General features: G+C 45.1%; 5 protein-coding genes across 7 annotated transcripts; 2 read left to right on the forward strand and 3 right to left on the reverse strand.

Moving 5' to 3' along the window:
* Window positions 1-13,347: 13,347 nt before the first annotated feature.
* On the reverse strand, window positions 13,348-18,861 carry TMEM230 (transmembrane protein 230). Its single transcript, XM_090055357.1, has 4 exons — window positions 18,763-18,861; window positions 15,583-15,710; window positions 14,863-14,985; window positions 13,348-14,669 (listed from the first exon to the last, which is right to left on the reverse strand). Exons 2-4 carry the CDS (start codon window positions 15,679-15,681, stop codon window positions 14,529-14,531), a joined length of 363 nt encoding a protein of 120 aa, XP_089911483.1. The 5' UTR covers window positions 15,682-15,710; window positions 18,763-18,861; the 3' UTR covers window positions 13,348-14,528.
* Window positions 18,862-21,719: 2,858 nt separating this feature from the next.
* On the reverse strand, window positions 21,720-26,170 carry PCNA (proliferating cell nuclear antigen). The gene is made up of 6 exons (XM_090055356.1): window positions 25,866-26,170; window positions 25,493-25,590; window positions 23,987-24,054; window positions 23,025-23,219; window positions 22,449-22,572; window positions 21,720-22,317 (listed from the first exon to the last, which is right to left on the reverse strand). Exons 1-6 carry the CDS (start codon window positions 26,084-26,086, stop codon window positions 22,235-22,237), a joined length of 789 nt encoding a protein of 262 aa, XP_089911482.1. The 5' UTR covers window positions 26,087-26,170; the 3' UTR covers window positions 21,720-22,234.
* A 500-nt stretch (window positions 26,171-26,670) lies between these two features.
* CDS2 (CDP-diacylglycerol synthase 2) lies at window positions 26,671-53,006 on the forward strand. Its single transcript, XM_090055354.1, has 13 exons — window positions 26,671-26,825; window positions 38,860-39,002; window positions 39,636-39,732; window positions 40,664-40,761; window positions 41,391-41,530; window positions 42,216-42,274; window positions 42,966-43,048; window positions 43,878-43,965; window positions 44,426-44,494; window positions 44,935-45,087; window positions 45,842-45,961; window positions 46,143-46,246; window positions 46,711-53,006. The coding sequence occupies exons 1-13, from the start codon at window positions 26,781-26,783 to the stop codon at window positions 46,838-46,840; spliced, it is 1,329 nt and encodes a 442-aa protein (XP_089911480.1). The 5' UTR covers window positions 26,671-26,780; the 3' UTR covers window positions 46,841-53,006.
* Window positions 53,007-59,929: 6,923 nt separating this feature from the next.
* On the forward strand, window positions 59,930-103,678 carry ARHGAP25 (Rho GTPase activating protein 25). 3 transcript variants are annotated; one of them, XM_090054192.1, is made up of 12 exons: window positions 59,930-59,996; window positions 60,263-60,347; window positions 76,826-77,025; window positions 83,655-83,742; window positions 84,356-84,475; window positions 88,952-89,159; window positions 92,813-92,945; window positions 96,802-96,875; window positions 98,402-98,523; window positions 99,314-99,516; window positions 100,040-100,620; window positions 101,526-103,678. In XM_090054192.1, exons 2-12 carry the CDS (start codon window positions 60,287-60,289, stop codon window positions 101,734-101,736), a joined length of 2,001 nt encoding a protein of 666 aa, XP_089910318.1. In that variant the 5' UTR covers window positions 59,930-59,996; window positions 60,263-60,286; the 3' UTR covers window positions 101,737-103,678. The 3 variants fall into 3 exon arrangements, with proteins under 3 accessions (XP_089910318.1, XP_089910319.1, XP_089910320.1); XM_090054193.1 differs by lacking the exon at window positions 59,930-59,996 and having other exon boundaries at window positions 60,188-60,347; XM_090054194.1 differs by lacking the exons at window positions 59,930-59,996; window positions 60,263-60,347; window positions 76,826-77,025; window positions 83,655-83,742; window positions 84,356-84,475 and adding an exon at window positions 87,364-87,579.
* A 20,006-nt stretch (window positions 103,679-123,684) lies between these two features.
* On the reverse strand, window positions 123,685-130,991 carry BMP10 (bone morphogenetic protein 10). The gene is made up of 2 exons (XM_090051997.1): window positions 130,658-130,991; window positions 123,685-126,860 (listed from the first exon to the last, which is right to left on the reverse strand). The coding sequence occupies exons 1-2, from the start codon at window positions 130,989-130,991 to the stop codon at window positions 125,914-125,916; spliced, it is 1,281 nt and encodes a 426-aa protein (XP_089908123.1). The 3' UTR covers window positions 123,685-125,913.
* Between the last annotated feature and the right edge of the window lie 11,470 nt (window positions 130,992-142,461).

Below are 142,461 nucleotides of genomic sequence, written 5' to 3' on the forward strand. Positions count from 1 at the left end.
TGCACTGCAATATTATTTGATTCTCTTCCAGTTTAAACAATTTCACTGAATTCGCTGTATAGGGGTCACACCATGCTAGGAAAGTAGCAGAGATGACTCAGATCTGAGTACATCCTCCACCAAGAAATTTGGCATGAAACAGTTCATCTTCTCCAAGATTTGCAGAAATACTAAGTTATTATTTAAATGACTCAAGATATTCTAACAAAATATATAGGGAATGGATTTATTTTGGCCAGAAGTGGCAATGACAATGTTCTTAGACTGTTCTGCCAAAAAAGATAAATAAATACAGTAATAAAAGCAAGTGGCTGATCTCTGCTCTAAGATACCCTCTGGCAAGGTTGAAGCAACCGTACAGCTTTTCAAAGGATTTATATTAGTATAAGTCTGGAGCAACTGTGAGCAGGACCTGGCTCATGGTTATTATCAATAACTGCAGCAGACTCATATGAGGACAACTCTAATGTCCTTCTAAAAGCAACTCTCAACTAGCTAAAGTGTGTGAAAAGCTGTGCGAGTTAATAGACATGTCACTGGACCAGAGCTTAGGAGATCTGGCACCTGTTCTTAGTTGGTCCACTGACTCCTCCATGTAACTATTTTGTTATAGCTACATTGCTATAAGCCTGTATTGGAAACACGCTTTATATTGGTATGATACTGTTGGCACTAGTGTAACTTTACCCACTTCTGAAACTGCACTTACATTTTTCCCCCACTCCAATTAGGGCTTTTCAGAGACAGCAAACTCTGCTTTTACTATAGGGGTGCAGCCCTGCAATACTCGGACCTAACAACGTTTCTAACATTAAAGCATTTCTCTACATGCAGACATTAATCCAGAATGAGACAGAGTGTAAATTCAAAGCAGAAAGGTTATTCTGAATTACCTTGGATTTATCTACATTGGGAAGAAAATTCACTCTACTTTAATCTGAATTAAAACCAGAATAGATAATTCCTGGTTAACTCCTGGTGTGGATGCTCTTATTCTAGAATAGGGCCTTGTCTACATTGGCCACATCCACATGAGCATGGGTGTTTGGTTCCCTGGGGACAAGTAGTGCTACTTGTCACTGGGGAATGCCTGTGCCACACTTGCTCTGGTGCGCAGCAGGTTACCCAGGGTAGGGTAGGGGAGGTTGGGGCCAACAACTGTGCTGGCCCCAGCACCCTTACCTGGGGTCCTGGGGGCCGGGAAAGCCGCAGCCGCGAGTGTGGCTCCGACTGGCCAGGCTCCAGTTTTGGGCAGCTTCTGCTGTTGCCACGTGTACCGCCTCACTTTTTTTCCCCACGCAGTGTTTTTTTGACCCTGGACTCTTCTGCAGTCAACACTCCTCCCCACCTCCCCCCGTGCTGCAAGGTAGCAGCGCCGGGAATGCCTGTGTGTGGCACTGCAGACAGGTTTGTGGCACCACATACTGCCGCACTCGTCAGAATGCGGTCATTAGGTTTCACCTCCAGAACGTTCATCATCTTACAGCCAGCAACACTACTTTGTCACTTTACCGGACTGTAAGAAGTTCTGCGGTCAAAAACAGCGACCCAGGGCTGACAGTGCTCTAATCAACACCAGTGGCATCTACACTGGAATTTTGCTGATGGCTATATGTTGGATAAAGAGATGCATCATGTGGGCAGGTTGTTTTAGCTAGGTTTTGCTAATTCACATCAAATGTCTGTGTGGATTTATGCAGACTCTGAGCAACCAACAGGTTACTCTGTTTGTCACTACAACCTGAACTTACTCTAAAGTAAGCTTGTATTCACTTCCATTCTCCTTGGGCAAAAAGAATGATTGTTAATTATGCACATCAAAGCAGCATGAGCTCCTGCTACATGTGAGCTGCAGAAGGAGCAGTTTGCTGCAGCACGGGTTAAAGAAAGAAAGAGGCAGCACCACAACCCGTGGACTAAAATGTCCCAACAGAACAGATTAGACTCAAGGACAGGGCTATAAGGATCACGTAGGGTGGCTGCATGTCAGCTTTGCTGTGGATCTTCATACACTTGGTTAGAGACAGAAGAACTTCCTGAGGCAGAAAACAGAACTGGGCAGAAAAACAAACCAAAGCAAAATGCAAGAACAAGCTGCTTGAAATAACCTGCGCTGTGGAAAGTCGGGATTTGGGGTAACTAACACATGAACTAATACTACAAAACTTCAGCACAGAAACACGCCACAAAGATAGCCTTCCTCGTTATTTCCCAACCAAGACCCAGACTCCATTGTGCTGGAGTCCAAGTACAGGCGGAAAGACAGTTCAAGCCCTGGAGAGATGACAAAGATGACATTTCTTCTACAAAATGTAGAAGAAAGGAGACACAGACAAAGTGGTTTGTGTCATATGTGACGGAGCTGGGAACTGAGCACGCTTTTCAAGCCTCAGTCCAAAACCAGCCTTCTTTCAGTTAACTTCTTGCCCACCAGATCCAAGCTGAAGCCTCCGTGCTACCAATTTACCCTAGCACACCATACTCATAGCTGTAATACCCATGAATCTTTCCACCACTACATTAAATAAGCAAGCAGAGAAGCTTGAATTGGGAATATTCAAGTGCCAACTCTTTAATTCCATAGGCTGAATTCCCCAGTCCCCACTGCTTCTGTTTTAAAATGTCACCAGCTGGCTAAGAGAGGCTTTTTGTGCCTGAAGCTGGAGCCCATTTAGTCTGCTGAGCTGCTTTGGGAAATATTCTTTCACTGACCACATTATCAAGCCTACCTCTGCCCTGACACAGTGGAATATATTAAAGGAATGTACTTGACCTGCAGCAAGAACAGCTGGCACTTGGAAACCCCACCAGAATGGATGCTAGTACAGAAGAAGCCATACTACTGCATCTGTGGTTAGACAGACAGGAAACCAAAGAACTGATTTTATAGCAGCTGAAAGGCCTTTTCAAATGATAAGTTAATGAAAATAATTAACCAAAAAAATTATTTCACAGTGTGGTTAATTAATATTTGTAGCCTTAGGGCCTCAACCAAGGTCTGGCTCCCTTTGTGCTGGGTACTCTCCATACAGACTGAGCATGAGATTTCCTGCTGAAGTGAACTTACAGTATGAACAGACAAGACAACAGAAGGTGGATGATCCCCATTTTACAGAGCTGAACCCCAGAGAAATGCCCAAGGTTGCCCCAGGGAGTCTAAAGCAAAGCAAAGAATTGTAATCTCAAGAGTCCCCCACCTAGTCCCTTACCCACAGTCTCTCTTTGGTGTAAATGGATCCCTGCTGTTGTCAATTTATGTCCAATTTATGAGGATCTGGCCTAAAGTTTTCCAGCAGCATCCTGAGACAGCTAGGACTTCATTTCCTAAGACGATCTAAGAATTTGCTGAACTGTGAGTGTCCATTCAAAGCTGATGTTTTTACACATCCAAATCCTTCCCGAGAGAGGCTGGGTTTTTGATCCACAGGGTTCATCAGTCATGATCTGTCAAGTGTGACACAGTGTGATATGACAAAGGCAGCTGAACATCACGATGCAGGGCAATGGGCTTGTTGCATCCTATCCAGCATGTCAGTGGCAAGGGAATCCATTATTTACCTACCCAGCAGCACCATGGACAAGGGCAGAGATGAACACTGAGCAAAGCCTCTCCTGAGTGCCGACACTTCCACAAATCTGCTGGTGCTCCTTCTTATTAATACTGTGGTTTCCTCTCTTCTTCATGCTTTAGCAGTAAGTCTATGGGATTCCCTAAGGGAGCAGAGTCAAGCCTTGCAGCAAGTCTTTAAATGAGGCTGGATGATTTTATAACATGCAATTGAGGTGATTAGCTATGCCTCCTAATGACAGACCAGGAGACTCAGAGACTTCAGCTGTGCAGAATGCAGCTGGCCTCTTTCTTCATGTTTCACATATGCATCAGTTCACTCTTTGCTGACTTCCAGCACATGTCCAAAGTTGGTTTTAGCTCTCTATGGCCCCTGAATGCATTGGGACCCATGTATCTCAAGAGGCAACCTGTCCTCTTATGATGAAATGCTATGCCTGGGACCAGCCAGGGCGTTGGAGAGAAACTCCCTGTATTTCTGTGACCCGATGATGGGAGCCAGGGCACCAGATCTAATCTTTCCATTGACCCCCCCCCTTGATTTATGGGGCACCTTCCATCTCAGGATCTCTAAGCATTTTACTGACACTACTAATGAGGCTTTTCAATACCTGATATTATACCAATCTTCCATATAAAGAAAGCAAAGCAAGGGTAAGTTAAGTGATTTGTTTGAAGTCGTATACAGAGACAGAAGGACTGACTCCTTTGCCTGTGCAGTGACTGTTAGGATCCAATTCTCCTTCAAGTCTCCTTCTCATACAGGTGTGGCTTTATGAACATTTGCACTGCTATTGCTTTACCAGGACTGCCTGGCCTCTGCATTTCTCACCAACAAGGAATGAAAGGCTAAAATACAGGTGGCAAGTTAACAACATGATTTGTAGCAAGAGCTTAAATAAATGGTCCTAGGCAATCAGTGCTAGCAAGCAGATGATCCTTTCAAGACCTGCAAGCAGCTACCTCTTGGCTCTGGGTAAATATTTCAAGATAAAACTAATTAGTTGTGACCAGTGGATTTTGACTTTGATGTGCCAGTTCAGGTTATAGTGCTGATTTCTCCACAGCATTTGATCTTACGGTGCCAAGGCAGATCTCCCACATGGCTCATAAAGAAACTTAATGATGATACATTGCACTTTTGTTCCTAGGTGCAACTGCAGGCAGCTGGCAAAAGCATTCTGTATGAATCTTCCAAGCTTTCCAAGCAAAGTTACAGGAGCAGGCTTTGTGATGTCATTTCAGAAAGATGTAACCAAGTGCCCTGTTCTGCTATACACATCAGAGGATGAATGAGGGGAGAAAATGGTATGGTACTGTTCTTGACTCCTCCTACAAAATAAATCCATCCCATGTGAGGCACCAACATAAACTGCCATTCACTGGAAATTATATGGATGCCTGAAACAGGATGGGCTCAAGCCCAAAGAGCACATGGGTTTGCTGCTCTTCAGCAAGATTTCAATAGGGCCGTAACTCAGATGTTCTGCTGAGGCTCTTGGGACCTCACATCTTTTTGATGGGGAAATGAGGAAGAAGACAGAGGTATCTCCCAAACTCTTCCACTGCAGCATCAAAATGAGACACGGTCTTAGATCTGCGAAGTGAGTTCTCTCTCCATTTATTTACAAGAAATGAAATAGTGACAAGTTAGGTGACATCTAAGCTAATCCAATGGGGTACTTTACAGCCGACAGAGCTATTGAGCTAAGCTACCTTCAGACTCTCACAAAAATGGTTGCACTGCTAATGATGATTTCTGGACCAAAACAACTGGCACTTGTATGTTATTTTAAATGTAAGCTCAGATTTTGAAGAACCAGGCAGCAGGCTCAGAGAGGTGCCAGTACGCAGAATAGGCATGTACAAGTAATTTCCAAACCCTGCTCTGGAAAGAGATCAACATTCTTTCCTGACTAACGCTGGCTACCAGAGCACGTGGATCCTATTAATTCCAACTCTAGATATAAATAGGTTTGAGTCTCCCTCCCTGGCACACAGGGAGAGAGGAACCAGAATGAAGGGGCCATAGGGATAATAGGGCTGTGAATTCAGTAAAGCTCAAACCATGGTGAGTTAGGTGCTGAGACAGAAATGAGGCATGTAGGAAGCCAGGTTTCTCTCGATTCTGTCTAGTGCCTTAATCAGAAGAGGATCCCTCCTTCCTAATGTATGGTTCTCAGTAGGATTTACGATGCAAAGCACCCAGGAAAAGGCTCTGCGGATCAGTAGCACTCCTTTAGATGTAGCTTCCTGAGACAATAGGGGCTGAAGCCTATCGAAACGCAGAGAGGTAAAACAAACAGCAGCAACAATGGTGAAAGGTCAGTTTGATTATTTGGAAATAATCTTTTCTAATCCACATTGGAACGTTTTTGTTTTAATATAAATTTTTATCCTGACCCTTGTCTGTACTCAGAGTATGTCTGATTCCCTCAGGAGGTTGGGGAGGACAGAATCCCAGTGAGCTGACTGGGCTATTTTTAGTTAAGCCCAGTATTAATAAAAATCTCAAGCTGCTTCTGTATGAAAGGAGGAGAAAAGAAACCCTGGGAACATGCACATCTGCCTTTCACACAGTAATACTAGAGCACACCATGCCCTAGATTTTAAAGGTCCTGATACAGCAAGACATTTAAGCATGTGCCTAGCCTTCTTTGTAAAGTCAGAATGTACACTTTGCTAACAGTTCTGAACTGGTAGGTTGAAGCCAGAGGACAACAGAGAGCTTGGTAAAGTGCTGCTAAAAACAGCTAGGAGGGATGCCAGTGGGAAGTCCTGGGGAAACAAAGGAACCAAAGCAAAACTTTAGGAGGCAGAAGATGCCACAGTGGATCTTACGGGTGTGCTGTGTTTGGGACTCCCACTAACATGCTACGCAAAGCAGGGAGACCCCTCTTGCAACTGAAGCATCCATTTAAGCCAGAGTACAAGCTAAACCCTAACTAGAAGGGACAAGATTGCACAGATTCATCCTTCTCTGTCCTGCAGCTTTTTATGTCCCCATTTATGCAAAACTGAAATGGGCTATAAGAATAGCAGCACAGTGCCAAACATAGCTGAACCTGATGGATTGCTGTTGATGGAAGAAGGCCAATGTGGTGCCGACCTTCAAGAAAGGGTGGAGAGTGGATCCGGCTAACTACAGGCCTATTAGCCTGACTTCTATCCTGGGGAAGATCTTAAAAAAGTTTATTAAGGAGGCCATCCTTGAGGGACTGGCCCAGGCTAACATTCTAAGGAACAGCCAGCACGGGTTTGTTGCGGGTAGGTCTTGTTTGACCAATCTCATTTCCTTCTATGACCAGGTGACCTATCACCTGGACAAGGGAGAAGAGATTGATGTCATATATCTTGACTTCAGAAAAGCTTTTGATCTGGTATCCCATGATCACCTCTTGGCCAAACTGCCCAGTTGCGGCCTTGGCTCCACCACGATCCGCTGGCTGGGAAATTGGCTTCGTGGTCGGACCCAGAGGGTTGTGATTGATGGCAGTCACTCATCATGGTGCCCTGTGACCAGCGGGGTCCCTCAAGGCTCTGTCCTGGGACCCATACTGTTCAACATCTTCATTAACGATGTGGACATTGGAGTCAGGAGTGGACTGGCCAAGTTCGCCGATGACACCAAACTTTGGGGCAAAGCATCCACGCCAGAAGATAGGCGGGTGATCCAGGCTGACCTGGACAAGCTCAGCAAATGGGCAGACGAGAACCTCATGGTGTTTAACACCGATGAATGCAAGGTTCTCCACCTTGGGAGGAAAAACCTGCAGCACCCTTATAGGCTCGGCAGTGCAACGTTGGTTAGCACTACAGAAGAAAAAGACTTGGGGGTCATCATTGACCACAAGATGAACATGAGCCTGCAATGCGATGCTGCGGCTAGTAAAGCGACCAAAATGCTGGCGTGCATCCATAGATGCTTCTCGAGCAAATCCCGGGACGTCATTCTCCCCTTGTACTCGGCCTTGGTGAGGCCGCAGCTGGAGTACTGCGTCCAGTTTTGGGCTCCCCAATTCAAAAAGGATGTGGAGAAGCTTGAGAGAGTCCAGAGGAGAGCCATGCGCATGATCAGAGGTCAGGAAAACAGATCTTACGATGACAGGCTGAGAGCCATGGGACTCCTTAGCCTGGAAAAGCGCAGGCTCAGGGGTGATCTGATGGCCACCTATAAGTTTATCAGGGGTGACCACCGGGATCTGGGGGAACGTTTGTTCACCAGAGCGCCCCAAGGGATAACGAGGTCGAACGGTCACAAACTCCTGCAAGACCGTTTCAGGCTGGACATAAGGAAGAATTTCTTTACTGTCCGAGCCCCCAAGGTCTGGAACAGTCTGCCGTCGGAGGTGTTCACCTACATTGAACACCTTCAAGAGTAAATTGGATGCTTATCTTGCTGGGATCCTATGACCCCAGCTGACTTCCTGTCCTTTGGGCAGGGGGCTGGACTCGATGACCTCCCGAGGTCCCTTCCAGCCCTAATGTCTATGAAATCTATGACAGGAAAGCAAGAACCCCACTGCAGGGACTGAGCTAAGCATACTTTCCTGACTAATGCCAGGAAGATGCTGGGATATTTCAGATGATATTCTGTTTGTTCAAGGGAAGCATTCATGGAAAGTACTCTAGACAGTTGATACTGCCTCCTTCCCCAATCCCATACTTTTCCTTTTCATTCTGTGCAGGCATCACACCACAGGAGATAAAACATTTTGTATCAAGAAGTCAAGATCAATATCAAGCCTGCCCACACATGATCAACCAGTCTGCTGATCAACTGGAAGGCCAGACCCTGAAAGCCTCAATGCACCTAGGTCTTGGTCTGGCTTTTGAGGCATCTGACCACACACCAACCACTGCTGAGGAAGGGAATCAAGAGATCTGAGATCTAACTCTGGTTCTGGCAGTTAATCACCACGAGTTCAGAGATGAGTCACTTCACCTTGCTCTGCTCCCCTATTTTATGAGGTTTATTTAGTACATTGACTAAACACTTCTAGCATCACAGGCAACAGGTGTTACAAAGGTGTGAAGCTGCATACACCTTTCAAACAAAATTTTGATCCTATTGCGTTAAAAAGAATTGTTGCCATTGACTTCCATCAAACCAGGCTTTACTCCCCGCAGCTGGTCCAAAATGCCTAGCATGGTGCTCAGACAAAAACTAGAGTGCTCAATTACACCTGGGTGTTTGCATCCCTCAGACAGGAGCTGTCTCTGGCTTTCCGTGTTGCTGAGACCAGAGGGAGAAGCAGACACTGTGCCAGAGTGATGAGCTGCACGGAGCCTACATGAGGCTGTTGGCCAAGGTAAGAAGTGAATGGATGGCCATGCCAACAGTGTAACATTGCTGGTTAAATCAAACCAAAGGAAAGACTTGGGAGTCAACCATTCCAAGCCCTTCACTCCCCACATTAGGCAATTACTGTAGTGAGTGTGTAATAGGCCACCAGCCCCAAACACCAAGGTCCCTCTACGCTGGTCAGTCATCCTAGCAGCAGCTCAATCAAACATGCTCCCAGCACCATCAGAACACTGGCCCCTTCCACCAGGGTTCGCTTGATTTAAAAAAAACCATTTTGTGCCAGTTCCGTTCTTTGGATATTTGCTATATTTCCTCCCCAAAACCCTATTTGGCCTTTCTTCATTAAGCTGGGTCACAACAAGAGCTACTTGTATATCCTTATTGTCCGGCAGCTCTATGTCTGACTGAACCCTTCTATTGGATTAATGCTGCCAGGGCTGTCGCATGACCCTCAGTCACTAGGCTCAGCCACTTGGAACATGGTGTTGGATTGCCCTGGTGCTCTGAGATGGTGCCCTGTTTCAGTCTCTTTTTCTCTCTTTCTGTTGCAAGGTATTTATCAGCACAGAAAGCCATCCATGGAACCCCAAACCAGGACGAGAACAGCTGCAAGATGGCTTATTTCAATGTCTAACTGAAACTGTTTGCTGAAGCTCTACTCCCTGATAGGGAAGGACATCACTCCTGCACAGGAACAGGCTGTGAGAAGCGCTAAAAGATCAACATTAATTACATTTGGCATTTCTGAGCCTAGAGCTACAGGCAGCCCTCTCTCTCAGTTGGTGTCATCTGTTGTCACTGCCAGGATGAAAACCCTTGGCAGAGAGACTGGGAAACAGCCTGCACTCTGCTTCAGTGAGCTGGGTACACCACTCATACAGAAAAAAAAAAACAGTGTTTATGGACATGAGCGGCAGGGAAAGGAAATACCTACTAATCGGGCCTGGTTCTACTGTCAGTCTTACAGCACTGAGGCACAGCAGCTGATATGTGGGGCACACGGCTCCTCAACTACCAACCAATGTCATACGCTGCATTATCTAAATCTCAGAGCAGTCGAGACAAGGAAAACTCACGGTAGCATCATCATATCAGTGAATCCAGACCTGCCTCACATGCTTTGGGCATGTTAAAAAAAAATAAAAAAAAAAAATATATATATATATATCACACGTCTGGCTTTACAGCAATGAGTTTCTTTTAAAAATAATACAGCAGGGGCAATTTTTCTTTACCTTCTGGTTTTTAAGACTACAGGTATACTGGGGTCATATGTTCAAGCTTTTTCTCAAGTGTTACGGCTGCTTGTGCAACCTTAATTTAGCCTATCTGCATGCATTATAATCCATAGCGTACGTTCACATGATCACATGCTTTTTTTCCCCCCCCACAGGAACCCTGCCTCCCTCAGTCACAGGACAGATGGTACACAGCAATAAATAAGTTGCTTCATTTGCATTTTTCACTGTATGAGCCTGTGCCTTATTTACTATTCAAACCCTGCTCTGAATACAGAAGTAGAAGTCTCCTCAGAGAGTTTTCACTTGATGTTTGTTGTATTTCCTGCTTTGCAAACGATGAATTTATTTTCACACTGTTCCTGAAAGGCAAGGCACGGCCATTGTCTTCATTTTATATGGGGAAAGTGAGGCACACAGAGAGTATTATTGTTACTTAGGTTTACCATATTTTATCACATATAAGACATCCCCACAATGATACACAACTTGTTTTTGAAAAGCAGAACTTGGTGTTATATTGCACCCTCTGTGTGTCAAGCAAAAAACTGCAACACCAGAGCAGCTCCTTTAAGCATAATTGTGAGACCTGAAAAAAAAAATAAAAATCATGAGTTGACAACAGTGGGCACTTTGGGGCAAATCCTGGATGTGGACTTGCTTTGCCTAAATGGGCTTTGCATTCTATGCTGGTGCTTCTCACATTACAGAAAGAAGTGCTTGCACTGATCCACTTGTGCCTTTATTTGAAGATGAAGTAGTTGTAGCCAAGAGGAAAGCACAGCTTGCTGTGCCCTGCAGCCTGCCACTCACTGTCCTGCTGGTTCTGAGGCCCATGTTCCAGAACAGATGATGCCCTCCACAGCTCGCCCCTAAATTCTTCCATAACCACTCTCCATACATCCTCGGGGAAGTAATGGAGGTAGAAGTGCACTTGTCTACAGAATTTGTGCAGTGGTGCCTCCCCCCGTTTCCATACAGGCAGGGACTAAGAGTGAACTGCAGCAGGGGCTGGAGGCCTCCTTCTCTTTAACACTTCATTTCCTCCAGCATCCTCCTTCTCCCAGCTGCCCACTCTCACTTAAAAGCATCTTCCCATCATTCCCCTTTTCCACCTCCTTGTGCAAGTTTCCCATCCCAGGACAGAGGCCGACAAGACTGATTTACAGCTGTGTGTCAGCCACTGATCTCATTGCCTGGCCCAACCCTAATGGATGGATTTCAGCTGCTGTTAGAGTGTGACAACATCTGGACTGACATCAGCAATGACACCCGAACAGGGGACAAGCAGTGCCATGAGCCTGGGAAGGCCAAAGTGCTGGGCCAACCTGACACAGGAGAAGGGCCATAAGGCGCCTGTTTCACTCCCTTCTGGAAAAGGGGCAGATGCGGTATAGAAAGGGAAAGTCAGGACCCGGTCATCACTCGCTCCATTCCTGTGACAGACATATACAAGGCACTTAGTAAAGTGCAGCAGGCCAGGGGAGCAGACTGAATGTGTGTGGGAGACAGCAGGGCCTGGAGACTGAAACAGACTGCTGGAGTGTAAATGGAGGAAATGAAAAAGGGATAGGTGGAAAATAAGAGGCCTTGAAAATAAGCACTTCCCCTCTTGTCTAGGGAGGGTGAGGGGGTTCTCATAGTTTGACAAGCTCATCTGGGCCCCACCACTGAAAGTGATACCTGGCATGGCAGGAGCACTTCTCTTTTGAGACTCATACCTCCATCAGGTCTCAACTCCTGTGGCTAGCTGACAGAGCTGCTACCACATTGCACAGCCAGGGAAAGACACCGAGAGATGAATGGCTTGACTTTCAGGAGCAGGAAGCACATATCGCTTCCAAAGGCCAGAAGCTGAGGTTACTCCCTGCCCCTGAAATCCTCAGGCCATAAATAACTTGCCTAAATCTATACACCAAGTCTAGGGTGAAGGCAGAACTAGAGCCCTATACTGGCTCCAGCCAGCAGACACTGTTCCCTCCTGGACTTGTTATGTGAGTGCAATAAAAGGAGATCCAAACATCTGGCCCACACAGCCAAGTGATCAGCAACTTCAGGCGCTTTAAATTTTTCTAGCATCTATGGAAAAAACTTCCAACAGACTCGATTTTCACAAAGTGCTCAGCTCTCTTCTTCAGACAATAAGGCGGCCCCAAGTCTCAGTCTAGATAGACTTCACCCCAGAGAGGCTGGCAATGGGACACAAAAAGTGAAGAGGGAGAGCAAAAACCATTGCTCATTCTTGACAATCATGGACTAGCTTTTCTGCACGGCAGGAATTGTTTTCTAGGGGCCTGTGCAGATGGAATTCACTGGGACACAATTTGAATACAGAAGACAGTACTTATTTGCCTAAAAAATGAATTGGCACCTATTATTTGCCTGTAGAGTCCTTCATGCATAAAATATATAAAAAAGGAAGGGACCAACCCTGTGCTTGTTAAGCTGTGCTCCCTGTGAAAGCACCAAGACTTGGGTCTGAGACAGCCCTTTTACTAAGTGTACAGAATGCTCTTCCGGGAGTCTGAGAAACAAGACGGGCAACATTTGCTTCTTCTAAGCTCCCACGTACAAACTGTGTGAGCATGTAAAGTACCTTAAAAAAAAAAAAAAAAAAAGCATCCCTCTTGAGTGGATTGGATGGATGGGTAAGGATGGCACTACCAAGACCTAAACAACCTGTCCTTTAGAGCCCTTCTGTGGCTCTGAATTTGGATGGGAGACATTTCCAAATCTCACAGATCCTCAAGATAAATAAAACCCAGTCCTGCTCCTTCAGGCCATTGGTGTGCAGACCCTCTCCCTCCATGCCCAAGTTCACAGTGAATTTGTGATCTGTACACCAAAGCTGAATGAAAGAAGAGCAGGAGACAGAAGAGCCATGCTGGATCTGCAGAATGCACGTGCGTTACAGCCACACTGGAGAAGATAATTAACTCCATGAACTACCACAATACCTGGTTCAGTTGGCCCACTCTGCCTCCATGGCAGTATAGGCCCATAAACTGCTCAGAATCCTGCTTGGCAAACTGTAGCTTGTTGTCTATCCCCAATGCAGAACTGTAGCCTGTTGTGTACATTGCCATCAGGGATGGACAACAGAAGGGAAGGCACTAGGCCACAGCAAAACCTTTGTCTAATTCCTGACAGGGTTACCCCAGGAAGGGATGGGAAGGGATGTATAATGCATACAAGCCTCTTGGGACTTAAAAGCAGCAGGGTTTACTAACAAGTACAATACAGTCAGCTTTATTTCTATTAAATGCAGATGCTTGAGTTTAACAGAACAATTTCTCATTGCATATTTGCTGCCCACAAACAAACAGTCTGATATACTAGACACTCCAGACGCTGACTAGATGTTATACAGACAAGTAGCTTCCAGTTTGCTGATGACTTCCCAGAATACCCTAACAAAGCAATGCACACTGAACTCGTGTGGTACAGAATACAGATACAGAATTGCTTTGCACCTGGCTAGGGTATCACATACACCAGCTTCTACTGCTAAGATAAATTGCCCCCAGGTACTCAAAAACAGATAAATCCCTAATACAAAACTGGGAGCTCAACTTCCCTAATGGTCGCCAGCATTCAGAACCATGTCAGGAGACAGGGAATTTGGGACCTAGATGGTAATTTTTCATCCTCCCCTGCCATAGTTTCTTTAAAATGGTTAACGAGCCAAAAAATGTATCTTATTACATATTAGACAACAAGTATAATTGGTCAAAACTATTGGTATGAGGGGAAACAGCTTTCTTGGGTGGAATGTTGAAGCCAGGTAAGTGGCTCTCAAACTGACAGCTGTGGTGCAGAAAATACACTCCAGAGAAATCACAACACATGAATCTATTTTTTTTTCCTTATTTGCTTTAAGGCTAGTAGATATGTCAGTATTCCAGATGCAAACCAGGGGATATGTTGGAATTGTTTTGCTGAGTTTACAGCAACAAGAAACTGGATCTATATAGGTTACTGTTAATGACAAGAAGTCTCTGCTATAATTTTGCTCTATTTGAAAGATAAAATACACTCTGCTGGAAATAGTGATACATTTAGATAAAAATCAGAATTTTTTTTTAACCACCCTCAAGCTGTGTGTGTCATCTGTTTTATAAGAAATTGCTGTACATGCCCTGCCCTAGAATTTCTCAACAGGAACAAGGAATCTTATTTTCTGCTTTACCTAATGCTGCAATTGTAGCTGTCAATCTCCCTGTAACACGAGGGAAAAAATCTGGCAGTTATTTAATAAAACAGTTACAGGGCCAGGAAACTGCATCCTGGGATACATCTTCTTTAAGTTCTTACATGTTTTGCCTTAAATATCCAGGTTCAGGGTGATGACTAACAGCACTTATCACAGAAATGAGGACAACGCAATCCATACTCCATCTCTCCAGGGTGTGCATTAGTCATCAAAATCCGGGATGTCATCATACGAGTAGCCCCGATAGCCTTTGGAAGCATAGTAAGCAATGCGCAAGTGATAAAAGCCTGGCAAAAACACCAGGATCCCAATGATCAACACAGGGATGGCTCGGTCAGTGCCCTGAAAAAAGGGAAGAGGAAAGACACACAAAGTTAACGTAATACTCCTAACTAGGCAAGTCCCTATTGCAAAAGGTCTTATCTAGCATTAAGCCCTCCTTTGGCTCTGAATTTTCACCTTTGACAATGGAAGCTTGCAACAGACCTTTTTTGGCCATTATGAAACAAAGCTGTTAAAAACAGATTCCACTTACTCCTTTGCTAATGTATCCTGCAAGCAGGAGGGCTCCTATGACAATGAGAAGGGTCCCAATCATGAACAGCACTGTGGCAAGTGCAATTGCCTTGTAAGGGATTTTTGGCGGGCTCTTCTTGAACTGTAGGGAAGACAGATATTAAATGGCATTAAAAAAAAGTGGTACTAAAGACAACCCAAATGACATGAACACTTGCCCTCTTGCTTTTGCAGGAATATAAATTCAACACTTAGGATGAAGAGTAAAAGAGAAATCTCACAGGAACTATGGATCTAGCAGCAGCATCTCAGTCCTGTGAAACCAGCTTCCTTTTTAGCTGAGCATTCAGTCCCCACAATAGCCTTTTTTTTTTTTTTTAAAGCTAGGACTTGCATACAGCCATTGCCCCTCAGCTCAGGGGCACAGGGAGCAGTCCCTAGGGCTGTGTGAAGTTACAGAAGCCTCCCCAGAATTGCCTGTTACTTGTAACTCAAGCCAGAACTGATGACATCTCTGCAGGTAGGTGCATAGGGGGCATAATACAACAGAACACATGCATAGTCCAAAGGGCTTTTCCCTCGACTCCTTGCAAGTTGTTCATAGACGTTATACTGGACAAGAGCAGCACACAGAAGTTAGAGTGTAACCTCAGCCCTGACATAGGAACAGAACTCTGAACTCTCCTATATTTTTGGTGCACAAAAAGAAAAGAGGTCTTCCTCTGCTTTTCCCTTTTACCTGCAGGTCAATGTAACCTTCATCAGTGCTGGAGAGCTTGGAATACTTCACTTTGCTACTGGGGATGCCAGCAGCTAGATTCGTACGTGAAGGCATCATAACAAGAAGGCTGTGTCCTCAGCTAGAACCTAAAAACACAAAAAGTAAAGGATCATAGCAGGCAAGCGGGCAATCAGGGTCAGATACATACTGGTTAAAAACCACTTCTGAAGTGAACCACTTCCGAGTTTCCTACCTGTGTTACTAACCTCTTGACTCAACAAAAATGGAGGCTCAGCACTTGCATGGCTCAAGCAGATTTCCAAGTGCTTTCTATGTGCAGCTGATGGGTCACCAAATCCCTACCTTACAGGTGTGTAAAGGGAGGTCCAGAGAAGGATGCAAATTTGCCTTCAAGCAATGAATACAGAGCAGGGTAAAGGATGATCTCCTGGAGATCACCCCAAGTCCATGTCCTTTTAAAGTTTGGCTCTCTTTCCTCATCTGTGTTATTTCTCCACCTCTGTCTTTCCTTCAGTGTGGACCCAGAAAGCAAGCTGCCCAGTGTTCCCTGCTTTGGGATATGCACCAGGACAGTACAAATACAACAGACAAGATGGCACTTGGTTGAAGCTAAAATACTTTGCTGAGATCTACTAGGTTCAACATCATGTTCTTTGAGGTGCTCTGGTTACAAGTGACCAAAAAAGAAGGTTGGTCCCCAAATCCAGCTTCCTCCATCTGTAGGGAGAATTTCTGAGGTATTCTGCAGAACTTGCACACATTCCTTTCTAATAAAGAACAAAAACCAGCTCCAGGACCTTAAACACTGCCATGAAACAGAACAATCACAATCTGGGCAGCCCACACACAGGTCACAGCAGTGATAGACCAGTGTGGAGGAAATGACTGGCAAATGACATAACACAACCAACAGCGATGCAGTGAAAAGCTTGTCAGTCACAGGTCCTCACTGTTCAAGCAGGAATAGAATAGTGAAGGAAGCAGTGCTCAGAAATGGAGCTTTATTAAGTTATGCCACAACCCTACCCTCCAATTTCACCTTGCTGCAAGTCCAAGCCATGTGGTTTCCTTGCCAGCAGTGACAGCTCCTTAAGATGGGATTTCAGAGGCTGGTGGATGTGGCTTTGTTCTGCAATGCTCTCACTATGCAAGAGCTGAACCATGTACTTATCCTGCCACCAATGCCTCCTATGCACCTCTGAGAAGGTAATAGCTATGCTAGCCCTCAATTTATATTGCCACCAGAAAAACCCTCAGAGGCAGCTCTGGTTAAAAGCAGGGTGTGAATGCAAAACTACTGCATTTCCTGAAAGGCCCCTGTGCAGAGAAGGTCTTAGACCCAGCAGAGCTGATCTATTCTTTCCAGAGCCTCCACTGCAGTGTTAGCAGTGATGTCTAATGTACTCACTGCCACAATGCCTGGATGTTAGGTATCCGCATGCCTAAGCAACCATTTCAGATCTGCATTGCAGCCTGAAAGGACTCTCACCCATGGTCCACCAGAGCTACCACATTTACAGTGGACCAGACAGCCTTATGTGGGGAATGGTGTTCTCTCAGTATTCCCTAAAAACATAAAACCTGCCTACAGATAACAATGGTTCAGTGGCCCAAATTTAGTGTACTCAGCTTGTCTCTCTAATCTGTTGGACACCAAAGGGAGTGTACTTCCAAGCTACCCATGCCTCCAGAGCGCAGTCCCACCATCCCGCCCAGGAAGAGATCAAGACTGCTCCCTTTTTTTGTGCTCCGACACCCATCTTTGGGATATTCTCTTTCTATCAGTACCCTTCCCTTGCCAGCTTCAGCCTTGCTAAAATGATACATCACGGCTCCATTCTGAATTTGTTTTATACATGCTCCATTTTAAAATAGCTCCCAGAAGCCTGTATGCATCCTGAAAGGGATAGAAAGAAATGTTCAGTTCATGGAAGCTAGATGCCAACATCATTTCAGCTCTGGATTTGACACAGTGGATTTTTTTGTTCTCTTTATAGACAAAGCAGAAAGCCAAGCCAAGTTTCTCATTTCTGTAGCTCATGGTCATAAAAATACTCCCAAAAAACTGACAGCATTGCAAATTCTTAGTTCCTCCATGAGGCACTTATTCTCACCTCCTTCCCCCAGGCCTGCAGAAGCCAATGGCAATAGGACAGGTGACCAGGAGGTGCAGCATACTAAAAGTTACTTTCACAGCATAGCTGAGTAAGGTTAATGCACTTTGTAACTGCTGAGCCTTGCATGCAATTGCCACTTCAAAAAGGGAAAATCAAGTGCACACACTAGAAGCTGAGAACTGGACAATAAACCCAGGTCCAACTCCCTTTCTTGCACTGTAAAGACCCATTTCATTCAGAATAATGTGGGCTCGATTCTTCACTGACCTGCACTAGTTTTACCCCACAATTTCCCCTGGAATTACTTCTGCTTCATAGCACCGCAAGAGAAGACCCATGCAATCAATTCCCCTACCCATCAATGAACCAGAGGTTGAGCCTGAGCCCAGGAAACACTCCAAGCTCACACCTACAGTAACTCCACAGAAGAAAATGGAAGTAATTGGGGGTGGGGTGGGAGGGCAGTATATAAAGATCTGAGATCATACACAGCCTCACTATTCATTCTGGGTCAAACTAAGTGACAGTGACAGTCATAGTCATAGTGACAGTTCACACTACTGCACTTGCTTCCTGCTTGTCAAACAGGCTGGTCATCATTGACAGAAGCCACCCAGAGAAAAATTAGAAAGGTAAAATGTCAGCCTCAGCACAAAGGGTCAACGTTCACCCAATTTAATCTCCACCCCACAGCAATAGCAAGGTCCATTCCCACTGCATCTTGCCAGGACCTTGCATGGACAGAGGTGATTTAAAAAGTTTCAACTGAATTACAAAGGTTACATCAGCCAAACAGGGGTCCCAATGGCAAAGAGGAAGAACAAGGTACCCTCTCCCTCGCTAGATCTCAGGTTTGCCCACTGCTTCCGGAAACAAGTCTGAACTCTTGCCCTGCCTATTTCTTTTAGCTTGAGTTACCCCAACCCTTGGGAAATAAGGGAACCTCATCTATCACCTTGTGACTCAGTGTCACATTGAGGAAATCTGCTCTGCAAAGGCCTCCATAAGCAAGAGGCTGAGCAATTAAGAGCGGGACCCTCGCTGCAAGGCTACTTTGTACCTGCTGTTGGAGCCCATAGCTCCCCGCGCTGCTTCCTCTCTGGCAGTAAGAGCGGCATTCGCCCCAGGAAGTTGATTGTGTGCTTCCAGGGTATGGCCAGCAGGCCCTGCTCTACTTCCTTCCTGACAGCAAAGCTCTCATTGGTGGCTGGAAGTGACATGCAAGCTGATCTGGGCACATCCCACCCTGTTGGCTGCATGCAAACCCTCCCTATGCAGACTGCATTTGTATCATGTCAGGGATACAGCGCTTCTCAGCACACAGGGTCCTCCATGGATACAGCGCACAGGCAGCCTTCAACTTATGTTGCAGTTAGCCAAGGAATAAAACACAGCAGTGGGTTACTGCAGAGAGCCTTAATGAACAGGTTCACAATCTATGTTATCAGGTCCTGTAGCTTTACTGACTTGTTTCTTTGAAAGCCTGGCCAAGAGCCTTGGATTACGTGAGAAACTTTTCCCTAAACTTCCCTTTGCTTGTGGAAAAAGTGCTAGGACACAGGAATCATAAGACATGCACAGCAAAGGCAAAAAGCAGCCAGAATTTCTCTTTTTAAAAAGCAGGTCATTCTGGGGAACCTACCAAATAATTTGGCAAGGCTTGTAAGGTGACACAGTAGAAGAAAAGGCAAGCCATCAGACTAGTGAGAGCTGTTATTTAGCCTTACATCAGTCTCAGAACACGCTTATGCAACAAAGACAAGCAAGTAGTCTAGTAGCAACTCTCTCTGTGAACTGTAACTGTCAAATGGATCAGTAGACATTAAACCTATAGCCCCAAACCAAAAAAACACAAACAAAAAAAAAACAAGCAAACTGTTTCTTAACCCAACTTAAATTCCCATTCGTGGGAGGCTGCTTATGCTATTTTTTTCCTCCATGTCACCAACATTTATTACCTTGTTTCATGGAGTATCTTATGCCTCTGAAACAGTGGATCAGTCTTAGATTTGAAGCACTCCTTAATGTTAGGTTTTACTCCATTTTGAATAAGGAATAACAGCAAATCTTGTGCTGCAAAGAATGCAAAGAACCCAAGACTACAACAGGTCAGAGCATTTTTATTGCTAGGTCCCCATTTCAAATCACTGGGTGTAGTTTGTGTGCAGAACAGGGTTAACCATGTGCGTTACCCCATGCTTGAAGAGATAAATCAAGGACCACAGTTGATAGTCACTGCTCTAAAAGCATCCCTCAAACCCACAGAACCTAGATTCACTGTTGCTTCAGTAGCCTTAGATTGACAACTCCTAATTTCATCAGTTCACAGCACAGTTAGGGTTACATAGTACACATTGGGGTGAAAGAGCCCCTGTACCTTTAAGCTACATCTGTACTGAATTAACCATGTACCATGCAAGAGAAAATGTTTTCGCTCGATCTGAGCCCTCAAGAGGCTAATGCATTTGTTCAAAGGGCCAACACTGCTATTGCACCCTGCTCCAGTATTCCCCCTCCCCTGCCCAGGTTAAGAACTGACAGACACTGGCTGCCACAAAAGCCTAAAACTAGTTTTAATCCAAGGCAGCAAAAGCAGAATGTCCCAGACCTCGGCCTAACACTGTCACCTTGTGATAGTCTCCTGCCAAGTAGTTAACACTTGCCAGTAGTATTGTTTTGGTTCATTTTAAATGATCTTACTGAAGTGTTTCAGTAGATCTCATTCTAATTTTGTTTTAAAAACCAGAAACCCAAAACACCCCAACTATGTATTTCTGGTACGTGAAGGTACTGGTGCAGAAAACAAATCTCACTAATGGGGGGGGGGAAGCTACACATACACATAGTAATGAAGGCTGATAGTAATATCTAAATTAGTCCTTTAATAAGCAATTACTGTCATTTAAAAAAACAAAAAAAAAAGTGAAAAAAGGTAGAGAAGAATGAAGAGATTACTGACAACTACATTTATAAGGCTTCTTGAAGTTCATCAAGGCAGTGGAAGTCAACTGACAAATTGCTTCCAAGACCCAACAGCTCTTCAACAAGACCTGATAGTGCTTAACATGAGCCATGCCACTCTGCTTTGATGGCATTGGTTTCTCTACTTAACCGATTACATCTCCAGTACTCGGTCACATTCCAGAGGTGGAGGTTATACATACTGATCAGTCCATTAGTAATGAAATGTTCCTTTAATGCCACAGTATCAAGCACTACTGGGTGCCTTCGCCCCCCTGCTTCACAGGCCCTAGTTTAATAAGGCTTTGAAGGGGGGGGGGGGAAGAAGGGAAGGGTTCCCACTGATGCCTACAGTGAACCTTAGACACTGTAAATTACTGTAAATGTTTACCTGCAAAGGTTAAAAGATATCATCTAGTAATCCTGGAAATTGTCTTGTTGTGAAGATATACAAGGCTACTTATCTAGACCCTTGCATACATATAGTGTATGCCTAGTTAGGTGACATCAACTGATGGAGCCAGTAACAGTATGGGTATGAACTTGCATCAGATTACATGTCAGATCTACAGATAGTTACACTAGACTCCAAAAGCACCCCATGTATAAGAAAAACCAGGTCTGACAGACATGTACATTGTCCCTGCAGTTAGGTCTCCTTTCTGTAGAAAAATCATTCTACTTACTTGTAGTCCTGACCAGCTGAAACAATTTAATTAAAGGAATATCATATTGAGACCATCCTTTATTTGCCACCTGCAGCCACCAACTTCCAAATGTTGTAATAAGTATTCCTTCACTTTTTCAAATATTATGCATCTTGCCAAATTCAGTATTGCCTACCTGCTTGCAATTTAGTTAACAACTGGTAGTATGATGATCATAATACCTGTTAACTATTCATGGTCATGTGAGGTACCAGGAACAATTTATTTCATTACAGATCCAGCTGATAATCCTTTAATTATGGACCAGCTTCCTAGGGTCTCAAAAATATTTGTCAAAAATTAAGTGATATGCATCAAGTAGATTTTTTTTTTTTAAAAGAGGATAAAATAACTGAATAATGCGCTTTATTGACAGTTTCATATTTCAATTATATTAAAGACGTCATGCTCAAAAATAGAAAAGGAGGTATTGAAAAAAGGCTGCATGGAGTTCTCTAGACTATTCAAGGCAACAGTAACCCCTGAACTGCAGTTCCACAGGTAGAGCCATAGGGAGATTACTGCAGTTTTAATATTGCACCCTTTTTGCTGCTAGCAATGTCAAAAAGGGAATAAAAAGCTTTGAACCTAAAAACAGCATCTAAAATAAATTTTGTAAATACAGAAAGTCTAGAATACTGAAGTATCTACCATGAGAAATTTTTGTTTAACAAAAATAGTAGATCGGAAAAAATATTTACAGAGAATTATCTACAAACATGCCTAACAGTGCTTATCTGATGCTCCATGCACTGAAACTGCTAACAAAATTGAATGGACTTTTTTCCACGCCCCGCCTCTTTCAGAAAGTCAGTTTCCTTCCTCAAAGAAGCTTTCAGTGCAACTTCCTCAGTCTGAGATCATTTAAGAGCCTTCTTGTTGATCCTCAATCTTTGGAGCCAGGTAGTATTTTAAGTGTCCCATATCAGCAATCTTGTACTCCACAACTGGAGGAAGGGGAATAAAAGACAGCACAGGTAAGTCAGTTAACTTTCAGCACCCCTCAAAAAACACATTTAGTTCACAAGAGGGTCAAGATTTTAACTGAATTCCAGAGAGACAGCTGTCACTCTCTTACCAAGGGGAACATCTGCAGACATGCTGAGCGTTACTGTCGGTGACAAAGGAGTTGCTTTGGTAAAGAAGTTCAAGTACCTCAAAGCAAAAGTCAGCTGGACTGCCTCATTCATCTCTATTGTAACCTAACAAAGATATTAAGAAAAAAAGTTAGAACACCTCTTGGACAATCAAAGTTATTGGCTCTTAACAGTATTTCTGCCCTCTTACCCGTTTGGATGGAGAAATTCATGCGTGTTCCAGCTTTAAGCACAGCCTGGTACTACCACAACTTCAGCTGAACCAACTGTTCAACCCTAAGCTCTGCATTTGCTTAAGTCAAGGATATTAGGTTTTGCTGTAGACCAGCAACTTTTTCCTACCTCTATTCTTTCAAACCCCCCCTTAGATCAGGGTTCTGGAGTAAGAATATAGGAAAAGCTGCATTTATACATTTGCTGTAATCATTTTAGCCACTTTAGTTCTCTAAACCCACCAGAGACCCAATATATCCTTTATGATTGTACTTGGTATCTGTTGCTGCCACACTGTACATTTCCTTTAAGAGGTCTTTGAGAGTCTTAAAGTCTCAACTTACAGCTTCTTCCTCTTTATCAACATTACTGGTCTGGGACAGTTTGATGTTTCCACTTCCTAGCTCTCCATTAGCTGAAAATTTTACACCATCTTTTGCACATGAGATAACAACTGCATCTCCAATATGGCTTAGATCTCTGCAGATGCGTGCAAATTCAGCTGAAGGCATTTTCACAACACAACTGTATTCTTGTTCCTGTAAAGGGAAAAAGCAAAAACACTGGTCTCAGATCATAGGTCCTCAAGGTTGAACTAAATAAGATGATACAGCTTAAACTTCACACTGGAAGATTCCTACTCCTCATGAAAGAGGAGAACAGCTAATCAAGGGTTGCAGTCCCCATATCTAGGACAAATTTTCACTCATCTTACTTGGATGGACAGATAGATAGATAATCTCTGTTACTTAAACAAGTCCTTTTTTTTTTTTAAAAAACACACAAGTTTAAATGTCTTCTATACCTTTGTGTGCTTACATAACATCCTTTGAAAAATACCTTAAGTCTGTTTATAAAGAATAGACCCATGAACTACACTGAGTAGTTTGGTATTCAAAATGTGCTGTACTTCCAGACAGCACTGGGGAGCCTACTCCCTCTTGAACTACCTCAAAACTATAAATACTACTTGTTGGTTATGCCCACTCAAGGTAAAGCTCAAAGGGGTCAAACTAGCGCATCTCTCTTTGTAAGACAAATGCTTAAAGAGGTAGATTACAAAAAGAGCACTGTCCTCCTGATCATGTATTTGAGAACTGAAGAGCCAAGTCAACCACTATCCACAGGTGATCAACATTTCAAACTCTAGGCTTTTCCTAATGCTTCCCATAGGCCATCTTAAAACTATCCCACCGAGGTGGAGAATTGGGAACACAGAATATTTTAGAAATCTTCAACTTTAACATTTTACCCTCTTATGAGAGTTAGCAATTTAATTTAGCTCAGACAAAACAAAATGGCTTACTGGGATGCCAAGCTGTTCCACATCCAAATCCATTAGTTTCATCTCATAATCAGAGACCTTTTCTTGATCTAGGAGAAAAACATCAAAATACATGCATGTGTGTTTGATGAAGCAAAGTTAAATCTTGTGTTTTGCAGTTAGATCCTCTCAAATTTTTTTTTTTTTTTTTTTTTTTTTTTTTTTACACAGAAAGAGTGATATTCATAGATTATAAGGGACCTTGGAAGATCATTGGGTCCAGCCCCATGCACCAAGCAGGAAAGATAACCGAGGGTCAGGTGACCCCAGCAAGGTGACTATCTAGTCTCCTCTTGAAGATTTCCAGCGTAGGCAATTGCACCATCTCTGGAAGGAGCTTATTCCAGTCTGGACACCCCAAATAAAGTCTTTCCTAATGTGAGCCTGAATCAGTCTTCTAGGATTAACTTCTGTGGCCATTACTCCTATTTTCCCCTTAGCTGCCCTATCAAACTGTTATGAGAGCCACCCCCTGCAAAAGTCACAGGACAAGACATTTCTTGGCGCAACTGTGTAAGTATCAATAAAAGCTTCTGGTCATCTAAATGACCATCTAACTGTACCCGCCTAAATCATACAAAGGTTTTGAAGTAGGCACTACCATAATCCAGATGAGTGCTTCTCACACACCTATCATTAGACTCAAGGCCCTTCTCCATTACTTTGGGTGCCACTTTATTTTGGACAATTTCAAAGGCTCATCTGTATATTACAGTGCTCAGCTGCTTTCAGGAAAACCAAATCAGTGAAGATGAAGAGGAACAAGCCTGAGCCTCCAATTATCTAATTATATCTGCACACTTCCAAGAGATCTTGCAGCACTTCAAGGCACTGCAGGACCCTGGTTGAGGGTCAATGATTTAAGTGTTCACTTCCAGCCTCATCTGCCTATTAAGAGGTGCTCATTTTAGTCCTTAAGTAGTGCTGCAAGTTCAAACTGACCCTTTTTTTGAAGCATGTTTTATTTTCATCAACATGTAAGCTTTTGACCCAAGTGTTTCCTACCTTTGCTGAGGCCAGCATTTTGTAGGGTGATCTCTTTTATTAGACAAGTGGCACAGGATAGAGCTAGACAAGCTTTTGGAAGCAAGACATTCGTCAGGCCTTCTGCATTCTCCACCCCAGCTGTACAGTTAGTTCAAGAGATCACCCTACAAAAATCTGCCTATCACCTCATTTGCAGACCCCTGCAGCTCCAACATGGCTCGAGTCCTCAGATATGGTGCCTCATCTGCTTCCTTTGCTGCTTGTGTGACTAGACTCTGGAATAGACTCCCAGTGGGGGTAGTGCAGACACTTAACTTCTGTGAAGACCTCCAGGGTAAGGGTTGGAAGGGACCTCATGAGATCACAGGGGAAAAAAGAAGACTGGATGCACACCCTGCAGAGGTCACTTGAACCCAGCAGTCTTTCCTTTCCAGAGGCTGGACCCAATGATCTCACAAGGTCTCTTCCAATCCTAAGTTTCTGTGAAGCACAGGTACTTACTTGGGGCCTCGAACACCAGGGCCAGGGTGTCTGCATTGTCTTCTGCCCGCAGTGTGATGATGTCTTCATTGCCAGCGCATTTCAGGATTTTGGACATGCTGCAAAGGGGGAGACTGGTTAGACCAGCCTAGACAAGGCAAGGCATCTTGACCCACCATGTCCCCCATCTCCGCAAACTGTTTCCAGGCCAGAGGAGCAAGTACTGTAAGGGTCACATTCACCCTCCCCCCCCGCGGGGGCTCCTTCCCGCCACTGCGCGCGGGAAAACCCTGAGCGCGGGGCGCCGGCATGACGTCACCACGCAGGCGCGCGGCACAAGCGGCGCGCACGCGCCGCTCTCCAGCCCCAGACCCCCCGGCCACCCCCGCGGCACCTGGTTAGGTTGACGCCCATGGCGATGTTACGGTCGCAGCGGTAGGTGTCGAAGCCCTCGGAGCGCAGCGTGAGCTGCACTAGCGAGACATGCGAGGAGTCCATGCTCTGCAGGCTGATGCCGCCCGAGCCCAGGTCCCAGCAGGCCTCGGTGATGAGGTCCTTGAGCGCCTCCAGCACGCGCTTCAGCACCGAGCCCTGCACCAGCCGTGCCTCGAACATCGTGACACACAAGCACTACCAGACTGCTGCTTCCCGCTGCGCGCCAACGGCTGTTTTTATAGCGCCCCTGACCTCACGTCCGGATCCCGCCTCCCCAGCTTCTCCGCTAATCGCAGCAACTTGAAGCCCCGCCTTCTGGCCGCTAATCTACCAATCCGTGCCCACCAGTGGGATCGTGCGCGAAAAATGAAAGCTCCTCCTTCCGGCCAATCAGAGCCTGGGAGTCACCGGTAGTGCCGCCTACATGGGAATCTGGACAGAATCCCACCCACGTGCTCTGCCAACGCCAATCGCCACGCAGGTAGCAAGCAACGCGTTTCCTCCCACCAATCCAGGCCGGTTTTACAACCCGCGCTTGCTTCACAAGGCTACAGGGGCTGGCTACTCAGCCCTGCCTTTAGTGTGCTCCCAGGGCCCGAGTGCCGTGCCCAGGGGCTGCTGCAGGAAGCCTCATGGCGTGTACGGGGCAGCTCATGTACACCAACCATCGGCGTACACCCATCATGGCGGCCACCACAGGCCGGGGAGGAGGAGGAGAAGAAGGATGCCCACATCCGGGTCTAGAGAGGTGGGGTGGTTGGCCACGCCCCCTTCCCGGCTCGCGCGGCTCCCATTGGCTGCTGCGGCGCTGGGCGGATGGAACGCCGGGGCCCGAGCGCGCGCGCTGCTGCTGGGGTTCGCGGCAGGGCGCAGTATGAGCGCGCTGCGGCAGCGCCTGGGCCGGGAGCCCGACGACAAGGTACCGGGGCGGGGCCTGGCACCCACCGCCTGCCCGCGGGTGCAGCGAGGGCTGCTCGGCCTGGCCCTGCGGAGCGGCTGGGCTGAGGCACGCTGGGGGGCGGGGGGAAGCAGTGCAGTGCAGTGCATCTGGGTTTGCAACTTGGCACAGCTCGGGGGTGGGGCGTGGGAGGCACGGCCTCAGTGGATCCCTGCCTGAGCTGGGCCATGCAAGTGTTTGCTTCCCGGGCGTAGCTCCCAGAGCTACGTGCTGCCAGGGTGCCGCTAGTGGGGTGTCTGCCAAATGGGTTGTCAGCTGCACCCCAGGGACCACCTGGTTAGGGAGAGCTTGTGGTTTGACTTATGTATGCATAAATGCTGTAACGCTATAAATGCATCACACCCTTAATTTCCAAAACCAGGATGAAGGTGTTTTGGGGAACCAGGCTATAGCCGTATTCATCTCTCCTAAGCTCATTAATTCCTGTGGAGTAAAGGCCTTTCCACTCTCTTTGGCTGCAGGACACCACGTCTAAGAGTGGGTACTGAGTTGCCACGGGATTGGCCCAGCCTGGTGCTTCTGGAGTCTAATGGGACTTGAGGCTTAAAGCATTGTTAAGACGGGGTGAGAGAGCTGTTCTCTCACCATACGCTATTACTGTATGTGCTGCTGCCAAAGCCCAATCCAGATGCTTAGAGAAATGGAGCTAAAAGGTTGGCTGCCCTTCACTAAGTCATTGGCACTCTCACCCTCTTAAAGGGTGCCCCTTGGAATATGTGAACAACTAAAAGCATGGACTTTCAAGATAAAATTCCTATTTTGAAAGAAGTTTTTGGGCTCTTCTGCCATTCACAACCCTGTGGGCCTCAGGAATCAAGCTGGGAGGGAGTTGGCTGTTTCATGCTGTCGGCTTGCATTTATGTTAGAACAAAGTTCTGGTTCTAATTCCAAGATAGCAGTGGAGTGCTTCAACCACTTAACCTCAAAAAGGTGAAAAGCTTTCTGTGTCAAGTAAATATCAAGTGATCACTTGAAGTTCTTTTGTTTTTTTCTCAGCCAAAATCTTTGTATTTAAAATTACTTAAACATCCCTTTTTAGCAGCTAGCACAAACTGTAAAATAAAGCATTATCCTTGGGTCTAATTACTTTCTTGGTTGCTATACAATTATAGAGCTAGAAGAAATGACACTAGAAACTGGGACTTAACGTGATGAAGATGTAAAATGCCTGACTGCTTGGTGACTTGTAAAGCTTTACAGTGCTTAAATTTACTGACTTGGTTTAGCTCTGCTTTTCTATATTAAACAAGAGCAGATGAAACTATCCCCTCTTGGTAATTGACTGTTTGCACTGCATTTTTTGCACTGTAGCAAGGTAACGTAACTCTCCCTGTGCCTGAAGAAGGGTGTTTGTACCTGAAAGCTTGCAAAGAACAATTTTTCCAACTATATAGTTAGTCTAATAAAAGATATTGCATTCATCCAAAGAACCTTGTCTGCCGGTGTCCTTAGACCAACATGGCTACAACCAACAGCCCTGTTGTATCCTGGTACTTTTGTGGGAGTTGGAATGCTTCCTTGGAAGCATTGGTATTGCTTAACTGGTATGTGAACTCTCAGCAAGCAGAGTTGCCTTAGCTATGTGGGACACAGAAGGCCAAAGGGCTGTTGCTTAAAGTCTGATCTCATTATCGAATACATTTTTACATACAGCAGGATTCCTCTAGTTTAGCATTTAAGTAATGCATCCAAAATGCTCTCCATACAAATTGGGGTTAACTGAATATCCCCAAATAACGGACAAACACAATCCACAGGGCCAAGAATTATATCAGCCCCACTGCTCTCAAACAAAATGTTGAAGCAAACCCCTCTCCTTCATATTCCACTGCTGACCTGCTGCCACTGACTGAATTCTGGATTCAGCAGAACATGGTATAGAACAGGCAGCAAAGAACATCCTGCAGGCTGAAGCTGGTGGAATGCAACTATCTGAACTGCTGAGTCAGCCAGTATCTCTCCGAATAATAACGTATTCTTTAAAACTGCACAAGGTCAGGGTCGGGGTCCAGGATTAGGAGCTCTTGGAGGCTAGCATTGTGTCTGTAGCACACTGGGCCAAACCATCAATAAACAAAACAGCAATTAAGCGAAACCTGTGTCGATACCTTAAACCACTAGCAGGAGGTCTTCTTGAATTCTGTGTGTCCTGTTCAGACATCCTTGCAAGTCTTCCTTTACTTACTTTGTCTCCCAGCCATAGCACAGCCAGTAATATTAATTCTAGTACAGTATGCCTGTTATATTTCACAGCAGGGGAGGCTGCTTTCAAAAGGACATTGAACTTGTAAAGAGAAACCAAAAAGATAGTAATTGGTTTCATTTTTTTAAAATAAATTGTTCTGTTAGTTTTAAAAATAAAACTGGAAAATTCTTAATCTGGCTTTTCTGCCTTACTTTTCATTTAGCTCCTCTTTGACAATGGAAACAGGAAGGTTTGTTTCATTTTGTGGTGCTTCTTTTTCTAAGGCAGTGCACTAGCTGTGCTGTTGCCCTTTACAGTGCTTATGGGATTGTGTAAATGCAAAACCACATGAATGTTACTGAAATGAAAACCTCAACTTAAGGTAGCTTGCAGAAGAAGTTCTGACTAAAAGGTCAGCATCCTTTTACTCTTCCCTTCAGATCACAATTTAACATATCATTAGGGAAGCTTGAACTGTGACTCTGCTACCCTTGGGATAAATAGGATTTTAGTGATCCTAGGTTTTTCTAGCAAAGAACTCACTTGAAATTAGCTAAATAGATAGCATTACATGAGCAACCAAGTATTTAGCTTCCTGCTGTTATAGGAGAGTTCAAGATTCTCATTTCCTGTTTTATAGAGTTATTGTTTTACTCTATTTGAGGAAACTAAAAACAAAATCAAGCTCCTAAGTTGCAAACATCCTGTTGAATCATTTTTTCATCTCCAGTTTTGAAAAAGAATAAGGGCATAAAGAGAGACTGTTAAGGATGCACTCACTATGGGGTTTCAAACGGTGCTGTTTCTAAAACTGAAATTGTACTATTTACACTGAGCTCAGCTTTGGCACAGGAAGGGTTTGGTTTGGTTTTGGATCCTTCACTGTTAACAGCTCTTTGGGCACGGGACCTGGAGTTTTTTCAAGGGCTGATAGTTCACTTAACTAGTAGCTATAGGAAGGGGGTAGGGGGGAGAGGAATCCGTGGCATCAAGAGGCAAAGTTGTCTGGGCTTTGTGTCTCAGTGTTGCATCATCAGCTTGCAGCTTGTCACAAATATGCTACATTTTGGGTGGAAAATGTCCCACCTAATCATGAGGGAAACTGCTGAAGCAAATGGAAATGGGATTTCTAGCATGTGTGCTGCGTGAAAGTTGGGTATACCAGTTATGCAGATGGAGCTGTCCACTGAGATGTGCAGCTGTTTTACTTACCAGCCACCAACTTACTGACCCTGATTGCTAAAAGGAATAAGCTTAAACATAAAAGAAAGGATAGAGAGACCTGGGAGTCAGGATCCCATGGGTTTTCTTGTTAAATTAAGAATGGGAATGGCTTCTAGCATGTTATGAATGGACTTAGTGGTAAGGATGCTTGCATTCTAGTTCCAGCTGCGCTGTAGGTACAGTTAGACAAAAGGCCACAGAGCAAATCTGATTGCCAAACTTAAGTTCCTTGTGCCTAGTTTCTATCTGGATATAGGCTATAACACTCACCTGCTTTAGGGATTTTGTGGTGTTTATCTACTGCATACAGAGGGCTTTGAGAGCTTCAAGTTATATCAGTGCCTGGTACTATAGTGTGAAAGCCAAGAGATGAGATTTATTTTGTTGTGTATAGCAGAAACCAGAGCTCCCTCCATGTCTGACTTGCACCCATTGTCCAGCTGTGCAGAGAGGCAGAGCCGAGGAGCTGAGACCTGTGTGGTTAAGGGAGGAAAAAACTGACCTACAAGGTCGTCTTGAATGTTTGGGTAACTTAGACCCTCAGAGTGTCCTCTCCGTGTGCCTGAAGCAGGGTGTTTGTGCCCAAAAATTTGCAAAGAACAATTTTTCCAACTATTTAGTTGGTCTGATAAAAGATAACACATTTACCCAAAGAATCTTTGTCTGCCTCGATCACAGCAGGCTTAAGTCTCTGGATGATGGCTGTGATTGTCTCAAGAGGCTCGGATGATTCAACATAAGTATACCACAGAAACAATGTTTATTCTGGTTCTGAGCCATGAAGGTGAGCATGCTGGGGGTATCTGATGCTTTATGGATATTTGGAAATCGGATATTCCAGTGGTAGTCACTCAAATGTGGTAGCCACTCTTGCTGCTAGTCTGACGTGACATACTGATCCACTGCCACTCAAGCCCCCTTCCTACTTATTAGTACTGATGCTCAAGTGCCTTTTATTACTAGTGAAATCTGGCATCTGTTAGGGCTCACAGAGCAATGAGACCCTTTGGGTAACTGCAAAAAGCTGGTTCCTTTGGTTCGTGCTCTCTCCGCCTGTGTGGAATGCATGGCAATGGGATCAGCGTCTGCTAAGGCTAAGCTATGTGTGGAGAAACTCTTCAAAACAAAGACCCTGAGCTGGGATTGGCACAGCAGGAGCTGAAGTGCTGAACTGTTTGTTTTTTCTGCTGATGGGTGAAGATGGGGAAAAGGCACCCCGGTTTGGTCACGGCCTTGGTGGGACGTCACTTGCACTGCTGTCACTTAAACCATTTGCTTTTGTTGGTTTGGAGGTTTCCTTTTTGCAGCACCTGGGAAGTGGCTCTTCTTCAGGCAGATGGCTGACCTGTTGAGGTGGTGTTGCTCTGACAGCTCTTCCTAGCCTCAGCTCTTCAGTGGTCTGGTTTCTGTGCTCAGGGATTACATTCAGTTACTGTGCATAACCGAGCTATTACACCACGCTGTGACGGGGACTTGGGGTGTTCCTTCCACTGTCACCTTGCCCTGAATGTGCCTGGTCCCTTGAACTCCACTGAGATGTGTGTCCCAAGCCCTCTGCAGGGGAAGGCCATTTTTGGATGCCTTTTAGGTGCATGTTCTATTTCTGAAGCATACAGTTAGGGTGAGACCGTTGGGAAGAAGCAAAGAGAGAGGACAGAAGTTCAGTGCTGGTGGGAGTAAGGGACTGCAGGTTCAAGATACTTGATCTTAGTTCAGAAAGCTCTTGAGCCAGCAATGTGGGAGGGCATGGTGTGAATTTAGCAGTTTTCTCAGTGCCCCAGTCAAAGCACAAGATGGTGCTGTTAAAATATCTTCAAAAATACAAGCATCAAAGGTTTTGTTCCTGGCTGGTCAGGGAAACTTAGGTTTTCAAGATGCGGGTTTTTATCTTGGTTTTTATCTTTGTTCAGTGTGTCCAAAGTTTTGTAATAACTGTCAAAGGTCTTCAAGGTATCGGGTAGCTCAGAGGTGGTTGTTCACGTCTCTGATTGGATAAATCTTCCCTGTGATTTTGCTTGGCTGTTGTTGAGAGAGATTTCATGTTTCAGTTAAAGTATCCTGTATAAATGCCAGTCTTATATATTTTTCAGCCTCTGTTGAAACAGGAAAATGCCTTAATTCTATAACCGTAATTCCTTACAGGTAGATGGGTCTGTTACCCACCTGCCTATGATGGTGGAGCAGACTATTCTGCATGGAGTAGCTCATGCATTTGTGTGCGCACACACACCAGTTATCTTTTTGTACTGCACATGAATAGAGTGGTGAGAGAGTCCCCTCCACACTGCACACATGACATTTCACCCAGGCTTATCCTACAGCTTATGGAAGTACAGCATGGGAAACTTAACTTCTAAAATTTCAAGGTGAGGTGAAGGAAAGTGGCCATCCTAGTGTGGTCAGGAGCAGCAGTGAGAGTGGGTGCATATAAACTGAGTCCTTGTGATGGTAAGAACTGAGACCTGTGTGACAGCAAGTAGGCCGTGTGCTTGGCAAACAGTAGAACCATCCAAAATATCTATTCATTGCATGTCTACCGTGTTGTTTGGCAGGCACCTCCCCAGGAACCCTTTCTTGCTTTTCTTATGCCCTGCAGTTAAGCTGAAAACAGAAATCCTCTTGCTCTGGCCCCTATACCTTCAGCATACTTCATCCTGGAATCGGAGCTCAACATTTTCCCGCTTGAAGGCAGCCCAACATTTTCCCGCTTGAAGGCAGCCATGAGGTTTGTTTAGGGTTCAGACATTTAACAGAGAGTACAGTGAGGCTTGGCCCTTTCCCAGAGTGCAGTGAAAAAACCCAGGCGTGTTGCTTTTTCTAAACGTCAAGCACAAAAGAGCACAGTGCATGTCAGGGAGGAAGGAAGTGCATCCCTGGAAGGAGCTTCTGTAAATGCTGCCCATCTCTCTTCTCCTTGTTTATGCAGTGGGCTCTTGCCATTTGTGTGTCTGCCTTGTTTGTCTGCGTTTACAAAGAGCTCCTTCCGGCTGCTTTGCCTGCTTCTGCAATCCAGAAATTGAGGTAATGAGTAAATAAAGGGTGCAAATCTGTCCTGTCGACAAACAGCAAACCAGCTGTAGAGCTTAGGACGAACCTGCAGTGTAGGTGCATGGGGGAAGGTCTCTGAGCCCCTGCGTGCATTGTCTACTGGCTTTCTGCAGACCATCACGGATGCACGCTACAGTTCTTCATTATGAAGTAAGAATAAAGCCCATCTCTGGATAGGAAGAGGTGTAGGGTGTGCTCATTTAGTTAGTTATAGGAGTCAGGTGTGCAAGGGGTCAGATAGGGAAGGACAGGCTGAGCAATTCTCCCAGTGGTAAAATGACAGTAGAACGCTCTTAACGAGAATTGCATAGAAGCTGCCCTTGCGCTCTGCTTCTGACAATAACTTTGTGATAGAAGCGAAGGGTTTGGAGAGCAGAACTCTGATCAGCTTCAGATGGGGATTGTTGGTTTTCTGCCTTACCAAATGTCATCCCATTGCTACCTGCAGATAGAAATATAGCCTCACGTTCTCTCCTTTCCCCAAGAAACACAATTGACAATATTTAAGCAAGTCTAGTTTTCTTGCCCATGGACATGGTCAATAAGTGGGTTCCTTGAAGCACTGCAGATTGCCACGTAACAGTGCAAGCAGCACAGTGCTATCAGTTGAGAGGTGAAGGGGGAAGACTTGGTGCCTGACTTTATTGATCAGTTCATCTTTTGAAGCATTATCTCTCTCTGGAGTGTTCCTAGAAAACCCATTGCCTGAGTGCTGCTAGCATTAATGAAGATAGCTACTTAGGAGGTTTGTTCTTCGAGGCTTCTTGTAGTCCGTGGTGGCTGAAACCATGGCAAAGCCAAAAAAAAATCTTTCCAGTAAAGAATGTTCATAGCAGAGCTGCCAAATGTCACGTCAACAGAGGCGACCCGAGCAGGCTGCGGGGCCTGGGGCAAATCAGTCCATGCGGGGCCCCACCCTGCTTTGATCCTATGGGCCCCAGACCCGAAGAAGCTGCTGCCACCTGGGGTGGGGGTGGGGAGGAGAGGGGGTAGCAAGCGGCTGGACACGGTGTCTCCGCTCCGCCTGGCTCTGCCCCACTGCAGCTTTGCCCAGCTCCGCGGGGTCCCCAAAGCGTGGGGCCTGGGGTGGTCGCCCCGATTTGCCCCCCTCTAGGTATGGCCCTGCATGTCAGCATACTAGACCTAGACCAAACTCTAGATAGTATCTGCTGTTCGGCATATTATAAGGCTTCTACAGGGGACTCCCACCCCAAGAACATCTACTTTCCTGCTTCTCTGGAATCATCTGGGAAATGGATTGAGCAAGGGGCATGAGGGGGGACAAGTGCATCCAGCCCACATCATGCTGCACTGAGTCACCAGGAGATGCCATACAAATGAATCATGTCAGGTTCTCGAAATGGGCCTGTTGCTCTGTAGCCACTGACCATTTCAGTGCACGTCTCTGATGGGGTCCCACTGCCTGGTGACCTTCTGTTGTATTCAGAACAAAGCTGTGGGCTTGGGGTGGGCAATAGCAATGGGTAGTTTCATTCTGGTTTTTTTAATGCTTGGGTCAGTATTCAAAATGCCCATGTCTGCTACGTTAGCTCTAGCTGCTTTCTCTCTCTCTGTTCATTGGCACTGCCTAATTCCTGCATGCTCACTCAACTAGGATATGTGGGGAAATAGTCTGTGTCAGCAAAATTCAGCCTTGTTGGTTCTGGAAGGACTAATTTGGCAGGCTTCCTTAGGTGTCTGGGCAATGGGGATGCTTGTACCTATATTACCTGTAGCATTGCCTTGGTTGGGGGGGGGGGGCACTGAAAGTAGGGAAGGAGTTGGCTACATGGAATACATCCCATTGTTTCTTCAGCAGACCATGCTTCTGAGAGGAAAGCATCTGAAATCTGACTCTCCCCAGTTGACCTAAGACTTGTCATTATCTAACCCAAGCCTTCTGTGGGTTGAGGGGAGCGAGAGCGTGAACGAGCACGCAGAAGCCTTGATGCCGCTCAGGTCTATAGCCTTCCTTTTGTTGTACTTTTTTAACATCTCTCCCACTGGCTGAGTTGCAGGCTACGGTTTCATCCATCTGAGCGGGTGAACAATGCATCATCTAAAACAGAAGGAATGTACTCCTTGGATCTTTCTTTCAGTTTTGTAGTGGAGCTCATGCTGAAGTTTTCCCCAAGTTCTCCATGGGTAACATGTAGGGATGTCTGGCTTTTTCCCCTTCTTCACCTTTTCCAATAACTACATTCAGAGTGGGTGAATTAAAGCACCTCAGTACACATTATCTTCCATGTTTTATTTTTGAATCAGTTGCTCACTGAATGCAATTGTAAATGACTCATGAGAAAAAATGCTTTTAAGATTAATTTAATTGCCTCTTAAAGGATCATTAAAGCAAACACTTCTAAAAAGGGCCAGTCGGTCATGCCTGGCAGATGTACTGCAAAGAAACTTTGACTTTCGATCGTTGCTTATAATAGCCAACAGAGGGGAAAAATGTAACATGTAATTGCAGTTTAATGGACTTGGCATATTTCAGCAAACGAGAGGATGACTTTTAAAGTAATGACTGATTCAGGGAAACAGAGTGCAGGGTCTTCTGTGCCTTTATGCACGCGGTCACAGTGATGTCATTCTTGGTAACAAGCTGAAGAAGCTGGTACACAACAGCTAGATGCAGCTTTCCTGCATTTTGAAGAGCTGCTTCAGCCTGAAGCCTCACAATTACTAAACAACCAACATGAATGCTAAAACAGGGAATTGCCTGCGTAGGTCCCTTGCAGTCTGGCTTTGTAGTAATCACAGGTCAACAAGCGAAGCAGATGCTGTAAGAGCCCAATCCATATGCAAATTGACACAACTGGGACAGACTTTTCACAAGTGTTGAGCTCAACATCAGTATGCCTTTTTACTCCCTATCTCTAAAAGACCTCTTACTTGGTTCTTAGGATGCAGTGCCCTAACACTGCCATGTGAAAATACAGGAAATGTGTGAACAGAATAGTGTCTAACCTGCCTTGCTTGATTGCTTGTTTGATGTTTTCTGTGCTCTTTGTGGGTTGCTTTTGCATACAGCCACCAGGTGTGTGCAGAATGTTAATAGCAGATACTTACTCTTTTGCCCAGCTCCGTAAGGATCCAGCTCATTTTGTTTGAGGCCTGGCGAGATAGCACTTGAAGTGCACATAAGGTTGTTTCTATGGCAACTTCACAGCTGGATTAAGTGGCCCAGACCACAGCACATCATTCATAGGCCCAAACAAGTTATTTAGTGCCTTGATCAGCTGCTTGAACCGATGATTTGTAGAGCAGTGGTTGTGATATGTATAAAAAGGTATAAAAATAGTGTCAATTACTGAATCACCACCCCATCCTATATTAAGCACAGTAACACCCTACATAATCCCAGCTTCCTATTTGAGAGGAGGTCAGCAAAGGAGCAGATCTGAATTCTCTCATTGTAGCTTTGAACATGCTTCCATGTTGTTATCCATCAGCTTTCCTGACTATTTTTTTTCATCCAGTTAGAGCCAGGCACCTTCCCTCTGCTGTTGCTGTAAGGGACAAAATTATTGAGTGTGTTGCAGTTCACCATAAGTACTGAGCACTTGAGAATTAACTAAATATTGCTGTGCAAAGCTTGAAAGCAGTATTTTTTCAGAGTGGACACTGATGCCATAATTTTGAGTGACAGTGATGTTACAATTTTGTTAAGTCTGAATCATAAAGTGACTTGAGATTAAAAACTGGTTTTCTTTTGCAGCACATGCAGCAAAGATGATCTCTATCCAGAGCCTTTTGTTAGATGCAGATAAGTTGGGAAGCCAGAAGGGGAAGCACATCAAACTAGACTTGAGTTGAAACCTTTTGCCCCAGGGCTGGCTGCAAGTCATTTAACAGGGCCAGTATGGTACACCAGGGCATCTCAGGAAACCCAAAGGAACCAACAAACTTCTCATAGGACAAATTGAAGCAAGATGAAAATGTTCATTTGCAGTTCTCTGCTGAATGCTCCCTGCCTGTGCAGCAAGTGTTCTGTGTGTGCATTTAAATCAAGGAAATGGGGTCATCTTTGCTCTTCATTTTGAAATAAAAGAAGAATAACGTCCCCCTGGGAGGCTGCCTCTGGTACAGGCAGCTGAGATACTGTGCAGTGAGGAAACATTTGAGGGTGTGACTTGTAGCTGCAATTCCTGGTATTTCACTTGCCCTAGGAAACAACTTAAGGTTGTAGCAGGGAAGCAGCTAAAAATACTGCTCTGGCAGTGGTTCTGTCATTGCCTGTGTGGGAGTCTGGCTTGCTGCCATTGCTACCTGATGTCTTGGAGGTCATTTCCTTCCCTGCCTGCAGGGAAGCATGAAAGCAGCTGAGGCTCACACTCAGCCTTTGCTGGTGCGTTGTATTGCAGGGTGTGCTGGCTCAGCCACTACCCTGCTTTTCTGAGTGGTCCTCCCCAGATGCCCTGTAGTTTTGGAGCTCAGGGTAATGAAGCAATGAGGTTTGAACAAGCATGTGGTGTTTGCAAACTTGATTCCTCCTTTCTGCCACCTGCCAACTTCCTGTATTTGCCGGGAGTGGACTTTGGAGGCTGAGCAAAGATGAAATGGCCTGGGCAGACTTGCTATGTGGCATGGCTGGTGCACAGGCATCGTGCACTCTTATTTAGGGGAACTTGCAAGAGGTAGAACACGAGCATGAAGCCCTGCTGGCAGAAGTGATTGGGGGAGAACTAAGGGTTCTTGCCACTTCTTCTTTAACTGCATATAAGTCTGGAGAGGAGCTTTTTTACCCAAAGGATAAGATGCCATGTGCAAGTCTCCTGTCCCTTCCCTGTCTCCGTTGCTTCTATGTATGGACAGTCTTTCCTCTAGCATTTCTCAGCCAGCCGTGTGAGACTCTGCTCTGCGCTGGGGACTGTAACAATACAGACAGGGAGGAGAGTGCATTTTTTGGGTTTGTAACTTATATTGGACTGCTGCTGTGGCCTGTATGGTCAGTCAAGCTGGAGCCATAAGCTGTGTTCTTCAGTTTCTGGAGGGTGATTTGGCCTTAAATTTGAGTGTATGTGCATAGAAGTGTACAGAGAACTGCTTCAAAGGCCTGTGTGGTCCTCACCTTCCTACAGATATTTTGCTCTTAGTCAGTGCCATGCACTTGTACCCCTCTGGTCCCCTAGGTATCTTGAATACCTTGCATAGCTGGCTGTTGACAAGCTACATCCCTCTTACCTGTGGGGGGTGTGCATGGATCAAGTACAAAGCGTATCTGACCCTACACAGAGAGATCTGCTCTTTCTGGGTTCAGTGACAGCTCTTTCCCTCCTGCTAGCAATTGTGCAAGAAGTTGACCCTGTTTTTGTATGTGTGGCACCAACAGTTAGTGTCTGGAATACCCTGCGTTCCTCTAATCTTAGCTGCTGGCTCTGTTGTTGTAAAACTAAGTTCAGATGGGGGATTGATTTATAATGGGTGAACGTGATTTTCTTAAGAATGGTTTCTTACATTTAAGGAACACCCCCCCCCCCCCCCAAAATAGACCCTTTTTCGCTACCTAACTCCCTTCTGCCTCTGTTTGCCGTACAGGAGTCCGAGTCAGAGAACAAGCTGGATGGAGAGACTGCATCAGACAGCGAAAGCAAATCAGAGTTTGGAGGGTCAGCTCCAGTACCCACCTCTGATGACACTCCTGAGGTCCTCAACCGGGCTCTCTCCAACCTGTCTTTGAGGTAGAGCTGAATAAATTCATCCATCCTTCCAGAATCTGGAGCAAAACGCTCTCTCTCCCCCTTTCGCTAACGGTTACTTCGCTGGACTAGGTAGTGTGTTGGATCCTGTCAGCTAACAGAGATGAGGAAGTTATCTCCTTGGGATCATCACCTGTTGGGAAGTCTGAGGCAGAGCCAGGAAGGGTCCTTGGTTCGCTACCTTGACCCAAGAGCCATTCTCTTCTCTGCATCTCTTTCCCCACCTTCTGCTTATCATTTTAGGTCATGAACTTTTGGGGTGGGGGGAGACATGGCCATTGGCTCTGTTCAGGTGCTACCTTACTTACAGATCAATAGCCACGATTATTAAAGTGAGTAGAGACTGAGAGCGTGAGTGAACTGCGAAGGATCCCCCAGGTTCTTTATTCAGCTTCCCTCTGCAGACCAGGACTGAGCTAATGTATCACTTGTCCTCTGCACTGTAGGGAAGAATAAGACAATTTCTACTAAACACCACTTCCTGCCAGTGTTGCTCGGTGGGAGAGTGTGCAGAGGAGATAGGAAAGCAGCAGAAGTTACTCTTACTGGAGAGGCCTCATATGCTGATTCACATTCGTGATTAAATGTTTGAACTTTTCTCTCTCTCTGCCCTAGATGGAAGAACTGGTGGGTGAGAGGCATCCTCACTCTGGCAATGATTGCCTTCTTCTTCATCATCATCTACCTGGGGCCCATGGTTTTAATGATGATTGTAAGTTCTTCTGGGAGACACCTTGTCATGCATTTTGTGGTACGGAGTAGAGGGTCATCAAGCATGTGCTGCTGGCGGTGGGGTATAGTGCCCTTCTTGCCCTCAGGTTGCCACAGCAACCCTGACCCTGTAGTTGCGCCTAATAGGCCTTGCTGCTGAATTACCCTTGTGGTCAGCAAGCCTCTGGGAAGAAGCGTTCCACGTTGCCAGTGCTGTTTCTTTGATGGAATCCACCTATTTCTTTGATTTGCTCTCACAGCTTTTGTGTGTCACTACAAAGGTTTTTTGCTTGGGCAGTGTAATTGTACACTTGTAGGTCCCAGGTTTGGGTACTCCCCTGTGGATTGTCCCGTCACTGGCTTTCTGTCCTGTTTGGAAAGTCCATATCAAATATAGCAACCATGTCTCTGCTACGTTTCCTCCTGGCAGCGATCCAAAAATGCCAGTCTTCTTGAATTCATGGGATTAGACTTGGTGCTGTCTGCTGAGCTGTACCAGTTGCATGGCTAGCAGGGTGGTATGGTCTCCATCGAACTGACCCAACTCCTTCACGCCATGGGACCATTTGTGTTCGGTGCTACATGGAAAACTCCAAATACACCTGTGAGCTTTTAGAGTTTAGATTTGCGAGCTGGGAGCTACACTGGGATTCAGGCTAGGAATGTGCTTTCCCAACTAAGCATCCTTGCTTGAGCAGCTTCTCCTAAACAGCTTGAAGAGAGTACATAATTGCTCAGTCTCAGAAAGAAAAGCCCTGTGTCAAATTTGGAGGGAGTGGGGGGAGGAGGTGACTGGTAAAAGATGGTCATTTGCTTTGTGGCCTCATTGAGCTCCTTCCAGTGTCCACACTTCATACACAGACCTCCTCATTGAGGTTTATAGATGGACTTAACCAGGACCTAGTCAGTAACATTTAACATTTCTTCTGCAGGTGATGTGTGTGCAGATCAAGTGTTTCCATGAAATCATCACAATTGGCTACAACGTGTACCACTCGTATGATCTGCCCTGGTTCAGGACGCTTAGCTGGTAAGCAGAACAACTGAGAAGTCATCAGCTGGTTCATCAGTGGGTGATACTACATTTCCTCTAGAAGGATCCCAAAGGACATGCCTCCTCCATGATGTTCAGTCACTTCTGGGCATTGTGTCCAGCAGGCTTTATTCCATTGTTTGGTTGTCTGAGTTCTGAATCTCCAAGTCTCTGAAGTGGGGAAGTGTCAGATGGTGTGTCTAGTTGAAGAGAGAGGGACAGTATGGCTTGCCCATTCCCTTCTTTCATCTGTATATTTACACCCTGGTGCTTCCACAAGTTGTTAGTGTGTTTGGGATGAAATGTGGCTGGCTGTGCCCCACTGCTTGTTACATGGTTAATGGGTGTACATGGAAGGAGAGGCACGCTGTCTTTAGTAGCTAGGAGTTGAGAGGACTGTTAAGCAGCACCACCTACAGTCAGTACCTTTCCATCCATCTCAACGGAAAAAGCCGGTTGGGTTACCAATATACGATAGGGGTCAAGAGGCACTCGGGGTGTTGCATCTAATACAAATGTCTAATGTCTTAGTTGTTGTGAAAAACAGTCAGAGCCTCGTTTCTTTTAAGACTTTTCTGCACTGGGATGGTGGTTCCTATCTAAAAGAAGTGTGCATCTGTTCCCAGGTACTTTCTGCTCTGTGTCAACTACTTCTTCTATGGCGAGACTGTCACAGATTACTTCTTCACTTTGGTGCAGAGAGAGGAGCCCTTGAGAATCCTTAGCAAATACCATCGCTTCATTTCCTTTGCCCTCTACCTAACAGGTATCTAAAATAGTTTCCTGCAGACTTCATGTGAATTCATGTGGTGCTCATTTTCAATCTTGCATCCAGACTTCTCTACACTCATATCTCCGCACCCCAGCACAGGCTATTTTTTGGTGAATTTACTCCTCCAGGTGAAATGATACTGCACGTACAGCCCTGTTACGGGCTGCTTTTGTATCTGAGGGTCAAATGAGACTCAGCCCTGCCCTTGAGATGCCAGAGAGAGAACCTTTTTAAAAATATAACCAGTGCAGAAATGTACCTACAGAGCTCTTCTTTCACTGTGTAAATGCTCCCTCCTGTGCAATGGAGGTTACAGTAACCAACTGAGAGCTCAGAGTGCCTCTAAGCAGGAAGTGAAGAACCTGTCTTCAGGTGTCATTACATGGATTTCATGAAGATAGAAAGTTCAGGAATGAAAAATTAAACTGTTGTCAGAAAATACCTTGCACAGGGGATTGTCCTTGTTCATTTATTATTTGTATCTAGGGTTTTTAATATATTATGCGTTTTGATGCATTAGGCTACTTTTGTGCCTACAGTTGCACATCATCATAATGCTGCAACTTTATGCTGGAGCAGAAGCAATGAGGAGATGTTGCAGTGATAGTGAGAATCATTTTCTTACTATTGCAAGATCTGATCTTGCTCTCTGGTTTTGTTTTTTTCCACCGTCCTCTAGGTTTCTGCATGTTTGTTCTGAGCTTGGTGAAGAAGCACTATCGTCTCCAGTTCTACATGGTAAGGTTTGACCAACAGTTCAGCTTCTCCAGAGTTAATTGTGCCTGGATAAGAGAAATGGCAAGGCTGTTTGCATATGTTGTGTAGAAGAATGCAAGCTTATAAGCACTTACCTGTTACCTGTGCACTTTGAAGCTGCCTGATGCAAAAGCTGTTCCTGGTAGCTGACACTGGGGAGGTGGCTCTGACCAGACATCTTCCAAACTCCTTTTTGTCTATGCTTGCAGTGCAGTTCTCCTTAACATTGAGAGCTCCTTGAGCTGAGATGGTGCAAACCCCATATTGTGACAGTAGATCACCTTGCAGGAGTGGTCTTAATCCCCCACCACTGCTGCATGGCAATGAACACTGCCACATGAGGGAGGAGGTTTGAGCTGGTTGCTTCCTGCTAGATGCTCGTGCCTTCTCTGTACATGGAGTCTTTTCTCCCTGTTTTCCTGTACTCAGGTGGACTGAAGTGTTTAGGAGAGGTATTAAATAAAAAGCTCTTGGGCCAGGCCAGGTAACCATTACACATGGGGTAAGACCTATCATTTGTGGTTTATATTGCATTCTTTCCTGAGGGTATCTAGATGCCTGACATACTAACTATCTGTTCCCTAAATGCTACTTAATCAGCATTCGGTTTCTGCTGAAGGCTGTTGTGAGATGTCTTTAGGCCAACTGGATTGCATGCTGTTTTCTTTTCCAGTTTGGTTGGACCCATGTGACTTTGCTAATTGTTGTTACCCAGTCGCACCTCATCATTCACAACCTATTTGAAGGAATGATCTGGTGAGTTGGTGCTTGTTACGAGTTACTTCTGTTTCTCTTGACTAATATGCACTACGGCATTCTCCTTGTACAACGTGTGAAATAAAAGCATCTAACTAATAACCTGCACGGGGGGGGAGCTTCCATCAGAAATGGTATAGTGTGCATAAGCAAACCAAAAAAAACCGCACAACCTCAAGCCAGATACCCAGTCCTTTCTTTGATGGCTTTGTGAGGTTGGCCAAAAGTCCTACAGAGGGACCCATTGATGGGAAGGACTCCCCCTGGCAGCAGAAAGCCAATGGAGCTGGTTTCATCACTGACTCTGCTAGTCAGTGTGGGAAGGGGAGTGGGAGAAAGAAACAGGCTATAAATCTTCCTAAGCTTCCTTTAGCTGCCAGGCAGAGTTTCCATGTTGTGTATTTGAGCATGGCCCAGTGCCCTTAACAGCCATCTTCCTTAGGCCAGCAATAGTTATGGTGATGGAAGATATATTGTGCATTCTGGAAGTTCCCAGGATGCTTTTCCATGTGGAGAACAGCTTGTTCAGTACTAAAGTGCTGCCAGTAATGAGATGAAAGAGTGAATGTATAACAGCATGTGGGATACTGGGATGAGAAAAAGCATGACTTAAATAGAGTAGGGAAGATGATGAGGATGTGGGAGCTGGCATTTAGCTGTGGTGCCCTGATTAAACTCCTTATCTTTCCAATACAAGGTAGTTGGTACAGTAGGCTGGACGAGCACCAAGTAGGTATAGTCTGGATGCTGTTACAGAAGAATTGCTAGTGTGTGAAGAATCTGGCTGCTGTGGGATGGTGCTGAATGGCTTTGCTTTCCTCCCTTTTAGGTTCATCGTCCCGATTTCATGTGTGATCTGCAATGACATCATGGCTTATATGTTTGGGTTTTTCTTTGGCCGCACCCCACTTATTAAGGTGAGTCCTGAGTTTCGGTTGTCCCAAGACACAGAATGAGACTGGTGCAGTGATGCCTTAACACAAGACAGAGCTAGCTAGAGCAGGGGGAGGGAACTGTTGGGCTCTAGGTCTGAGACTAGCACCAGTAGACAGTAGTCTATAGGTGACACCCTGCTGACCAAGTATGATCTGCTTACAGTATGGTTTTGGCCATTCCTCTGCCACGCCTGCAGAGAAGGGGCTGCTGAAGCAAGTCATACCAGCTTTCCATTTCCTGGGACTTGCCTGTGATGGGCATACTCCCAGAAGGAGAGTTTGACCTAGACCAGGTTACAGGATCTGCCCTGGGCCATGGCTAGTTTATTGTCCCTGTTGAATTTCAGTTGGAAGTGGGCACTGATGTGGCTCAGTGAGGCTGATTCTGAGGCACCCTTATGAGCTAGGCTTTAATATACTCTTCTTTCCCTTTACATTGCAGCTTTCCCCAAAGAAGACCTGGGAGGGTTTTATTGGAGGCTTCTTCGCCACGGTTCTGTTTGGACTGCTGGTAGGTAACCCACCATGGTATTGGCTGGCTGCCTGTTCAGAATCGCATGCTGGTGCTGTCTAGTGACAAGAGTTAGTGGTGTGACAGTGGTACCTACAGTCTTTCTGTGGGATAAGCGAGGGGGAGATGGAACAGTTCAGGGACTCTCTCAAGTTGCCAGGATATTCTGGGTTTTTTCCTCATTGCAGTGCTCATTGCAAGCTGCCTTGGCGGTGCTGTGTACTCTAGCTGTTCATGCAGTGACTGATCACCACCTTCCAAGCAGAGACATACAAAAAAGAATCTGCACATAATCCCATTAGGCAATTACTGCTTCTCAAGAAAGTTAGCTGCATGACAGCCCAAGAATATGGCTGACTTGTAGCCCGGCATCTTGAAGTTCTCATAAGAAGGTTATGTCTCTTCTTTTTTCCACCTCCCTTCCTTTCTCCCCATCCCAGCTGTCATATGTTATGTCTGGCTACCGGTGCTTCACCTGTCCTGTGGAGTACAACAATGACACCAACAGCTTCACTGTGGATTGTGATCCATCTGAGCTTTTCCAGCTGCAAGAATACAACATCCCCCTGGTGCTACAGTCAGTCATGGGCTGGGTAGGACTCTGCACTCTGTATTCAAAATGGCTCGGTAGATATTTGCTTGACAGAGAGATGCTAGTTGGGCTGGAAATACCAAGAAAAGAGTGATTTTTAAGATGCCGTAGAGGAGTAGGGTAAAACTGAACCCCTGGAAACATGGGTTGTATTTTGAGACCTATTTGCATAATGGTGACATGAGCAGAGTCCAGCAGGGGCCAAGCTTTGCGGTAGGTGAAGGCCTGTGCCTTCTGAGCTCTTTCCTTTGCCCAATCTACTGCTTTGCTTTCTGAAGCTTCCTACCCACAGAGGCTCCCTGTGCTTTCTGTGAAGTGAGTAGGAGTTTCATGTCCAATGATTTGAAACGAGTAAGATCCACACTTGATTTCAATCTGTTGACACCAGTGCAGGGGTGAATGTCCTTTGCCACTTACACACTTGGGGACTGAAGTTTGCCTCGGCAAATTTTTCTGTCAAAACAGACATGATGATTATAAAGGTTTCACCCAGGATTTCTGCAAGCACTTGTGATTTTGGGTGGACAGGTGAAAAACACCTTGCAGAGGCTGGATTTGTTCAGGGGTGGGGGGTTGTTTTTTTTTCCCCCCAGAGCTTAGATGAGCAGTGTTTTCCCCATGTCTGGCATTCCAGGTTGACTAGACAAAGTCACTAGCAAACTTTGACCTTGGGCTCTAGCAAGCCAGCACCAAGTGCAGTGCTGTGCTCCATGGGAATCTCTTTCTAATGTTCTGACTCTCCTCCCTTTCTGTAGAAAACAGTCCGGATGTATCCCTTCCAGATCCACAGCATTGCCCTTTCCACCTTTGCCTCCCTCATTGGGCCCTTTGGAGGATTCTTTGCTAGTGGGTTTAAAAGAGCCTTCAAGATAAAGGTACAACACAGGCACTCATTGCAGTGCACATGAGACTGTTTTTGTCTTCTCAGCAGAACCTCCAGCTGAGAATACAGCCTCATACAGAATAGAGGCAGTACATACATACATGCATGTGTATGTGTATGTGTACGCAGTAAATACAAGTAACTAAGGTTTTTAACTGCTTTCTGCTTGCCAGGACTTTGCCAACACAATCCCAGGGCATGGTGGCATCATGGATCGCTTTGACTGTCAGTACCTGATGGCTACCTTTGTCAATGTGTATATTGCAAGTTTTATCAGGTATGGCTGTGTACTACTTGATAGCAACACTGAAAGGTTCCAGCTGATGTCTGACCCTTGCATACTGCAGACTGTACTATCTAACACTACCAGTCATTGTCACAAGGAGCTTGAAATCAAAATATAAAGGTTGAAGATTGTGAAGGGGAAAGTCACAGGGTCATGGAACAAGCTAGAGTCACAGCTGGGTCTAAAACCGTTGTTTGCTGCAACTTCCCACGTGATTCTGTGTTAGGTTGTTTACCCTTATTGCGTTTCTCTTTTTGTGAAATGGGGAAAGCTGTGTAGGCTCCCTTGTTCGGTGTTTTGGGAGATGTGAAGGGAAATGCCATCATAGGAGCATGGGGTGGGGATTCCTAGGTGTAAACGATTGAACCTGTGCTTTTAGCTGAATCTGAGCCATACCTATTGAATTGTGTCGGCCCAGATCCAGTGACAAACTGCTCTTTCATTGTGTGTTCCAGGGGTCCTAATCCCAGCAGACTGATCCAGCAGTTCTTAACTCTCCGGCCAGACCAGCAGCTCCACATCTTCAACACGTTAAAGGCACATCTGGTTGACAAAGGGATGCTGGCCAATTCGGAGGACGTGTAGACATCCTGGCATTTGGAACAGGACTGAGAAGAGGGCAAGCAGTCACTTCCCCAAGGAAATCCCAGTTTGCCTGATTCAAGACAGTAATCACAATGCCTCATGTCACTGTATTCTTTTCTTCCCTTGTAAATGTTCGCATTTGTGGGTTTCTGGTTTTTTTTTATAATGCATATTTATATATATGATTTTGGTTCAAGTCAGCCAATCATCATGTCTAGCTGGAAAGGCATCGGGGTTGGGAGGGCTGTCCAGCAAAAAGCATTTGACAAGGCACAAAGGTTCTTGTGGTTCTGTGCAGCTGTTGTTCTGGATGTATGTGGGCTGAGCTTGACTCTGCTCTTTTGCACTCCCTCAGGGAGCCAGTTTATGCTGGGAACATGGGTGGGAGTTTTCTGCACTAATGGAAGCTCCAGTAAAAGCAGAACAGCAGGTGCTGTTGCATCTGTCTCTCTAACCCTGCTAGGCTGTGTCTATACTAGGACAATTGGGAGCCACACAACTCTGCCAGTGGTATCAATATAGTACAAAGAGGGTGCTGTTCTTTGATTTCCACCCCCAGCCCATCTCTAATTTTCTTTGGCTATGTATATGTTCAGAAAGCAGGGGACCTTTAACTCCCCACTGGTGGTAGTTGTTACTTGGAGTCTTAATTTCTTCAGTATAGCCTGTCCTGCACAAAACCTCCATGGTGGTAGGGGAGCAGAAAGTTTGACCAATCTGAAGGGAACTCCTGTGCTTATCCAGCTTCAGAATAACTACACAAGCCAACGCACACATCCACTTCAGCTTGCTCTCTTTGCAGGGTCTCCTGCATTCTCCCACTCCAGCAAGTATATGGCCAAGACTGCTGATTCCAAATGTAACCATATAAAGAGAAAGACATTGTACATCTTTATGTGAGGGGCAAGTACCAAGTGTTGCTATGGAAGGTTGAAATTGCAACTTAAATCGGAAGTACTTTTGTTTTTAAAATACATTAAAGTTGTTTTGTTATTGAAGAAATCTTATTGAACAAGCTTTGAAAGGTTCATGGATTCATTTCTCTTTTCATGCCAAGCATATTTTTAACACTGGGGCACAAAACCTTCCCTTGATTAAGCAACTCCATGCCTTGAGACTTGGCATGTGGGGGAGCAGTTTCCAACCCACATGGCTTTTTCCAAGTGTGGAACTTGGGTGAAAGAGCACCGACCCAGCTATGTTATTTCACAGGTTTGGGGTTTTTTTAGATTTTGCTCTATTTCCCTTTCAGGGGTCATGTCTGTCAAACGCTACTTGAGTTCTAGATGTTGTGCTACTGAGGTTCATGGTCTGTGTTGCATTGCAGTTTGGGTTTGGTCAGCTTGCAGGCTTTTCTCTAGTTCCAGTAATTTTGTTCCAGTATTTGTCTTCCTTACATTTCACTTAGCATTTAGGCACGGGTGGTTGTTTCCCAAGTATTTGCCCTTTTATTTCTTCCAATGAGCCATCAATTAAAAAAAGGAAAGGGGAGGAAGCCCTAAGACCCCAGACATTTCCACACTTGATGCTGTTTATGTTCGCTATTGATCTGAAGCGTTCATACATTTTAAGCATCTTCATGCATCTTATTGTGCTATGATCTTTCTCCATACTTCGCAGCCGAGGCAGGCTATGATGTGTATCTCGAGCTATTTGAATCTGGGGAACAGTTGGCAGGGAATGAAACGGTGATGCTGTCACTGGTGTCTTCAGACAAACTTTTTGCTGTCTCTCACCTTCCGCACAAATGTGTATTTCATCTTGCTAATCTCCCAACTGAAACAAAAACACCTGGAATAATGTTGTAGCCTGTCATTCTGTTCTGATGCTAACGTTATTTACACATGCTGCTAGTGTGTATTTTTATCTGTAGCAAACACTGCCACTTCCCCACATAGAGAAACTACAGAGGGCAGAGATGTATCTGTAGCATTGTATACGCAAGGAACTGATGAAAAAAATGGTGTTTTTCCCAGGGTGGGAAGAAAGCAAGGCAGAGCCAAAGTGAGATGCAATTGAAGTCTGATTCTCCGTACCCACAGCTTCCATCAAGGGTGCTGAGCCTTATCTGTCAAAGGTGCTGAGAGGGTTTAGCTCTGCTGCTGTGGTCTAAAGTCAATACAGTTATGTAGGTATGTGCTTCAAGTGCTCTTCTGAATGGGGGCTTAGTCCAAGTCTGTCCACTAAAGTCGGTGATAACCTTTCCATTCAGCCCCTGCCTTGATTTCAGGAAATAGCAGGAGGTTGTTTAATATTTAAGTAAAGCAATCTTGCCGCTCTTCTTTTTGGTGGTGGTAGGGGATATTCACTTGCTGGAAGCACCTTGCTAGATTGCAGTTTTCATTACTTCTAAATGAGTGAAAATATGGAAAGTGGCTGAGCTGGGACAGCTTCCTGGAGACTTTAAAATAGAGCTCATGCCATGGTAAAACAAGCTGCTGCTGCCCTGCATCCTACCTACCCTGTACCAATATCTGTCTACCACCATGCACACTGAGCTTTTGGGAGCAGATGAGCTGAAGCACATATCAAATAAGCCTGCCATACTATGTTAAACCTGCTTACAGTGTATTGATTTGTAGAAAGAACCACTTCACTTGCTTTTCATCTGAGATTTGAATTGCTGCTCCCTTCATTCATTCTCTCCCCCCACCACCTTATCCCCACAATCCCAAGTTATAATGAGCAGAGCTGAAAAAAAAATCTGGGATGTATGGTTTTAAACAGTAGGATTTGTTTGGGCGATTTCTGTTAAATGTTGCCATTCTGGCTGTGGCCACTGGAGGGCATAACAGCTGCTTGGGTGCCTGCCTGGTGATCTGACGGTGCAGAGTGGTTTGATTAAAAATGTGCATGGTTTTCTGAAGTTCTCAGTGCAGGTTTTCAAAGCTCAGTCTTCTGCTGTTCCACAGCTTCAAAGTGAATGAAGTAGGTTAATCTGAGACCCAAGGGGAGTTGTGTGTATAGGTGCTGATAAGGTCTTCGTGTTCTGACTTTGAGTGGTTGTCCTGATATGGACAAAATGCAACAGGGCTGACGGGGAGTGGACAGACTTAAAATCTGAGGGGCCGTGAGGAAATTGGATTGTATGTGTGCTCTATGGCCAGCCTTCCTGAGCAGGACTGGGAGGGTAGAGGTCTCTGTCTGCATTGCTTCAGTGAGCCATGGAGTCGTGTTGACTGCAGGGTTCTGGGATGGAGTTATAGGGAAGGTGCGCTCTCTCAATATTTCCCACCAAAGAAGATCTGCTTCTGCCCAGTGCCTGAAATGCAGCATAGTGAATATGCTTGATATTCTTGACAAGCCCTAAGCAATGTTTTGCTCTTTCAATGTCAAGCTGGTATCTTGTCCAACAGGGAAGACCCCAATTGAGAAGCCACTTTTGGAGGACTTGGAGCTAAGTGAGATGGCTAAGATTAGATAGGAGGTAACAGTTACTATAGGTGCTGCTGTTTAAAAACCTGAGACTGATCAGTGTCCCTTTTTAGTACATAACCAAAAACTTAGATACATGCCAACTAAAGTGTATGAATTTTTAACACTTGCATGCACAGAAAAAGTCTAAGCACTTCAGATTCCAGCAGCTTTAATGTCTCTGCCTTATACAGTATTGTGCAAGGAACCAGTTCCTTCCTGATAATTTTTTTCAACCCTGCAAGGAAAGTTTGTTCGTAATGGAAGTTTCCCCCGACTTCAGGTAGAGAATGAGTTTCTGGAAGAGTTTTTTTATGGAGCTGGTGCTAGCGATAGGCAATAGCAGCAATGGAGCAACATTGGCAAGAGTTCATGTCAGAGTTTCCCTTCTCTCCACACATAAAAGTCAAGACCTCTTGATTGTTCCTATGCTCCGCTCGCTGCTGTGAGGCTCCTGTTCAGTTAGAGGGAAGTTCCCTGTGCTTGCTGTATAACAAAAGAGGAACCAGCTGTGAATGCTGGAGATCAGATGACCAAGAGTTATTCAGCAGGTCCCTAGGTTGCTTGGGCTGGGTAGAAAATGCCATTCTTTATTCTTTTGGAGGACTCTGAGCTGACAAGGGGTGGAGTTTCCTGGCTGTCTCTGTTGTGGGTGGCTTTTGAAGCCACGGGCTAGCAAGGCCGAATGAAAACATCAGAATGGCTCAAAGGAGTCTCTAGACTGTTTGAATAAGCAAGGGGAAAAGAGGCAATGGATCCTGTGACTGGGTTTTGTGCTGGCACAGTGATTCACCCTGCTGTACTTCTCCCAGCTGGCTTGAATATGTCTATGGGGAGAGAGGTGTCTCAACAGACTGCCTTCCTAAAGCAGCCTCCTTGGCCCTTAGTAGAGCAAGAAGCAGTCCTGCAGGTAGGATGTTGTGAGCTTGGACATCAGCTTGGAAATGAACAACAAGGCAGTTGCTGGCACATACTGGTTTGCTGGAAGGACTGGGTAAGGAAGGGTCAACTCATCGGAGTGCATGTTCATGAGCTCAGCAGCCTGGTTGCACATCCTCTAAGAGCTTCCTTAATTCATGAGTGTAAGCTCAGTGAAAACTGAAGTGGACAATTACTGATCAGAGCAAGGGAAATTTCCTTTGTATCCAGTTAACAGCCCTTTGTTTCCTAAATCGGATTAGCCCCTAATAAAAACCACTAGCACAGGGCATCTGTTATGGGGGTGCTTGGCCAGGAGTCCTTACAAATCAGCAAGCTGTCTAGCCATCCATTCGGATTTCCCTGTTGCAGTTCTGTTGCCCAGGATCTCAGACATGAGAGGTCTGCTCACATCTTGGCTTTAGCCCAGAGTCCAGATTGTGTGGGTATTTGAAGATCCTATTAAGCAAGGGAAGGAAGAGCTGACTTAGATTTTGAAGGACTCTGAACGGACGAGTCTGAGTGCTGACTTGGGCTTTGTTAGCAGGGGACCAGGTTGGGTGGTCTGCTGCACTGGAATTGACTGGTGGTAGTTTCTTTTCTTCTTGGTCTGTTTTGGGGTCAGTGAGTTTGGGCACTGCAGTCAGTCAGTTGGAATAAAGGCTTGACAGCTGAGATGCTTCAGACTGATGTCACTTTCCAAAGACTCCTACCAAGTCCAAAGGTGGACAGACAGCCTGCCCATAGTGCTTTGTGATGGAGGATTCTCCAGATATGTATTCAATGGGATTTTTTTAAATTAAAAGAATGAATCAATTGGAAACCTAACAGCACAGCCTCAGTCAATGGCAGGATTGTTTAAACTGCCTGAAATGCTGATGGGATCCAGACACTTGCAGACAGGTGAACTGTGGTCCTGAGATGCCACATGCTGGCTCCCAGGCTCTCCAAAAGTCTCAATCTGGCTACTGGGAGCTCAGTGGCAGCCTAAGCTGGGTTGTAAACAAGGCACTATTTGAACAGCTGAAAGGCAGGGGTTTGCGGTGCCCAGCACAAGGGCATACTGAGGCCAAGGTTTTGCTTGATGCGCTCATGCTGAGTTATATGTAGTAGTAAGTGTTCCCACAGATTTCACTGCCTTTGGTACAAGTTTATTAAAAGGTCTCTAGCTCCTACAGTTGACTTCTATTGGATTGATGTAAAGGGGAATTTTTGCCATTAATGTCAGTGGGAATAGAAGGAAGGGAGGAGGAATCCTAGAGCCATACCCCCACTCAGTACATTCTTTATTCCTGTCTCTGGAAACAGATGATTTCTTGCAGATTTAGCTGAGTCTCCTGTTTGACATGTGCATTCAGCTCCAGGAGTGCCAGTGCTAGCAGGTTCAATGCATGCGAGGAGGAAGACTTCACCCATCTTGCCATGAGAATCCCTTCTCTTCCCAATAGTTCTGTACAGTTGGAGAATAGATGTCACCATGCTAAAACCTCTAGAGCTGTTGGTTTGGGGGTGTTCACCCTTTCTTAAAAAACGTGGGTTCAGCATGTGTCTGTCAGTGATATCTTGTGTACCTCCTGCCATCTGTAGCCAACCCCAGAGTTTCACTTTGTACTACTGTGATTTTCCTGAGAGTTACCATTCTCTGGATCTGATGTGTTTTCAGCCATTATCTGCTTATTTCTCCGTGCATTGTTTTTTTGATCCATGTTTTAGCAATACACGTAGCTTTGCCTTTCTTTGACTGAATGTCAGATTGTGATATATTGTATATTTTAAAGTATTTACCCTATTTATATACTGTATGTTACTGTTAAAATAAATATAAATTCCAGTATCTGTGGCTAAGTTCATGCTGTGAGGGAGAATGGAGATCACTGTTTAATGTTGCTGAAGATAAATGAGGCACTGGCAGTGTCTAGAGCTAAGATAAAAACAAGACCTATGAATAGAAGGACCTGATTTATCTGTCATTTGTTGGTCTTGTTTTGTGCAGCCCTCTCTCCTGATTTTCTGCCCATGCTAAGTGAACAGAGGCTGCTCCTAGGCTGCAGCCCTTAACTTGCTTTACATTTGCACTCACAAATGGAAGTTTCCTGTTTGTGCTCTCTGTGACACTTGGTTTTTTTTCCCCCTGAGACCAGATGGATCTGTCTGCCTGGCACAGTTCTGTACAGCCGTCCATCACGCAATCTCTATGCACTTCCAGGTATTAGCAATCCCATAGCACCTAAAATTGTAAGTCTCATGGAGATGTGTTCTGTTAACTCTGAAATTATTAGTTTTCACTGTAATGCTTAGTTTTTACCTTTCCTCCCCTTCCACAAGGAAAGGTTTTTGTTATTTTCTTTTCTTTTTTTCCCCCCAAGGTCTCGAATAAAACCTGAAATGTAGCCCAGACCAGTGTGGGAGCTGCCTGTCATAATACGAGACGTTCTTCCTCCTTTAAAATAGCTGAATTGTGCAACATAAGGTTCACCAGTTCTCCGAAATTATGCCGCTTCTTTACTTAGAAATGTTTGGCAGCCCATCTAAGACTGATGGAGGAGTTTGCTGTGAAGTGCATATGGAAAAATACTGTCTCCCTGATGGGGCAGGTATACTGGCTTACTAGAAACCACCAAACTAATAAACCACAACACTGAAGTCTATACATGGACTTGATAGTGTGTGGAACTGTGCTGTCCCAACTGACTGTGGTCCTAATAGATGAGCATCCGGGCACCTTGCAGTCTAATGCGTCCTGTCTTTGCAGTGCCCAAGGGAGCCAGGGAAGTGCTGTCATCTCGCACAGGAAACATGGCAGAGCAATGAACTAAACCCGGGTTGCCAGCGCATTAACAACAGGTGGCATGTCCCTCCATCTGCTTTCACCTGGGTCATGATGTTTGAGGAACATTTTCCCCCCTTCACTTTTAACACTTCAGTAAATTATGTGTGGCTCTTCTCTGCTTTCAGGTTCACTTCCGATTCCCCCCCACCATTACCTGGGGCCTGTGACCAGGGCTTGCATTTCCTTCAAAGGGTGACTGAATTTCTTTGTCTGGATAACTCATATGCTGCACTTGATGTCATCAGGAAGCAGGTAAATAATGGCACCCCTATGAGTTGGTGGAGGCAGATACATGTAGAGGACTAGCATGATCCTCAGCTCCATGGAGTTTACTGTAGCTGCTGAGTTAGCTAGTTGGGACTCCTGCATAATGGCCACGTCTACACATTCATTAAGTATTAACCTAGTCTATTAGTACCACTGGAGTGTTAGAAATATTATTAAAAATGCATTATCAATAGCAGATTTAGAAAAAAACACAGCTGCTAGCCCTCCTTGTCTCCTAATGGGAGAGGGAAGGGGGGGTTGGAAACTGAAGGGAAAACTACCAAAGGCCCTTTGTATTAAGTATCACTCCCTCTTTGTTTTGCAAAGTTACTATCTCTTTGTTACAGTAAAGCATATACTCCTCAGCTTTTCTCATGCAGATAAAAGTAGATTACAGTTCTAACCTTGAGGCAAGAAAAATTTCAGGCTCTTATAACCTCAGAAATGGTCTGCCCATGCGTAATAACCTAATACATATTAAGCCTATCCGCCCCGCATACTTAAGTAGTTAATTATAATGCACATGGGACGTATGAAGCGACATGTTTACAAATAAGTTTGTATGAACCGGAAATGAGTTGTAAAAGTTCCTCCTTCTGCACACGTGGTCAGGAGAGAGGGGATAAAGCCAGCTGGGCAGTTTCCCTCGGGGGCAGCAGAGTGTTTGATCTTTTGTCTCTCTCTCTGACCCTATTTGCAAATATATACCTTTTGTGTTGCTAATAGAGTGTGTCTGTAGCTGAAGTTTTTTTTTCCTCCTCCCGAGAAACGAACCACGATTTTACATCAGGAGGATGCAGACCTTCGTGCACAAGTCGGTCACATCCAATCTTATGGTTAAGCTTTGAGGCATCAGGTTGAGTGGAATAAGGATGTCAGCAACATCCTGCACATGAGGACAGGAACTCTTCTCTGAAATGCAAGTCATTGCCTCTTGTGTTGAACAGTCCCTTCAACAGCCCTCCTTAATGGTTGGTTCCCTGACTAGGTGGCTTCCTGCATTTCCAGATTGCTTCTTCCCCAGCAGAGGACCCCTATGGCTTTACACAGCAGCTAATGAAATATGGAAAATCAGCTCCTTCATTGCTAAAACAAGCCTATGTGATTTTTGCAGTAGGGATGCAATTCTCTATCGGTCTCTAGGATAGTTTAAAGACTTCTAAAAGAGGGAAGTCATTTCCCATGAAACACTTTTTTTCCAAAAGGGTTTCTGGGAAAAGTTCTTACTCATTTCATCTATTTTAAATCCATAAGGGTACATAACATCAAACAGGAAGTAACATAAAAGTTTTCTAGGGAAACCAAAGTCCTATGATTTCATATTTTCAGATCCCACTTGTAGCAGTGCTTTGTCTAGCTGCATTGAAATATACACATGGAATAGGCCCAGACTGAACCACTGTTGTCTCTGAAGTTAATGGGAAGTGAATACATAGCTCAGTTGCCTTGTATGCTGTGACGTCTTGCATCTTGTTCATGCAACCTAGTGGCGCTGGGAACTGAAATGCTGAGTTTTTCACTGTGTGAAATGAGTTTTTCACAAAGAAAAGACGCTTTGGAAAAGAAAAGGCCATAGAAGTGCTGCCGGAAAGGAAACTGAGACACTGTTTCTTTCCAGTGATGTTAATAAAATAGTACAAGTAATAGATTGTAATATTTTTACCAAGTATGCAATATTATGTTAGCACACTGGTCTATAACATCTTAAACGTGCATCAACCGGTGTGGTTGCAAGCAAATACTCCAGCTGCAGAGAGAGATGCAGTTGCCTCTGAGGTGGGGCATGGGAATGGATAAACCCTGCAAAAGGAAGTCTGCCTCGGTTCATGAAAGGATGTTGTGTTCTGTTGCAACAGATGGGAGTATGGAGGTACGTTTTCAGCAGCCTGAAAGCAGCGCTGTATTTTGGTCTCAGCTTCTCAAGAAGGAGAAAGGAAGTTTAGGAGCAGTTACTGAATCTAAGATACCATGATTGGTGCTCCATCATGATCACTCAGATTTCCCCACAATCTCATGTTGTCACGTTACCAGCAGTTTGGGCAGTGGAATAACTGAGACTGGTGAATGTTTGACTTGACTCGAGCTGCTGTATTCTGGGGCTGATGTGGTTTATGCACAGAGAATTTCTTCCCCTATGCATCAGTAAGTTGATTTTTAGTGTAGACTTTATTATGCATCTAAAGCACACTTTAAGAAGGGCAAATGAACCCATGACAGAAAACCCAAAGCTGAGCTCATTCAATACTTTGGTGACCTAGAGAAATACCCTGTAGGGCACTAGCTAGCAGAGAGGATTACTGAAGTGTAACAGGCTGTGGTGTTTTCACTGCTGTGCTACTAATTTCATCCCTCTGCTTTGCTTTGCTTAGCAGTGACCCCAGGCCCGAGTTAGTGGAGGGTGATTTGGAGGCCCAGACGGTGTGAAGTGGTGCCTTCATTTGGAGACCAACATCTCACCAACCCCACCGCAGTGCGATGCTTCTGCTGATTTTCCTCAATGAAGAACTCATGGATTTGATGCTGAGGATCCTGCTGTCCCAATGGTTGCTGTGTCCCCAGCTGCTCTTTGCAGCTTGTGTGCATTTCATTTCACAGCCTGATCATCTCCCATTCTGAACCTGACAGTACAGGACCTCAGGGCAACATTTCCTCATTGCTTTAGGGCTGGGAAGATGTGCAGCTCTGAGACAGATCCTTATTGTGCCCCTGCTAGATAGGGTCACTAATCAGGCTGTTAGTGAAATAACACTTCAGACCCTGGTCGTTCCTGGGCTGTGAATCCACCAGTCCTACTAATGTGCCACCCTTCCAGCTTGCTTAAAGCTGGTTCGCTAGGCCCTTGCACTCGGCAAATAAGTGGCAACAGGAAACTACTCCAAGTCCTCTTTCACTGCATTATATTCATGACCTTGGCGGCTACTTCTGTTTGAACAACTCCTCCTGCCTACCCCTCTCACTGGCCTTTTGCAGCACGTGCTAATTTTTTAAAAAGAACAGATACTTCCTTCCACACTACCCTGCATTTCACAACCCACACCTTAATTAAGCACGGGTTGGCCATTAAATTTACTTTTCCTTGGTGTACAAGAGGAGAAGCCCCCTGCTTGGGGAGTGCTACAGGTGCTTTGCTAATGCAAACAGGAAAGTTGTCAGCTCCCCTTGCAAATATTAAGGCTTTGCTTTGTACTGAAAGAGCTGTGATGCTGCTAGTGGGGAGAGGCACCTCTGCTCTCTGCTGGAGAGAGTCAGAACTGCACAGCCATGCATCAGAGGCCCTGCGCTGCTCGGGGCTATAAGGCTTACGGCGTTTTCCTGGCTTAGAGCTCTGGGCACTAGAGATGCTAAGGTCTGCCCCAGCTGCTTAATATAAGGACTTAGTGGTGGTAGGGAGGGGCCTACACTAAAACAGCTGCATCCATGCCAACTCTGGGAGTTGAAATGCTGCCCTGATATCAAGGGTATAGGTCATAGCTGTGTTGGTCTAAGAACTTGGGCAGACAAGATTCTTTGGGTAAACCAACTCAAATAGTTGGAAAAAAATTTCTTTGCAAGCTTTTGGGTATATACACCCTTTGGCAGGCTTAGAAATCCCCATGAATCGCACACCCCTAGTTATGACATATCACCCCTCCCTGGAACCTGTACAGAAAGCCCTCAAACCATTGCAACCCATGCTGGAAGAAGACCCAATTCTTAAAGAGATTGTCCCAGAACCCCCCATCTTAGCCTTTAAGCAAGCACCAAACCTTGCCAACCTCATCACCAGAAGCAAATTTCCTATGGCCCAGAACATACCGAATGGACCCAGGCCATCCATGACAAATGAATAACCTGCCAAAATATCTCCACCACTCCCACAATAACTACACACCATAACAAAACCATCACCTCCAGAATTGTAATATAGCTCATCCAGTGCACCGAATGCCCTGATGGAAAATCTGTAGAAGAAACCAAAAAAACCAACTGTATCCCACAATGAATGCACACCGAAAATCTATCAAAGACAAGAACATCCAATTACCGGTGGGGGCACACTTCTCATAAGAAAACCACTCTCTCTCCAGTCTCTCAGTTCTAATCCTCAAAGGGAATTTACAAAAAAAAATCTAATAATTAGAACGAGCCTATGAGCTTCACTTCATCAACCTCCTGGATACAAAAAAATCATGAACTAAATATAGACATTGGATTTATGACACATTATAACCTGCCTAATATCTGAACCCCAGGAAACCTTTCTCCTATTTATCAGCTATATTCTTATCACCAGGTCTACATTCCCCTTTCCCTCCTCCCCATTGGCAACGCATAGGGGGTGCACGGGGTGCACGTGCACCCCCTGAGCATGGCAGCACACCCCCTGCAAAAAGGCGCTGCCAGCAGTGCCTGTGGGCAGTTGCTGCTCACCACCCCCTGCTGGCAGCATCTGCAGCTGGTCTGCAATTGCCACTGGCCACTGCTGACGCTGCTAGTGGCATCTGCGAGTGGTCACCAACCACGGGTTGGTGCTCACCACCCCACCTTCCACCACTGACAGCGCTGCGGCCGCCTGCAGGAGCTCCCTGCTTGCCACCACCAGCACTGCTGCCGTCTGTGGGAGCTCGCCATGCCCCCCTAGCTTCCAGAAGCACACAGCATTCATGCTTCCCCCTCACCCCAAACCTGTATCTCACCCATTGACTGCCTCAGTTTGCATTTTCACTGACTGCCTCTCTTGTATGCATACCAGCCTCTGGCTTCTTTTCTATTCCATCCAGGAAGCGCACTGACCAACTGCAGATGCTTCCTCAGCTTGACAAGTGTGTATGTACCTGAAAGCTTGCAAAGAATAATTTTTTCCAACTATTTTAGCTGGCCTAATAAAAGATATTAGGTTTACCCAAAGAACCTTGTCTGTCCAGGTGTCAAGGACAACTTGTACCAGTGCATCCTGTTCTGGTGCAAGGTGCTTCCAATTGGTGCAGCACAGTGCAAAAACCCTAAGCCTTGGGCCTTGTGTGCATACATGGCTTTACACCAGTGCAGCAAAACAGTACCCCCCCCCCCCAATGTGGACCCAGCTATATCAGCCTAATGGTGCTGCTACTGCCATGGGAAGGGGAATCACTGTACACGTACTGGTTGAACTGCATTCAACATAGGGCTTGCATCTATCTGGCCATACCTTGCCCCTATTGGCAGAGGTGGAAGAGCGAGGACAGCCCAGCCCTGAGTCAGGGTGTGTTAGGGCCTTTAATCTTGTGCACAGCGGATATAAACCCCTCTTATTGGATCTAGGAGCCTCTATACCTGTTCTCTACTCTTTAAACTTGTACCACATAATACTGAGCAAGCCTTTTTTGGGGGAAAAAAAGTTCAGTTTTCCAGCCTGTGCTACTGCACTTGCTCCCCATGCATTTGCCCAGCCAAGCAGACCTGCACATGAGCTTTTCTTTGGGTTGATCTGTCTCAAAAGGGCTGAGTTGCAGCCGTTGCTGTTCATGCTCTGCACTTCTCGAAACCATGCTGAGCTGTACCCTCCAACCACGAAGCAAATGCTCTGAAAGCTTTTGTAGCACATCAAATGAACAGAAAAGACACCCACTTCCTCAAACGCTAAGAACGCACATGCAGAAGCAACAAAACCAGAAGCTATGTTATCTATCAGTGCTTTTCAGTGCTGCCCAAGCAAAGGGCTGAAACAGCTTCTCTGAAGAGGAGTTACTGAAGTGGGACTGGCCGAAGGTAAAAGAAGTGGCTTATGTTGCCTCTAAAAGGCAAGTGACAGCTTTGCAAGAAAATATTAAGATAGAGAAGAGGAAAAATTTAGAAAAGTCCTTACATGGGGTTTCCTCAGAGGAAGGAGGAAGAAGTGCATTGGCAAATCAACCTCAATCAAGACTTCATTTTTTTCAACCTCACGCAGGAAGGAACGAAGAGAGGGCGCAGGGCTGGAGGTGGAGAATAAGTGTTGCCATTCAGACCTTAACGTAAACCTGTTTCCCCATCAGAAAAGCAGAGCATCCTGGTTCAAAATGTCCCTCAAGCTGCCACGCAACTGGGATTTCAGCCTGAAAATGGACACAGCAAAAATAGGTACCGTTCTTGTTTCTTTCTGCCTCTAAACCCTGGCTTGAATGAGAACCTGATCTGGCAACTGAGGAAGTGACTTCTCTGTCAGAAGCCAGAGGGGCTAGGTCCTTTGCTGATGTAAATCAGCCTCACTCTGTTGAGGTTTATTTACACTGATTTACGCCCAGCTGGATGGCTTTTGAGTACAGCCTCTCAATAACCCCAGATCTGAAAGAGATCATTGTGCGCTCCCCAAAATTGGCTTGGCTGGTTTCAAAGATGCTGGCAACCCAACATTTGACTATGTTTATTTGAAACCTGGCCCCTCTGGGTTGCTGAATAAATGACAAGTTCAATAGTCTGATTACAGGGGCAGGACACCTGCTCTGCCACTAACCCATTGTGTGACCTTGGTCAACTCCCCTAGGCCAGAATTTTCAGAAGGGCTCATCAGCTTTGGACACTGAGCGCTTGAAAAGCTGCCACTGATCCATTTTAAAAGCTCAGATTCTCTCTCCCCTTCTGTGCCTCTGTTCCCCACCTGTGAAGTGGAGTTCATGATACTTATATAACATACTTGAGAGTCCTAGGATAGAAATGTACTGCACTACTGCTACCTTGTGTGTTAGTGAGCTTAACTGACCTTTGAAGGTGATGTGGGTAGAAGGCTCTGGGCAGGCCCAGAGACATATATGAGCCATAAAATTTAAGCTGAGGCCTAGCGTGTGGTTTGGAGCCCTCCAGAGTGAGTGAGTCTTTTGAACTGGGTGTACAGCTAGGCTGAAAGCGACACACAAAGCTCTGATTCTGGTGCGGACTCGTGTGTTTGGACACCACAGGGATGGGCACAACCACCATGTCCAGACTGAAGAACTGGTCAGGGTACACGTCATCCCTGCCCACTGTTGGGTGGCAGTCTGGAGCTCAGAGCTTTACTTGTGGCTTTTTTCTGTATGGCATCCTGGTGTTCTCCCTGTTTGCAGTGTGATGCTAGTTTGATTGATGCACCTGATGCCGTGCTAGTTAAGTATTCTTGGTATAGAAATTCTGTATTCTCTGTTAGAGTGCATGTGTGTCTACCTGACTACAGCAGTGCACGCACAAATGCCTGCAAGTCTGCAGTGAATGAAAGGGCTCCAATCACAGCCTTAGTGAAGGGCTCCTTTTGTCATCAATAGAAACTTCGCCCCCATCATGAGTTTCAAGACAGTCAGAGGCCCCGGCTAACAGGAAAATGCTGACATTAGGACTCCCACGAATGCCTTCAGAGTCGTGCACTGGGTGGATAATGCAGCTGCTAAAACCCTCCACAGCTGGAGTGCTTGGTGTTTTTTTTCCAAGGAAGGTTTTGTTTCAAAAAAGGATCTTTTTACCATCTTAATCTAAAAACTCCCAGACTGTTGCACAGTGCAGTGGGGTCCCAGTCCCTGACTGGCACTCCTATGCTCCACTGTAACACAAATAATAATGGCAATAAACAATAAATACAATAAACCAATCTATACAATAAACCAACCTTAATTAGCAACTGCCTGTTATCACAGACCGCCCCAAACCTCTTGCTGAGTAAGCCCAGCTCTTCTCCACCCTTCCTCAAGGCTGCCACCAGTGAGGAACCTAATTCTGACAGGCCCATTGAAAAAATGATGTGCAAGCTTCTTGTGCTAGCATTGAACTTGGTAGGTGGGAATTGGCACACATTGCCTGCACTAAGAGTTGCCCAGAACTACCAAGGCTGTAGCTACGTCTATGCGGTTGCTGGCTTCTCACAGCACTACTCCCCAACATAAATGCCACCAAGCTCTGTTTGGGGCTTGCCTCTTGGCCAAGGACTGAAGGGGGCACGTGTCTGTCTGGCCCCTCCTTTGCCTCATGCACTGCCCATTTACAGGGTCTCAGAAAAGAGTCTTTAAGACAAAGTTGACTCAGGCTATTACTAAAGTATTGCCCCAGCCCCTATTGCCTGCATCCAAACCCCACTCATGCAAATCTCATGATGCTTTCACAGCCAGCATGGCTGAGTTGATGTACCATAGTTCACAGTGTATAAGTTTATGCTGTGTATAAGTCAACCCCATATTTCTGATCAAAAAAGTTAGGATTTTTGTAGATCTGGTGTATAAGTCAACCCACATTTTATAATGATCCATTTGTCAAAAAATTCTGTGTACGGTAAGTATTCTCTTGTAGCGGGAAGCATTTAGAATGAACAACTGCCCCCGTGATCGTTTCTGACGATAGTCAAGCAGCGGTTTACAACAGTTTTGATGACTGTTTCAAAGATGAATTAAACTTTGAAACACAGTACTTTTCTTATTTCAAAGTATTGATCTGGTGTATAAGTTGGGGTGGAAATTTAAGGGTAAATATTTTGGCTTCAAACTTCAACTTATACACTGTCAAATATGATAAGTGATATGGCTGATGTAAGTGATACAGCTGAACTGATATGTGAGCAGCCAGATAGCACTTTGATTTGGGCTGGTATCCCCACCCTCTTTGGAGTGGGGATGCCAGATAAATATTGAATGTCCCTCAGTGCCTTCCTACTATTCCCCTGTGCTCTGAAATGACAGACAGGTTCTCCAAGCCGCAGAGGAAAGCCTGCAGTGCAGCTCAGCTTAATGTGATGCAAAGGAGCACGGGCTAGGCCACTGGATGTCCCAGTAATCCATCAAGGTTCATACAGCACCAGCGGCGTCATGTTCATCCAAGCTTTGCTTTGCAGTGTGGTGATTCGCAACCCTGCTATGTTAACTAGAGTTAACTGCTACAAAGAGAGAACCTGATTACCTGAGTGGCATGCTATGTACTTGCTGTATGCATTTGCATCAACAGGAAATAGTGTCATAACTTGCAGATGTCACTCTGCCCACAGCCCTAGCAGATAGAGGCGAATATCGAAAGCCATGGGAAAGTAGCTTCTTGCTGAGGTAGCTGCTCGTATCCAATGCTATCCCTTCAGCAGCTGGCTTCCAGCTCGGGACTGTGTCTGCTCTCAGGAACGGCGTGCCACTTGGAATGGAAAACTGATTTTTGCAATAGGGGTTTAACAAAGACATGGGGCTCCATGCCTGCAAGCTGGTTTTGCTTTCAGTAGGATCAAGAGGTCTTGTATCCGCCATCCTCTGACAGACAGAAGTCACGGAAACAATAACACAACTGTAGAGTGCGGCGGGAAAGTCAGAGAGAGTGCTGTGGTACGGCAGAGGCTGGGGACAACATAACAGAGAAGGAAAGAGAAACAGATGATGGCTCAGACTTAGATTTGGTCAGGTGAAATATCCCCCAGATTTTGGTTTGGGGTGTAGCAAGATCTGATTCTCCCCTCACTTTACACAAGCAGAATTTAGAGCACCGCTGCTGTGTGGTACTAATGCCACCATCACCATCAAAAAGCTGCCTACGTGGCACGTTCTGGCCACTATAGGCCAAGGTGGGCTCCAGAGGGAGTGCATCTGAAGCAGAGACGGTCCACAATTCTTTTTCAATGGACAACCCAGTTTTCACTAAAGGATTTTACCCCCCCCAAAAAAAGTCTGTTCTTCATGGAATATTTTGATTGTTGTTTGAAAAACACAACCCCCATTTTCAGCTGAAAACTGAACTAGTTTCATCTTACAGTGCTGCTGCAGCACATCCTAGCAGCTACAGTTTAGATGTCTTGTGCTCCTGTTCTCCTCCACGGGCTTTGACTCAGCCTGCTAGACTGCATCTCCTATGACATTCACTGTTAAAAAAACAGGCCTCATTTTTGTCTGTTGAGCTTCAGCTTTTAACTTCTGGGACTCATTATGCTGTGTTAAAGACCCAGTTAAAATCAGAATCTGCTTCATACCCCAGTGCGGTAAATGGAGCAAGTGTCTTCATTCCTATATACTCTTCCACCTACTTCTTTTATGTCCCAGCCCTACCACCCAGCTACAAGCTGTTCACATTGGGAGTGACAACAGAAGAAGAGATACAGGAAGAGGCATAGCTCCTGTCCACCTTATCCTGGAACATAGTTACTTCCCCAGCCTTGGACTGGCTGCCTCGTTCAAAAGCACCTCTGGGTCAAGGAGGACCCAGCTGCCAGCATCTCAGGTGCAGCTGCAACTGCCAAGCTTGCGCTCCCCTCACGTGCAGCTGACACGCACCAGCTGAGTATACACAGATGTGCGATAGCCTGAGGACAACTTATCAGTGGCTCGTGCAGTGTGTTGAGCTCCACGTGCTTTGGGGTTACTCCCCCCTCCAACATACACCCAATGACCTCCAGCGTGTGGCAGCAGAAATGTCCTATCAACAGAAGGGCAGTGCCCAGCTTGTCCCTGTCTTACAAACAGGGGCTTTGTATGCCTACGAGTCCTGCCCACCAAATCCTTTGTTTCACTGTCTCCCATGTCCGTCCTAGGAAACTAATTCTGACTGTACAGTTGCTCAGTAATTCCACAGCCTCACTGGCCTCCTGATCTTGTCTTCCTGACTTCAGTTCACGTGCGTCTCATCTCATAGTTGTTGACATTGAACCTCTGGTGCCCAGGGTCAGGGCACATTCCACCTGATGCTTAGAAAGGAGAAGCAATTCCTTTCCCTGGGCAGTCACACGTAGCTTAACTTAGAGTTTATTTTATCTGGCTTTAAAACAAACCCGTGTCTGCTTAGTCCTTCTCTTGCCTTAAAAAGATCATAGAAAATTAGAGTTGGACAGGACCTCAGGAGGTCACATCTAGTCCAAACCCCTGCTCAAAGCAGGACCAGCCCCAACTACATCATTCCAGCCTTGTATGAAATTCAGCCTTGTATGAAATCCAGCCCCTTCTGCATCTGATATGGAAGGAAGCTACTTTTACAAACTAGAAATTACCTGAGGAGCATGATGCTAACTGGAGCTAGTCAGTATTTCTTGAAAATCCAGCAACTGATTGGAAGATTGCTTGGCTATGTAAGGATTTTGTTTTTTGTTTTGAGGTTTGTCTGTTTTTTAGAACCTGAAAAAATGTCAAGGAAAACGTGACATTTTAAGGAAAAAAAATACTAATTTCTACCAGAAAAAAAGTACCAGTTTTAATTGACTAAAGCAGCAAAACCAATCCCTTGCTTAAAAAAAGCATTTCAACCATCTCTAATCCTAACCGCCAAAGTGCCCACTTTGCCCAGGAGAGCAGCTGGCTTTGGAGATGGTTAGAGCCATGGGCACTGATTTTTCAGCGCAGCGCCTGTGGGAAGATCCTGGCCTGTCTGTAGAACGGCAGCACTGCTTGAGGGCCAGGATGGACCCAAATTGGTGTTGCCACCTCTGGTGCAGCCTGTAGATTACGCTGCCAAAGCAGGTTTTGCAGATACTTCTCTGGTGCTGCTGTGACCCCCCTGTAATTTTTATCCTCATGGCTGCTTTAAAATTAGAATAAACATAAAGCTTCTTCCAGACCCACTGAATAATTAATCAGTCACACTGGCAACCTCTGGGATGGCCTTCACACAGAGAGGTCTTACTGCATTATCCATTTTGGCACAGTTCAAGTGGTATAATTTCCTCCAGAGTGAATGCGGTCCGTATGAAGGTGCCATATAGCTGACCCGCTCAGTGAGAAAGGAACAGCATGCACCCATAGAAGGCACTTCTGTATTCTCCTATAACTGGCCACATCTACATGTGCGCCCAACTGCACAATAACAACTGCTAAAATAAATGACAGCACAGTCCCAGTGGTGCACTGGTCGTTTCTGACCCTACTGCGCAGTAGCTCATTGCTGCGATGCAGTAGCATCGGCATCATGGTTTGTGCCCACAAATGCTACATCACCATAGTGTCTCATGTAGACGTGCCGGCTGTGTCTGAACTTGGGCTGGTACCAGTTTAATCCTTTTAATCAAAAATCACTCTTTGCTTTGCAAACAGTGTGCTCAGGCTGGTACAAAAATTGCATCTTAATGAAACGAAACTCTGATCCAATTTTCCTCACTGTCAGCTTCTCCAAAGCCAGCAGAGGGCACTGCTTTGCAGCCTACCTATTTTCCACTTGTCCCAGCATGAATAGTTGGGGTACTGCACAGAAAGCATGATGTTACGTGGACTAAGTCTAATCATCAGGCATTACCTGACTGGTTGGCTGAGACAGGCCTGGCAGGACAGTGAAGGGAAGTGGTAGTAATTCACACACTCTCCTTTTCATATGCAAGAACAGCTTTGGCAAAGTGGTGCTGCTCACAAAGACTTTCATGTGTCCTGTGTGGACAGGCGGCCTGTGTGGACAGGCTCAAGTGGGGTCCAGCTCTTCTCCCAGCTAAAAGGGGTAGCAAACATGTTCAAGCCTGGGCTGTTCAACAGGTCCGCAGCTTGCTGTTGGTCTTTGCTTCCTATTGCGGAGCAGTGGTGAGAAAAGGCCGGGAGTTGATGGGTTGCGGGTGGACCCGAAACTTCAGAAAGCAATTTAGTGCAAGGCAGTGGGGGTAAATTTGCATCTTTCTTCAAGAAGCCTGATGCAAACCCCCTCCCCCATCCCCACCCCCGCCGCCACCCCCCAGGAGAATTGGGGCTGAGCTCAGATCTTGCTTCCAAAGCCTGAAAGCTGGAAAGTTTCTTGGGGTTTCTAGCCTGAAACCTGTTGAGGGTGCAGTTCTTAAGTACAGCTCTATATCTTCTATGAATGCCAATGACTCTCCATACTACTCAGGTGATATAAAGGGGTTTTAAAATGGACACAAGTGGTTGTTTTCCTAAGGGAGCTCTCTATGTAGTTATGCTTCCAGTCCCAACTGCAGGTGGGATATCAGTGCCTGGCTGGTGGTATGCAATTGGTGGGCATGGGCTGGCCGCAGCTGCCCCACCCACTGCAGCAACTCTCTCCTTCACACAGTCCTCGAGGGGCCATAGGAAATGGAGCATGACTTAGAGCAGCTTTGAGTCATGCCAAGGGAGCTGAACTGGCCCCCTGTCTGAGATGGGGGAGCTGACCGGACTCACAGCCACTGTTAACTTCTTTGCTATCTGTTTTCTGCCTTGCTCCAAACACTTCCCCTCCCAAAGATAAAAGATAGTTCATTTGTCTCCACTCATTGTCAGGGCACCCACCACACCTAACCTGATTAGAGAAGAGCTGCTGGGCTCTAGGGATTTGCTATGGGCCCACCTCTAAGCCCAGTCTGCGTCTCTAGGCTTTGTTAGCCTAGTCACATTGTGGGAGGCTGTAAGTGTGCTGTGAACAAACAAGACACTTTCTTTCAAGCATGCACTTGAATTCTGCACTGACACCAGCATGGCTAACAGTCCTAACACAGGCAAGGCCTCGGGGTCTGAAAACAGACCATCTCGAGCAGCACAGCACCTCTGACTTTCAGGGAAGTTTCTAACACAAGTTACTGGCTTTTTATACAGCTGATGTGGGGGACTCGCTGTATGATTGCTGAGAGAGTGGCGTTAGATTTTCCTCCAAGTGAGGAGGATTTAGAGGACAAATCCCTGAGAGGCACAAAGGAGAAAGTGATGGAGCATCCCAAGGATAGACTGTCCTCTCCCATCTACACAGAATATCACCCCTGGGATTTATATGGAGCACAACAGGTGCCAGCGGAGGACGTAGGGAATGCAGGCAGCACTTCAGACCCCCATGAAGTGCAAGAAAACTTGCTTGACTTAGAGGGCTTCCAGTCACCTGGTACACAACACAGGCACCAGGAGTTTATATTAGTGGAACATAAAATCCCAGCAGTTAAGGAAGGCTCCTAAGGAAATGAATAGCCTGAGAGAGTTTTCTACTGAATTCCTTCATAATTAGTTAAGTGTGTGTATCCATAAACAGAGTGTGTCCTGTTCTGTGCAACACACACACGGCGCACAGTTCCTCATCTGGAAAAGCAAAACTCTGGCAGATGGAGCAAGTCTCTAAACTGACTGGCAGGGGTTAGTGTATGAGAACCGTGTGTAAGGCCAGCTGACAATTTCTTGCAGGCTTGATATGAGCCCTGTATGCCCCTGCCTCAAATGTTGCTGTGCGCACTGTGTCAGCTAACTCTGAGGACTTCTCATTTGCTTTGGGTAACTCTGACTGATGTCACGACTGACAGCTATGTCAACATCATGAACTGGACCTTGGGGTCCCAAGGGCCTCAGACTTTTGGTTGGGTGGTAGGACTATGCCTCAATGGGTGCAGAGTTCTTTCAACAAGCTTCCTTCGCGACGTCAGTGAAACTTGGTTGCCTGGAAGGGCTAGGTCTTTAAAGCTAGGGACAGAAGTTACACATGGACTGTTCAAGTCATCAGAAACTGGTTTAAACCTGTAACAGAACAATAGCTCAGCGCACGTCAACCAGTTTCAAAATGGCTGAAACAAGTTTAAGATAAACCTGGTTCAGAGTGGTGTCAGACTTAACTGATTTGGGTCAAACCAGTTTATGAAACTTCTGTCCCAGAAACCTTCCTGGTTCAAGTTAAATCATAGTCCCCTCGTATCCCAGCATGCTTTCCAGCCCTGGGCTGGGCTATGCTGTCTGCTCCAGCAGAGAAGAGTTGTGGGAAGGAAGCAGGTGGTGGCGGGCAAGACCCCTCAGGCAAACCTAGCTGGGGCCAGAGAGGGGGGCTCAACTTCCCTTCCCCCAAGTACAGAGCTGCCTTGCCCTGCTGAAAACATACTGCTGGCTACAACTGTGAACTACAAAACCCAAAGGCACCTGGAAGCAGGAAAAGGAAGTGATGAGCAACCCTGCAGAGTCCTGCTGTGATTGTGAACTGCAAATCCTAGAGATCCCAGAGGCAGTAGGAAAAGGAAGTGAATGCCTGTCCAGTTGTTTCTCAGTTTAATCTACGGTTACCATATTTCAAGGTCCAAAAACAGAGGACACGGGAGGGGGAGGGGAAATATGATGGTAGAAGGGGCAAGTGACATGCTGGTGCCCTTCCCCTGCCCATTTTGTTGCCCCTCACTGACAAGCCACAGCCCCCTGCCCCAGCCCTGCTGTTGCCCCTCACTCCCAACCCACTGACCCCAGCCCTGCCAGTGCACCTCACTCCCAAAAAGCAGTACCCTGCCTCCCCCACTCCCTGCTGGTGTCCCTCACTCCCAACCTGCAGCCCTCTGGTGCTGCCAGTGCCCCACAAACCCTGTGGCAGAAAGCCACCTTGGTTTCTCCCCAAAATCTCTGCCCTGTGACAATGTGATTAAGATGGGCCAGCACCGAGAAGTCACACCTCAGCCGGTCTCTTTAGGTAACCTGAGCTGGCTGCAGTCCTGAGGGAGGGGGAACCTGCTCCCTCTGCCTACGGGACTGGCATCAGCCACCAGGGTGAGGGGCATCTACCTGGTGGGCTGGAATCTGCCCGGTGACAGGTGATGTATTTCAAATTGGTTGCCTGACAGGCAACTGGGGCTGGCCTCCACTGGGCCGGGTGAATGAGGTCACAGGGTCCATATAAGTTAGGATGGGCAAGGAGGCGGGCTCTTTGGCCATGAGGTGAAGCAGCAGCCATGCAGGGGACACAGAGAAGCTTTACCATCTAAAATTGGCTCTTTCCCCCAAACTCACGAGCTAGAAACCGCCTGCCTCCAGAGGGGAAACTTCACCAGCCTCTGGAAGATGCTTGTGAGTGAGCTACTCAAGATCTGATTAGATATCTAGCTGGCGTGATCAAAAGGCTACCTCAGCCAGACTGTTTGCTCTTTAGGATTTCTAGGATATTGCTCAATCCTGTACCCTATTTTCACCCTACCCCTGTAACCAATAAAATCTTCCTTTGTGACTGGTGTGGGAGACTTATTAAGGGGTGGGTTTAAATTATGCCTAAAAGACCCCTTAGGTCTGCGGACTAAGGGAGACTTTACTTTTGCCCCCGGACTTGGGGGAGTGCCCCAAGTGCCTGTATTGGGTTGAGTACCCGTAGGACATTAGGCCTGTGTTTCCCTGAGGACACACGGCCAGGAGTGAGTCCATTCTTGGGGTGGTGGCGGTGACGTTACCCCCAGGCTAGCGAGTGTGCTCCGGGAAGGGGGTCGGCCAGACGTGAGGTGCCCCAGGGAGGCATTCGGAGCCTGGCAGGTGGGCGGGCGCAGGGAGGTGGGCGGCTCAATGCAGGAGCGCCCCCTACTGGCCTGCCACAAACCCAACCCACAGTCACTCCCCTGTGCCCCTCACTCCTGACCACAGCCCCTGCCCCCCAGCCCTGCCAGTGCCCCGCACTCCCAACCCGCAGCCCTCTCCCCTGCCAGCTGTGCTCCCTGCTGCCTCTGATCGCCCTCCCCCTGCTTCTACCAGTGGAGCAAAGCAAAATCATGAATTCAGCTCCCAATCGTGTGCACACCACGCCAGGTATTCTGGAAACTGCAGTTTTACCTAGCAGCGGCCATGTTGAAAACAGACCGGGGAGGAAATCCTGGACATTTGCTCACATTTTAAAAAGCTGCCTGGATGCAGCACAGGGGGACAAAAAAGAGGACATGTCCGGGAAACCTGGACATATGGAACCCTATTTAATCTCTGCAGCTAAAACTAACCTGCAAAGACTGAATCAACTCAGCCTTGGGCTTTTTGACTGTCTGTACTTAGCCTGAGAGGAACAGACTTGGCTCTGTGCCTCTGGCAATCTTGTAATGACGCTTGTGGCTGGCTGTTGTACTCTCTGGATACCGCTTTGACCTTGTTTAACACCCGTTGTCTGGGATGGCAAACTCTTCATCTGGACTAAATCCTCAGTGGCGTTGGACAGAGAGAGCCAAAAGGTGCTTTTGTTCTTCTGGATCTTTACAACCCCCAGCCAGGTTGTAGTTAATCTAACATCCCCAATTCCAGGAGCATGAACTGATGTGTAGGGAAAGCCAGCGGCTTGTTCCAGTGAGAGGCAGAGCTGGGAGAAGAAGGCAGGGCTTTCAGTGCAGCTTAAGGTTTCCCACAAAGGGAACACCTGTGAAAAGCCTTACGGCTGGTGGTATGGGCTCAGGACTCAAGAAACTCAGACCCTAGTCATAGATTAGCTGTGGATGTCCAAGTCCCTGCAAAATGGGGACCTAATGACACCTTTTCCAGAGCTGCCTCTTACTACATGGATGTGCAGCACCCAGTACAACGGGGTCCAAGTCTCAGCTGGAGCCTCTTGATACCACTATCATGCAGATTATGACAAATGCCGTGCTTGTTCATATGATGGAGCACACAAGACACCAGGCAACAAAGAGTCAAGCTATAATTATTATTATTGCTGTAATTATTATGGCCTTGTATACATATTGCTTCAGGTATGCTGTAGCTGTCAGCCTTATATATCTCCAGTAATGGCAACTCCTCAAGCCTCCCTTATCAGCTCTGATTTTTCCATGATAAAAAACCCCAAATCAAATACGAAAACCTGTGTTTATAATTTATTTTATTGTAGTGATTGAGGCACTGGTAGGCTTCCAAATTGCTTTAAAATTGTGAATACAGTAAAAGCTTTGTTATCCAGCATAAGTGGGGTAAGAGGAGTGCCAGTTATCTAAAAATTCCAGTTATCTGAGAGTTATACTGGCCCCAGCCTGCAGCTGCAGCCTGCCCTGCTGGGACCTAGCAGGACCTGGCACAGCTGGGCAGGGCAGGGAAGCTTTTTGCTGCTGCAAGCCTAATTCCATCCTGACAAGGCATCCCCTGCCCACCCAGCAGCAACAGTTGTACCCCTTGCTGCTGCGGTGTGAGCAGGGGAGCTTTGCTAGTGCAGCATGGAGCTGGCAAAGACAAGGAGCTTCCCCACCCAGCTCCATCACATCTGGACAAGAAATTGAAGGCCTTATTTACAGAAGGCCATGGCAGTGTTGTGCATCATGCCACACTTGTGCAAACTGGGTCAACACAAGGGGTTTGCTTAAGAAGCTACTGCCCAGCTAAGGCATAACCCTCTCTCTTCATTTCCATCCATCCCTGCCCACCAGTGCCCATTAGTAGATGGACTGCATGTAAAGAGCAAAGCCACTGGAGAATTTTTACTTCTAGTGCTGCTGCTGCTGCATTAGATACTGGTGCTTCTGCAAGAAGGCAGGAGAAACAATGACTATCTGGAGAAATGTAAAGGATTTAAAAAGGTCAAGGAGGGCAGAGCTGGCAATACAATAATGGGCTTACGAGGCAGCAAGGAAAATTCAAGTTAAATATTAAAGAGGAACTTGGTCTTATTAGGCGGCAGTGCAATCTGATAAGGGAGGCTTGAGGAGTTGCCATTACTGGAGATATATAAGGTTGACAGCTACAGCATACCTGAAGCAATATGTATACAGGGCCATAATAATTACAGCAATAATAATAATTATAGCTTGACTCTTTGCTGCCTGGTGTCTTGTGTGCTCCATCATATGAGCAAGCACGGCATTTGTCATAATCTGCATGATAGTGGTATCAAGAGGCTTCAGCTGAAACTTGGACCCCGTTGTACTGGGTGCTGCACATCCATGTAGTAAGAGGCAGCTCTGGAAAAGGTGTCATTAGGTCCCCATTTTGCAGGGGCTTGGACATCCACAGCTAATCTATGACTAGGGTCTGAGTTTCTTGAGTCCTGAGCCCATACCACCAGCCGTAAGGCTTTTCACTTCTGATAAGGAACGCAGAGTCTTTGGAGTGGGTAGGACAATGAGCAGTGATCCATATTTTCCATTTCCCATAGAAAAACATCGATTTCCCCTTTTACCTGAGAAAAAATATGGATTTTTCATGTTAATGAAGAAACGTGTGGATTTTGCAGTTTTTTGCTGGCAGAGCTCCAGCCTGCAAGGAACTTGGGGGAGTGGTGGACCAGGGGTGCACCTGTGCCCCAAGATGTATGTGTGGGGTGGAGGTAGGGGTGGGTGGGGGTAGCCCGCTGTGGGCTCTGGCTCCCCACCCTGCTGCTCCCCCTCAGGGCCTCCGCAGCCCAGCAGGCAGGACCTGGCACAGCTGGCAGGGCAGGGCAGCTCTTTGCTGCTGCTAGCCCCATTCCATCCTGACGAGGCATCCCCTGTCCACCCGGCGGCAGCACCAGGGATGGCAGTGCAGGGTTGTACCCTTTGCTGCTGCAGTGTGGGCAGGGGGAACTTTGCTAGTGCAGGACGGAGCTGGCAGTGATAAGGAGCTTCCCCACCCAGCTCTGCTCTGCCCTGCCAGCTCCCATCTGCTGAGCTGCGGAGGCCCCAGGGGAGGGCAGCAGGGCAGGATGCCCGAGCCTGCAGTGGACAAGTAAGGGAGCATAGGTCCCCCTGCCCCGCCCCAGGACTGCGTGCAGTTGCAGGGAGCCAACCCCACTGCGCAGCCGAGCTGGCAGCAAGCAGCCCACCCCCCCCGGCCATGTCCCTGTGGGATGTGGGGAGCTGGGCTCCATGCTGCACTTCATTGCAGCCGCCTGTCTGCAAAAGGTGGGGCTTGGGCACTGCTGCGGGGGGCAGGGGGCTGCAGACCTGGGTTTCCTCACCCTGTAGCCCTGGCAGCTGGGTGGTGGGAAAGGACACCAGGAGGGCTGGGGGGGAGACAGGGGCAGCAGCAGGGCCGGGGAGGGGGAGTGAGGGGCCTGGACCTACGTTCTGTGAGCTAGGGGGGCAGCGGGGAGCTCCAATTTTCCATGATAAAACCCCCAAATCAAATACCAAAATATTATACAGATATTTATAATTTATTTTGTTATAGTGATTGAGGCACTGGTAGGCTTCCAAATTGCTTTAAAATTGTAAATACAGTAAAAGCTTTGTTATCCGGCATGAGCAGGGTAAGGGGAGTGCCAGTCATCTAACAATTCTGGTTATCTGAGAGTTATACCGGCCCCAGCCCGCAGCTACAGCCTGCCCTGCCCTGCGCAGATCCCTTTCATTCCTCTGAAAGAGCTTGCCATAGGGGCCACCTGAATGATGTGTGGAACCTTTAATAAAAATAGAGCCATCACCTGAGCATTTGTGCTTGTCTGGTGGCTGTGTGCGGGGGGATGTTCTTTGCTGAGGGGGTGTTTGGAGCCTGCTGACTCCTGGTTTGACACGTAATAAAGAGTGGGTTGTGTGGTTTTGCAGAACAAAACTTCTGCTCAGCAGAACAGGCCCTACTAGGGCCTGCAGATGGCAACACTGACTGGTGAATGAAGCTTTGTGCTTGGAACATGCCTACCCAGCATCCTAACCCCTTAAGTGGCTCATTCCCCTCATGGGATATGAAGAAATTGGCTCAAGTAACAGAAGTGAGGTGATTAACTAGCAGTTGTTACTAGAATGTATTATGGGGCCTGAACAGCAGCTGTGCATTGGCAACAACATGCTAAGTAGAAGAGTTTCATGTAGGTTTAACTGCCAAGCTATTAATCATGAGCCCCCTATATTGATCCCGATGTTAGGTTTCTCTCCAAGAGTTCTTCAAAGAGAGCAGAGCTAGGCAGTTCTAAACAGGTTGGTCCAAAGCCCAATTCACATCCTAATTATTGCAAACCCAGAGAGACCTGCAGCCTGATCCCTCCACTGTTGCGCATCCCAAAGCATTAGTTAGACAAGTACAAAATGTGGATATGAAAAGTAACCAAGTCAACAGGGCAATAGCACTCACTCTGCCCAACTGCAAGTGACCGTAAGACGTGAGACTCAAAGGAACCTGGCTTCTGCTCTACAAGGACAGAGTGGGATTTTTTTGGAAGGTGTTTTAGATAGGGAAGTTGGGCAAGCTACAGCTGGCTCCCTGGTACCAATCTTCCTTTGAGCTGCAGCACCACTTGCCCACAGCAGTAACCACTAACCACTTGTAGAACAAAACACAAATCTCATTTGCCCTAATTTATTTACCCAAAGATGTGCACACATCCCACGCCCTGCCACTCACAAATGCACTCATGTGAAGCAGCCAGAAGCAGGATGACACTCAGCAACATCACACACTTAGTGTTCCCATCCATGTGTGCACCATGATATAGCGCTTGTGCACGCACACTCAGTCATATACTATACAGACATGCTCATTTCTCTCCAGTGCAGAGAGGGTTGCTTGCACTGCAGGAACAGGAACAGAAGTGTAGTGTAGAGAGACACCAAATTAGTTTTAAAACCAATGATCTTGGGTGCTTTTCGCCACCACAGCATAGAAACCAGCACTGGCTAATTTGCCTACATTGATGCATCTGCTTATTAATGCATACACAAATGAATCACACTGTTTTTTCTACAGATTGGGGAGTAAGAGGAAGTGTGTCACTGGTATGTCTACTTTTTAATAGGAAGCCCTCTGATTCAGTGGTAATGGTGGGTGCCAGTGGATAGAAAAAGAATCTGAGTAGTCCCTAAAAATGTATTGAATCCTCATTTAATCTTGCATGCTTCGAGATGCTTATTTTTAGCCCAGTCCTTCCAGCCAACTACTCCATCTATTGCCATAAGGGACACCAAGCACATTCCCCTGACAGAAAACAGCTTTGGAGATGTAACATCTGATTTAGAGGACTGTCTGATCATCGCTGTCACACCAGGTTCACAGGGATATAACTCTGTTACTTCTAATGACATCTAGTTCTTACCAGTGAGCTGAGAACAGTATCATACCCAGAGTGTGAAATGGTTTGACACACAGGATGATCAATCTAGCTAAATTCCATGGTATATAAACACACCTTTTATTGCTGCTGCACATAATGATAAATGCACTCCAGCCTACCACCCTAGGCGTGTGACACAGTTTATTTAAGCACCATGGGGGTGCACCCAGAGGCAAAAACAGACGTTTTTGCATGTCCCCTTCTGGAAATGCGATACCTAAGTGCAGCCACAAGTCCCAGTTGGAATCAAGGTCCCCTCAAGCTAGGCACTGCATACTTACACAGTAAAGCTGCATCTACCTGGCACAGTGCAGTGCCATGGAGAGATACCTGACCTAGCTCTGAATGAGCTACCTTGTGTGCCAGAAACAGCATAGCTGCATGTGTGTCACGGCACCTGGACTAATGGTCTCTGCTGAGAAGCAGGTTCTGTATAATTGGCTTGGCTGTATCCATGATGTGCTGCATAACACCGGGAGCACGTGCTCTAAGAGAGAACCCTTGTCCCAGGGCACTGATGATGGCCTTTTGTGGGTATTGTTTGTTGCAGGACCTGTTCAAAAGGCATGTGGCCTCTTTGTACTCCTTCGCTGCCATCAAATAGCTCTTATACCTTGCATTTTCAAAGCCAGCAAGGATAGCTCTCCCATTACTGCTGTGCTTTCCTTGGATGGGTGTGTGTGCACAACAGTCCCATACAGAGCTCATTATTTTCTTCTCTTATTAGTGAGGCAATAACTCCCACGCAGGAAAAAGGAAGCATTTTTTTAACAGATACTGCAGCCACTTCCTTTAAAAGCCCTTCAGCCAGCTTGCTGTGTGCAGGCAGAAAGGCAGAGAGCAGCTTCTGATTGTCTCATTACAATTGTTTTTTGAGTTCTGCTCCTTACATCTGCAGGGACATGTTCCCTTACGGGAAGGTCCCAGAAGCACTTGGGCTTTGAGCTCCACTGCAGCCTCAGCTGTTCTGCTCCAGGACCCTGCCCACAGCCAGCTTATGTCCCTCTGTCAGTCTGTGTCTTTCCTCCTCTCTCAAGCCCGCTCCAAGAGTGTGATGACTGGTGATCCCATGGCATCCTGCCACAGACCAGCCTCCAACAACCCACTGGAGCGGCCCCTAAAGATTGGCTGGCTGAAGAAGCAGCGCTCCATCGTCAAGAACTGGCAGCAGAGGTACTTTGTGCTGAGGGGCCAGCAATTGCTGTACTACAAGGATGAGGAGGACGTCAAGCCCCAGGTACAGTGAGTGAACACATTGCTTTCTAGGCCAGTCCTATGTCCCCTTGAGACTCCCCACTGTTGTACCCTGACAGCTAGGAAACCAGATAAGGATACAGTCAGGAAAAGTTCAGAAAGGAGAGGAATACTGGGAGCATTTTGGTAAAGAGGAGGCAGTAGAAGAATTAACCATGGCTTTATGGTTCCAGGGCTCAGCCAGTGGCTTTAGTGCCTCAATGGTCTCATGGTGAAGCCTGTCCATACAGCATCAAGGAAAGGAGGGACTTCGGGCAGGGTATGGAGATAGCTCTGTGGCTGGGGGGAGCTCCAGAGCAGCGTCTGTTTGAGAATTCACCAAGTAAGTGCGGGAGACTGCCATCCTAGACCAACCATAAGCGAGAGACCCATCATTTCAGCAGGATGAGCATAGCTTGCAAAGGGGTCTGGAAGTGAGGACAAGCACTTTGTGGTTGAGGTGGCAGAGAAAAGAGAGAGGAGAAATGGGTCTTGGAAGGAAAGGGAAAGTCAAAGCAACCGGTTAGGAAAAGGTCATTGATGACAGTTTTCTGAACAGATGCAGGTCGGGCAGAATCACATTGGTCAAAGCTAAAGACTAGGATGCTGTTGTCATTGGGATATGGGACAATGAGAGTTTTAGCTCCTGTTTGACTAGGAAAAGTTTTATTTTAAGCGGATAATTTCAGAAGACTCTGAAAGCGTTAGACATGCCATAAACATGAGGAGCTAGAGAGAGAGCCGAGCTGAATGCAATGCCCAGATTATAGGCCTGAGGGGGACAGAATGGTATTTTGACCATCACGGTCAAAAAAAGGGAGTGAGGGGAGGGACTAAGAAGGGAAGGTTAAGAGCTGTGTCATGGTGATATTGGGTGACAGCTAGACCTGAGCAGAAGCCCTCACTAATGCCCAGCCCCAGCCCCAGCCCCGGGGTGCTTCTGGTGCAGGGTTTAAGCTCAGGCTGAGCGGCTATGCAAGACCTGTTCTCTGTGAAATCAGGGCTGGGGGTGGGGCAGGGCTCAGAGGCGGGTAGCAATACAGAACAAATTATGCAGCCACATTTTCAAGCAAGGCTCCATCTTTGGAGGGAAGTTCTGGATCTAATCCCAGAGTCTAGAGCTGTGAACATAGTGGGAAAGGCTGCCATCCCAGCCGAGGGTGAGAAAGCTTGAGACAACTGTAGGAGATGGCAGGAGGGAATCCAGCCTCCAGAAGCACAGGAAAGTTGTACTATACAGTCCTGCAGAGAGCAGAGCTCAGTTATTGGAGCAGGTATCCCTGCAGAAGCAGGGCCTATATTAAGGTTTGAGTTACACTGATTCCTCTCACTCTCAGCTCACTGAAGAGTGTATTGCCATAGAGAGAAAATGAGAAGGAAGCTTAATAAGGTCTTTGCAGAGTGTGTTTATGCTATGTCACTTATCTGGCATCCTTCTCTACCTCCTCCCAGCCACATCCTTTGCAACAAACAAGAGTGGTATTAACAACAGCTATTTCTGTGGGTCTCTTAAATGGCCATGCTTGGATGGGTCAGGCATTTCCCTTCAACTGTTGCAGGCTAGAGGGGATTTCCTGCTGGCTAGTATCTGTACAGCTCCACTGACTGCAAAGGGCAGATCTGCTGTGGCTTGTGTCAATGGTAGTGGTTCCAGTGGAGGGCCACCTCTTTGCAGCATCTGGAATATAGCTCAGAGATTTTCCTTTCAAGGAGCAGCTTGGTTGTTCCAAACTAGGTCTCTGGAACGGATTACAATTCTCATCTGTCACTTGTATCATCCATACTCCTATGTCAACATAGCAATCACATGGCTCTGCCTCCTTCATTAGCTCCACTTCACACATGCATAACGAGCCCATTTCTGGATTCAGACACCCAGGCTTTTGATCCCCTCAATGCAGGTACCATCCTCTCCCCAAACTAGGGGGACCTGCCTCCTGTTCCTATGGATGTAGAACAGGGAGTGACAGGCTAGACTGCAGTACTGCAGAGAAGGACCTAGGGGTAACAGCAGACAATATGCTGAATACGAGTCAATAGCATGCTCTTGCAAAGGAAGCAACTCTTTTACGCTATTCCACACTGGTGAGGCCTCATCTGGAGCATTGTGTCTAGCTTTAGGTCCCACATTTCAAGAAGTTTGGAAAGAGTCTAGTACAGAGCAACAAAAAAGATTAGGGGCTCAGGCGGCAAAACTTGTAGGGGAAGAACTAAGGGTACTGAGCCCGGAGAAGAAAAGATGAGGTGGAATTTGCCAACAGTCTTCAAATACCTGAAGGGTGATTACAGAGAGGATGAGGATGGGCTTTTCTCTGTGGTCCTAAGGGACAGGACTAGGAGCAATGGCCTCAAGCTGCAGTAGGAAAATTAGGGAAATTTTGGAGATTAGGAGGAACTTTCTGACTATGATGGTAGTCAAGCACTAAAACAGGGACACTGAAATTTCTATCTCTAGAAGTTTTTGAGAGCAGGTTAGACAGACACTTGGCTGGAACAGTTTGGTCAGGGATGATCCTGCCTTTTGCTGGGAGATATCAAAGAAAGAATCTGGTAATGTCAAGAATTTCGTATGAGAAACCATTTCGTATGGAAATCCTTTTTTGATCAAAAGGTTCCTAGGCAAGCCGTGACTCAAGAATTACAGATTCTGTGAGGCAGGGCAGTACTACATATATGCTAGTGTTTGGGACACATTTGACTCATACCTGGGAAACTTAGTTCTTTTCCCAGCTCCGTTACTGGCTTGCTGGGCGACCTCACCTTCCTGAGCCCCAGTTTCTCCATCTGTAAAATGGGGAATAAAGTAGAGTTCACAGCTACTGAGACCATTGGTAAAGCACACTGAGATCTAAAGGCAAAACACGCACTACGTAAGAACTAGATATTCTTATTAGGAGTCTGCTGTGTTAGAGCATACAGACTTGCCAGAGCTACCTAAGGGCTTTAGATGTACCCTTTCCATTACATTTGAAAAGGGAACAATGCATTTAAGACTCCTGCATGCCTCAGACTGGAGCTGCCACCCCTCCTGCTTGGATCACAGAAGGTCATGAGGTTGATCCTTACCAGCGGTCTTAGCAAGGTCAACTGGTAAAGCAGAGACAGATTCCTCCATTTCCAGCTGTAGTATCACTTCATCATACACCCCCTCAAAGCTCGTTCATGCTGACTCACTCAGTTGTTTAGACATCAGAGACCTCATGTGCTCTGGCCAAAGGCCACATGCTTTTTCTGGTGGCACTGTGTGATCTGATGAAATGGAACTAGAAGTCACGAGTGTGATGCTCCCTGTGATACCAAGCAGCCAAACCACAGCAGCCTGCGTTGTAATGTGACATAACAAGACAAACTTCCCCTCCTGCTACCTGACACCAACCCAGACATAGTTGAAACATGGCAGGACCCAACGCACGACTGGACAGTGAATATCAAGGGCTACAGGCTGTACAGGAAGGACAGGATGGGGAGGAAAGGCGGGGGTGTGCTGCTCTACATTAAGGAGGAATACACAGAGTCAGAGAAGGGGCACACAGAAGTGCTTTGAGTTAGAATACAAGGCAGTCGCGGGGGGAAGAGATTTAACGGTGGGGTCTACTATAGACCTCCCAACCACGGGGAAGAGCTAGACCAGGAATTCTTAAGTCAGCTCACAAAGATAGTTAGGTCAAAGGACGTGGTCATCATGGGTAACCTGAACTTTTCAGATATCTGCTGGGAAGAGCAGTCAGCCAGGTCTGACCGCTCATGTAGGTCCCTAGCCAGAATGCAGGACCGCCATCTAACCCAGGAGGTGCAGAGCCCCACCAGGGAGATGCCTTGTTGGAGCTGGTGCTGGCCACAGGTGATGACCTGGTGAGGGGGCTGCGGGTGCTCGACCACCCAGGCGACAGCGATCATCGCCTGCTGGGATTCACTATCCAGCGCAGGGTGGCAAAGGCTGGCAGCAAGGCAGCAGCCCTAGATTTCAGGAGGGCAACTTCAACAAGCTAAGGAGAATAGTTGGGGAAGCGCTGAGGTCCCAGAGGGGAGGGGAGCTGGGTGTCCAAGGAGAGTGGTCGCTCCTTAAGGAGACGATCCTCCAAGCCCAAAGGGAGGTAATCCCAACATGGCTCAAAGGGAGCACGAGGGTGCAAAAGCCCCCATGGCTCACCAAAAGCATCTGGGAACATCTAGCTAAAAGGGAGGCGCATGCCCAATTGCAGGGAGGGGCCATCCCCAGGAAGGATTATACTGTAGTTGCTCTGGGCTGCAGGGGGTGGTCAGGAAGGCCAAGGCAGAGATAGGACTGGGACTAGCTTCCTGGATCAAGGACAACAAGAAGTCCTTTTTTAAATACATAGGGGGCAAAAAGAAGGTTCCGGGTAATGTGGGGCCCCTGCAAGACACGCTAGGAAATTTGGTCGTCACACCAGACGACAAAGCTAACCTATTTAACGACTTCTTTGCCTCCATTTTCCTGAGCAGGGACCAGGTCAGCCCCCCCACCAGGCCTCCCTTAAACCCCAGGGGAGGCGCACCCAGGCCAAGGGTCAGTGAGGAACTAGTTAGGGATCTTCTGGAGGGACTGGATGTATTCAAGTCAGCGGGTCTGGACGATCTCCACCCTAGAGTACTAAGGGAATTGGCTGAGGTCATTGCAGGACCCCTGGCACGGCTGTACGAGCACTCGTGGTGCACTGGTGTGGTACCAGAGGCCTGGAGGAGGGCCATTGTGGTTCCCGTCTTCAAAAAGGGGAGGAAGGAGGACCCGGGGAACTATAGGTCAGTTAGTTTTACCTCAATTCTGGGCAAGCTTTTTGAGAGAGTTATCCTGGCACATGTCCACGAGGGGCCGGGGAGGGGGGGAGATTATGCTTAGGGGCAGCCAACATGCGTTCATTAGTGGCAGGTCCTGTCAGACCAACCTGGTGACCTCGTACAACCAGGTCACCAAATCCTTAGATGCAGGGGTAGCAGTGGACATCGTCTTCCTGGACTTTCGGGAGGCCTTCGACACTGTCTCTCACCCCGTTCTCATTAAGAAACTGGGGGACTGTGGTGTTGGCACCCACACAGTCAATTGGGTCACCAGCTGGCTGGAGGGCCGCACCCAGAGAGTGGTGGTGGACGGCTCATTTTTGACCTGGAAGGACGTGGGCAGTGGGGTCCCCCAGGACTCGGTCCTCGGGCCCGCACAGTTCAACATCTTCATCAGTGACTTGGACGAGGGGGTAAAAAGCACCCTGTTCAAATTTGCAGACGACACTTAAATGTGGGGGCATATGGGCACACTAGAAGGGATGAATAGGCTGCAGTCAGACCTAGACAGATTACAGGGGTGGGCGGATGAGAATAGAATGGGATTCAACACTGACAAGTGCAAGGTGCTGCACCTGGGGGGCAAGAACCAGCACCATACCTACAGGCTGGGGAACTCTCTTCTCATCCATGGAGACACAGAAAAGGATCTTGGAGTCATCTCTGATGCCAAGATGAACATGGGCCGGCAGTGTAGGGATGCAGTCAGGAAGGCCACCCGCACCTTGTCGTGCATCCACAGATACATCTCAGGCAGGTCCAAGGAGGTGATCCTCCTCCTGTATGCAGCACTGGTCAGGCTGCAGCTGGAGTACTGTGTCCAGTTCTGGGTGCCGCACTTAGGGAGGGATGTGGACAGCATGGAGAGGGTCCAGAGGAGGCCACTCGCATGATCAGAGGGCAGCAGGGCAGGCCCTACGAGGAGAGGTGACGGGACCTGAACCTGTTCAGCCTCCACAAGAGTAGGCTGAGGGGGATCTAGTGGCCTGTTACAAACTAGTCAGGGGGGACCAGCAGGCATTGGGGGAGCCTCTGTTCCCCCAAGCAGTACCAGGAGTGACCAGGAATAACGGTCACAAGCTGGCAGAGGGCAGGTTTAGGCTGGATATCAGGAGGCGCGACTTCACGGTCAGGGCAGCTAGGGTCTGGAACCAACTTCCAAGAAGTGGTGCTGGCTCCTACCCTGGGGGTCTTTAAGAGGAGGCTAGAGGTACACCTTGCTGGGGTCGTTTGACCCCAGTACTCTTTCCTGCCATGGCAGGGGGTCGGACTCGATGATCTTCTCAGGTCCTTTCCGACCTTAGAAACTATGAAACGATAACTGGCTCAGGCCATTTGCGGGTGATGCTGGCCTAAAGACCTCTGTGATAAGCATCCTGAGGCTACTACTAACTGTTACATGGCTGCTTTGAAAGAAGGGCTGATGGATCTAGGCCTCATCTTCAGTGGATAGGCATCCAGGGCATACAAAAGACCCCCGCCCACTCATTGCAATATCAGCATGGAGGCCAAGAACTGGGTAGCTGGAAGATGTGTCTCTAATTTCTAGCTGTTTTTCAAGCAGAGATGGGGTCTCAGTGATGTCTCTGTGCAAATAGAACTCATGTTGGCCATGTGCTCTACTAAACCTCATCAGTAGGGCCTGTCAGAACAATGGGGGGAAAATGCTATTTTTAATGGACTTGTTTTTCACCAAGATGATTCAAACCAATTCTCATTTCAGTTCAAATAGAAAGTAACTCAACCAAAATGCTCTTGGGTTTTTGCAACTCCACTTTTCCTCTTATTCTCCATTCCAAGTAGGAGAAATACAAGAATTGTTCTCTTTGGTTTCAGGGCTGCCTGTTTCTCCAGGGAAGCACTATCAAGGAGGTAGCCACCAACCCAGAGGAAGCAGGGAAGTTTATCTTTGAAATCATCCCAGGTGAGCACCAAGTTCCAATTTGGAATAAAGGATGCTTAGTGTAATTTCCATAGCCAAACATTCTTCACTTCTTGTCCTAATCTGGTAGAAAAGTTACCATATTACACCCATAGTTGGCTGGTTTTACTAATGGCTAAAGGAATTCCTCTACAGTATATACACATATGGCCAGATTTTTTTTCTCCTTTATACCAGTGAAAGTCAGGTGCATCTCCACTGGAGTCAGTGGAACAGTACTGATGTGGACATTCAAGCTCTCCTTTGTAAGTCAGTTTGGAAGGTACACATTGCGAACGCCAACCTCCATTGCTTCCCTTGTTTCTATTCCTGCATAGAGTTCAGAGGAAAACTGGGATAACTCTTCCTACAGCTGTGAGGTTAAGCAATTTTATCTTTAGTCCATTTACTTGTTGGAATGCTTTATATTGCTGGAGAAATGGTATAAACAACATGCCTCTGTGAGCCACTACCCTCATTCTACAGCTAGATAGAGATTAATGGGATAATGGGTTTCTTTCTTTTGGAGGGGAGGGCATAGCACTTATCTTTAAAAATCAATGCAGGTCTGTGTTTTCCTTCCCCCAATTCCCTTTATGAATAATTATTTCTGCAGGCATCTCAGGAGACCAGAATCGATCAGGGCAAGATTCCTATGTGCTGATGGCAAATTCCCAGTCAGAGATGGAAGAATGGGTTAAATCAATCCGAAGAGTGTTGGGATCTCCATCTGGAGGTAAATGGGAATGGGAATAGCACTTGGATGAGAGATGCTGCAGAACCATGAGATGTAGTTATTGAAGAACCTCTCCAAGGGGTTCTAGTTGCTTTATTTATGGTTTAATTGAGCCATGCAACATCCTTGTGATGTAGGGAAGTTATTGCATCTGGAATGAAGAGTGGCATACTATCATTTGTGTATGTCATGGCATGGGGTCCCCAAGGATGGACATGATGAGCTTAGGGCACCTTCTAATATTGCCTACGATGTCTTGTTGGTTGAAATAATAAGCTGGGCGGTTGCCCATGAGTCTGTGTGGTTACAGTCTTGCTGAACCCCACTAGACCCTGCTGGTCTTAGATCCCTTGCTGGGTCTCACTCAAAGTCAGTGCCTCTCAAAACAACCTAAGCCTTATGGGCTAGGTGCATGGCTTCAAAACTTCCCCTTTACCATGCCCCATGCCTTGCAGATTGTACCTAAAAATTATCCCTTTTGATGAGGCCACAGTCTAGCTCAGTCTCCTATCATCACTGGGCCATTAGCCCCAGTAGCAGCATCTTCTGGTGCTAGGGTCTTTTTGGTTTCTGTCTCCACAACCTGTCTGGTGCCGAGGTCCCTTTGGCCCTAATGAGGCCTCCTCTTCTAATAGCCTCATCCTGGTCCACCAGATTCAGACAACAATGTAAATACAAGCCACTGGGCTATAATGTAACAGCAACAATATCACTGGAGGTCGCACTCTGCCCCTCCTAAGGAGCCAAGCTTCTCCCTCAACAACATGTGCCTCCTAGCCCCAGGTACTTTAGGAGCTCCTAGAGTCCATTAGTCTTACCAGCAGCAGAAAAGGCAACCAAGCATCTCTGAGTAGTATTTATGCAAGAGCTCTTTGCCTTCAACTACTGATGAAAAACTAACCCCCATACCAACCCCAGCCCTGGGGCTTATATGTGCCCAGGGCCCTGTTTCCTTCTGGTCAGCTGACTGGGTGCAGGTGACAGCTAATACCCTGATTAGCCTGCTTGCAGGCAACCTGCAGCTGTGGAGCCTTGCCTAGCTCTCAGGGCTCCTGAGCTAAGCTGCCTCTGCTCTTGAAGAAGCAGGCATACCTTACCACCCTACAACATAGTAGTACCTAGAAATCCCCAAAATGCCCTTGCTCTCTAAGAAAACTGTAGCCCAACATGAGCAAGGCTCTCTGGACCTGATCTGGAGTCCATGTGAAAGATTTCTTTTGGCTTGGGCAAGTGCTTGGCATCAAGAATTAGTTGCTTTCAACATTGGTATCCTTTCATGGAGGAGTAAACTCCTCTATGACAGAGCACTGGCCTGGGAGTTAGGAGATGGAAGAATGGGTATAGATACTATTCCTGACCTGGACAAACCTTGTCACCATTCTGTGCCTCAGTTTACCTTTCCATCCTCTCTCATCTTTTTAAAGAGTAAGTAGCTGGGGACAAATTAACAATCTGTACTGATGCCAGTGCAAGTCAAGTGAGGTTTGCCTCCTACCATAATTAACAGTAGATGGAATGACTTGTGACTGTTATTGCCAAGTGCTGGGCAGTGGTTAAACAACCTGGCAACCCCCAGTGCCAATGGCTTTGTGACAAAAAGCATCTTAGAGGGGGGTACTAGTCTTACCCCTGGTGGAGCAAAAGCTGTGGAACTGAAGTCTGATCTGTGATAAGTTTTACATTCAGTGAGCTGATGTCTCACTCAGCATCATTCTATTGTCCTGTGAGACAGACAGATGCCTACTACTAGTCGGGGACAGAGCCTGCTTTTAACTTCTTAAGTATATAGCGCTGAGCACTATGGAGCCCTAATCTCAGGGCAAACAACAGTACCCAGACAAGTGCCTGCTGTTCGCAGACAGTGAAGAAGTCCTCCACTATCCTGTGGCAGCAGCCCTGGTATGGTTAAGCGTGATGCACTGAAACGCTTAACTGCTGGTTGCAGTAGGTGCACCACATCTTCACTCAGACAGTCTTAAAAATTTCTGTGCTCATGTTGGGTAGGGCTGGTTGTCCAAAACTGGCACGTTTGAGCAAGGGAGATCCCCCAGTACACTGTCTGATGTTTTTCACATAAAAACTCCAGCCCAATTCTCATCCACACTAAGGAGACTTCACACTATTATGTCAGCTTTTGAGTGAGTGTAAATGTGAGGGGCAAAGTGCTGTACCAGGGCTTCAGCACAGATGAGAATTCAGGCATCTCTCCAGTGCCATGTTATAAATTAATGCAGGGCTTAATGGATTCCCAAACTCCAACATAGCACTGGAGCAGCATTATTGTCTGTGGAAAGCAACTGTCTGCGCACTGTGGGCTTTGCTTCCCCCGGTGCTGAAAAATGTCCCACATGACTTGCACATTATTAAATAGCTACATTATCTTGGTCTGTGGATTTGCTTCATGTGAAGAAAGCAGAGTGGCTGCGCTGAGTGAAATGAAACCTTTTAAAATGCCTCTGCCCCTTGTCTGTCTGCCTGAGCCAATACAACCCATGAAAGCATCTCTGGGTTGGCTCACATGCTAAGTGGAAATCTTGGAGCCTGCCAGATAGAACGACAGAGAGAGCTGTGTTGGGAGAGGGTTGCATTGTTGTTATTGTTTTTTCCTTTTTTAAAACCAACCTCCAGGGTATTAACTGAATGGCAGCCGATTATGAGCTACTAAGGGGAAAAAAAAGCCATTTACTTTTACTGTGTTCAGTGACAGGTTTATGTTCATTAGTTAAAAGCAAACGAGAGTCTTGTGTAAATGAAAAAAAAGAAGAAAAAAACCACCACCAGGCAGGTGCTGACAAGTCTTGTGGTTCCAGAAGGGAGGATTTATGAGCACAGTACTGATTTAGAAGAGATAGGGGGATTCTTTCAGCCTTGGGAGCAAGAGGCGAACACATTACAGGAGCTACTGGGGCAAAATATAGTAGCGGGCAGTGGGACTCTTTGCTGTTAATATTCGGGAGCTGATTGAGTCCAGGACTTCTCTGCTTTTGTTATCATGCCCAAAACACTGAGGAGGAAGAGCTGGGACATGGGCTGCTGCATTCCAGCCTTAGAGCTGCTTTTTTGCTGGGAGTTCAGGAAGAAAAAGCCCTTGCTTCGAAGGACAGGTACTGCCCCCTCTTTAAAAAACAGCAGCTTTATTTATATCAACGACATCACCCTGGGGAAGACTGGAGCCCTGTCACTAAACTGGTTTGCTTCTATATCTTAGCTTTAGAGCCCTCTATTTAATTAATGGTATGTCTTTCCTGAATAAAAGTAAGGTAGGTGCATTAATAAACTCCATGTGAGCCTGGCAGCACGAACCTGTGTGCTTCAGCCTGGCTCTCTTACTTGATGTTATATTTTGTAAAAGTTGCTAGCAGCTCAGTTTACAGAAGCCCTGAGCCATTGACTTGTAATGGAGATCTGGGTGCTGAGCACCTCTTAACATTTCTGTCAACTCCTAGATTCCTTGTTATGTGTGCATTAGATACAAGGGAAAGAAGGATCATATCTCCATCCATGCACATTTATATTCTCCGTATTCACTCTTGGCTTTCCTCAGCCTTTTCCTTCTGTCTGCATCTCTGCCATGTCTCAGATTCCCCCTATATAAAGAAGAGGCAAAACTTGTTTAATACAAGAGTGTTGTGAAAATAGTTAATATTTGTATAATGCTTTGATGATGTAACGTTTTACTGTTATTGTGGAGAAGTGTTTAGTTGGGTTCATTTCACTTATGTGGAAGTTCTTTTCTTTTTTTCTATCATTTCCTCAATACTTCCTCTGAGTTACACTCCTAGTTTTTCAACTTACATATATCCCATGAGTGTTCAGGAAAAAGAGCATGTCCTATTTATAAAATGTTGGTGACAAAGCATTTGATACTGAATAACACAAGACAATCTCCACATCTCACAGCAAATTAACTTTATCAGCTGCTTGATGTGCAGGGTTGAGGGGGGTCACATAGAGAACAGACCCTAAGCATAAAAGAACCCGGAAAATGGTCCACACCCCACAAGAACAGGGAAGTTTTTTCTCAATCCTCATTTCTAGTCTTAATGTTGGGGAAGATGCTCAGGAGAAGTTTGCAACAATCAGGGAGGCAGACTGATGAGCATCAAGGAGACAGCTCCCTGGTATAGATTTGCATGACTCAGTGTATTGTCTGGGTTTTGCCTCTATTTCTGAAGCACCCAGTGGCAGATCAGATGGACCACCGGCCTGGTCTGGGGTGTCTGCTTCTAAATTTAAAGATTTTAGAGGCCAGATTTTCACTCCATATAAAATCAAGCGTAGCTCTCTCAATCAGGGAGCCTGAGCTAAGTAACTGGCTCCATATTTTCATCTAAAAACCAAACTCACATTTAATTACACCAGTTTTGCTTCAAAAGCATGTTCAGGTAATAGTAGTATGGCAGAGGCATAGGGATAAATCCCAGAGGAGCTTCTGTGCCCTGATCCTTCCTTTAACTTGTCTTTTCTTCTATCCAGTGGTGTTTGGCCAGCGCTTGGCTGAAACTGTGACATATGAACAGAAATTTGGGCAGCACCCAGTTCCCATCCTGGTGGAGAAATGTGCGGAGTTCATACGGGACCATGGCATGAACGAGGAGGGCATCTTCCGACTACCTGGGCAGGACAACCTGGTGAAGCAGCTGAGGGATGCGTTTGATGCTGGAGAGCGGCCATCTTTTGACCGGTAATGTTTATATTTCCTGATGCCCTGCAGCTATGTGCTCTTTCTGTTGACTTGAATGCTCATGCAGTGCACTAGCCTGGGCATCCTCAGTGGAGAAGTAGGTAAGAGCAAACAGTAAAAGGGGGTTGAAAAAAAGGCTAAGCTCAATAGTAATCTAAGGCATGGGTGGCAGTGGGAGGCTGAGCAAAGAACCCCAGACCATGATGGCTGCTGCTTAAAACACTGCCCACTGGGGAAGTGACAGAAACTGAGGACCCCTCTTTAACTACAGCAGAGGCACCTTGCCAGTTTTCCCCAAGCCTTTGCCTTGACAATGTGCCTTAGTCCTAAGCAGAAGAAGCCAGCCCCAGGGAGAGTTCTGCCACGACTGATTGCTACTGACTGTAGTTGCAGCTTGAGTAATAAAGATACCTATCCACCAGGGATCTGGCCGAGACCCATAAACTCATTTTACAGAGGGCCCCAATCAGCACAAGGCAAAGCCCAAACATGAGGCAACCAGGGAAGCTGCCAGTGTAGAGAGCTGGAGACGAGGTGTTGCTGACTTCAGTGCGACTAACAGGCTCTCATCCACGACTCCTCTCAGCAGGAAACAGGAGAGACTGGTGAAGTGGAAGTGAATTGGGGATTGAAACTAAGCTCAGTGGAGAGGCCAAAAAAAATGTAGATCTCCTATTCCATTCCCTGTAAATCTTTTAAGTTTCCTATTCTCACCATGCCTAGTTCCTTTTCTCACTGATCTTCCCCTACGAGAAAGATAAGACAACCTAACATTCCCTGGTTTTTAGAGCCCCGAGTTATTCCCTAGCTACAGTCTGTCAGAGGGCCTGGCAAACATGGGAAAGTGGTGCTGTGCCTCTCTTTATAACATTTCCTGAGTAAGCCCATTAGTTTCTGATTGCACCCAGACCTGGTTTCACTTCCTTTCCATCAGCTGCTCTGCCTCATTACTGCTCATCCTGCCCACTTGCTTGGAGCTAGTTGTAACCCCTTCTTGTAATTCTAGGTCAAAGGCTTGCTTGCTCTATAACCTAGATGTAAAAACTTTGTCTTTTATTGCCCTGCACCTCATATTGTCTTTGCATACCAGTGCAAAATACTAGCAAGTCAGAAGGCAGCAGATTTGAGCCCCTAGCTCCACTCTGGTGTAAGCAGTCCCCCCAGGTGCAGGGCCAGCATTTTCATCCGGTTCTGCTCTCAGTGTGCATGTGTGAACCCCACTCCCTACTGCACTTAGCAGTGCCCTTCTCTCTAGCACACCAGCTGCACTAGTGGCTTGGGGTCAGGTTCAAATCCCATTCCTGTCAAGGGCAAAATTCCAATTGACCCTGATGAAAGTAGGATTTAGGCCAATATTTTTAGAAGTGGCTGTGAGCCCAGCTCAAGATACCTTGGACTAGATTCCCAAGGGGCTAAGGATCTGTCCCACTGATTTCAGCCTACTTAAGGTGTCATAAGCTGGGCCTTCCGAAGTGGAGGGGCCCAAAATGAAATACTTACAGTTGAGTCCTGAGACAGTTCCTTTCAGAGCTGAGAACTAGACCTCCACCCCAGGACTCCTAGTCCTGTCTTTTAACTGTGCAGCCCTTTCTCTTTACTCCCTCCCTATATATAGAAAAGAAAGTTTGCATAAAGGTAGCTACACAAAACCAGGGCTTATTTAGAATAAGCCATGGGCTGCTCTGAAATTTGAAAGATCCCTGTACTTGCTGGTTTTGAAGCCTGGCTTCCCAATGCATTGTTTTTGGATCTGAATAACTTATACGTTCTGAACTTTTGAATCGCTTCCTGGCTTTTCCATAGCCAGCTTTCCTGTTACAACCTGTGAAGCTTCATTAGGAGTTGAAACCCTTCTGCCAGACAGTATGGGGCATGGAGAAAAGGACCAGCTATCTTTTCACAGTGCCACGTGATGTTGGCTTTACATTGCGGGATAAACATTTCCAAGCAGCTACATGAAAATGTACTGGATGGTAATACCACTTTGCACTTTTGCAGAGAATCTTTAAGCTCATTACAGATGTGGAAATTGATTCTGCTTGCACTTAAGTCCATGACAAAACTGACTTTGAGTAGTATATGATTGTGGCCTTGTTTACCTGCTTTTGACAGTTAAGAAGAAGGGGTGTGGATGCATTTATATTGGTATAAACATGATTATGCTTGTATAGCTCTTCCAATCCTGGGAGGAGAATAGAATATACTGGTGCAGGGTATCTTTACACCTGTTTAACTTCTCTAATGGTTTTATTGGTACAACTGTATCAGTAAAAAAATCCTCTCATCTAACCAAACTGTTATCTTGTTAGACCTGTGTGTATGCCAGGCCTAAGGCTCAGGGCAGGCCTACAAAGGGCTGCCCTTGAACCACCCAAGTTCCCTTGCCTCAAAGATAAGCACATGGCTCAGTGTTGGCAAGGTCAGTGGGAAGTTGAGACATTGAGCAGGTAGACTGGCTTGCGCATCCTACAGTGAGTCAGGTGCAAAGATAGGAAAAGAACCTAGGAGTCACTTGCTCTAGCCAGCTAGTCTAGACTGGGCACATCTACACATGCAGCAGACTGTGCAGTCATTTAGTACTTGCTTAAGCAGTATCTGGTGTTACTGGGGAGTCCCGATGCTGCATGGCTATTTTTAGCTGCTACTGTGCAGTAGCTCACTGCTACTGCATGGGTATCAGGGTTTGTGCCCAGTCTTGGTAGCAACGAGCTGCGACAATGTTGCTCATCACTACAGCAACTTACTGTCTCATGTAGTCACTCCCACTGTGTGTGAAAAATACACACTGCTTATCTAATATATAGCAAATGTAACAAGCACTGTTTAAAGCCTATTCCAAGGCTCAGTGGTACATGTACCCAGTGCCATGCCAAGACTGGCCTACCCAAAGCAATGTTAACTAAATTCCTCAACCAGTGTGTGTAAGTGGGTCAGAATTCCAAAACAGTGACTTAAAAAACCCCTAAAAAGCAAGCCTCCAAGATTGCATGGGAGATTTAAAAAAATTATTAAAAAATAAATGACCTGAAGTGTTTTGCCACAAGATTAAAACAATTTCGCAACTTGAAGGTAGGTCAAATGAAAGGCCTCCAATCTTAACAATGTCCTCCTTTGACATAATATAAACTCCTTGGTATGCAAAGCTGCAAACATCTGGCCAAACAGAACATGCTCAGTAATTGCTGTCAATCTTAAAAACCCACAGTGAGCTTTGCCAGCTCTGCACAGGATGGAAAATGCCTGCCAGACATGTGAATGCAAGAAAATATTTGCCTAAGTAAATCCAAAACAACATTCATGAGTCAAATGTAGGCTGGGAAAACACTGTCTTGGTCATGAATTCTGGGGAACTGCCAACCCCATGGGGAAGCAGGAATCTGTGCTAGATATTGTCATTCCTTCCCTTGTCCCACTTGGTACACTCTCAGGCCAACGGGTACTCTATGGGAGTCTGCTTTGGTGCCCTCCACTGGCACTTGCCCCTACAATTTTGTTCTGCTCTCTCTATTTGGCTAACCTCTGTTCCTTTATGACCTCTGCCCTCTCCTGATGCTGTTTAGGTCAGAAACCTTCCTCTGCCACTAAATTCCTACCAAACAGCTCAGAATTTCACAAGTGGATTTTTGATTCAGATCTCACCTTTTATTTTATAGAGATACTGATGTACATACAGTGGCATCTCTGTTTAAACTCTACCTGAGGGAGCTCCCAGAGCCAGTTATACCTTGGATGCAATATGAAGGTTTTCTCTTATGTGGTCAGCTTCTGAATGCAGATGAAATGAAGGTATTCCTCATTTATTTCCTCCTACTTTCATTTTAAATCCAAGTGATTTATGAACCTTAAATATTTCAGATTCAGAGCTTAAATACAGGGCTGGGATGCACCACCAAAAAACTTAACTTTAGTAGATACAAAAATGCAAGCATGCAAATACAAAAACTTGTGACTGTCCCACTTTTGGTATTTCTGCTTTAGCTGAGTTTTTGCAGTTAATGAAAGAAGAGTAAAAAAATACCAGAGGAAGGAAGTGCAACAACATCCTGCAGTTCTCATGTCACTAAACAGAGAGCGTGGCTGGTAGGAGAGCTGTAGGGTGAGTGAGAAAGGAGACAAGGAAAAGGCTGAAGAAATGCAAAACATAGATGGGAACAAAGCCTTGGAGAAGCTTACAGGAGGCACAATAATGAGAACTTAGCAACTGCTTCCCAACAGAAAAGCTCATGAGGAGCAGAGCAGAAGGGCCATGAACCCTGAGTGAAGAGCCAGGCAAATTACTGCAGTATGTACAACAAAGCACACAGCCTCTCTGTTTGAGAGCTGAGAGAGCCCGTAGGTCTGAGATACAGAGAAGCTGTGAACTCATAGCTTCCCATAAACATTAAAATTGGTCAGACAGGAATACAGGGACTGCTGTACTGGCTCACACTAGCAGTCTATCAGCATCATCCATCACACTACTGCTAGTATGGTGTAGAAGTCCTTGACTTCAGGAAAGCTGACTTTGACAAGCTCAGGAGGCTTGTCGGTGAGGCCCTAAGGGACCACGACCCCAAGGGGAGGGGAGCTCAGGAAGAGTGGTTGCTTCTCAAGGGAGAGATCCTCGATGCACAAGCTAATGCTATTCTGGCTCAGAGGAAAGGCAGCAAAAGGGCACAGCAGCCCCCTGGCTCTCCAGGGAACTAGCAGACCTCCCGCAGCTAAAAGAAAGACCTACAAAGGTTGGAGGATGGGATTCACCTCCAAGGAGGATTATTCTGCACTGGTCCGGTCCTGCAGGGAGCAAACCAGGAAAGCCAAGGCTGCAACTGAACTCCAACTCGCTTTGAGCATCAAGGACAATAAAAAGTCCTTTTTCAGATATGTGGGGAGCCAGAGGAAAAGCAAGGGCAACGTTGGATCTCTGCTGGACCAGATGGGACAACTGACAACTGACGCTCAGGAAAAAGCCAACCTATTAAATGGGTACTTCGCGTCAGTCTTTCATCAGTCCCATGGGACTCTCCTGCCCACTATGGGATGGGGGGGCCTGGGTGAGGGAGGCCTGGGTGAGGGAGATCCCCTGCCTTCCATCAATGCTGACCTTGTGAAGGAACATCTTGAGAGGCTGGATACCTTCAAGTCTGCCGGCCCTGACAGTCTACACCCCAGGGTACTCAGGGAGCTGGTGAACATCATAGCCCAGCCCCTGGCACGGGTCTTCGAGAACTTCTGGCGCTCTGGTGTAGTGCCTGAAGACTGGAAGAAGGCCAATGTGGTGCCGATCTTCAAAAAGGGGAGGAAAGTGGATCCAGCAAACTACAGGTCCATCAGCCTGACCTTTATCCCGGGGAAGGTCTTAGAAAAGATTATTAAAGAGGACATTCTCAACAGACTGGCCCATGGCAACATCCTGAGGGATAGCCAGCATGGGTTTGTTGTGGGTAGGTCTTGCTAGACCAATCTTATCTCCTTTTACGACCAGGTGACCTATCACCTGGACAAGGGAGAGGAGATTGATGTCATATATCTTGACTTGAAAAAAGCCTTCGATCTGGTATCCCATGATCACCTCTTGGCAAAACTGGCCAACTGTGGCCTCGGGTCCACCACAATCCGCTGGCTGGGGAATTGGCTCTGTGGTCGGACTCAGAGGGTGATGTCTGATGGAAGTCAATCGTCATAGTGCCCTGTGACCAATGGGGTTCCCCAAGGCTCTGTCCTTGGACCCATATTGTTCAACATCTTCATTAATGATGTGGACATTGGAGTCAGAAGCGGACTGGCCAAGTTTGCCAATGACACCAAACTCTGGAGTAAAGCATCCACACCTGAGGACAGGAGGGTGATCCAGGCTGACCTTGACAGGCTCAAGAAATGGGCAGATGAGAACCCGATGGTGTTTAACACCAAAAAATGCAAGGTTCTCCACCTTGGGAGGAAAAATCTGCATCATCCTTATAGGCCTGGCAGCGCTACGCTGGTTAGCACTACAGATGAAAGGGACTTGGGGGTCATGATTGACCACAAGATGAATATGAGCCTTCAGTGTGATGCTGCAGCCAGTAAAGCAAGCAAAACACTGGCTTGCATCCATAGATGCTTCTCGAGCAAATCCTGGGATGTCATTCTCCCCTTGTACTTGGCCTTGGTGAGGCCACAGCTGGAGGACTGCATCCAGTTTTGGACTCCACAATTCAAAAAGGAAGTGGAGAAGTTTGAGAGAGTGCAGAAGAGAGCCATGCACATGATCAGAGGTCAGGAAAACAGATCTTACAACGACAGGCTGAGAGCTATGGGACTCTTTAGCCTGGAAAAGCACAAGCTCAGGGGTGATCTGGTGGCCACCTATAAGTTATCAGGGGTGTTCACCAGGATCTGGGGGAACAATTGTTCACCAAAGCGCCCCAAGGTCGAATGGTTATAAACTCCTGCAAGGCCGTTTCAGGCTGGACATAAGGAAAAATTTCTTTACTGTCTGAGCCCCCAAGGTCTGGAATAGCCTGCCACCGGAGGTGGTTCATGCACGTACAGTGAATGCCTTCAAGAGAAATTTGGATGCTTATCTTGCTGGGATCCTATGACCCCAGCTGACTTCCTGCCCTTCGGGCGGGGGGCTGGACTCGATGATCTTCTGAGGTCCCTTCCAGCCCTAATGTCTATGAAATCTATGAATATACCCATAGAAAGAGAGAGACATTTCCTGGTTGACATTTCCTGACTTTCAGTATCTTGATTAAGCCATGTAAGCTTTTGGGGCATGGGCCATCATTTTGTTCTGTGTTTTTGTGTTTTGCACAATGGGGTTCAGGTGATTCTTGTAGGTTGTTTCATGTTGGGATCATTTAGGATAAAAGGTGCCATATTACAAATAATTTGATCCCGTAAATGCAGTATGAATATGTGTGGTCAAATATCAAGAGCTTAACCCACTGGAGAATCACTGGAAATCTAGCCATAGGACCTGCTGAGCCCTCAGCACTTCTGAAAGATCTGTTCATTTATTTTATTTGCTGCTGAAATGGGAGCTGAGCTCTGCTGAAAATCTAGCCCTGATGGAAACTTTGCATCTTGGCAACCCAGGCTTAGTCAGGTACTAGTACTTCCAGGCTAAGTACAGACAGTCAACAAGCTGAAGGCTGAATTGATTCAGTCTTCATAGTCTAAGCTTCATAGATAGAAGCAAGTGAACAGACATTCACTTTTAATTCCTGAAACGCAGCCACATGCCTACAATGGGTCAGGCCAGAAGCCAGGGTGTACTAGAGCATGCCTCCCTGCTGGCCTGGAGCACACAGCTTGGACCAAAGCTAGCCTGCCCACCCTGTGGGGGAGGTGCAAAGCATCCTGGGATGTTGGGGGGCTATGAGTTAACTTGAATCTGGAGGGGATCTGGGATAGAAGTTCAATAAACCGATTTAACCTAAATCAGTTAAGTTCATTCAGGTTTATCGGTTCCAGCCACTTTGGAAGTGATTTATACACACTGAACTTCTGTTGTGTTACCGATCTGAACCAGCTTCCAATCACTTACACTGGTTTATGTGCAACGTCTGTCCCCAGCCCTAAAGACAGAATGAGAAAATGAGTGAGCTTATGGAGGGTTTTGATTTCATGTATATACATATGAATCTTTACCAAGCAATTCTTAAATTATCTTCAGGGTCATCAGGAGTTAGAGAAGCAACTGTCCCTCCTTCCCCGAGACAATTACAACCTCCTCAGCTATATCTGCAGGTATGTTCTCCCTGTAGTGTGCACACAGCACAACTTTCATCTTGGTGGCTGGAAACTTATGGGTGAAACCATAACTGGGCAGAAAGGAAACATCAGGCTGCCTTGGGATTTTTGCATGTTCCCCTTAAGATTTCAGATGCCAGAGCTGCGTGGGGAGCATCTGTTATAGATCTGTACCAGGAGAGAAGAGATAAATGAATCTGGGAAAAAATACCTTCCAGATTGCCGCAGGGTTTTCTTACAGTTTGAAATTACAGGCATAAGTGGTGAGAAATGGGCTGTAACCACCCTCTTTGATCCAAATGCCCCAGGACATAGGGGGAGTCTGAAATCTGACCCTGGATTTGAATCTGAATATTAAAAATGGGCTCTTCTCTTTGTAAAATCCCAGATCTAGGCACTCCAGGTTTTGTGGTTTCATGGATCTTTTAATAGAACATACTTTGAGCACTGGGGCAATTTAGAGATTTCTCCCAAAGCCTTCTGGTATGTTAATAGTGTGTTTCCATGTGAAAACAGCTGAAGGGTTCTCACTAATTTTGAATGGCCTGTAAGTCAGAGGGAAACTCTTTAGGTTTAATTTAGCTCTGGCAGATGCAGACTTTGGGCTGGCTGCTGGGAAAAACTGAAGGAAATTCTCTGGCCTGTGCCATGCATGAAACTAGATGATTGGAATGGCCCTTTCTGGTCTTAAAAGCTAAGGACTTACTGATTTCAGCAGCATTCTGTGGGCAATTTGCACCAGAGTTTATTGCTCCTGAGCATGACGTTTGCACATGCTCCCGGGACCGCAGCATGTTGAGCTGTGGCAAAGCAGCCCTGGCTGGCAGGGGGCCCTGGGGGAGTTAGCCAGCAGGCAGCCCCCACACTGAAGCACCTTCATGGTCCAGCCAGCCCCCTCAGCGTCTACACGTACATTGTGGCAGAGTAAATAACTCCATCATAGGATAGCACTTGTGTCTGGCAGTACCATCCTACATCAAAGTTAATTAGTTTATTCCATCCTAATAGCATTGCACGTGTAGATGCTGACATTTTGCTGCAGAACTAATTAGGCAACTCAGCAATGTCTTGTGTAGATGCTCCCAGTGAGTATAATTTTTCCTGGTATGTGTGCTCACATGTTGAGTAATGTGAACCAGTGAGAGTCAAAACTGAGGACAGCACCAGCCAAAATCTTACACAGTGAAACTGTTGAGTTTCGCCCAGCCCAACCTGGCCCTGGTTGATGGTTCATTTTTCTCTGGCAACATCATTAAGAATCAAACCAGACTTTGTTTCTTTTTGTTTGTTTCTGAGGGGACATGTCTTCTCATTGTTTGACAGTTTTGGCTTCTGCAGTGATGTCTTGCAGACAAAGCCCCTGTGTGCACTGCAGTGGAAAGAGCCATGTAGCTAGATTTCTGTACTGGGGCTTAGAGGCAGAGCTGGGGTATTGTTAGGATTTTACAACCCCAGCTTTGTAGAGTTTGTCTGCAGACTATTCATTTTCCAACTTGGAATGTTTTGCGTTTGGATCCTGGCAGGTTCCTACATGAAATACAGCTCAACTCCAGCGTCAACAAGATGAGTGTGGATAATCTGGCAACTGTGATTGGAGTGAATCTCATCAGGCCAAAGATAGAAGACCCTGCTATTATTATGCAAGGTATTATGGACTCCAGTAACAGGTCAGGCAGCCCCCTCTCTGCATTTAAATGATCCCTGAATCCAGAGTCTTAAAACAATAAACTTAAGTCAGACACATGAAGCTTAAAGTCTATCTTTCCTGGAGACAGTAGGTTCTGCCCAATAATATTTAGTCATAATAAGGCAGTCAGGCTATAAATACCTCTACAATAATAAAACTTAGCACTTACACTGTGCATTTAAAATACTTTATAAAAGTGGGTTAACAGTGTTTTTGGCCTCTGGCTGAAAGGCTTTGGGGAAGCTGTGGGTAAGCTTCCTTACCTTTAAAAACACAGGAAGCTCATGGAAATAGCAACCAAGCTGACCCGTGCAATTGTACTTGCAAGCAAGGGGGAAAGTACATCACAACTAATAGAAAATAGCTTTTGATCTGCACAGAGGCAGACCTTTGCTCTTTAGCAATGTAGTTGGCCTGTATGTTACGTAAGTCCCAGTCTCTCTCCAGGGGTGAATTTCACCCAATGCCCAAATTCCACTCTGCTTTTAACAACATATGGTAGGCTAGGAAAAATGTAAGCCTGCATGCCCCATTTAAAATAATGGCATGAATTCCTTCCTCATCCTCAAGTGTCAGAGGCTGCTCAGCCAGATATGTTATTGGCTTTGGTGTAACCAATACTGCATTTTCCATAATAAACCATAGAAGTAGAACCTCTCTTGGTTTGCTTCCGCTCAATGGATTCCTGGCTCAGTTGCTCAATGAGTTATTCCTTGTTGCTATAGGCCATGTCCCTTTTCCATTGCAGGCACACCCCAGATCCAGAAAGTGATGACCGTGATGATCAGTGAGCATGCCAATCTCTTTCCCATGTCTAAAGATGTGCCTCCATCTCCACCCATGCAGAAGAATGATTCCAAGAAGGCCCCCATACCACGCAGCTCTGTGGGCTGGGATGCTGCAGAAGACCCACCAGCAGCTAAGCCAGACACATCAACCCAGGGCCAAATGGTAAGACATGATCCTATGGGAAATGATCATCAGGTGTTTTTTGTAAATGCTCTCTTAATATTAAGGGGGTTTAGGTTCTGGCTGTGTTGATCTAAGGCCATAGGCAGACAAGGTTCTTTGGGTAAATCTGATATTTTTTTATTAGACCAATTCAAATAGTTGGAAAAATTCTTCTTAGCAAGCTTTTGGGTTTAAATACCCGTTGTTAGGCAGAGGAGGCATCTGCAGTAGGTGTGTGCTTTTCCTGGATGTTCTTAAGTTATTTGATTCTCTAACAAGTTTACTATTAAGTCAAGATGTTCCCTGGAAAGCAGACAGTACCCAGAGAAAATTCAACTTGATGGGAAATTGAATTTACAATTAAAAATGTTTTGGTAGAAAAATTTGAAGAAGCATTAAGAAGCATTAAGTGTAATGTATTGGCTTATTATTATGTGACTTTAATAAACAGTATGACTGCATGTTTACCTCAGAAATATGTATCTTGGGTGAAATTATCCTAATGTTCATCACTCTGTTTCAGAGAGAAAACCTAGATGTCAGCAGTTCCACTGCTTCTGGAGAAACTGCCAGGTTAGGCATAGCTGTGAAGGATAATTGTGTGAACCAACCCACAGATACTTTAGGAATGTGGAAAGCACAATCGAGGAAAAGAACTCAGACCCTCCCCAACAGGAAATCTTTCCTAACTTCTTCCTTTAAAGGGGAAAAAGCCAGCAATGATAAAAATAACATATTCAACAGTGAATTTTGGAAATTTTCTGCAGGGAGTCCACTTTCTCCCTGTTCTCCAACAGAGGGACATAAGAGAACATTGTCTCAAAGCCTTTTTAGGCTGATTGACACTCAGCGTGCTTCAACCTATGATAATGTACCTACATCTCAGACAGAAAGTGGGGAATGCACTAGCCTGCCAAGCACAGCAAGCAGCAGTTCTGAGAAAGATTTTTTATCAAGCCAAAGCCCTAGCCATGTGCACAAGGAGACATCAAGTCCAGCCTCTGATCCTAAGGACTGTTGCTCTGATCAGGAGGATCACGAAATCCTACAGCTAAAAAAAGAAATGGAGATGCAGAAAAGGGACTATGAGGAACAAATTAAGAGGTAAATGGTTCAAAGTACAGTCTTCTAGAGGTTGTAAAGACCTCAGTTCACATGAGCATAACATTAATACCTTATGGGAATGCTTACTTGCAGTACTACAGTGCCATGTAATTAGATTTACCAAATTTGATTTTGATCATTTGGAAATATTTCATTCTGATTTTAAAAAAAAGTAACTGTAGTTTAAATTTCTACATAAAAAGTCATTTTGAACAAGAAAACAACATTTTCCATTTTGACGGTGTTGAAATTTGACGTTCTGAAATGCTCAGAACTTTTTTTAAATCCAGGAGATTTGTCAAAACTCATTCTTCCCCACAAAAAAAGTTTTTGGCTTTTATGAATCTGCATTTTCTGACAAAAAAGATCTCTTGTAAAATTCCCAACTCACGGCAGTTAGGGACAAAATTCAGAGTCAGATCACTGCTTGCCCCTGTAGGAGTTTTCCAGTGTGGCATAGTGGAAGAATTCTTGCCCATATTCAGGAAACACAGCATGGCCTTACAGTAACCCACAGCCAACAAACCACCTGAAGCCCATGTTTCCTCCCATGGTTCCACATGCATTTCCACCTACTGGTGAAAGGCAGAACACCCCTTTATAGGGATACAGTACTCCATCTAGGCCATTATAGCTTTAGTTTATTTTCAGTACTACTTCAGTAGGCACAGTTTGCACCTTAGTTATCCTCTCCCACTTGCCCTATTGTTTTAACAGGGCATTTTTGTTTGCTATGGGTTTTGTGGGTGGGCAAAAGCATTAAGAGAGGAGCTGTTGAGGCTGAGGGAAACATCCTGTTCCATATCACTTGGGAAGGAAGCTCTCAGTATTGTATTGCTTAATGACGTGGAAGCCTGAATTACCAAGAGCTGAATGCTAACTTTCTACCACTGTCTCCTTTACAGCCTCGAGAAGGAAAACTATGATGTCTGGGCCAAGGTGGTTAGGCTGAATGGAGAACTTGAGAACGAGAAGAAGAAGTCTGCAGCACTGGAACTGAAGCTTCAGAATGAGGAGCGCTCACGGGAAGACGTGGAGAAGAGGAACAAGGTGCTAGAGCAGGAGATCCAAGACTTTGTCAAATCTATGAGTAATCCAGAAGCCAAAAGCAAATAAGAGTATGGCCGCAGATGTGCACATGCAGAGTGTATAATCTTCCCACTTCAGAGAATATAGGAACTGTGAGACTGGATCAGAGAAAGGGTCTGGGTAGCCCAGCATCCTGTCATTGAGAGAGGCCAGCATCAGCTGCTTCAGGGAAAGGGGGAAAGTTCCTTTCTCACTCCCAGAAGTTATGGTTGGTTTGTGCCCTGCTGCAGGAGGTTTGCATCGCTTTCAAAGCTCCTCTTCCCTTTTTTGTTGAAATCCTGCTCTGGATATTCATGTTGTCCCTATAAATGGCCATTCTTTTTTCCTTGGTCTGACTAATATCCTGTGGCTAGTAGTTCCACAGATTAATTGCACATGACCTATGGAGGTCCCTTCCAGCCCTACTTCTCTATGACACAGAGCCCTAGATTCTATGATTCTGTGACATCTTTTTAGTGGTAGCCCTGAAGAAATCCCCTTCAGTGGCTTCAATGTAGAAAAACCAGTCTGAAGGCTGAGTTCTTCTCTGGTGTACATCATTGCAACTCCAGATTTATGCTGAAGCAGTATACTTCAGTACTGGTATATCAAGCTAGTCTCTGCCAGCAGTGCACACACGGAGTTCAGCGTAAAGACTGAGGCCTTATGTTTTTAGTTTGACTGCTTGTAAATCTGTTGCTTTTTCTGCTGCATTTTCAGCTGATCATCAGTTAGTCAGCTTCTCTCACAAGCAAGCCCAGCTCTTGAATGTGACCAGGACTTTTATGCTGCTAGAGGCTTTATGTATAAGACACAGGTCAATTACGTGTTCACTAGACAAACACATGGGATTGATGGGCTACAGTACAAAAATGTGCTTTGGATGGGTGCCTTAATGGAAATAATGCAAAAGAACTGAGGTATGGATTGGCTAATTACTTTGACTAATTTGAAATTAAACACCTGGAGCAAACTGATCAGCTGGAGTAAATCGGTGGTAGTTCCACTGCTGTCAACTGAGAGCCCTATATATAGTAGAGTTAATGGAACTACCTTGATGGAGACCAGTTGAGCATCTGGCCTCATAGATCAAAGAGTTGAGCTCAAACCAGGTTCAAGGTCTGCTTGGGAGAGACAATAAAAAACAAAAAGAAGCTGAGAGGAAAGCCACACAGAGAAACTGCATGAAAAAGAGTGGGTTAGGAGAATGGGAAAAATGCTAATAAAAACCCAAGTTTTCTATTCTGCGTACGTGTGTGTGTGTGTGTGTGTGTGTGTGTGTATATTCCACTAGCTTCTGCTAGACTAGCTTTTGGAGAGTAATTCTTACTCTAAAATGGAGCTGAGCCTCTTTATCCAGAAGTCTAATGCCTTTAGTTTCTTTAAATGTAATTAACCTTGGTACAAACCTGGTTTTAAAGTACAGGGAACAGAAAGGTTCTTGAAGAATGCCAAGATACAAATATAGGGGCATAGGTTGTAGCCATATTGGTCTAAGGACATAGGTAGACAAGGTTCTTTGGGTAAACAGAAAAGGTCCACGGGGTTTACAATGCCTTGGACTCCAGGGGCATGTCTTTTGAGAGGACCACAGTGAAGCAGAGCATGCCTTCTCCAAGCACACTACAATCTGAAGTGGAAGTAATGTAGAGAGGCACCAGGCCCATGATAATAAGTCTTATGTATGTACTGCTTCAACAAGGTGCTCCCTATCAGGGCTCATTGATGTAGCTATGCCTCATAAGCTTCAGCTAAACCTAGCAAGCGAACCTAATGGCTCCCTCAGAAAAAGCTTACATGAGGGAAGCAATATTTGTTGCCCTCACTGGTCAATGAAAGCTCAGTACAATCATTCAACATTTGTGCTATATGTTCTGTTGGCCTGGTATATTGTCACCCAGTTAGGCTTTCTGGGGGACCTGTGAACAAGCCATAATGTTTCTGTTTGTGTGTCATCTGAAGTAAGCATAGCTGCATTAAGCTTCTTAATTAAAAGCACTTGTTATTTTTTCTAACTGAGCCTCTGATCTCAAGTGGTATAACCATAAACACAGCAGTCGCTTGCCTCCTGATAGAGGCATTGCATCCACAGCAGAGTGTTATAACCCCGTATTAATCCATCACACCAGGAATTTAGCATGTTTTAAACCTAGCACTTGAACTATGGTGAATAGGGCCACTCTCAACCAGCACTGCCCCATCAACACATACTGCTAAGCAGCTGGCCTTCAGATAGCAGAATGGCTGCTTTGATCATCCCCTCTGCATTTGAGACACCAAATTCCACACAAACAGCCTTAAGTGCTTCCCTGGCACCCAAAATGTCACCGTAGCTTTGTGCAATGGAGCCCCCTCATTTTTGTATTATAAAGAAGAAAGAGAAAGGGAGCAAGGCCCTTTTAGGGGGCACTACTGACTTGGGCGTGGGACAGGGGGACCTTCCCTGGCATGAGGGAGACAGAAAGGGCAGAGGAGATTCAGCAGTGTGAGGGGGTGCCTGCTGGACCCTGAGTGTGGAGGGGGACAGAAGGGGCACGTTGCTGCGAGAGGGTCTCAGGGATTCATAGTTGTTAGGGTCAGAAGGGACCTCAGTAGGTCACTGAGTCCAACCCCCTGCCCTGGGCAGGAAAGAGCGCTGGGGTCAGCCAACCCCAGCTAGATGATTGTCCAGCCTCCTCTTGAAGTCCCCCAGGGTACAGGAGAGCACCACCTCCCTTGGAGCCCGTTCCAGATTCTGGCAACCCTCAGTGTGATGAAGTTCTTTCTAGTGTCCAACCTACATCTGCTCTTCGTCAGTTTGTGGCCATTGTCCCTACTTACTCCAGGGGTGCCCTAGTAAATAGAGCATCTCTGATTCCCTGCTCCCCTCCCCTGATGAATTTATAGGCAGGCACAAGATTACCTCTCAGCTGTCTTCTTGCGAAGTCTGAAGAGATCTGGGTCCCTCAGTCTTTCCTTGTAGGGCTTTGCCAGCAGGCCTCTGACCATATGAGTGGCCTCCTCTGAACCCTCTCGAGATTCTTCATATCCCTCTTGAAGTGCGGCGCCCAAAACTAGATGCCACATGGAGGGGAAATTTCTAGAGTTTTCTCAAGAATAGAGGTGAGACCAACTGGCCTATAGTTTCCTGGTTCTTCCCTCCTCCCCTTCTTGAAAATAGAGACCACACTGTCCCTTTTTAGTCCTCTCGGACCTGGCCAGACCACCATGAGTCATGCCAGCAGCTCTGCTATGACATTGGCCAATTCCTTCTGCACCCTTGGGTGAAGTTCATCCGGGCCTGCTGATTTGAACACATCCAGGCCATCCAAGTGCCTCTTCACTCAGCCTCCACTAACAATTGGTGAGTTGGTGTCCCTCCTGTGTCTGTCTACGATCCAGCTGGGAGATTTGTCTTGGTCTGTGTCTAGGAATACAGATGCAAAGAACTCACTGCAGAGCTCTGCTTTGTCCCCCCCTCTCTGTCACCAATTGGTCTAGTTTGTCCTGTAGGGGTCCTATGCTACCCTGCACCTTTCTTTTGGCTCCCTGAAGAAGGACTTTTTGTTGTCTTTAGTTTTTGCCCTCAGCCTAAGTTCTAATCCTGCTTTGGCCTTTCTGACGGACTCCCTGCAAGTGTGAGCCAAGGTAGCTCCCCTTGTTTCCACAGTCTTTGCCCTTAGGCTTTCCTGGACTTCCCAGTTCAGCCAAGAGAGCTTATTGGCCCCTTTGCCCCCTTTTATGTGCAATGGGATTGTCTCCTTCTGTGCCCATAGGATCACTCCCTTGAGGAACGACCACCCTTCCTGGACTCCCGTTTTGCCTATGATGTTGAGCTTTAACACCGCACTAACTAATCTCCTGAGCACACTGAAGTCAGCCTTTCTGAGGTCTAGCACTTCAGCCCTACTGGTTAGTTTACCCACCCTTTGCCAGATAGTGAATTCAATCAATCGGTGGTGACCATCCCCTAGGTTACCTTGTACCTGCAGATTCCCACCAGGTCATTCCCTCTAGCTAACACCAAGTCCAGCAAGGCATTTCCCTCAGTGGGACCATATACCTCCTGCGTTAGGCGGAGGTCCTGTATGCAGATTAAGGACCTACGTGAGCAGGATGCTCAGGGCTGAGGGGACCTTGACTAGGACTGAGTGAGCTGAGGAGAAAGCCAGGGCCAGTGCGGCCAACATTGAACTGGAGACACTATGAAAGGAAAGACCCTGGCTAAGTGGGGCTGCACCCCCGTGAGGAGGCACCAGCCTGCTACCGCTGTGAGGAAACACAAGCCGAGCAGACGGCCCCACAAGGTAAAGCTGAGGTAATTTCTATTTCCTCTCAGAGTTCGTCCCGGTGGATTTCACCAGGGCAGTACTTACTTTTCAGTGAGGTGAGAAGAGAGTCTAAGGAGAGGAATCAAGCTTTGTTCCCCCCACCGGTCTCAGGAAACACAAGAAAATGGAGCCAGCGCCCTCTCAGCAAGGCTCCTGGGCATGGAGGCAGCCCCACCTGGAAAGAGTCAGCAGGGCAGATAGCATCTGATGCTGCTCCTCAGTGACTGAAACACTAATTAGCTAAAAAGAGATGGGGATTGTCTTAAATAACCCACAGATATCTTAGGAAGGGGCCTTGTGGTTATGTATTTTCCTATAGCTATTTACGCAGCTGGCCATAAGTAATAGAAATCAAGATATAACACCCTACTAGCTTCTGACTGAAGTACCTCCAAAGAGATACCTGCTCTATACTGCCTATGATAGAAATAAGACATGGAAAAACCCTACTAGTTTAATTTTTCTCATTGCAAGGGAAGCACAAGATCCTTCTGTTCAAAGGAGTCCTGGCTGCAGCCTTAACTGCATAATTATAGCCCCAATTGTCTCTACAGTATGGATTTAATTTGTCTGAGAGCTAATTCCAGTAGGCCAAAGCTTCAGCCAAATGCAGTTGAATGGTTCTTTTTATATCATTTCTAAGAGATTTAGTCCCACTAAGTCTGCTTACAGGAGGACTTTATTCTGGGAAATCTTTCCTGGACACTAAAATATTCTTATAACCCATGTAACTTTAACTGGCTGTGAGTAATAGCAAGGGCAAGAATACTTCCCAAGGTTTCTGCAGTCAGAAAAGGTAAGCATGGACGCCTTTAGCACCTTCATTAGCAGGAAAACAAGTGTGATTTTTTATGCCAATGTGCTGGGGTCAGCTAACATGACAGAGCTAGGTCAAACTGCTGGAGTTAAGCACTGTTTTCTCTTCCCGAGGAGCGCACATATCCAGGGTGCTGATATGAAAGTCACAGTAGGGTCATCTGGGCTCTCAATCAGGATTCAAAAGAATTCATATAGCTGCTTTGCAAACCCAGTCCATAGGTCTACATAGCTTTAGAGCACTATTGTCTGTACACAGCCATTCCACTCTACTATCCAAAGATCCCGTCTACACCTGCAATAGAATACAAGTGCTATCCTGCTGTGGAGTAAAAAACTCTGCAGCAGCACACATGCAGATGCTGCCCCAGCTGGCTGGGGTATGAGGGTGCTTCAGTGGTTGGGCTGCCTGCCTGTTAGCCCCACACTGAACCACCCTTGTGCCCCAGCCAGCCCCTCCTCAGCATGTTGAGTCAGGGGGCTGGCAGACTGACCCCTAGGGCTGCTCTGACCTGGCTTAACATGCTGTAATCCTGGGTGCACATGCAAATGGCAATAAACTTTGGAGTTTATTGCTCTCAGGCACAATAAACTTTCATTAGCTTCACATTAGTTGCATGTGTAGACATACCCAATTTTTCTTTCATGGTCTCAACATACTACACTGCTCCTGATGGAAGAATGCCAAGCGATGGTCACTCCAACATAAGTTTTTTCTATGGTTTATCATCTTCACTGTTAAATGATTGTGCCTTGCTTCTCATCTGAATTACTCTAGCTTCAGCTTCCAGCCACTGGAACCAACTCTTCATGCCTTTTTCTAAGAGGTAATTTTGTCTCGGGGTCAAGACACATTTGGACAGCAATGTTGAGGAGGAGCATGTGCTAGAGTTACTCCATGTGTTGGACAAACAGTGGAATTTTGTTTCATTAGCATGAAATGGGCCTAGAAGAAACATAGCCATCTGTGCTGGAAATGTCACACACTCCTCTCAGCTCAGATCAAATGTGTGAGGAGGGAAATAATGCCTTAATAGACCAACAGCCAATCTTAATGACGTGAGAAAGCTTGGCTGGGTCACTGAGGTCTTGGAGATCAGAACAAGTGCACATTAATTTAGTATAAACTACAAATTCCTCCACTTCCTCTGCAGATAAGCAAGAAGGGCTTCTACTGAGCCGCATATGTTCCTAAAGAGTAAAGTAACCATTTTGAAGATTTTTCTCCCCATTAAGATTTGCAGTGTTTTCAATGATCATATTTAAGTGATGCACTTTTCAATCTGGAGGTCATGTGATCTGGAAACTCCCAGTGCATCAGGGAGGTGAAAATCTGGGAAGTGATAAAGTCATCTCATCAAATGGTTATTGGTTGTGTTATGGATTTAAAAAGGATGTTACCAGTACAGTTCTCTGGAAATATAATAAGACTCTGCAGAAAGTACTCTGTAAATATGCAGGGTCCTTTTCTGTGAGGGTCTTTTACACCCATGAAAAGCAATTATCAAATGGTATAAGAACAGCATTTTCCACATATTTTGCCCTTAAACTGCACAGACTTATGTGATTGAACAAGGGCAATTGAGAATCATGCCCACAGAGCATAATCAAGATGAATCGATCTTTTTTCTATAGATGACTGAGGCCATCCTGTGGAATCATTTGGCAATTCTCTCTGGTTCCACTGAATAAGTAGAGAAAGATATAGAAGGTTCTCATTCAGCATTAGATTCTACAAACTTTTCCAATGTGAGGCAACTATATTCCAGTGGATCTTAACCCTTTTAACCAGGAATAAATGAGTGAAAGGACGTTACCTCTGCCGCTGCAAATATCTGAAACACAACTCTAGGTCTGCTTTCACTTTTTGGCACAATCTCATTCATGATAGACATTTGTTTTCATTACTCCCATGTATTTGTACCAGTGTAACGGGGGGGGGGGGGGGGGGGGGGGAGGGTTACATTGGGCATGAGGGTTGAAAATGTAAAAGCAATTTATCCACAGAATGCTCTTTGTATAGGAACCAGTGACAACCAGATGAGCTTTTCCTCTCAAGCTTTATCAATGTTGCATTTTTGGCACTATCACAATGGTCCTTTTTAAAGCTTAGTAGCTATATAAAATTGAAAGCTATATGTTTCTGCAAGAAACTTCAGCTGCATATGTGGGAAAGCTGTCCAGACATTAGCAAGTGTAGCTTGTCCATTAAAGAGGAGGGAGACGTAGTGCGAGTGTGGTATTTTGTCTGAGAATGACTGAAGAACTAAAACCCCAGTTATTCCTTTCCTTTTACATGGCTGGCGCCCACCCTTCTCCCTGGTACTCAAAAATAGCCATAAATGACTGGTCCAAATAGTACTGGACTGGTACCATATAGTACACCAAAACTGACAGTATTTAAATCAGACTACTTATGTGAGTAGCCAGAATGAGTAATGAATTCACAAACTGGTCCCTGATGATGTCACCGGCTGCAGTTAAAAATGAATAGGAATTGGGTACCTACCTATCTGTACCTTTAGTAGTCTGCTTCTCAGACTGAGACATTGATATCATAATAGTTTTCCTCAGCAATGTGCTTCTACAGACATATCAACATGGCAAACTTACTTAAAGGAGTAAGCTCCTTTCATGGTTCCCTGACAACTCCCTCCTGATCCAGAGTGTTTGCATGACACTGTGCCTGGGATTATTGGCATGGGAGCAGCCTGTCCAAAGCAAAACGGCACTTTGAGGGAGCTGCTACTCAGCATGGATAAGTTGCATAGAAAATACCTCACAGCCTTGGTTATTTCACAGCACATAGTTCATACTACAATAATACCTTTGGTAACTTGTGCTGTGAATTTATTCTGCAAATAGCTTACACTTGGAAATGTTTGCACCATGGATAACTTACATAGTTCACAATCTAGATGGTATGCACTGAGAATATTTTGACCTTCAGGCAGTTTAAACCTACACTGAAGATAGTTCACCCCAAGAAGAAAGAGCTCACCAGGGATTTTTTTAATACCTCAATACTTCAATCCATTTCAGGCAGAGTCTACAAGCAAAACCAGTCACTGTTTATGTACAGCCCTGTCAGAAATGCTCACCATTTCCCTTCCTACATAACATATCTTTGTGACCCTGGTTTGGGGGATGCTCTTACATACAGTAATATCATCGCTGTCCGCTAGTGCAGCTTGTGAAAATTTGCCTTATCACACATAAAAACATGATGTGATATTTAAACCCTCTTCACACAATGTACTGATAATAGGAACTGGTAACAGGAGAATGTTCTTTTAATCTCTTTAGATGGCTGAGTTGCTGCATCCAAAGAGCTGTTTTCAAATTAGTGTATTTAACTATGTGTAAAACAGCTGGAGCACGGAGGAGCAGAATGGATAGGGGGTTGGTCTCTCCTATTAAATAAACGATAACAAGCATAAGGGCATCTGACAGCTGCTGCTTAAGTCTTCTTTCCCCAAATAAAGTTTCCTTGCCTCTCTTCTCACTACTCAGATAATTGGTACAGGTGTCACATACCTAATCACCACAACAGTTGCATTACAGAATCATTCTCTCCAGTGACATTCTTATCCTGCAGCAATTGCTTATATGAATTGTCTCCAAGCTCTCAAAAATAGATTTCCCATTCCTCATATCTGTGTCCAAAAATCCTGGACACTCAACATACATGTAGCAAACTGAGGTCTTCTCAAAGTCTATCTTCATTTGAAATATGAGCCCAAAAGGAGAAGGATTCACCTGATAGCACCAAGATGGTCTGTTTATTAACTGTGACCAACAGATGAGAATCCATGTGGAAGTTCATAATCATATTAGTTGGAGATCTCAGTCAAGTATCTAGTAGACAGTGTTACAGAACACAACAGCTAACACCCTTGTTGGCAGGCATAGCGGAGAAGCAAAAGGCTAAATGTCTTATGGAAAGTGAAATATTCTCACACCTTCACCAGAGTTCTTTCCATAGCAGGGGTGACAGAAGAATCTTGCTGTGACAGCCAGCACGGGAAAAATTTGTTGCCAAGCTGTATATGTTATTTCTACACAGTGACCATACATTTCCTGTACTACTTCTTTAAGCACTGAAATTTTCTGGACAGAGAAAACAGACAGGATACATTTCCCATAACAATCAAGAGCTGCAAACAATATCGTCTCACCACTTAAACTGTCCAGAATACCAAGGGCAGGTGCAAGGTTCTTGTCAATTAAGAGCCAGCTTCACTGCTGATTGGTGTGGGACAGCTCAGCACTTGCATCTTTCCCTTGCTCAGCAGATTGCATCAGCATTTGCCACTCACATTTATAGCTCTATTATTTAAAGCTTTAAGGTACAGGTTGTGACAGAGGGCAAAGGAAAGCCTTAAGTGCTGCAGACAATGGCTCAGTGCATTGCCATTGTCTGATTTTCATGGAGACCAAAGGCCCTTGACTCCACTTGGACAGTATACAGTACAGGTAAGTTATATTTCTACCAAACAGTGCAAAGTGTGAGGGAGACCCAAGCCCTGTTATAGCTAGAGCACACCTGGCAGTGTCTGATTCATTTTATTTGTACTGAATATTCATTTTTCCCTCCTTATCTTGCAGATTTGGAAATGTTTATATTCCTGTTCAAACCATGCCAATAAGGACCAGATTCAGTTCTCATTTAGACCTGCCAAAACCCTGTTGACTTCAGTGTACTTACTCCTGATTTACACTGGTGTGGATGACAGAAAAATCAGGACATATTCTTGTCTTCTTGTCCCATCCATTTGAATTGAATGCTGTTGTTATCACTGAGGTAAGCAACACACCATCATACATGGGGGGCGCAGGTTCAGAAGCACATTAGCGCAATGAGCTGGCAGTGTCAGGGTGTTGGCGGAGGTCAAGAACATCACAATTCTGGAAAAGCACAGGGAGATTAAATTGCTTTCACCCACTCCTTGCCACTTTTACTTATTTAAATATAAACCCTCCTAGATAATGACAAGCAGGAAGGATTTCAAAAATAAAAACATGGTAGATTTGTTCTTCTGTTATATTAAACTGCCAGGAGCTCAGAGTGAGGGCCAAGCATATCAATATGCTAATACTGTCTGCAGTCTGAGATGTAACATAGCTTGCATGAGTACATGTGGTGATGAAAGCTGGTCCAGTGGCCAGGCCACTGGGCTGTAGCCTGACAGATCCATGTTCAGGTCCCTGCTTAGCTATACACGTCCTGGGTGACCTTGAGCAAATCAATTCCAGCATTTTTGTGCTGCCTTGAAACACCCAACACCTAGCTGCTTTGGCTCTGCATACACCAAATCTCAGGCATGAGGCATCTCTGAACCCATGCTAACAAGCCCATCTGAGACAGTGCAGGTAACGAGAGTGCTGGGTGGCTGCTCTAAAGCAGATATAATACATTGCTTAGGGGAGCAAATAGGTACATTGTGCTTTACAGCAGCCACATGGGTGTAGCACGGGGTGGGCAATTATTTTGGGTGGAGGGCCGCTTACTGAGTTTTAGAAAGCCATCGAGGGCCACAAGATAGGCAGCCAGGGGCAGATAAATATTAGTTTTCTAAATTTTTTAGGAGCCCCGCAGGCTGGATAGAATGGCCTGGCGGGCTGCATCCGGCTCTTGGGCTGCATTTTGCCCACCCCTGGGTAGCAAAGACAAAGCCTATCTATGTCTCAGTTGCCAACCTTGCGTCATCACTACAACACCTGAGTGTTTAAATGATTTTCTCTGTAAAATACCTGTATGAAGCATTTCACAAGTGGAAAACAGAGGTACAGAGAGTTCACAGAGATGTGTGATAGTCTGGAAGAGAACTTGGGTCTGCCAAAGCACAGGGTGTGACAGGACATTAAGGAAGATGAACACAAGGCCAATGTGTTTTTCTCTTGCTCCAGAGCTATTTATTGCCTTTCTCTTTTGTGGCAAAGACTGCAACTCAACATACTACAACCATTCAGTATCTGCACTTCTGTAGCGCTTTTCACAAGGGAACCCATGTATAAATGTGAATATACGATTTCTTCATATAAAGACCTCAACATATTACACAATAGATGAATTCCCCAGTCATCTAAGCATTTTTTCAGTAAGGGTTAAACAACTGTCACTCAAAACTCCAATTCACTTCCACACCTCTAAAATCAAGCCCTTAACACATAAGACACAAAGGCAAACACAACAACTTGCTCCAAGTTATACAGCAGAGGAGCAGCAGATCTAGAAAAGGATCCAAGAGTCTCTGCTTTAACCAGATACATGCGATTTCCAGAGAATCCCTAGCTCCATGCAAAGATGCTTCCTTTAAGATTCAGATCTACTGGCCAGTGAACAGCCATTGGCTGATGAACAGATAACAAGACATTGCGCATGCCTATACATACATTTAGGTGCAACTAAATTTAATGCACATTAGCTTAATGCGCATTAAGGCAATGTGGCTACACATGCACAGATTAAAGCACACTAACGCAGTGTACATGGGCTGATATGGAACTGAAGTTAGTCCCAAGTCAGTCCGTACATGGTATCTACAGATGCTTTAATGTCCTTTAGCTATAAATTAAAGTACAAATAGCCTAAAATTGCCATTTTCAAGCTGCATTAAGGGTGCATACATGTAGGCACATGCCCTTAATGCATCTTAAGTCAGGCTAAAGCTTAAATCAGGCTTAAATCGGCATGTATAGATGCATCCATTGACAACTTGTGTTTCAAAGGGGCAAAATCAATTCCTGTGAGCCCAAATATGTCTTTCCAGGCTGCAGTAAAGGCAACACAAAGATTCTAATATTATAAAAGCCTAAATCTGTCTGTTTCTCTTCCATAATGCTTTATTTGTGCTCTGATTGGCTGACAAACAGCCAATCAGAGCACAAAGACATGGTCTGACAGAAGGCAGCTCACCACCATGATGGTGGGGACATAGGGGGTGGAGAGGAGTGAGGCCTCTCCCCCCCACCGTACTCTGCTCCCTGGAGGTGGCAGCAAAAGAGCAGACAGAAGCAGAGGGCAAGGCTAGCTGGCCTTGCCCTGTCCTGCCCTGCTCCCTGCAGGTAACATGGGGTGAGGGATTGGGCTTGGTCTCAATGCAGCGGGGAGGGGAGCGGGCCTAGACACCAAACAGCAGGAGGGAAGGGGGAGCAGGCCCAGACTAGAGGGCCTGGGCCTCCGTCCCTGCCCACTCCCCCTTCCCATCATTCTTGATGGGAAATTGGCTCATCATACATAGAAAGGCTGATCATCTGTTCTGCAAAAATGAAAGGAAAGGATGGTGAATGTCCATCAAGGGAGGAAGTATAACATGAGCCAGATAGTCATTTCATTGTACTAGTGTTTATTCAGTTATACGTAAACATGCATGAGCCTTGGCCTATGGTCAGGGCTGTCCTATCTCAAAAATGTTTATGAACTATATGCCTGTCAAAGTTATGCATGCAAGCACACGTGAGCCAGCAAGGAAGAATTCACCATAAATCACCTCAAAAGCGTGACTATAATTTATATTTCTAACAGGGTCAAATCCAGTCCCTGAAAAACACTCGGAGTTGTGATTTATACTCAGGGAAGCCTGTTTAGCAGCTCCGTGTGTGTGTGTATGTGTCAGGGGCTGTCTAGGGGAAGGTGATTATACTAACCATTGGAGTTTTGGGGTAGGAGGCTGCCCAAGAGAAGCACTGGCTCAGCCCATCTCCTTTCCCTTCATTCACTTACTTTAGAGGCTGTTCTGTCCAACTCAGAGGCCACCCCCAGGATAGCCAGGGCTGTGGTTTTCTTGGCAGCATACCCCAAATATCTCTATATTGGAAAAGACCCTCTCCACCAAATCCAAATCATGGTAGTTAGCTCAGCCTTCCATCTTTCCAAGGCAGTCAAACTGGAGAGGAACAATTCCCCAGTGGATAAGACTTTTGCCCAAGACTTGGGAGATCCAGGTTTAATTCCTTGCTCAATTGCAAATGCTCAATGTGACCTTGGGCAAGTCACTGAGTTTTTGTGTTGCAGTTCACCAGTTCTCTTCTGCAATAGGAACAAAAGTACTGTCCTGCCTCACAGAGGTGTTTTAAGGGTAACTACGTTAAATCTTGACAGGTGCTCAGATACTATTGTGATGGAAGCCAGGTGAGTCCCTTAGACAGAATTGCTACTGCACATAGCTGGCTGGGAAGAGAACTTGCAGGTAAGACTTTGCAAAGAGAAATTCTGTGGCTACTGTGGGACTGAGTTAAAAAGAGGGAACCTTAACAAGTATCTTGTTACTCAGTGCATTGCCCATCCCAGTGGTGACTACTTTCCCAGAGTAAGCAAGCTGTGCCTTTATCACATACTGCACGATTCTCCTGGGCGGAAGGCTCTATCTCAAGTGTTTCGATGATTCTTCAGCACACACAAAGGCACAGGGGTTAATGCATCTCTGGGGAGAACCCTGGCCTGTCTAAATTGTTTGTCTGGCTTGGAGCTCATTAGTGTTACACATCACGCCCTGAACAATGTCACTGAGGAACGTGTGCTTATAGCCCATGTACACAAGGGGCTCCTATGGGTTACACTTCACAAAGAATGCTCTCCCCATCTCCCTTCTCCTTCCTGGTCATGCCATTAGCAGGGTGAGCTCCTTGCTCAAAAGGCACTGCTTATCTTTGATGTACTAATTAGGGATGAGGGAGGAAACCAGAAGAATTCTGTAGCCCAGGAATCACATATGCAATCAATACTATTGGACCACATTCAAAACAGGCGCAATTTATACACTGGTAAGTGAATGTAAATAAATGAGATGTGATGTAAGATGCAGAAACTTGGAGGGATGAAGGAAGAGAGTAGCAGGAGAAACAATGACAGTCAGGCCTACATCCCTGTCTCACAGTGGTGGTTTAAGTAAAGGTGTGATTTTAAAACCAGGAGATTGAACTGGTAGAATGTTGTGTATGGACTCTCTTCACATTATTTGAATCTGGATTAATAATTTACACCTATTCCTGTTGTGGCTAAATTGTTCTAAATCAGATTTAAACTGATTAAACTGGGCGTTGAAGTGATTTGTGTTAAATTGCTGCCACTTGTGTGTGCAGAGAAGCCCCCAGGGGACAATATACGAACCTGTAATTTAAAACAAGGGGAGTTTGTCATCAGCCTTCATCTAGGGCAGGCTCTCAGTTATGCAGACCACTCTAAATGGTGTACTACACCATCAAGAATTTGGGCCACAAACCTCTCCATAGTGGAGTTTTCTTTATCATAGGAGGTAACTAGCACTTTCTGTAGGTACTAATTGAATGTCTGTTTTTTTTTTCGTGGGCAGCCTCACTCTCTCTTGAAGCTTTATATTTTCTTTGCCTGGTTAGCCAGTGGCAACAGCTCAGAAACTGGATTCCACCTATCTCACAATTACCAATCTAAAATATCCTAATCTCCAAGATAAGGAGTTGCTACAGCAAAGTCAACATAAACCTGAGAGTTATGGTTTGTTGTTTAGCTGCTGTTGCTAGTTAGCTACTGTACTTACTTGCAGAGACCACCCTGCATTTAAACCTTCTCACTTAACTCAACACATATCTTTTCAACACCATCTGAAGTTCACATCCTGGATAGCCTCATCAGCACACAGCTGTATGACAGAATTTGGGGAGTTCCGAAGAGAGAAATTAAGTGCTGTGTGTCTCTGGGCCTTTTGTAAATTACCCTAGTGTTAGATCTATATATTTTGTTTGATCCCAGAACCCTTTTGCAGACACCTGCAAATTTAGAGAAACAGAGCTTTGAAAACAGAGTTCACTAAGCCACTTTGGATTATTTGCATCCTAGCAACCTGAATTGTACCAGCAGTTAATGAGGAAAGCAATTTTTCTCTCTGTGTCTAAGGAATGGACTACTGCCCATTTTACCTATTGCTTAGTCTGGTGCAACTGAAAAAGAACTCTCCTGAACTCAAAGGAGCCATAGCAGAGCAAAAGTGGTATAAGCTACAGGGGAATGAGTTTCATAGCATCTTAAAACTCATAACCCACGTATTTCTGCTTCCTGGAAACTTGAGAAAAATCATTTTATTTTGAAATATTGTCAGCCTGAAATAATGTACACTGAGTGTGTCTACACATGTAGGCTATTTTATTGCGCATTTAAACGTCACATAAAAACCTGTGTAATTACTCTAATGTGAGGTAAAATAGGCTACTACACATTAAGCATCACTTAAAAACTATGTGCATTCCTTACTGAGCATTAAAGCAGCCTAATGCACATTTCTTTAATACCTCACACTGGAGGTACTGAATTTAATGTGCATTAGGAAAAGCACCTTAATGCATGTGTAGATGCACTCACTAACTACTAACTGGAGTCTATTAACTTCACCTCAGACCCCATCTCAATATCCAGATGTTGGGGAACTACAAATCTTGGACCCAGAGGAAAACAGCCAGGCTTTTTAGGAAGTCTTGTTTTGTGTTAAGGAAATCCATTCCTGCCCTATCACTTTCCTTTATGGAAAGTTAATTACTTTTTTAACCTTTAAGTTTCTGTTGTTTATGAGAAAGAAAGTGCAGTCAAAAGTCCTGGAAAGCCCATAAAAAGTTGAACAGATTGATCAATATGATTTTTGTATGGCATTACACCAGAACATAAATCCTGGACTTTGCAGAAATAAGACACAAAAATTCTAGTCTCTACTAAGTTCATTTTGGTTGAGTCAGATGTAATTTATCACCCACCAACTGCTGCCTAAACACTAGGGATGTTCCTGAAGGTCAGTAACTTTGGCTCTGCCAGCTCTGAACAAGTGACTGCTTTGCTAGGATAGATACACGTACAAGCCAATGAGCCTTGGCAGCAAAATGTGGTAGCCCAAGCATGGGATTAAAGCTGTGACAGCCAGTCAATATGTCAAATTATTCTGTCATTGATGGTGGTAGGTACCTTACAGGATTTATTCTGTATTTGTAGCTGTATATTGAAAGCAACATGTTCTCCTATGCTATAACATGTAACATGTCCTCAAGAGTGAGCATGATCACAGGACTTCTTCCACTGCCAAACTTTTTAATACAGAAACCTATTTGTAGTGAGATAGAAACTTCCTTGCTTTTTTACCCTAAAAGGAAGTGATCCCTTTGAGAACAGTCCCAGATTATGGTTGATCACAGGATGAACATGAGCCGCCAGCGTGATGCTGTAGTGAACAGAGCTCATACCATACTGATGCATCACGAGCAGGGCTAAGGAAGTGATACTTCCTCTGTGCTTGGCACTGGTGAGACCTTACCTGGAGTACTGTGTCCAGTTCTGGGTGCCATACTTCAAAAAAGACATGGGGAATCTTGAAAGGGTCCAGAGAAGGGCCACAAGAATGATTAAGGGCCTGGAGGACAAACCTTGTAAAGAAAGACTAAGGGATTTGGGACTATTCAGCCTGGGTAAGAGAAAACTGAGGGGGGACTTGGTGGCCCTCTATAAGTGTGGAAGGGGTGAATATTGGGAGCTGGGAGAAAAACTGTTCACTAGGGTGCCCCAGGGGAGGACAAGGAGCAATGGCCATAAACTGATAGAAGATGATTTCAAGTTCGACGTAAGGAAGAGTTTATTTACTGTAAGGGTGACTAGAATCTGGAATAGACTTCTCAAAGAGGTGGTACAGTCCCCAACCTTGGAAGTCTTCGAGAGGAGACTGGACAGACACCTTGCTGACATCAATTGATCTTAGCAATATTCCTGTCCAGAGCAGGGGGTTGGACTCAATGATCTTTTGAGGTCCCTTCCAGCCCTTAATTTCTATGATTCTATGAACAAATTTTCAGGGATCGAGGGCTAATTAATACTTCAACTTAACAACGTTTGCAAAAGTAATGCGTGTACCACTGTTCCATACCTCGGGCAACATAAGCCCTCTGAGCTACCTCTCCCTCCTTAATCCCTCTGTGCCTGAAAACATACAACTCTGGATGAACTAACTAGGCCCAAGTCTTATAATCAACAACAATAAATTTCCTATAATAAACAACTTCCAAGAGGTTCTAATAGGAATTTCCATTTTTTAGCTTGGCACAAACAAAACATATTGCCTTTCTTTGTTGCTACTGCAGCTAAAAAAAGAAACAGAAGCTGATTTTTAGCGGTTCCTGTAAACAGTGCGTTAATGAAGACAGATGGGTCAACAATATAAACAAACCCCCTATCCCAGGCTAGTTTTTTTCTCCTGGCTTTGGTTCCCAATATAGTAAGCAACAGAGCATCAACACAGTTCCCATCCTATTAACTGTGCTTACACTCCAAATGTTGAGCTGGGTTATAAGGAAGTTTAAATTAACACTCAGCTGTAGTTTTTCAAACACTTGCAGCAGATGTCTAAATGCCAGAATTTTTTTTTTTCAAGAAGAATTTAGTTTGTTTTTGACTTGATGTTGTGCACAAAAAATATTTCATTGTGTCTCATCTGTTTCGCTGTTATCTAAGGCAGGGCTTGTCAAATGGATATAGGAGACAGAGGTACCTTATTAGGAGTGATTCTCAATGCTTATCATAGGCAGAGCTTTCCATTTTCTTTAAAGTATGCTGCAATTGAATATGGGTAGAGTACGGCAGGAGAAGTGAGTACTTCTGGGGTTTTACTCCTGGCCTCTGAGTATACGATATTGAACAAGTTAAGGTCCATATTTTTACAATTGCCTCATTTTTGACGTTAACTGAAGATCCCTGAATCTTCAGAGGGTGTGAGTAACCAGCATTCCCTCCAAGTCCTGTAAGAGCTACAGGTACTCCACACTCCTGAAATCACACTCCCTTCAGTGCCTTGAAGGGAAAGCACCCAAATTTAGAAGCCACATTTGGAATTCTTGGACTTAGTGCCTCCCTGCTCCAGTCTGTCCCTCTGTAAAGTGAAAGTAATGATATCACTTACCAGGCCACCATGGTATCACCATGGTCACCATATGCAAAGTCTTTCTAGGGCCCCTACAGGGTGCTATAGATGTGCAGGGTGCTATAGAAGTGCAGCATGTTTTCAACTCAAGTCACTTGAGCTAAATCCTCAGATCTGCATGGAAGAGTTTGGGCTGCATGAGGGATTTTCAGGAAACAACTCCATTTGTTTATGCTCATGTCTTTAGCTGATAGCTGATCCAAAATCCTCAAGGCCCAACCCTTCTTGCTGTTTCACAGAGGGCTAATACAGGTTTTTCAATTCCACCTTTCTCAGGTACACCTCAGGCAGCCGTATCAAAGACCTTGGCTCATGGAAGAACACTTGCCTCTCCCCTACCTAGGATTTAAAGGGAAGTACAAGAGTCTTTCTTGGGGGAGAATGAGGTGACAGTGAAAACTTCTCACAGGACGTGGAATGGGAATCTTTGGGCTGCAATACTGGTTTTGGCTGTGTGTGTTGTTCAGGATAGAAAGAGAGGGAGAGAGAGAGAGAGAGAGAAAGCTCATTAGTAGGGCCAGAAGCAGTGGATTAGGTGATGAACAGAACTCACAGAGTGTGAATTGCTGAAAGGCACTGCCAGGTTTGCCTTTGCCTGACCCAACAAATGGCCAATGCTAGGAAGAGGGAATGTTTTCATTTCCTGCCAGTACAAAACATAACTCTGCCCTGTCTTAGCAAAACACCCCAACCTATCACCTCCTTAGGCATTACAATGGTGGGTTGCAGACAATGATGAGCTGCAAATTTATGCTCTGTGTCCAGTCATGAGGATGGCTGGATCTGCCAAGTACCACGAAACCATGGAACGTTTGACGTTGCTGTGGAGAAGAACATGGGACCAGGAGTCAGGACTTCTGAGTTCTTCCATTGGCAGCTAGCAGTGTGAGAAAACTGTAAAGTCTGTTCCTGAGCAGTTTCTAGTACAGTTTTGCAGGCACAAGAGACATGATAATTTAAAGAAATCTCAACTTTTTGAGCTGCTTGTTTGAGTTCAGTGTGGATTCAAAACCTTGTCACCAAGTTGAAGGTCAGTCAAGATTTTCATAAAAGGATAAGAACATAGTGTAAGAATCACAGTTGATGGGAACCACACTTATTCTCAGTGTGAACCAATATGTGTGTCTCATTTTAAGAGCAGAACTTCACAACCCTCCATGACTTGAGTCCCTTCTGCTTTCTATGCCTCTGTTCCCTACCACCATCCTGTGTTTTCTGCCTTAGAATCATAGAAACTTAGGGCTGGAAGGGACCTCAGGAAGTCATCTAGTCCAACCCCTTGTTGCAAACTGGACCAGCCCCAACTAGATCATCCGAGCCAGGGCTTTGTCAAGACAGGCTTTAAAAACCTCCAAGGATAGATTCCACAACCTCTCTATGTAACCTGTTCCAGTGCTTCACCACCCTCCTAGTGAGAAAGTTTTTCCTAATACCTAACTTAAACCTCCCTTTACTTGAACTTGAGACGGTTGCTCCTTGTTCTGTCATCTGTCATCACTGAGAACAGCCCAGCTCCATTCTCTTTGGACCCACCCTTCAGGTAGTTAAAGGCTGCTATCAAATCCCCCCCTCAGTCTTCTCTTCTGCAGACTAAATAAACGCAGTCCCCTCAGCCTCTCCTCATAAATCATATACCTCTCTGCCCCCCGCCCCCCTCAAACCATTCCTCATTGCTCTCCACTGGACTCTCTCCAACTTGTCCACATCCTTTCTGCAGTCGGGAGGCGGGGGAAGGAAGGGGGGGGGGGTCAGAACTAGACACAGTAGTCCAGATGTGGCCTCATCTGTGCAGAATACAGCAGAATAATTACTTCCCTCCATCTGCTGGCAACAGTCCTACTAATGCAGCTCAGCCTGCTGTTAGCTATCTTGGCAACAAGGGCACACTGGTGGATCATATCTATCTTATTGTCCACTGGAGCCTCCCCATCATTTTCTACAGAGCTGCTGCTTGGCCAGTCGGTTCCCAGGCTGTAGCAGTGCATGGGATTCCTCCATCCTAAGTGCAGGGCTTTGCACTTGTCCTTGTTGAACTGAGCCTTGTCTAAGGTGTGATCACTTTGGGGCATGTGCTGTCTCCCCTTTGTGGTAGAATCTGTTGTGGTTTGGGGAACATTGGTATTATTGTATCATAAATAATAAACAGGCAGTATCTGGAATCTAACTGAAGCTGCTGTGGTGGGTGGCTACTTTGCAAAGATTACATCTCTGGGTTTTGTACAGCAGATTAGGGCCACTTTGTATAATTTAAATCTTTGCAAAAAGAAAACATTCCAAAATTGAAGTTGTTCCTGTAGAAATATTTTTTGTTTTTTTTAATTCAGCTTTAAAAAGTAAGAGTCAATGCTGTGATTTAAATAGGTAAAAAAAATGGAAGAAAAGCAACTTATGGGAATGGGAAAGGAAAAAATAAATGTTTTTAAAAATCCCAAAGGAAGGAGAAGTAATGAATTCTATTTTTATCATCAATATATTTTGTATCTCTTATTTGCACTGGGACATTTTTCAAGAGGGAGGTCAGAATGTGTGGGCATTCACCAAATATTGAGTACCCAATTATTTTCTGCACAGAGGTAAAGCTTTTTGAATAAAATTAGGTGTCTTTTTTGCAACAGAGCTGTGCTAATAAAATTCCCGATCAGATAAGTTAAACTCTCAGGTTATTAGCAGTATTTTGATTAAAAGTTAAAACTTTTTAAATAGTGGAGTTTTAAAAATTTTTTCCCCAAAACTACTCTAACAAGGTATTCCTTATTCCTGTTATGTTCACTTATGAACATTTCTCTGACAGTTTGATACTAGCCTCAGCTAGAGAGAAAATACAGCCGTTACTTTAATATAAAGTTGAATACATATTATTGATTGATTGGATGACCCAGTGGTCTAATTTGGCTTAATACCTAAATTCTTATATGCAGAACCTCTAAAAGCTTGTGAATATAACTTTAGCCACAGAGAAAATCATACCTGTAGATAAGGGATTGCAGAACTGGGCCCTAGGTTCAGTTTTTCTTAAGAGTAGCACATGGATCATATACTGCATTTAGAGTCCAGGAAGTAGGACTGTTTTTACTCTTTTTACAGTGATATCACAAATCACTGGCAATCCAGGAATGCTGAGGCAGTCATGATAATATTTTACATACCCAAGTGGAGCTGCATAAGAATGATGGGTGATTACAACATAGACTTTTCTACTCCAGAGTATAAGCTAAAGTAAACTTATAATTGGATATTATTAATAAAAGTCCTACAACATGCAGTTGAGTAATTCTGACACTGTTCAGTAGAGGAAAAGTTTGCAAATAATGTTTACCAGGTCATTACACTGTGCACAGCTGTGGAAAAGAGATAAGAGTAAAAGATGGCTTATCACAAACCTAACTGATATTGTTCTAACATGGTGAAGGATTTTTACGGGTAAATGCCTTTATGTGACATGCCACATGCATTCATATAGTGTGACCGAAAGGAACTGAGAGGTTGCCCATTACCCTTTGCAGTCTGGTAAATGTGCTATTCACCTTCTTTGAAACTGCCATTTTTCTAAGGTGAAAACTGAAAGGTGAAAGCTCTACAGTGGAAATGCCCAGATGGTAATGTGGCCCATCAGCCTACTTGTTAGACCAGATCCTCAGATGATGTAAATCCATATAGCTTCATTGATGTAGACCACTATCTGGAAGCACAGCCTGAGTTGAGACTGCCCTTCTCTGTAATAAACTAGTTAACTAGAGCACATAAAGGGATTCTACTCCTTGAAAGAAGTTGTTATACGGTGGGAAAGACCATATGTGCTCCAAGATGCATTCTTTTATCATTGCTATGTCCATATTCTGTAATTAGAAAGATCTCTAAGGCTAAAACCACAGCATTTGCAGCAGATTTTTTCAGAATGAGCCTACATAAAATCTGTTCAGTATGAGATTTTTATCAGAGTGGGATTACAGACAAGCATTTGTATTCTACATTATATTACAAAGGTGGACATCAATAAATAGATCAATAAATTATGGGAAGCATAGAAGGATTTGCGTGAACCTAGGTGAAACTGGCTTCAACTGATAGTCTTTTAAGTTCATTCCCACGAAGTGTCAGAGTCAGTTCTTTCAAAGACAAGTCTCTTATCACTTCCAGTAAGGATAACTTTGCCTTAAAAGAGTAAAACAGATGCAGGGACAGTACAGTAGGCTCCGGTTGGGGTTGGAAGAGTCAACGTCACTTACACTTTCCCAAGAATCTGACAAATTTGCAGCTTAGTATAAATAAAGTGACGGGTCTATTGTTTCTCAGCTCTGACACCTTCTTATCAGCACGATTTGTTGCAGAAGAGTGGCTGAAACATGGCATGTGACTCCATCATATATAGTTTAAGTGGGGGGTGGGTAGCAATATCTTTATGAATTGACAACTTCAACACATACATAAAGGAAAGAGCCTCTCTGTAACTAAGTTTCTTTTCTGCCTTGGTCTACATAGAGTAAGCGCAATGGTACACTGCCTTTTTCTTTGCCTTACATAATTTCATGATGTATAAAACAGACACCGGTGAGGCAGATTTTCAGCTGGTGTGAATCCATGTCTTCAAGGACTTCAACAGAGTTATGGTGTTGATTTACCCTAGCTGAAATTCTGGCCCTCAATAGATAACATGCACCAAATGTATTGTATTTCCAAAGCCAGGATTGTTATGTACAACATACTTCCAGAATAAACAAACAGTAGGAACATTTCTTACCTCACATGTTGGCAAAGGGGCTGCTTGTCAGAGCAATGGACCTGCCTAACATTGCAAATGGTCACATTATTTGAGTGAGGAAGGTAGGAAACAGGGAAGTTTCCATCTGGTCTTTGGATAGTGGTAAAACCATCCCGTTAAAATGACTTATGTTTGTAACTCTAGGCTTGTGCAGATACTTCTTAAAGAGCAAAGTATCCAAATGACTTAGGAACCTAACTTCACTCGGTCTCTTGGTATCAAAAAACCCCTCCTGTGTTGCAAATTAACAATGCACCAAACACCTGCATGGGTAGCGCATGTAGTTTGCGGCACCCAAGATGGATCTGCAGCTCCACAATCCACATGTGCAAAGTCATCTGGATGCACCCACTGTCACTTAAGAGATGTATGGGGGTTTTCAAGTGTCTGATGAAGTTAGGTTTCAGTTGAGCAGGTTACTTAACTTTGGTGCATTTGAAAATCTTAGTAGACACCTGTCTGCATCCTTGGAAACCTGAATGACTTCGAAGCTCATGTTCCCAAAACTCAAGAGTCACAAAGGTGCTTAACTTCTATTGAAAACAACAGAAGTTAAGCATCTAAAATATCAATTAACCACCCAGATAACTTGTTGGATATGGCACTGGTCTCTTTGTCAGATAAGTGATAAGCTCTAAGCTTAGTCACTTTTGAAAATTCTGCCCATGGTTTTCAGCCTTTGGAAATATTCTGGTTTGCACCTTTTTTGTGTTTTGTTTTGCATATATTCATAATATTTAGCTTATTATTCAATCCAAACACCCAAAGTGAGTGTAATTACACTGTGCTTGCAATTTCATTGATTATAAATTGTGTAAATGTAGTTATTTTAAAATGTTATAACTGATTCCAAGCACATCAGTAGGAAATTTTTGTCTATGAAAATGAGAAGTTGTGACATAAAGCCAGAGGAATATTCTGAGAATAAAAATACTAACTCAGTGGATGAAGGAAGGATGGGAATGCATCTATCAGAAAATATTATAATATAATAGATGTATCATACCACATTATTTTATCCAATTCAGTCTATGCAAAGGCTACATACTATCCTAGATCACAGGACAGAAACATTTTTAAAGAAACAAAGCTCAAGCATTATAGTATGGCACCTTGCCATACCTAAAAATCCTCCATACCCAAAGATTTGGTTTTTGTTCTTCAATTTGTTTATAAAGGAAGCTTCTCATAATTTGGACAAGTTAAACAGTGAGAAGAAGCAAACACTGGAGCAAAATATACATTTCTCTATAGTCATATGACCTGCCCATTCCCTATGACATGAAACATAGAATTATCTGTACACACCTCATTAAATAACCTTATTAAATAGGAAATCCAAAAATGTACAAATTTACAGTTTGAATTATTAAATACTCCCCTCGTGCACCCACTGACTTTGCATTTCCTTCTACTATCTGCAGCCGCACTCTGACACGACCATACCCTCATACTTGAACTTGTATGTAACCACCCCTGCATCTAAGTAGAGAATAGAGATAGGATCAAGTTTGGTAGGCACACAGCAGGCTTTGGAAGCTTTCTGGGGATTCTTCAGGTGAACCAATGTCTGGACAATGGCGTGTTTCGTTGGTGTGACATGTTCTGTTAAAGGGTAGGAGCATACTCCGCGACATTCGTAAGCTTCATAGCCTGTCGGGGCAATTATCCAGGAATCCCATCCAATCTCCTTAAAGTCTATATAGAGTGGTGTCCTTTTGCAATAGTTGCCCTTGGCGTTCCTCCGGATCCTGGCAGTAGAATCATAAATGATGTTGGATCGCATTTGGAGAAGTGCTTCTTCTCCTGGTCTGTCGTAGGAGCTGCCCGCTCCCAGAGTCTCCAAGTCCAGCAGCTGCTCATGGTCTATCATTTCACTGAGTTCCTGCTTCTCCTCTTTTTTGTCGTTGCTTTGGTCATTTGAGAACACAATCAACAATGGCATATGCTTGGTCTCAGAGTTGATGTCGATATCGAGTTTCCCCTCGCCATTTTGCTCCTCCCCTTCTCTGCTCTCTATTTGCACCTCTAGCCTGTGAGTGGTCAGCTCCAACCTACGCCAGTGCCTGATGGCATCCGTGATTTCAAATGTTTCCCATTCACTGTCAGTGCCATAAATCTGCCTGGATGCTAGCACCACTATTTTTCTCTCCTTTCCTTCTCTTCCCACATGGTCATCCTCCAGTACTTCAAAAATGGTGACTTTCCTGTCCAGCCCGTCATAAAGCATTCTGTCTCGTTCCACCAGTGTGTAGAGTCTCAGCTCTGCCATGGTGATGTCTTCGTGGTGAGGGATGGATACATTGAATAGAAGAGGGTATTTTCGGATTCCAGTAACAGCAGTGGGTTGAGAAGTCAAGTCTGGAAATGAGAGAAATCCTTATAAACACTTTGGAATGTTTCCATCAGTACACACACATGACCCAGTCTTTTCATGCCTTATATTTCTAGGTTTCAGTTTGAATGGTTACAGGAAAATGATAATTGATTTTCAAACAGAATTATAATCAGATCATCAAAGAAGCACGTGGTTTGTATTGGATCAAGGAAGCAGGCTCAGACCAGGATAACGCTAATGAACTTAGCTTCTCAGATCTCATTTCCACCAATGTAGTTACAAATGTCCTTTATGATACACATTTACAGGTTATACAAACTATAAATATATTGGCCTCACTTACCCAGCACTGAAAGGAAGGCATTTTTAGGGTGAAATATAACAGCTACTTAACAAGAGGATAACAACATTAGGCAACATTTATACTACAGGCATTGAAGAGTCTTGATCCAGCTGAAAATGAATGAGGGACTGGAGATAGGCAGAATGTTTCACAAGGTGTTTATGCAGCAAAGGCAGGTTGAATTGTATATTTTTATTAACACAGGATCTATGGCTGCGTGGAATGGGTGCATGCTTCCCACATTAATAGCACAATCTTCTTTCTATACCATCAGTTTTTTATCTTTACTTTATCACAGTCCTAGAGTATACTGTGAATTCAGACAGTCACTGGAGACTTTATACAATGTGGTGAAAACTACACCACTGAGCAACTGTTTCTTATGATGAGGCATTGCTGGAATTTCCTGAAACAAATTTCTCAAAGCTCTGACAGTGTCTTAAGGGAGCAAGTACCAAAGATGAAGACATATTACGAGGGATGAAAAAATGTATTTTAGAGTAGGAAGAAACTGTGACCTGATTCCAAACCTAACAAATAGCAATATACCTATTGATATACACTGGGCTTTCACCAAGTCAGGTAAAATATCTGTATTTATTCAGAAGCTTTTGATATTATTAATTTACAAAACATTCAGCAAACACATCCATTTCTCTATTCTGTCTTCATCACATATTTCTATAGCACCATTCCTTCATAGATACAGGTCATTTAGTAAAATGTTCTGTATGTAATGCTGCATTTCTCCATCAAAGTTATAACTCTGAAGCCAGATTAGGAGATTAGAAGACATCCCTGCAAGGACTGGGGGGATGGATGGTACTGGCATCTAGACATTTTTCCATCTCTGATTTCTATAGCTCTGAGATTTGTATGTACTCCATCTGGCAAAGCTGATATATTTACCCTGATATAGACAAGTACTTGAGCAAATGGTGAACTTGAAGCAATGAGTAGGTCTCTTGACATCAGTGGGACCCCAGTTTTTTTGGAGTGGCCTGATTTCATAGTTTAAGATTTCCAGGATTGGGTTCTTGGATTTGGGCTCAGCATTATCAGCCATCCTGAAAACAGTGGTTTCAGAACTAGAATGGCCTTGCTGATTCCCAAGAGGCAGGATGCTAGAAAACAAACCTACTGTCATGGGGATACCTGCAGTCTCTGGGCTAGAAAAATCTCAGCTGACCACATAAAAGATATGCATGAATAATTCATCAAAAGGGGTGGGTCACACCCTTGTGGGAAAATGAGTGAATAATTCACAGACAAAGGAATTAATGTCTTTATAAGGAAGTCAGGATGGACATTTGCCCTACAGACTGAGAAAAAACCTTTGAAAGGGCCAAATTTCCTTCTCAATGCTACTAGATACACTGGGAAGAGAATTTAGCACAGAAATATTCTTACAGCTTTTAGGCAGTGGCCATAGTACAGTCATATCTGTAATGGGGTACAAATTTCTCCTGATAAACAACTGCACCCAGACACACAAACTTAATTAATACCGTCATGGAATTATGCTAATAATTGAATTAATAATTGATTTATTGGGTTTAATAGATAACAAGGAAATTGTGATTATCAGCAGCTTTCATTATTATAAGTAGGTGAATATAAGGGTTGGATAGTGTGATCTCTTACCAACATAACTACAGAGTTAGTTTTCATTAGATGTTCTAGACATGTAAAGGAGACAACTACAAGAATCTGTCTAAACCCTGAGTGTATAGAAAAGGGTATTTGCATTAGCATAGGAGTGTCTCAATCTGTGCTCATAGTTCTGGATAAAAAGGACAAAAACCTTCTGAGAAGGCCAAAAGTTACACGAAGTTTACATAGCTATCACAAAACGTATGTGACAATGAAAATGTTATTTGAGATTGCTGCCTCATTTCCATAATTAATTGAGTTGCACATTGCTACATTGACTAACATTAAAGGATCATACTCCAAGATCATTTGTAATGATGTAAATCTGGAATTATTACATTGTTGTCTGTTAAATTACTTCAGCTGTATACCAATAAGCCATGCAGTGCTCTTTCCTCTGCTGTACTGGACTGCCCAAAATTACATTAATTATTACTTTTTCACCTTAAATTTGCAAGAGTCAGAAAAGAACACCATCTGGTATTTCTTCAGGACCAGGTTGTGATTTTTTAATTTACAACGATGAGCAGTTATTCTTACAAGAAAACCCATCAATTTCCATTGGGAGGCTTGTCTGAGTAGTGTTCACCAGTGAATGTTAGTGATTTGCATTCCAGCCCTCCCTTAAATGTAATTGCCAAGCTGAAGAACTGCACAATTAAATTAGATCTGGTTCTGGAAGGCAGGGTCCCTTCACACAAAAACCATCTTGCTGCATAAGAATGCACATGCATGAATGAAGTATAGCATAGCTCATGACTAGCCTGGATTCAGTTACTAGCATCTGGCTGTGTGGCTACATCTACATCTCTTACAAAGTATTTGCTGTCACACAGTAGTGCACTTCATTATATGGGGGATGATCCATTTTTATTGGAATTCTCCCCCATAAAGCTGAATTGATCAGAAAAAAAAATATCAACTTGCTTATATTTTTAAACATAATCCATGATTTGTTGAAAAACATTTTGAGTATATAACTGCAAAGCAGGTTGCTCATGCGTACTTACATACACACTGTGAACTAGGACTACTCATATGTGAGCAATACTTTTCCCTCATTAGGGAATGTTGAATTTCACAATACTCATAATCTTCTAAACCCAGGACTTCATGGGGGTTTTTGGTTAAAAAAGTTGAACAAATACTTTATCTATTTAAAATGATTCCATGAACTTTAGCAAAGCTAAAGCCTGCTAGCTGTATACATTCCTATAAATTGTGTTGACCTTATTTCACACACCAAAGCATGAGAATTTTGCAAAATACAAACAAGTTCAGTAGTAAGTTTAAGTGAATAGAGAAATAACAATAATAAAAAATCCATGTTTAATTAACTGGTTAAAGATGTATGAAGACCAAATACTTCCCAAAGGATAAAGGTTTTTACTAGAGTGTGGGTTGTAGAAGACATTTTTTTCCATTAACTGAATGGACAAGAAAATTTGATGGCTGAATAGGTGGTATGGAAATGGTACTTAGGTTCCTGGGATGATGATAATCTATTTCACTTATGCATTCAATAGATGCTAGATGCTGTACAAATATAAAAGGAGGCATTGTTCTTGCCTGAAAATACTTACCATCTGGATGGCACACACAGGCAAAGGATAGGGGAAAAGGATACATCATGGGAATGAGATCTGAGTAGAACAGGCACATGGCAGGTTAGTTTCCTGTCCCCAATGGCCTCTCTTCCAAATCACTGGTAAGTCCTTTTGCACCAATGCAGCCTTCATGCTCCATGCACTGTAAAGGCATGCCTGGCTGGTTATAAGCAAAGTTTGCTTAGAGCTAATGCACTGAGAGGAGCACAGATCTTACCTTCATTCTTGAAGCTTCTAATAATATTTGCTGATGGCATTGAGGTACTGTCAGTGGCGAACCTGTTGTACAGCTCTAACATGTACTCTGGAGGGTCCACCTTGGCAGTGTCATACAGCGGAATATCAGAGAGGTTCAGTGTCTTCAGGAACTCATTTTTCATGTTCTGAAGCAATGCGCTGAAATCAACACCGTCCTGCTCTGAAAGAACCTCATCGAAGAGGGGGACATCTTCCTCCAGGGAAGACTGCTCCAGGCTCATGATGGGACTGCAAGCTGCCAGGTGAACCAAGAAGTAGAGGGCTGCCCACAGTGGAAGGGCAACAGAATCCATTACTTCTCTCTAGTCTCCAACCAGACTCAACAAGGTTTAACTCTCGTGTGGGCTAAGTGGCTATTTTATCTTCTGGACTGTATGCAGCTTGTGTCACAGAGAGATGACAAGTTTGGAAGCCCTTGCCTGAAGCTTGTGATCAGTTCTCTCTCTCCCTCGCTCCCTTTCTCACTCCCTTTCAGCCCCTCCTCCCCAAAACTAGGTCTCAGTAATTGGATATAACATGCTTTCGCCTATGGTAGCCTTGCCTCTCTTATCTCTTGTAGTGTAAGCTGTGCACCAGATTTCTGTTGCTATCTCACAATCCCCCTCTCCCTTAATGAGCATTTTGTAAACATTTTGCTAAAGGACACTATAAGATAGGACCATTTTCGCCTTGGACATGATCAGCCTTTTCTTTACCCCACTCAACTGACTTGCATATGGCCAACTTCCATGCATGCCACAGTGTTGTGATTTCATGCTATCATGCAAATGCCACATAGCTTTAGGCTTCATACCAGCACTAAACAAAAGCCCCGCTAAGGTACCAAGGATTAACAGGGTTACACCAATGTCCTCTATCAAGCCTGTGTTGGAAACAATGCTTCCAGTTCAAGGCTTGTCTTAGATTGTAGCCTCTTTGGGGCAGAAGCTGGCCTTTTGTTCTATACTGATACAGCCCCTAGCACAATGGAGTCTTGGTCCATTGTGGGTCCATGGCTTGGCCTCCTAAGAGCCAAAAAAGTAGAAAGGATCAATAACAATTCAAGTGCTGGAGAGATGCAGTGGAACTGGTGTGAGCTAACTGTCAAGGTGCATAGAGCTTGGTAGTTGTGCAGTCCTGTCAAGGTAGAGATCCACTGTAGAACAGGATCTTGTGGGTCAGGGTGAACTCAGGTCAGGGAAGGAGCAGGGCAAGAGCAATCTGGGCTGAGGTTCCCCTCTCTTTCATATAGGTACCGTGCAGCTGTAGTGATGCCTGTAGGCCTGGCCCTCTATGGGAGAATGGCAGTTAGATATTCTTTAGTAGCAGCTAATTTACCACTGCACCACTGTTCCCATTCAAACCAAACCATAACACTAGCAAAATGGCAATGAGTTCTGTGCTCATGAGCATCATAGAAGAACTTACAAATAAAGTCTGAAGGGAGGTCTGGAACATTTACAAATGGCTTATAAAACCTTTGTCTTTATCTCTCATGCCCGGCTTGCCAGTTTCAATTTACTGGCCAACTATATTCCACTGAGTGTCAGCACCCAATCACCAATCGATGAGCTTTTTTTTATAATTGTTTTAAAACCCAACCTGAAGACCCACAAAATGCCTTCAATTCACACACATAACCTTCAGTTGCACCAATACTGGTGGCTCACTAAACAGTAACTAGAACTGGCTGAAAAATGCAACGACAACAACAACAACAATAATTCCAAATGTTTAAGTTAATCTTCATGTTTTCAAAAAAATTTGAGCACTGCACCCAAAAAAGGGTAGCTGAAGTTCTTCCACAAGATCAAGTAGTAACAAATCCACCACTATCTGAGATATCACAGCTGTCTCAAAAATGACCCAAGAGGGCACAAGGGACTTGTTAATAGTAGCAGTTAGAGATCAAAATTTTGCTCCCAAAGCATAGTCATTTCCCTCCTGAGGCAAAGAGGAATCATTGCTTGTACAACTCTAAAGGTGCATCTACATGAGATGCTAAATGCACAGTAGCCTAATGATATTGTGCAGTAGCATCACAAAAAAGGCATGCACTGGTACTAATGTGCAGTAGTGCCTGTTACTGCTCATTGATTTAGTACTTGGTTTTACAAGTACTAAACTTAATGCTTAATAAGTACAACATATTAATGAAGGTTTAGATGTGCCCTAAGTCCTCTAAAATGACTGCATGCAAGGACTACAAAGTCTGACCTAAATTGCAAAGCTCCATTGTTTTTCTGAGGTTTCTCCAACTCTATGAATCTGTGACGGTTCTACACATCTCTAGCATTCACTCCACCTGTTATAAATTCCTGCTAGACCTAGTGTTTCTTTTTTCTAGACCAAGATCTTCACTGGTGTGTAAGCACAAGTCAAGCTGACTTCATTAGAGTTGCATTCACTCAATCCAGCTGTGAATTGGGGCTTTTACTTGTAATTAGATTATTTTCATGGAGAAAATGTATTAACAATTAAGACTTGAGCAATACATATACGTGGCCCTTTATTCTCTCACTCTACTAAAGTACCTTTCTTCTTCCAAACCAGCAGTACTTCACAATGAAAGGTTAACCCAATTATCAAAGTACTTTTTTATTACATATGGCCTCAAATAAGAACTGGACTGTCCTGAATTGGGAAGAAAATTCAAATCTGAATCCACATTTCATAGCTATCTATAAAGCCAAATGATCTCTCTAACTTCAGCCCTGACTCATATTTATGTTTTGTGGTTCCCTGGATCTGAATGCACAAAAAAGTTGGGCACTTCTGGCTCCAGCCCATCTCAATTTTTTGGCTAAAAGGCAAAAAGTTCAACCCTTCTTTTTTCATGGACTCATCTCCTGACTGGGCTACCCTCAGGGGTGACTTTATATCCACAAGGACAATAAGACAGAGGCAATCAGAAGTAATCACTTGTTTTTAAAGATGTGGGAACATTTTATGTTGCAAAATAACCCTTCACAGATTTACCTATTGTAGCACTTGGCTCTTCCAAATAGAAGATCTTTAAAGAGGTTTGGAAAAATGCTCTGAAAGACCCAGCAGATTTGCAGCAAGACATATTAGAGGTGTTTTCAAATATTTTGGTTTATTCCAGAGATGTCAAATATTGCCCATACTCTGGGCGTGTCCTGTAACTTGCCAGAAGTCTGAGAGTTTGCTCTGATTTTACAGAGAAATGCACATACTTTTATGTTTAGGAGCTGAGCATTTACCAAGAGGTTTTTCACACTCTCATGCTCGTAAACTGGATTTCATGGTTCCATATATTATATTTGCCCCTTGGCCACCCTTTCAGACAAACAGTTCTTTCAGTCAGGCTGGGGTTAATTCAGAGTAGATGAAATTAATGGAGTTATTCCATTGTAACTGAAATAAGAATCTGGCCTGCTGTGAAATGTTGGCATACTTGGTGACCAAATGGCAAAGCATGTAATTAACTATAAAGTTTCATGCCCAGTGGACCAAAATGCATACATTAGAGCTGGAGCACAGAAGGTAATCTGACATACATTTCATAAACCCCTACTCAATACCTAATTAGTTGCAGAACTACTGCTGAGACATTCCAACCCTCTTTGCAATTCCTCTCCTGTTGGATAACTTTGTGAGCAACAGCACACCCAAGGGCAATGCCTTCTATGCAGAAAGCCACCAGTGAGTTTCTTTTCACATACAGCTCAGTCCTTGTGTAGCTATTGATGATTTTCTAGATGCATAATATTACTCAATTGCAACTAGTGTTACCTGTTTTCCTTTGCTTGCAAGCTGGGGAAATTAAGAGATGCAGCCTTTTTGCTGACTTAAAATGCTGCGTTGGGCAGTGTAACAGTAAGGTTGTAATATTTTTTCTCTTTCTTCATCTACCTTATACTTTATCTTGTGGCACAGTGAGAAGAAAAGGAAACCTCCCCTGAACTAAACCTAGTAAAATCGCTACTGAATAGACTATCCCTGCTAACTGTAGAGGAATATATTAAGAATCATCAATACATGATACATCAAGCTGGCAGATCTGGATGTGGATTTGTTTTTGATCATGTGGGGAGACCAAAGTTGCATTCAGAAGGGCCTGGGTTTCATGGGTAGCATCCTAGCACAGCTACTGATGGTCTGTCTTGCAATCTGAGCTTCTTTTTAGGTCCTCATGAGGAACTGTTCCAAAAAATTTACAGCACCTTTTTCAGTTTTTCTTAATTTTTTTTTTTATTATTATTATTTTTGGAGTCAGTAGAACACTGAAACCATCCAGAAAAAGCAGTGAAAGCTGATAGATTTTCTACCGAAAACCAAAAACCAAGTCCCAGTCTGCAAAGATATTACAGGTCTCAACATTTTTAAAATTCAGATCTGTCAGATTTTAAACACAGGAAGGAGTTTGGATGCAAGAATCTTGGGTCAAGACCCATCTCTTATCAGAATAATGGAAAGCATACGACACACTGTTCCATGAGCACAAAGGAGCAGCATGAGCCAGAATGATCCAATGACTGCCATGTGATTTGAAGTTTTCTAAAATATGTGTATGAAATTATTAAGAAAATTCCCCACAATGGGCTCTGTAGGAAGATAACTGCAGCATGAGGTAGCTGTTGGAAGCGATATGAGAGATAAAGAAGAGTGTGACACTGACAGTGTGATGAGCTTGCAATGGAATAACTAAAATTAGTTTCCATTCCTACATCTCACTAAGGCCCTATTCACATCTGTCATGCTTCATGGTTGCTCTGGGTTTCCTTTCCATAAATGGAACAGGTTTCGGTCCTGTTTTTTCATGTCACTGGAAACAGGAAAGATGGTATTGGGTGGGGAGGGGGGGAGTGGAGAAGGATTGAGAGAGAGAGATGCAACAGTGTGTTACAATAGGAGTGAGTAGGAAAAAGTCAGAAGCAAGGAAGTCGGTGCGTGGCCATGTTGACAGAAAGGGATTTATGCAGAGTGCTGTATAACATGGGCTTGTAGTGTCCCTTAGAAAAAAACAGGGAGGCTTTCATCAACAGATTTAGCAGAAAGTGCCACATTTTCACAGGCAAAGCCACATGTGAGAAGGATGGGGAATGTGCTCTAGGGAACAAAGCACTTGACTGAAAGTCATGGTATTGGGGTTGTTCTGGCTGTTTGCATGACCTATGGCAACTCACTTCACTTCTCTGTGCCTCCTTTTCCCTTCCTACTTTTCATCTGTTTAAGTGGTAAATTCTTTTTTTCTACAGTACCCAGTGCAAGGCGGCCCTCATCCAGGCTGAGGACTCTAGGTGCTAGAGTAATGCAAATAAATACGAAGAACAATAAATCCTCAGGCCAGCAGAGAGTCTGAGTATATGAGGTAGTGTTATAATGGGTGTGAGAGGAAATTCTGAGGGCTTTCATATACAGGAACACTCGGGAAAATCAATGCATGGTAACTAAATGTGTACATTTAGAGTGGACTAATTAAACTAAATTAAATCCCTGCATGGATACTCTTATTCAGAACTCAAGCTGCCTTCAACTTATTGAACTTAGTTTACTTTGGAAGCAAATTCATTTAAGTTAGATTAAGGCTGCTTTAATTGTGTATGAGAGGATCTACATGGAGGTTTAATACAATATCACTAAACCACTTTAAAGGTTAATTCTGGTGATTTTGAGTGTCTCCATGTAAACAAAGACCCCTTGAGAAAGAGAGGCATGTGGTCAGTTCCAAGAAGATGGGGATAGGGAAGGGGGACTATGCTTTGGGCTACACACAAACCAGGGACAGGGAAAGAACAATGGTTCTTCAAGGACACCGATTGCTCTGTCTCCCATACTCTCTTCCCAAATCATGTGCTACTAGTTATAGCTTTCCTAGAAGCAGACTAGTTGGAACAAAATCAGGATCTTTGGTAGCTGCAGTAGGGGAGCTAGGATCTATCCCTCATGCCTATTAGAGGTATTACCAAGTATTAATAATTGCCCAGTATTAAGACTTGAGCTTGATCTGCATATTATATTTATATTAATATTTATTCTTCATTTGTCAGCAATCTGCTCCATAGTCCATTGCTTTGAAAGAGCTAGCAAGTAGCAGACAGAAATGGAGATGAGATGAGCTGGGAAGCCCAGATAGAGGAATGCCCCACACAGCAAATTTTTCTTAGAGGGATGGCTGTTGTTAGTCTTGGGCCACACACATTTACTGTAAACATGTTGCTGAGCTGCTATAACAAAGATTTAAAGGGCTCCCAGGATGTCCATTTCCATAGTTATGTGGAAGAGTTGCTGTTTTGTACACCATTTCCTCTGTTGTTGTTTTAACAACCCATTACCTGTTTAGTCTCGGGAATCCAACCCCAGTGAGAGAACCGTGCAGTTACCATCAAAGCTGGATGCTTAAAGTCTTCAAATAAATTATTATGGCTTAATAGAAGAATGACAGAAACCATCTCTTTCTTATCACTCCTGCCGGAAGGTTTAGTATTAATTTTTTAAAGTCCTTACTAAGCCCTGATCCAGCAAAGCACTTATACCCATAGTTAACTGGTAAGCACATCTGTAACAGTGAAGCCATTTGCTAGATTGGCACCTTGTTCATGCAATCTAATGGTTCCAGTCATGCATGCGAGTGTGTATGATGGAAAAACATCATTTTAAATTTCACCCCCGTACTCTTTGCAGATGTTCACAAGTCCATGCCCTTCCATTGAAGACCTTTTACTGTTTCTAACAAGGAAGAAGCCATGGTACAGTGCTCACAGCAAACTGCTGGGAGCCAGAATTCTGGTTCTGCTGTTGCTACCAGTGAAATGCTGTCTAGCGTAGGGCAAGTCAGTTGAATCCCAACCTCTGTGAATTGTGTCTAATAATAATACATCCACCAAGTTAGGTTAAATTAATCAATACCTGCAAAGTGCTCTGAGATCTTCAGATACGAGATGCACTGCTGCATTGACAAGCTAACATAAAATGAATATAGTGTGTTGCTTCATTATGCTTTAACTATTTTCACTCCAGTGCCTTGGCAAGTTGGCAGACAGGAGTGTCTTGTGAAGCGTGGATGGCAGTTTATCTTATTGAGAGCATGGAACAAGCCCTTAGCAGGATCTGGTGTTAAAGGGCTCTACTTATCTGAAATAGTGGCAGAACGCCCTGGCTTTGCTCTCAGTGTAGTGCCCCCAGGGACACCACTTCATGTGTTACTGTCAAACACCTCCTAATATACTCAGAGCAAATTTCTGAACCATGGGAGCTTCTCCAGAGGAAAACTGCACCTATTTCTCATGCAGAAGATGGAGAAGTTCACTGCCTGCTGCTGGGGGCTCTAGCGTCTGATTCAGCAGTGTGCTTCTGTATAAATTAAGTGGCATTATTTTTGTTCCAATTTAAGACATACATTTTAGCTAGTCTAGTTTTTCCACCTATTCCAATATCAACTATGCACTGGCACTGGCTGGAGAAGAAAGCTGAACTCCAAACTGCTATTGAGGGGCATCCCAGTTTTGATTACTCTAGCATTAGAGTGATGGAGCTGTGATGGTCCAGGAATTGTGCAAGAAGCACAATTTCTTAAGGTGATATCTTTTATTGGCCTAACTGCATAGCTGGAATACAGCTAGACAAGCTTTCGAATGCAAGACATTCTTCACCAGGTCACTGATTACTGTAATAATTTGCCATCTAGTGGCCAGTGAATATTACATAAGTTATCTGGTACAATTAGAAGAGAAATAGGTATCATCAGGAGTGGACTGAATATCCCATATAATCTATTTTGGGTTGCACTGCAGGGAATTAACTTTTCTAAACACATGCAAAAGCTTACATACATCTTGGGCCAGAGAGTTCCAAACTCTATGCTGAAACCATAGCACTTATATTCAATTTTTTGTAAATACTGCCACTTTATTAGGAAAGTTCGTATTTTGTATTGAACATAAGACGTTTCTGTTAGACCCTGACTCCATGCAGCGTCCAACGACTAGGGAGATGATGGTCCAATTACCCATGGATCCTGTTACTCATTAGCCAGAGCAGAGCAGGGAGCAAACACCAGCACACATTGCTCACAACAGCTTTATTCAGAATGGAGACAGCTTCAGACTAGCTCCCACACCGATGGAATACGGGGAGCCGCAATGAACAATAGTTTTTTCCTGTATTTATACACTTTGGTTTATACTTAACATTTACTCTACTTCCGTACCACCTTCTGTTCCACGCATTTCTCCTCGCATCTCAAGCTCCGCCTCTGTTTACTGTTTGTTTCATTAGCATGAAATTGCCTATGCATTTCATTCATTTACATGCCTTTTTGCTATGAGTCTAAGACCTTGACTTTTCTTCTTTGGTCAATGGGCAGATTTTGACTAAAACTTGGAAGCTTCTGGAGTCTTCTTCACCAATCACCATTCACCTTTTTGCATATGATCATTTTGGATTCTGTTACCAATTAGGTGTTGTTTTTCACATTCCAGTCTGTTTTCTTGTCTCAGGTTATGCCATCTTCCACCCTTTTTTGGGCCCCTCTATCTTATCTCATTCCTTACTGTAGCTGGTTCACAGCACACAGACTCGCATAGATTCACTTGCTGCTTTTCTCTCAGAAAATAGCTGACACGGTTAAGATGGTTACTTAGCATAAGCAAATAGCTGGCATGGATATCATTCTGCTTTGTGGTCAGCAGCTCTGCTACGTGACAGGTAAAGCCTTGTATTTAGCTGCAAATGTAGCGCTTCATAATAATCCAAATTATTGTCACCCTAACAGTTGCCAAGTCATCCATGCCTTCCCTGCCTCCAGGTTAAACTGTTGCAATTTTTTTCCCTAATTAGGCATTCTGCAAACACAGAAATTCCTTCTATATCCTATAGATTTTTTTATGTAAAGCCTGGGTACCTGACATTTACCACTCCCTTGCAGCAGTGTGGTCATTTACACCTGGGCAAATTTTGCATAAAGTGGACAGGTCTATACCAGATATTTGCTGCAGCACTGATTAATTAGCTCCACAGTAAAAAGTCACTGTCTACATGTGCAGTTCTATTAGGATGGAGTAAACTAATTAACTCTGCTGCAGGATAATACTGCCAGACACAAGTACTATCCTATGGCAAGAGTTTACTTCTCTGCCATGCACTTGTAGACACTGATGGGACTGGTTAGGGCTTGAGGGTGCTTCAGTGTGGGGGCTGCCTGCTGGCTAGCCCTGCACTAAAGCATCCTTGTGCCCCATCCAGCCCCTCTACAGTTTGCTAAGCCAGGTCAGAGAAGCCCTGGGTTGGCAGGCTGACCCCCAAGGCCCACTGCCAATCAGGGCTGCTCCACCCCACCTCAGCATGCTGCAGTTCCGGTACACATGCAGTCATGGTACCCAGGAGCAATAAACTCAAGCACAAACTGCACTGAAGTTTATTCAGCTGCATTAATTGCATGTGTAGAAAATGTGTAGAAAATGCTACCATGTCAGAAAGATTGTGCTTCATTCCAACTTTGTACTGGGGCAAATAATTGCACTAAGCGTAAAACGTCAACTATTTTAGTTGCAACGGATGATTAGGGCTGGAAGGCACATCAGGAGATCAGTGAGTCCAGCTCCCTGCCCAAAGGGCAGGAAGTGAGCAGGGGTCATAAGATCCCAGCAAGACAGAAATCCAAATGTCTCTTGAAGGCATTCAAAGTAGGTACTTGAACCATCTGTGGCGGCAGTCTATTCCAAACGGTGGGGGCTTGGACAGTAAAGAAGTTCTTCCTTATGTCCAGCCTGACATGGTCACGGAGAACCTTGTCATCCCTTGGGTCGCTCTGGTGAACAAACGTTCCCCCAGGTCCTGATGAGCACCCCTGATAAACTTATAGGTGGCCATCAGATCACACCTAAGCCTGCGCTTTTGCAAGCTGAAGAGTCCCATAGCTCTCAGCCTCTCATTGTAAGTCTGTTTTCCTGACCTCTGATCATGCGCATGGCTCTCCTCTGGACTCTCTCAAGCTTCTCCACGTCCTTTCTGAATTGTGGAGCCAAAACTGGGCCTCACCAAGGCTGAGTACAACTGGAGAATGATGTCCTGGGATGAAGGGACCTTGTAGACCTTCAAGTCCGACCCTCTGCCTGGGCAGGAGAAAAACTGGGCTCAGATGACCCCAGCCAGGTAGGCATCAAGCCTCCTCTTAAAGACCCCCAGGGTAGGAGCCAGCACCACTTCCCTTGGAAGTTGGTTCCAGACCCTAGCCGCCCTAACTGTGAAGGAGTTCTTACGGATGTCTAATTTAAATCTCCTCTCCAACAACTTGTGGCCATTATCCCTTATTATGCCAGGGAGCGCTCAGGGAAACAAGGTCTCTCCCAAACCCTTCTGGTCCCCCCTAGTGAGTTTATAGATGGTCACCAGGTCCCCCCTCAGCCTTCTCTTGTGAAGTCTGAACAGGTTCAGATCCCGCAGTCTCTCACTGTAGGGTCTGCCCTGTTGTCCCCGGATCATGCAGGTGGCCTCTCCATGCTCTCCTGAAGTGGGACCCACAGAACTGGACACAGTACTCCAGCTACGGCCTGACCAGTGTCGCATAGAGGGTGAGGATCACCTCCTTGGCCCTGCTTGTGATGCATCTGTGGATGTACGACATGGTCCAGTTAGCCCTGCCAACCGTGACCTTGCATTGTTGGCCCATGTTCATCTTGAAGTCAATAATGACTCCAAGATCCCTTTCTGCCTCCGTGCTATCAAGAAGAGAATTTCCCATCTTATAAGTGTGAGGAAGGTAAGGAATCTCCCTCACTCAGGCATTTCTATCCCATAATGATCAGGGGCGTCCCATGGGACTGGTGAAAGACTGATGCAAAGTACCCATTTAGCAAGTTGGCTTTTTCAAGGGTGTCAGTTGTCTGTTGTCCCATCTGGTTTAGCAGGGGTCCAACGTTGCCCTTGCTTTTCCTCTGGCTCCTCACACATCTAAAACAGGACTTTTTATTGTCCTTGATACTTGTAGCCAGTTGCAGCCTTGGCTTGCCTAGTTTGGTCTCTGCAGGTCTGGACCAGTGCGGAATATTCCTCCTTGGAGGTGGATCCTGTCCTCCACCCTTTGTAGGCCTTTCTTTTTAGATGCAGGAGGTCCACTAGTTCCCTGCAGAGCCACGGGAGCTGCTGTGCCCTTTTGCTGCCTTTCCTCCGAGATGGGACAGACTTTGTGTGCATTGAGGATTGCTCCCTTGAGGAGCAACCACTCATCCTGAACTCCCCTCCCCTTCGGGTTGAGGTCTTTTAGGACCTCACTGACAAGCCTCTGGAGCTTATCAAAGTTAGCTTTCCTGACGCTGAGGACTTCTGTATTGCTGACTGACTTGCCAGCTTTATGGCGGATGGTGAAGGCGATCAGCTCGTGGTCACTGTCACCCAGCTTCCTTTCGATTGTTAGGTCGCTGATAAGGTCATGCCCCGTTGCCAGTACCAGGTCGAGCAGTGCTTTACCTCTCATCAGCCCATAGATTCTTGCATCAGATAGAGGTCATCCACACATGTGAGAAAACTTTGTGACTGTTCAGATTTGGCTGAGCGCTCCTCCCATGAGATGTCTGGATAGTTGAAGTCTCCCATGACAAGCATGGACTGGGAGCATGTGGCCTTGGCCAATTCCCTGGCAAACTCCCAGTCAAGCTCTTGATTCTGGGAGGGAGGTCTGTAATAGACTCCCACCATTGTGTCCCCTGTGCCATGTTCCCCACGAATTTTCACCCAGAGGGTCTCCAGTCATCCACCCTGGGTGCCAATGTCAACTTGCAGGGACGCGTAGCTTTCCTTGACATAGAGAGCTACACCCCCACC

Source organism: Crocodylus siamensis, chromosome 6 (genome assembly GCF_052110815.1).
Source record: "Crocodylus siamensis isolate JL-2025a chromosome 6, ASM5211081v1, whole genome shotgun sequence".
In the NCBI taxonomy this organism is placed as follows: domain Eukaryota; kingdom Metazoa; phylum Chordata; order Crocodylia; family Crocodylidae; genus Crocodylus; species Crocodylus siamensis.

What these genes read in the sequence shown, in the direction of transcription:
- TMEM230 (XM_090055357.1), bottom strand. Translation starts at nt 15,681, where the DNA reads ATGATGCCTTCACGTACGAATCTAGCTGCTGGCATCCCCAGTAGCAAA. An exon ending in AAGGTTACATTGACCTGCAG is followed by an intron (nt 14,986 to 15,582) that starts GTAAAAGGGAAA and finishes TCTTCCCTACAG; the next exon opens with TTCAAGAAGAGCCCGCCAAA. An exon ending in CAGGATACATTAGCAAAGGA is followed by an intron (nt 14,670 to 14,862) that starts GTAAGTGGAATC and finishes CCCTTTTTTCAG; the next exon opens with GGCACTGACCGAGCCATCCC.
- PCNA (XM_090055356.1), bottom strand. Translation starts at nt 26,086, where the DNA reads ATGTTCGAGGCACGGCTGGTGCAGGGCTCGGTGCTGAAGCGCGTGCTG. An exon ending in TGGAACAGCTTGGCATCCCA is followed by an intron (nt 23,220 to 23,986) that starts GTAAGCCATTTT and finishes TTCCCTTTACAG; the next exon opens with GAACAAGAATACAGTTGTGT. An exon ending in GTCTGCAGATGTTCCCCTTG is followed by an intron (nt 22,318 to 22,448) that starts GTAAGAGAGTGA and finishes CCCTTCCTCCAG; the next exon opens with TTGTGGAGTACAAGATTGCT.
- CDS2 (XM_090055354.1), top strand. Translation starts at nt 26,781, where the DNA reads ATGAGCGCGCTGCGGCAGCGCCTGGGCCGGGAGCCCGACGACAAG. An exon ending in CCATGGTTTTAATGATGATT is followed by an intron (nt 39,733 to 40,663) that starts GTAAGTTCTTCT and finishes TTTCTTCTGCAG; the next exon opens with GTGATGTGTGTGCAGATCAA. An exon ending in TATATTGCAAGTTTTATCAG is followed by an intron (nt 46,247 to 46,710) that starts GTATGGCTGTGT and finishes TGTGTGTTCCAG; the next exon opens with GGGTCCTAATCCCAGCAGAC.
- ARHGAP25 (XM_090054192.1), top strand. Translation starts at nt 60,287, where the DNA reads ATGTCCCTCAAGCTGCCACGCAACTGGGATTTCAGCCTGAAAATGGAC. An exon ending in CTCCTCAGCTATATCTGCAG is followed by an intron (nt 96,876 to 98,401) that starts GTATGTTCTCCC and finishes GGATCCTGGCAG; the next exon opens with GTTCCTACATGAAATACAGC. An exon ending in CATCAACCCAGGGCCAAATG is followed by an intron (nt 99,517 to 100,039) that starts GTAAGACATGAT and finishes ACTCTGTTTCAG; the next exon opens with AGAGAAAACCTAGATGTCAG.
- BMP10 (XM_090051997.1), bottom strand. Translation starts at nt 130,991, where the DNA reads ATGGATTCTGTTGCCCTTCCACTGTGGGCAGCCCTCTACTTCTTGGTT. An exon ending in TAGAAGCTTCAAGAATGAAG is followed by an intron (nt 126,861 to 130,657) that starts GTAAGATCTGTG and finishes TCTCATTTCCAG; the next exon opens with ACTTGACTTCTCAACCCACT.